Source organism: Hyperolius riggenbachi, chromosome 2 (assembly GCF_040937935.1).
Source record: "Hyperolius riggenbachi isolate aHypRig1 chromosome 2, aHypRig1.pri, whole genome shotgun sequence".
In the NCBI taxonomy this organism is placed as follows: domain Eukaryota; kingdom Metazoa; phylum Chordata; class Amphibia; order Anura; family Hyperoliidae; genus Hyperolius; species Hyperolius riggenbachi.
The window spans coordinates 228244693-228388871 of record NC_090647.1 but is presented as its reverse complement, the minus strand read 5'-3'; the positions used below and the strand labels follow the sequence as shown (position 1 = coordinate 228388871).

General features: G+C 43.9%; 1 protein-coding gene and 2 long non-coding RNA genes across 4 annotated transcripts; 1 reads left to right on the top strand and 2 right to left on the bottom strand.

The window, feature by feature from the left end:
• Positions 1-4748: 4748 nt before the first annotated feature.
• Positions 4749-17272, bottom strand: LOC137546177 (uncharacterized). Its single transcript, XR_011026190.1, has 2 exons — positions 17032-17272; positions 4749-4981 (listed from the first exon to the last, which is right to left on the bottom strand). It is a non-coding gene; the product is annotated as an uncharacterized lncRNA (long non-coding RNA).
• A 33047-nt stretch (positions 17273-50319) lies between these two features.
• Positions 50320-117601, top strand: CHST10 (carbohydrate sulfotransferase 10). Of its 2 annotated transcripts, none has more exons than XM_068268272.1 (6): positions 50320-50453; positions 72295-72430; positions 81986-82077; positions 95910-96141; positions 106787-106892; positions 110816-117601. In XM_068268272.1, the coding sequence occupies exons 2-6, from the start codon at positions 72331-72333 to the stop codon at positions 111351-111353; spliced, it is 1068 nt and encodes a 355-aa protein (XP_068124373.1). In that variant the 5' UTR covers positions 50320-50453; positions 72295-72330; the 3' UTR covers positions 111354-117601. The 2 variants fall into 2 exon arrangements, with proteins under 2 accessions (XP_068124373.1, XP_068124374.1); XM_068268273.1 differs by lacking the exon at positions 50320-50453 and adding an exon at positions 50460-50541.
• Positions 88721-89254, bottom strand: LOC137546178 (uncharacterized). The gene is made up of 2 exons (XR_011026191.1): positions 89170-89254; positions 88721-88823 (listed from the first exon to the last, which is right to left on the bottom strand). It is a non-coding gene; the product is annotated as an uncharacterized lncRNA (long non-coding RNA).
• Positions 117602-144179: the final 26578 nt, after the last annotated feature.

Genomic DNA, 144179 nt, shown 5'->3' with positions numbered 1-144179 from the left:
CCATCCACCGTATATAAGGAAGGACCTCCACAGAATCCTGATCTGGGCATGCGGCCTGGCAGCCGTGAGGATCCTCAGGCATTTGCTTTACCCAGGAAAGCTGGCCCTGTGCAGTGCTGGAAGTGCCAGGCCTGGGGACATACTAGGGCTCAGTGCCCCTTGCAGGAAGTGCCAATGCAGTGTGATGCTGCTCGCCGTGTTTCTTTCTTTGCAAAGTTAGCCTGCACTACATGTCCTGCGTATGAAGGGCAGTTTGAGTGTGCTGCATTAATTAATGACTTGCCGGTAAATGCCTTACTAGATTCGGGGAGCATGGTAACTCTGGTACATGCCCGACTAGTGAGGAAAACTGAACCAGCAGGAAAGACCCTCCGGGTCATTTGCATGCATGGTGACACTAGGGCATACCCCCTGGTGTCAATCTCTGTCTCCACTGCTTGTGGAAGTGTGACTCATGAAGTAGGGGTGGTGCCTTCCCTAATGTATGATTTGATAATAGGGCGTGACTTTCCTTTGTTTCATGAACTTTGGGGAATGTCCAAAAATGTCTTAAATGATGTGGGTTGTTGTGGTGATGTAAACGACACTTCCCCGGTTCCTAGGCTAGACCGGATGGAACTGTCAACCTCGAATGACGTAAGTGAGGTTGGTCAAGAGGTTGTGTTATCCTCTGAGGATGAGGAAATTTCCCCATTACAGGTGATGATTGGGGAGGAGGAGGAGGAAGCCTTCCCCAATCTCATATGTCCAGGTCTAGATGTATCTAGAGGGGCCTTTGGCACAGCTCAAATGCGGGATCCCACTTTAGTTCACGCTCGTGAACAGGTTTCTTTAGTGAATGGGGTACCACAGGAGCCTGGGGCTGAGCAGAGGTACCCCCACTTCTCTATGGAGTCTGACTTGTTATATCGTGTCACTCAGGGGCGCTCAGAAGTGGGGCAACAATTACTGGTTCCTCAGCCCTACCGAAAGAAAGTCCTAGAAATGGCCCACAATGAGGTATTAGGGGGACACCTAGTAGCAGAAAAGACAGAGGCAAGAATTGCTGACAGATTCTACTGGCCAGGGTTGAAGGCTGATGTTAAGAGGTATTGTGCTTCCTGCCCTACATGCCAGTTAACTGCTCCCGTGTCTCACTTCCGTAACCCCTTAGTGCCACTTCCCATAATTGAGGTGCCCTTTGAGCGCTTTGCAATGGACCTGGTAGGCCCCTTAGTTAAATCAGCTAGAGGTCATCAGTATATCCTAGTGGTTTTGGATTATGCCACTAGGTACCCAGAAGCAGTACCCCTGAGGAATACAGCTTCTAAAACTATTGCCCGGGAGTTATTTCATATGTTCAGCAGGACTGGGTTCCAGAAAGAAATCCTTACTGATCAGGGCACCCCTTTCATGTCTAGGTTGATGGCAGACCTCTGCAAGCTTTTCCAAATCAAACAGCTGCGGACGTCTGTCTATCACCCACAGACAGACGGATTGGTGGAGAGATTTAATAAAACCCTTAAAGGGAAGGTTCACGCAGGAGCTGTAAAAAATAGAAATCAAAATCCACTTACCTGGGGCTTCCTCCAGCCCGTGGAAGCAGGAGGTGCCCTCGCCGCCGCTCCGCAGGCTCCCGGTGGTCTCCGGTGGTGATCCCGACCTGGCCAGGCCGGCTGCCAGGTCGGGCTGCTCCTGCGCTCCAAGTTGCGTGTCACTTGTGCGCGCTGACGTCATCCGACGTCCTCCGGGCTGTACTGCGCAGGCGCAGAAGTTCTGCGCCTGCGCAGTACAGCCCGGAGGACGTCGGATGACGTCAGCGCGCACAAGTGACACGCAACTTGGAGCGCAGGAGCAGCCTGACCTGGCAGCCAGCCTGGCCAGGTCGGGATCACCACCGGGAGCCTGCGGAGCGGCGGCGAGGGCACCTCCTGCCTGCCACGTGCTGGAGGAAGCCCCAGGTAAGTGGATTTTGATTTCTATTTTTTACAGCTCCTGCGTGAACCTTCCCTTTAAGTCCATGTTAAAGAGGGTGGTGCAAGTGGATGGTAAGGATTGGGACTGTTTGCTACCGGCCCTGTTATTTTCTATACGAGAGGTTCCTCAAGCATCCACTGGGTTTTCACCATTCGAGTTGCTATACGGACGAAGACCCCGTGGATTGCTTGACATAGTAAAGGAGACTTGGGAGAACGAGGTCACTCCACATAAGACTGTTGTGGAACATGTCTCCTTAATGCGTGACAGGATTGATAAAGTGATGCCCTTGGTCAGGGAGCATCTCCAGAGTGCTCAGGAGGCACAAAGGAGGGTATATAATAGGTCGGCCAGAGTTCGTCAGTTTCAAGTGGGAGACCGGGTGGCCGTCTTAATACCCACTGTGGAGAGCAAGTTTCTGGCCAAGTGGCAAGGGCCATTTGAGGTGGTAGAAAAAGTAGGTGAAGTAAACTATCGGGTGCACCAACCAGGGAAACGGAAGCCATACCAAATCTACCATGTGAATTTGATGAAGCCTTGGAGAGAGTGGGAACCAGAGCCTGCCCTGGCAAGTACAAGCACTGAGCCCAAAGTTGGGCTGGAACACATAAAAGTGTCAACCACGTTGTCCACTCCTCAGGTTCAACAAGTTAAAGAGTTCTTACAGAGAAATAGGGGAGTTTTCTCAGAATTGCCAGGTATTACTCATGTCATTGAACATGACATCATTACTGAGCCCGGTGTGAAGGTGTGTCAAGCCTTACCGCATCCCAGAAGCCCGCAGGAAGGCTGTCTCGGATGAGATAAAAAAGATGCTGGAATTGGACATCATTGAGGAATCGCAGAGTGAGTGGTCAAGTCCAATTGTATTGGTCCCAAAGCCAAATGGAACTCTGCGATTTTGCAATGATTTCCGAAAACTGAATGAGGTTTCAAAGTTTGATGCCTACCCCATGCCCCGGGTAGATTAACTGATAGAGAAGCTAGGTCCAGCCCGGTTCATTACCACTCTAGATTTAACAAAGGGGTATTGGCAAGCACCCCTAACCCCAGGAGCTAGGGAGAAAACCGCGTTTTCCACCCCGGATGGCCTTTTCCAGTATAAGAGGATGCCTTTTGGTTTTCATACCGCCCCAGCCACCTTTCAAAGGGCTATGGATAAATTACTTCGCCCCCATCAGAAATACACTTCCGTCTATCTTGATGACATAGTCATTTTCAGCACAGATTGGGACTCTCACCTGCCCAGAGTACAGGCAGTCTTAGACTCCCTTAGGTCAGGGGGTTTCACTGTAAACCCAGAGAAGTGTGCCATCGGGATGGAGGAAGCTAAGTACTTGAGGTACACTGTTGGTAGGGGTTTGGTGAAGCCTCAGCTTAACAAAATTGAAGCCATACAGAGTTGGCCCCGCCCACTTACAAAGAGACAGGTAAGGGCGTTTTTAGGCCTTGTTGGGTACTACCGGCGGTTCGTACCCAACTTTGCCACTCTGGCTGCCCCTTTGACTGATTTGACAAAAGGTCGCAAATCGGTCATGGTGAAATGGAGTGAAGGTGCAGAATACTTCTTCCAGAAGTTAAAGTCTGCGTTATGTCAGCACCCAGTACTTGTAGCACCAGATTTTTCCCGGGAATTTGTTGTCCAGACGGACGCATCTGATGTAGGACTGGGTGCAGTCCTGTCACAGGAAATCAATGGGGAAGAACATCCCGTTTTCCTTAGTTGAAAGTTGACAGCAGCGGAGAGAAATTACGCAGTCGTGGAGCGGGAGTGTTTAGCCATAAAATGGGCTCTTGACTCCCTGAGGTATTTTCTGCTAGGCAGAAAATTTCGCCTCGTCTCTGATCATGCCCCACTGACATGGATGAAAAAAAATAAACACACCAATGCCAGGGTGACCCGATGGTTCCTTGCTCTCCAGGAGTTCAGCTTCATGGTAGAACATAGACCCGGGAGACTGCATCAAAACGCTGATGCCCTCTCCCGTGTGCACTGTATGGTTTCCCAAGGTGCCTCCACTTCCTCCGGGTTGAGGCAAAGGGGGGGGGGGATATGTACAGGACTCCAGGGATCGGTACTGGATGGGCGATATATATCGCCAGCGTTTCACATGTTTTTTTTTTAAGACAGCCCCAATGCTGGGAAATAAGGGTCCAGAGTTTTGTTGGTAACCAGCAGGTTGCCAACATCTCTTATTTCTTTTCCCAGGGCCTGGATCCTGGAATAGATGGAAGGTTGGGTGGGTCCATCTATTCCTCCCAGCAAGGGGGGCTGGACAATGAAGGTTGGTGGGAGAGGTTATAAATGCACAGGTCTCACACTGGGCGTTGGCTTTTTCCTGAGTCAGTTTGTGAGCTGTGAGCTAAGTCTGGAGTCTGTGCTGTACTGCCCAGAGACCTGTGGATTGCAAAGACCTCTTCAGACTGGTAAAGAGTACCCATGCAAGGGTGCTGGACTGTATTGTGTATGTTGTACTGAAGAGAATCAGTTTTTTTGCCTTACTGCTGAAGATAAGCTAATGTTTTTGTTTGCTGGCAAGAAGCCAATGTTTTTGTTTGCTGGCAGGAAGCCAGTTTTGTTTGACAAGCAATAAATAGACTGTGTTTTTGAAACTTTACGGCTGCCTCCCTGTGGTTGCATTGATCCCCAAAACCCCCGCATATCACAATATAATATATATATATATATATATATATATATATATATATATATATATATATATATATATATATATATTTGTATATATATATATATATATAAATATTAGTGTGTGTGTACACATACACTATAATTGTTTTTTAAATAAGAAGTTTATTTTTTAACAGGGCTCTGTCAAAGTTAAAGTAAAAACAGCAGAAAAATTGGGATCTGTACCTTCAGGCCACACTTTTTTTTCTCTTCGCTCAAAAAGACAGTGGGCAATTAAGCAGAGTCCGTTCATGATGCTGTACGGGCGAGAAGCAAGGTTTCCTTGTGATTTTCCCGAAGACTACCCAGTATGTTGGGATATGCAATGTAATTACGCTATGTAGACATTAAATGTGCAAAAAAAAAAAAAAAAGAAAGAAAAGAAAAATACTGTTAACCAGAGCTGTGGATTCGTAGTCGAGGAGTCAGAGCAAATTTTGATATACCAGTAGTCGGGAGTAGGGGAAAAATGCACCGACTACGATTCATAATGAATTTATACTGTAATTAAAATAAAGTATTATAAAATCTTCAATTTCTCAGAAAATAGTCATCATAAATAACAGTAATAGCTGTGCTTGGTACACAAAAATCAACCAATCAAATAGTTACCAGTGCTGCTCCAATAAAGCAGTAACTTTTTTTTTTATTTTTATTTTTTTTAAGCCATAAATGCATACCTGATTGTGACTGTTTATATAATGTGTACACTGGAATCTTTTATGTACACTACATAACATCTATGCTGTAAGAATAAAGCCTGATGTGTAGCTCTGTCAATAATAGAGATGGTCAATGATATGTAAATAATTCTGCAAATACTGCGCTGATGTTGGTTTATGCAAATTTTGATTGCAAATGTATGCACTTACTTTGCTCATGAGATCTGAGAACCTGAACCCATAGCAGAAGATACAGGTGGTGGAGGAGGACATTGAGGGACTGATTAGCCTGAAGTGGGCTGGAGGAAGCCCCAGGTATGTATACTTTTTTTTTCATCTGTTTCAGCTTTACTTTAACCCTCTTGGGACTGGGTGTATTAGATCCTACACCAGACTTGTGGCAGTCTAAGGCTGATGCGGTGTAGGATCTATGCCACCCGCTGCTTCTGCTCCCGACGCGATCGTGCACACCCGAGGGGAGAGGGGGAGATATGACAGCTGTCATATTCCCTCAGTTAATAGGAGCCATTGCGGTTGGCTCCTGATCATGTGATCACTGTTTAGCAGCAGTGGGGGGGAGGGGGAGAGGAGAGGATCCACTCACCTTCCTGATGTGCCTGCGACGATCGTCACTCCCCTCCACTCTGGCCGGCAGCACTGCTAGCTCTCTGCCTTAAGTGTCGGGTCCTGGCTTCTTGAAGTCATCAAGCCGCGACCCGGAACTTAATGGCAGTACGCGCAGGGATACCAGCCAGAGCGGAGGGGGCCCATGCTGCTCATCACTGGAGCCCGAGAGGTGATTGAAGGCTGCTGGCAGACTGGTGGTGGACACCTGCCTACATGGGTTACACAGATGCACAAACACAGATACTGGGGATCTGGCTGCCAGACCACCAAAATGCACCCCCCAATATAAAATGGCCTTGTCCTTAAGGGGGGTTAGGCAGCCGTTGCCCAAAAGGCAAAGTTACATATTAGTACTATACTGTACATATGCACTACCCATAGAGCTGTAGTGAATCCACTGAGAATGTTGTACACAATGAACACAGATGTTGTGCATCACTCATAAACCTGGTTCACATAGTTCATAAAGAATGTGTAGTAGAGGAAGAATCACATCATTCTCCTGCATAGTTTGAGCATTTTTGTACCAACTTCACAGCCCTGCTACTAACAAAATTGTAAGTTTAGTGAAAAATAATGGTTGATGGATGGTGTAAAGGTTAAGTGCACTGCCTCTAACATAGTTGACCTGGGTTCAAATTTTGACTTTTCGTACTTCAGTTAGCCTGCAATCTGTTCAATAGGGATACCTGAAAAGAGGCGTAAACACAATGGAAGACTTTACTTAATTAACAGTTTTAAAAGGGAAGTAGTGGAGGCATTTTCTCCCCCAAAGAGGATTTTTTTTCATACATTTTTTTTTTTTTAAATTTCAACATATACCCTTGTGTTGGTGCCTATTTTCAAGTATCTCTAGCTATATTTTGGTAGAGCCTCTGTGGATGGATATTATCCCCTACCTTATATCTGGAGAGAGAAACTTTTAAACGTAAGATTAGGTAAAATTGTCTTCAACTTTCTAATCATTGCTTTTCTTAAAGGGAGCCTTAGTTTGTGAGTATACTTTTTCATAAAATATAATTCATCTTACTTGTAATAAATCTTAGTTTTACATTTTTGCTATAAAGTAAGGAATTCTTGTGATACACTCCATAAGTGTTACTGCCTATTGAATGCACTAGAGTGGCACTGGCAGCCAATAAATTGCTCTTTGTCCAACAGCATAAAAGCATTATACCAACATAGTCATTTTATTTTATCCAGCCTTTATGTAAGTTTTAGAAGCTTACATTGCAATAAACATGAAATTGCTCTTCAGTTGCTATCTCCTTTTTTTACTTTATGTGAATGCAATAAGATGGCTTGTTCATCCTAATTTAATTTTTTTTTATCACAATTTTGTACAGCTGCAACATCCGCGGGCATAACTGTACAGCTGCAACATCCGCGGGCATAACTGTACAGCTGCAACATCCGCGGGCATAATTGTACAGCTGCAACATCCGCGGGCATAACTAATTACAGATTTTTTTTTTTTTTTTTTGTTAAGGTGTACTATATGGTACATTTAAAAAAAAAATAAGTTTGCTTTGTTGTAATGTCCAAATAGATCCAAATTGTAAAGGCAGCAGTTTGTTTATTTTTTAATAGTTAAAAAAACACTGTTACCAGATAGTGAGGCAGCAGGAAATTTTGTTTAGAGCAAGTTAGAAAAAATGGCTGAAATAAAAAAAAAAAAGTTGCCGTGAATGTAACAGAGCCGCAAAATAGGCAACAACTAAAACACATGCGCAAAGTCCTGAAAAAAATACAAAAATATGCAGTTCAAAGAAGGAGATGAGGTATTACTGTACAATATGCGGAAAAAAGGACGAAAAGGCGGAACGATAGAGCCTGATTAAAGGGGACCATATAACCTATTTAAAATTATTGGAAAACAAGTTGTTTTGAAAAACAAAGACGGGAAAGAATTGAAAACTAAATTCAGTATTTCCCACCTGAAGCCCTACAAGAGGAGTACATCACCACATAAGAGTTCTAGCAGTGAAGAGGATTCTTTAGCAGCTTCGGCTGAAGAGAATCCTGCAGCTGAAGATTTGGATGCCAGTGCCCAAAATAATTCAGTTTCAGGTATAAAATGTATTGAACTGGAATCAAGTTCCATGGAAATAACAGATGAGAGTGATGCAACATCCGCAAGTATGGCGGCTGCGGACACGCAGGGTGTACCCGCAACCGCCTTTGTTCCCTGTTCTCAGGCCTCATCCGTTCCGCCGGAGTCTAGCACGCCGGGGACGGCACTGTCTCTTGCTCATAGGGTCGCTGTTTCACACGGGCGCGCGCATGCGCTTTATGCTGGAAGAAGGCGCGTCAGCTGACCTGCCAGTCGGCTGACATCAGAGGTGACTCACGCCGCTCGGATTGGCTGATTAGGTGATGGGCGTGGCTGTGAGCTCTCCTCTGCTTCTTAAGCCTTCACTGGTCATTCGCAACCTGTCTGCTGTTGCGAATACACTCGTGTTAGCGCTCAGACCTTAGACTAGTATCCGGTGTGCTTTGATCTGGGAGGAAACCAGGGATTTCACACAAGACTAGGACTATTGTTATATTGATATTGTTGTTTACCTGTGTATGATTCTGGCTATACTCTGACCTTGCATTTGCTTATCGATTCTGTACTTCTGCCTACCTGACTCTGTTGCTGAACCTCTGCCTGATTATGCACCAGTGGTGCTCACCGCCAGGTCGTGATCACGCTTACGCGTGGATTCACGACCATTTTGACGCATTCCGCCTCGGACACGAAAATCCGTGAATAGATTTTCAACCACGAAAATCTACTTCGGCTTCGCGTGAATGCGGACAGAAATCCGCATTCACGCTCGTGAAACCCGGGGCTGAAGTCGTGGTTTGCGGAAATGCGTCAAACTATGCGGAAGTGACACATTGCAGGCCAATCAGAGTGCCCCAGCCAGGCCCTAGCAACCAATCACAGGAGGGGAGCTATGCCCTCCCCTCCTGAATATAAAGCGGCGGCCATGATGGAAAAGCTCTGTCCTTGTTAGACTGTGGTGCTAAGAGGATTATCTCCAGGCCATTGTTGTTTGAGCAAGTGCATTTATTGTGTTAAAAACAAAGCGTTTTTTTTGCTAACACTGCTCTTATGCTGGGAATACACGGTTCGTTTTTGCCTTCGTTTAAACCTTCGATTCGTTCGGTAAACGAATCGAGTGTTGAAAACGTATGTGAAAATAGTCATAATCTCATTATAGTTTCGATTAATAGACCCCAAAAACGAACGACTAGTGATCGAACATGTTTGATATTATCTCTCTTTATCCATCTAATCGAGCCATTGGTAGGCTTGATGGCTGTTCAGATCGATTATATATTCGTTTATGCTAGTCCGTCCCTGTAAAAAGGGATTTTCGTTTCGTTTCTTTGCAGCCTTCGATCATTGGAAAAACGAAACCATCAGAATCGGAAAAAAAAACGAAACCGTGGGTGGTGATATTAACCGTATGACTGATTATTTCGGGATCGAAAAGGACAAAAGGCACAATCGAAACGAAGGTTTAAACGAAGGCAAAAACGAACCGTGTATTCCCAGCATTATACTGTACACAGTTAGCTAGTCAGTGAGTGATTGCTGTAGTTAGTTGTAGTCAGTGTAGTGTAGTGGGAGTGTGGGAGTCTAGTGATTATTTAACTGTGTGTAGTGCTGTGCAGGCAGGTTCAGTGCTGCAGTGTAGTGGGAGTGGGGATTATCTGTGTGTAGAGTGCAGGCAGGCAGGTTAGTGCAGCTGCAGTGTTCACTTGTATATTCCAGTGACAGTTATACACTTGTACTATTTGCAGGCAGCCAGTCACACCGCCAGCGCCGCCACTCTCTGCCAGCGCTGTTTATTCATTCTGTCAGTGACCTTGTGCCGTGCCCAGTGCCCACTGCTCGCTCGCTCGCTGGCATATGAGCATCTCATTACACAGTGTGACATCCTTGTGTGCCCACTGCATCCTTCAGTGACCTAGTTGTATATCCAGTGCCCACTGCTGTGCCCACTGCATCCTTCAGTGACCTTGTACTGTGGCCACTGCATCCTTCAGTGACCTAGTTGTATATCCAGTGCCCACTGCTGTGCCCACTGCATCCTTCAGTGACCTTGTACTGTGCCCACTGCATCCTTCAGTGACCTAGTTGTATATCCAGTGCCCACTGCTGTGCCCACTGCATTCTTCAGTGACCTTGTACTGTGGCCACTGCATCCTTCAGTGACCTTGTACTGTGGCCACTGCATCCTTCAGTGACCTTGTACTGTGGCCACTGCATCCTTCAGTGACCTAGTTGTATATCCAGTGCTCACTGCATCCTTCAGTGACCTTGTACTGTGGCCACTGCATCCTTCAGTGACCTAGTTGTATATCCAGTGCCCACTGCTGTGCCCACTGCATCCTTCAGTGACCTTGTACTGTGGCCACTGCATCCTTCAGTGACCTAGTTGTATATCCAGTGCCCACTGCTGTGCCCACTGCATCCTTCAGTGACCTTGTACTGTGGCCACTGCATCCTTCAGTGACCTTGTACTGTGCCCACTGCATCATTCAGTGACCTTGTACTGTGGCCACTGCATCCTTCAGTGACCTTGTACTGTGCCCACTGCATCCTTCAGTGACCTTGTACTGTGGCCACTGCATCCTTCAGTGACCTAGTTGTATATCCAGTGCCCACTGCATCCTTCAGTGACCTTGTACTGTGGCCACTGCATCCTTCAGTGACCTAGTTGTATATCCAGTGCCCACTGCTGTGCCCACTGCATCCCTCAGTGACCTTGTACTGTGCCCACTGCATCCTTCAGTGACCTTGTACTGTGCCCACTGCATCCTTCAGTGACCTAGTTGTATATCCAGTGCCCACTGCATCCTTCAGTGACCTTGTACTGTGGCCACTGCATCCTTCAGTGACCTAGTTGTATATCCAGTGCCCACTGCTGTGCCCACTGCATCCTTCAGTGACCTTGTACTGTGCCCACTGCATCCTTCAGTGACCTTGTACTGTGCCCACTGCATCCTTCAGTGACCTAGTTGTATATCCAGTGCCCACTGCTGTGCCCACTGCATCCTTCAGTGACCTTGTACTGTGGCCACTGCATCCTTCAGTGACCTTGTGCTGTGCCCACTGCATCCTTCAGTGACCTTGTACTGTGCCCACTGCATCCAGTGATTCATTACTAGCAACATGTCTGGCAGGGTTTCGCGGGGTGAGAGGAAAGGGAGTTCAATTGCCTCAGCCACTTCTGGGACTGCTCCACGTCCAGGGAGAGGACGCCCAGCTGTACGTGGTCATGATGCAGCAGAAAAGGGGGCAGCAAAGCCTGGGCCGAGTCAGCGGACGCCATTGTCCAAATATTTTAAAGTTTCTGGTCCCCGTGTGGTGGTTGAGCAAATGGAACCTGACGTGCTCATGGACATCATGACTTCCTCCCAGACCTCTACTGTGAGCACCACTCCAAGCAGTAGCAGCAGCAGCCAACATCCCACGCTTGTTGTGACATCCACCCCAGCACCCACTGGTCAGCAGCCCTCCCAGGATGACAGCGTTCTGTCCCTCAGTCCGGCATCTGGGAACCTGCTGATGCAAGAAGCACAGGACTTACTGGGGACTGATGTGGCAGAGATTGAGATCGGGCCACAATCACAAGCGTTGTTGAGTTCTGGTGATGAAGAAGAGGGGTCTGTGTCTGGGGATGTAGGGACAGAAGAGGAGGCGGGGGAGTCAGAGGAAGAGCTGGATTATGATGATGCTGCTGATGATGACGTTGTGGACCCTAACTATGTGCAGCCTGCTGAGTCCGTGGAAGAATGGTCAGAGCAGGATGACGAGTCACCTCGGCCTAGGCAAGGATATCGCCATATGTCAGGCAGGGGCAGGGGCATCGGCAGCAGTGGGCGTGGAGGAAGTAGACAGGACACTGCTTCAGCCGGCACCACCACCATGCAACCCCCGGCAACTACTACCACACATTGCTCCGCTGCACCCTCTGCTAGTGGGGGCCGCAGTAAATTAAAGTCACCAGTGTGGGATTGCTTTGAGGAATGTACTGATGACAAAAGGTATGCGGTGTGCAGGTTATGCAGCAAAAGATTGAGCCGTGGGAAAAGTCTGAGCAAGATGGGTACCTCATCCCTTTAGGGCCACCTGAGAAGCCGCCACTGCCGCGAGTATGCGGACTTTAAGAGGAAGCAGGCACTGCTGGCAGGGGTTCCTGAGAGCAGAAGGCCCACCAGCGCAGCAGCATCCTCCCTCCCTCAGGGTCGTGAATCCCCCACAGCAGCAGCAGTAGTAGCACGCAAGCGCTCTTCCACCTCGGCTGCTCAGGACACAGACATTGAGGCTGGCAGCCAGTGTTCGTCTCTCTCCTCTGTCTCCCCTGCATCCCAGCGTCGTCAGACCCTGCTGAGCGACACCTTTCAGGGTCTGACCAAGCCTCTGCCTCCAAGCCACAGGCGGATCCGCAAACTAAATGGCTTGCTGGCCCGGGCCATGGCATCACAGCTGCTTCCCTACTCCCTGGTGCAGGAGGGGAGCGCCATGCGGACGCTGCTCCAATTTGGCATCCCCGAGTGGCAAGTCCCCAGTCGCCACTATTTCAGCAGGAGCGCGATCCCAGCACTCCACAAGTTTGCGGTGGAAAACGTGGCCCGTTCCCTGGACTACTCTGTGGGCAAGCGGGTCCACGTGACCATGGACTCGTGGAGTAGCAGATTTGGGACAGGTCGCTACCTGTCCTTTACGGCCCACTGGGTGACACTGATGGAAGGGAGGGAGGACAAGAGCGCATCAGCCCAGCTAGTGGTGCCACCACGCGGGATCAGGGGGGATGCAGAAGGGTCCTGTCACGACACTCCCTCAGCACCCGGAAAGCAAGCCCGCCTCGGCAGCAGCAGCGCCAAGCCTCGGCACTGCCAAGCCCTTTTAAAATTGGTGACCCTGGGGAAGGAGAGGCTTACGGCCACCAACGTCCTGGCCGCCCTCAGGAAGCAGGAGCGGAGGTGGCTGACCCCCAGAGGCCTGGAAGTGGGGTATGTGGCAGCCGATAACGGGGCCAACCTGGTGGCAGCAGTGCAGCAGGGAAACCTCCAGCACATCCCCTGCTTGGCCCACGTGCTCAATCTTGTGGTGCAGCGCTTCTTGCGCACCTACCAGGGGATGAGCGAGCTGCTGCAGGATGCCCGGGCGGTGGTACGCTTTTTCCGCCTGTCAGCCACTGCCTCTGCACTCTTGTCCACCTTACAGCAGCAGTATGGAAGGCCACAACACCGGATGATCATCGACATGCCAGTTCGCTGGAATTCGACTCTGGCCATGTTGGAGCGGCTGTGTCAGCACAGGCTGGCTCTTAGGGCCTACATGCTAGACCCAAGTGTCCCCAGCAACCAGCAAGTCCCCATGATTACTGCCACTCAGTGGACACTGATGCAGCAAGTATGCCTGGTGCTGAGTCCCTTCCTGGAGGCAACCAAGATGGTCAGTGAGGAGCGGGCCTCTGTGTGCCAGTGGGTGCCCTTGGTTTGTCTACTGGAGCAGGCAATGGACAATTTAATTGAGCGTGGGGATGAAGCCCTGAGGCAGTTGGAAGAACAGGAGCAGATGGCAGCACAGTCCAGCTCAGAGGAGGGCTCACAGCAGGTAGTGGAAGAGTTGGAGGTCCCTAACCTGAATGAGGAGGAGGAGGAGGAGCAGAGTGCAGCAGGGGTTGTACGTGGATGGCGGTTTGAGGAGGACAATGACATGGCACAGGAAGAGGACAGGCATGCGTTATGGGACAATGGCGAGGACGAGGAAGATCTTGCTGGCAGGGCCCACTTGTTTCCCATGGCTGTGCACATGTTGCGCTGCCTTCGCAGGGACCCCCGGGTGATCCAGATGCGTTCAAGGGAGGACATCTGGATTACCTTGATGCTTGATCCCCGTCTGAAGGGGAAGCTGGGAGACTTAATGACGCCATCCACCACCGAGCAACGCACAAGGGAGTTGAAGGAGGCCCTTGTGCGCAGACTACTGGAAGCATTCCCCCAGCCTTCCTCCCCCACTGTAACTGCTCTGCCAAGCCAGCAAGAGGTGCCTGCCATTGCCACTAGCAGCACAACAACAACCACCAGCAGCAGCAGCAGCAGCAACTGGCGCCCTGGAGACCTGAAGAGCCTAAGCAAGAGTCTGTATGCAGTGCAGCAGCCCAGAACAGAGGTGCCCGCCACAGCATCCACCACCAACCAGCACAAGCAACGACTGACCATCATGGTGTCTGACTATATGGGGTCATCCAGCGGGCTCAATGACACCGACAGCCCCGTGGACCCCTTGGAGTACTGGGTCAAGAGACTGGACATCTGGAGCGAGCTTTCCCAGTACGCCCTGGAACTCCTATCCTGCCCTCCTTCCAGTGTCCTCTCAGAGAGATGCTTTAGTGCGGCCGGTGGCGTGGTCACAGAGAAGCGCTCTCGGCTCTCCCACGCCTCTGTGGACAAACTCACCTTCCTGAAAATCAACCAGGCTTGGGTGGAAGGTGAGTTCCTGGCCCCTATTGTCGGACACAGGGGGACATGAAGTGGCTGCTGCATGTGCTGTTGTTAACTATGCCTGCCTTTATAAAGACATTTACTACCTGCCTAGTGCCTACCTTGGTTAATTTTTTGGTGTTATGGTACTACTACCAGTAAGTTGCCATGGTCCTCCTGAGCTGCTGAACTGACCGCCCGCTTTGTCCTCCTGACTCAGTCGCTACTACACTCTGCGTTCACACTGCCCGGGTCGCCGGGTGCATTTAATTTTTTGGCCAGCACTATGACGCTGTGCTACTTCTACTGTGCTGCTGCTGCTGAACTGACCGCCCGCTTTGTCCTCCTGACTCAGTCGCTACTACACTCTGCGTTCACACTGCCCGGGTCGCCGGGTGCATTTAATTTTTTGGCCAGCACTATGACGCTGTGCTACTACTACTGTGCTGCTGCTGCTGAAATGACCGCCCGCTTTGTCCTCCTGACTCAGTCGCTACTACACTCTGCGTTCACACTGCCCGGGTCGCCGGGTGCATTTAATTTTTTGGCCAGCACTATGACGCTGTGCTACTACTACTGTGCTGCTGCTGCTGAACTGACCGCCCGCTTTGTCCTCCTGACTCAGTCGCTACTACACTCTGCGTTCACACTGCCCGGGTCGCCGGGTGCATTTAATTTTTTGGCCAGCACTATGACGCTGTGCTGCTACTACTACCACCAGTATGTTGCCGTGGTCCTTCTGTGCTGCTGAACTGACCGCCCGCATAGTTCTTCTCCTGACTCAGTCGCTACCACCACTGCACTCTGCGTTCACACTGCCCGTGTCCACTGACAACTCTGCTGCGATGTCATTGCTAATTGCTGCAAAAAAAAAAAAAAAAAAAAAAAATTACAAAAACCTCTCTGGAGCCTTTTTGCCGTCAGCCACTCATCCTCCTCCAGCGGTACCTTCGCCGCCAAGTGCCATTGGAACTCGCCTTCACCTCTTTGACTGCTTAACGCGTATATCCCTTTTTAAAACCACTTATTACCAATTAATAGCCCCATTTAAAGTGTTGATTTCACTTTAAAATCCATTTTCTCGAGAAAAAATTTTTTGGGGGAATTTTTTATGTTGAAGTTATGTTGCCCCTTATCACCTCGATAATCCATGCTATTTGGGGGACTGTAGCATGTATGGGGGCTTTGTTATTAACGTTAAAAGAAAATCCGCCTCCGGGCGTGAATCCACGCGTGATTACGCCATTCACGGGAAAAAATCCGTGTGGTTGCGTGGACGCGGACGAAAATCCGCATGCGGCGGGGCCGAATGCGGATTTTTTTTTGCAACCACGCGGATTTCCGAATTCGTGGATAAGGCACATCCGAGCATCTCTGTTATGCACTACTCTTCTGCCTCACGATTCTGTACTGTATCTGCCTCTCAGTTACCGAACCTTGCCTGTCTGACCTCTCTACTCACCAGTGGGCCCTTGCCACTGGTGAGGTGCTCGTCTGATAGTACCCACCAGCTCCTCCGGTGAGGTTTAGTTAAAGCTACACAGTAACTGTGACTGATAGTACCTTGCCAGCTCCTCTGGTAAGGTCTAGCCAAACTTTACTGTCACTCTTGCAGATAGTACCTTACCAGCTCCTCTGGTAAGGTCTAGTTAATCTACACTGCTACTTCAGTTGGACTCCACCAGTGCCTCTGGTGAGGTCAGGTCTTACTTCTCAGTCTGTTATTGATAGACCTTCCAGCTCCTCTGGTAAGGTCTGTCTATCCTTTAGTACTGTTGCACCAAAACACTACACTTCTGTGTCCTGTCATCTATACTTGCATTATTGGTGATACTGCAGATCACCACATAATCAGGTATAGAGTCTGCATTATTGGTGATTCTGCAGATCACACAATAATCAGACGTCTGAGTTGCTTCACTAAATCGTTACAAGTGACCTTTCTATTACATCAGTTGATAGTCCTGTACAAGAAGAAAATATTGTACTGCACAAAAAAGTTGAAAAAATTGCTAAATCAGATTTGAAGGATTAGTGTTCATCATCAAACCATGCAAAATTGGAATCGATATCTTAAACAAAAAGAAAATTAGTTGAACTGTCCCTTTCATCCACCAAAAAAGAAATTGACGTAAAAGAATTATGTTTGGATCAGATCCAAAAAGAAGATGAGGGTGCAAAACAAGATTCAAAAGATTTGTGTTTATCACAATGTACAGAAATGGAAACAATAGTTCCAAAAAGAAAACGATCTGTAATAGACCTGACCCTAACACCACCAAAATGTGATAATCCAACTGAAGAGGTGTCCACAAAAAAGATTGGAAAAAACTTTAATTGCCAAGAGAATGCCGAAGGTTTGGATTTGGAAAATAGTATGATATTGTTTGAAAGTTATGTAGCAGATATTAAACAATTAAGTTTACAAAATTACCAAAACGCTGGTCACATTTCAACAATGTGAACAGATTTAAATTAAAGTGAGGATTATTAGTTGATGAAAATAATTAAAAGGCAATTGTCACAGTATGTGTCGACATATTTTAAAAAATGACATTATATAATCATGCTTAAGGCCTGAAAACCTTCAACAAAACTTCATACTTAATGGCCGTCTTCTGCTTCTTGGCCCCGTTGGCCGTCTTCTGCTTCTTGGCCCCGTTGGCCGTCTTCTGCTTCTTGGCCCCGTTGGCCGTCTTCTGCTTACTGGCCCCGTTGGCCGTCTTCTGCTTACTGGCCCCGTTGGCCGTCTTCTGCTTACTGGCCCCGTTGGCTTTATGTAGCAATACCTACTTCCTTTTTATAATATTTTTGTATACTTGCAGATGCAGTTAAAGAGTTTGGAAACAGGATACATCCACCATTGAATCCATAGTTGGAACATGCCAACTGTACGACTACTCTTTTCGGACATTAAAAGGGGATGGCTGGCTAACAGATGAAATAATTGATGCAGCTTTAATAGACATAAAGGAGAGAAATCAAGTAGGATATTAATATAGCTATACTGTAGATATATATTCAATTCATTAAGTAAATAGATATAAATAATTGATTTTGTATTTCAGTTGGATGTCTTTATGGTGTCTTCAATTGTGGGCAGCAACATATTGTTTAGAGGTCAATTTCGATGTTTCGTAAAGGTAAGATTTTGTGTTCATACTTATGAACACAATATTGGCAATATTAATATGGCATATTAACATTTTTTAAAATATATTTAAAAATGATCAAATGCCTAGATATTTTTCAGAATATAAGACGCTACGGACTATAAGACGCACCTAGGTTTAAAGGGCATAAACCAGGGGAAAAAAATATATACGAAACCTGGTGCGTCTATGGTCTAGGGGCGTCTTCTATATGTTCTACCCCCAATTATTGTGTTGTCCTCTTGTTTCCGTTGTCCTCCTTCTGTTCCCCCTTGTGGCCTCCTCCTGTCCCTTGTGTCGTCCTAATGTCTCCCCTTGTTTCCTCCTAATGTCTCCCCTTGTGGCATCCTCCTGCCCCCCCTTGTGTTCTTCTTGCCCACTCAGTTTCCTGTCCCCGGTGTTCCCTGTATGTAGTAATGAGCATTGGTAATACTCATGGTGCCCATGGTGGCTGCTGTTCCCCTCCGTGTCATCGTCCTCTGATGGCTTCCTCCTCTGGTGTCCAGCGCTCTTGTTTACAAGATGTAATCAAGCTGCAACATCCGCGGGCATAACTGGCATGAGCAGCCGCTGGTCTCTCACTCCTTCCCTGTAGTGCTGGTCGCGTCACTTCCTGCCACTACATGGAAGGAGTGAGTGACCAGCGTCTGCTCGCGTGGGCTCCAAGGATGGTCAGTGATGCCCGCGCAGGTTGCCGTTTGATTACATCTTGTAAACAGAGCACAAGACATCCGTAGAGGACAACACAGAGGGGAACAGTGGGCACCTTCGTGTCGCGTGAGTATTACCTTGGCTAAGCTGCTCATTACTACATATGGGGGACCCTAAAGGGAACACATATGGGTCACACTAAAGGGAACAATACAGGGAGAAACCCCAACATGGTGGCTGGTCGTTGGCTCCTATCTCTGTGAGATGCTATGTCAGCGACTATCTGTAATTGCAATATGCGACACATGGTTTTTTCATCCCATTTTTGGGTGAGAAAAAGTGCGTCTTATACACACACACACACACACACACACACACACACACACACACACTCACTCTGTGTCAGTACAGTGTTCACCTACTGTTTTCTTCTTTTCTCTGAACGGCTGGTTCATGCTACCAGAAAGGCATCATTAGAATTTTGGGACCTGAGGAATATTTCCTTAGGCCTGGGACCCACTACAAAACGCTATCGCTAATCGCAATCGCTAGCGTTTTGTATGAGCGGTTTGTAAGCGATTTTCATGAGCGTTTTAGGTAGCGATTATAAAAAGTGTAATTAATTTGCCAGCGGTTGTGTAACGATTAGCGTTTTTAGTTCTGATTGGTCTGTCCTTTCAATTTTCATTTTGTTACAGTGTGCAGTAATGTAAAAACACTAGCAAAATCGCTCTGAATAGGTTTTGACGAGCGATAATGCCAGCGTTTATATACTTTACATTGCAGAAACGCTAACGCTCTGAAATGCTGCATGTCCTGAATTTTGCAATTTGTTAATGGCAATCACTTCAGTGGAATTTGGCCCATCAATTAACATTAGGTGAGCGTTTTTGGAAATCGCTAGCGTTTTGATTCGCTCCCTAAAAGCTCATAAAAACGCTCTAGTGGGTTCCAGCCCTCAAAGGAGTCAAGGAGTCATCAGGCGTTTTGAAACAAAATAGAGCCTACTTACATTGTGCTTTGTCAATCATGTCCCTTGGTGTTCTGCGCCTGCACATTACACTCCAGACCACGTGGCTGTGATTGACTTATTTTATCAATCATGTTTTATTTTTGTATTTTCTCAAACTACCGAAGGTGTTTCCACAAGAAAAGAAGTGGGTCATCCCCGTGAATACGGGTGATCACTGGATATTAGTTGTAAGAATATTTTATAATTTTACATATTGATAATAAAAACGCCTCACATGAGGTTCTTTGATTGCACAACATAAAAAAGAAAAAATGAAAACGGTGAAGATAATGAGGTATGTCAGAAAATTAATAAACCTAAGCCACTGACTTGAACTAATTACAATATTTAAGTGAATGATACTTTTTAATGAGTCTTTTCTTCACTTATTCAGACAAAAATCCCATGTAACATACATAGGTACTTGACCAATTGTTTGCACTGCATTTTTTCTGTTACACTAAAAATGTGACTGGCACTTTGAGGCTAGGCTAGTGCAGTGATCTGCAAACTTGGCTCTCCAGCTGTTAAGTAACTACAAGTCCCACAATGCATTGCAGGAGTCTGACAGCCACAGTCGTGGTTCATAAAGGCAGATGCATTGTGGGACTTGTAGTTCCTTAACAGCTGGAGAGCCAAGTTTGCAGATCACTGGGCTAGTGGAACATTGCATTCCATTACCTGTATAACTAACACAATAAAATGAAAATGGTGCACGAGAATGTATAACTGCATTACATAGCATGCTGTAGATACATTAAAGCAAACAGAAAATTAAAAGTATCCTTCCTTTAACCTGTTAATATGTGTGTTTAGGTGTATCGCACTGCATGCACTATTTAAATGACAAATGTAACGATACGGAAATGGAGACTGGCATATTTCTTAATTTATTGCCGACCGCCTAAAGTTCATTGGCGTGTATGCGGTGGTAGCCCTAGGACCGTCTAATATCAATTGGCGTGCAGGTACCATGGGCTTGTTTACTGCGTTTCGTACTCACCCATGAGCTTGCATCCCTGCTGGTGGAACCGCCATATATTTACATTGTACAGCGATGCGATCCATGTTCTCTGCTGCATGACATGCCTCTGTGTCCCCACACTGCAGCTCTATGCCCCCCACCACCGCTGCAATATAGCCCCACAAGATTGCTGACATTGTCTGTCACCATATCAGAGGTGAACACAGAGAGGGATTGCCTGCTGAAAACACCCAGCAGGGGCGTTCATGCCATTGGGCAGCTCTCTTTCCCTGGACGCGCCCCCTGCTGTATCATCGCCTCCCTTCATGCTGGATGAGAGAATCTCTCTCATTCTAGCGTTTTTAAGCATACTTCAGGCTCTCTGTAAATAACATGAAAAGTACATTAAAATAAGAATGGGAAAAAAAGTATGTTCTTACATTATTTCCCCCCCCCCTTCCTCATGGTTTAGATGGTACAATTTGATGACAACATCATGATATTGATGGATCCTTTAGGAAATGAAAAATATTATGAAAGAACATTTTCAAGAAACTGGAGGTAAGTGTTAAAAAAAAAACAACCCTAATTTTTTAGTTATTTATTTTTGTTGCAATAAGAAATAATATTTATCAAATTAAAAATTTATCTGGCTATAGGAAATAAATTCCTGTTGGCACATATGAAATATAATATTGCTGCAACCAGGGCTGTGTAGTTGGAGTCGAGGAGCCTGGAGCAATTTTGGGTACCTAGACTTGGACGTGGTGGTTTTGAATAGTTGGATGATTTTTGTACCGACTCCACAGATCTAGTTGCAACTTGAACTGTGTTAGTAAATTCATGCAGATTAATCCATGTGCATGTATTTAACTTTCTTAAGGCTGCACAGTGTAAATCCTATGCCATACTTGTGGCTGTCTAAGACCGATGAGGCGTAGGATTTACGCTCCTGATGCGATCGTGCACATCCAAGAGGGGGGATATACCTGTTCTAATTTGGTCTGTCCTACTGCAGCCTTTCCTAGTTGCACAGTGGCTGTATTATCTCTTATCTAATCTTCTTTCCTTTGCAGGCTCAGGCAAGAATGTGCTGCTCTGCTGTGATAGGATAGAAGTTATGCACACCCTCTCCACGCCCCCTGCAGGCTCTGTATGAGTCACAGACTGAGCTTCTCTGAGCCTGTCACATGCTGGTTAGCAGCCACGTTTTGTTTGTAAACACTGCCTAAAACTGGCAATTACAAGCTAGGATCTCAGCAGGGAGTGGCAGAAAAAGCAAAGAGGGGCCCAGGAGAACATAATGAATAGAATGGTATGCTTTTTATTGTAAGAATTTTAGAGTACAGATTCTCTTTAAGTGTTGAGTCCTGTCTTGATGAAGTCATCAAGCCACGATTGGACACTTAGCAGTGCAAGCAAGGATGCCAGACAGAGCCGGAGGGGGCCTGAGCTGATCATCGCAGGGCGGTGAGTAACGACTGCCTGCTATTAGGGGGACACCTGGCTAAAGGGGGACACTATGCCCAGTAAACTATATTGGGGATATGGCTACCTGATCCCCCCCCCCCACCGGCATGCAAAATGGCCTTGGTCCGTAAGGGGTGGGGGGGGGGTGGGCAGCCGGTCCCCAAAAGGTTAATGAATCTTGTGTTGCAAGTATTTGCAACCGCAGAAGATGGTTAACCATACGGCAAATAATACAGTCAACAATGTTTTCTTTACAGCCAGTAACTAAGCACAGCATAAGGGTAGTACTTGGATGCAACCTATTAAGTACTCGTCCCTCCCACTGCGAAGAAGTCAATCCTCCATGGGAGAGGACCTAACTAACTAAATCCTAACCTATGTATATGCATAGCCTGGTTGCGGCAAATCAAGTAAATTCAAAAATTGAAAACTGCGCAAAAGGTGGATCAGGATTGACTTCTTCGCAGCGGGAGGGACGAGTACTTAATAGGTTGCATGCAAGCTGTTACGGAAACAAACATCCTCCAGTGGTAGACAGGTCATGTGTATGCTAGGTGTGTATTTTATCCCACAAGTGGGGCTTGCACTCTCTTGCAGGTAGGCACTTGTCAGTTTTTAAGTAGCGCTGTTCATTTCCTTGCCATGTACTAATTTAATTCATTTTTGGTCAGCTGCTCCCACTTAACAGCTTTGCTTTTGGTGTATATGCAGAGCTTCCGTTTGGGTTCAACGTGCGTTTGCAGTTTCTGGGGGGCTCAGCGCACCTCTGATTCGAGGCCATTCGGAGGCGGCCTGGTGATGCGCTGATCAACCTTTTGCGCAGTTTTCAATGAAGGTAGTACTACAGGGACCATCCAGCAATATGCCTGTACATATTACCATTAATGTCATGTTTGTGGGGATGGTTATATGACAACCTGTATAACATAATTAAATAAAAAATGCTCTTAAAGAGAAACTCCGACCAAGAATTGAACTTTATCCCAATCAGTAGCTGATACCCACTTTTACATGAAAAATATAATGATTTTCACAAACAGACCATCAGGGGGCGCTGTATGACTGATTTTGTGCTGAAACCCCTCCCACAAGAGGCTCTGGTACCGTACGGTACTCTGGGCAAACTGCCATAATGTAACAATGACACACACAGGAAATGGCTGTTTATAGCTGTCTGTTAAAGCCAGAACAGCTACATAATCTGCCCACAGTAACAATGTCACCATGTAATACATGTCAGAATGTGAATCTGGGAGAGGAAAGATTTTACAATGAGCAAACTCTGACTAAATCATGTATACATAATTATTGTAAAAATTAAGCACCTTTTTATATTAAATTATTTTCACTGGAGTTCCTCTTTAAATATTATCATTAAGTAATAGTGTTTCAGGATCAGCTTGGTTTAAAAATACAAGTTGATAGTTGCTGTCTGGGAGGCTCTGACAGGACATAAAATGCAACATCGACACTGTGCTGTTCCACTGCTTAACGATGACTCTCTGCTACCGCCATACACGCCACACAACCGTCACCTCAGCACACACACTCTGCCATCATTATGACAGCACAGTTCTGTGAGCCGGTCAGGAGCCGTTTTCATTGGCTTGGGAGCAGTTTATAGAGCCCTGCTGTCATAGTGGCATCAGAAAGAAGGCCCTGTGATAATGGGGAAGTGGCGGATGTGTTTGGCTATTAGTCGGGAGACACCTTTTTTGCAGTACCGGCACTCTCTGGTCCTTAAGGGGCCAGAGAATGCTGGTACGCAACGGGTTAAATAAAAGGTAATCTTAAGTCTTCCTGTATGAAAATTCTACATTCCAAAATAGTGAAATAACCATGCACAAATCATACTTACTTCCCATGTATGTCTGCTCATCAATATCTTTCTCCTCTCCTGCATCCTGTTTGTCCACTGTGATCACTGGTCAGCACACCGTTAAACTGTCATATTGCCAACTTGAACCATAGGGAAACATGGATATTACCTTGCACATTCAGTTGTAACTCACAGCAGCTGATATATTTCTGACAGCTACTGCTATATTTCAGTTCTGACAAAATCTTGTCAGAACTGGAAGGGATCACTGTAAGGTGAAAATGGTGAGCTTCTGAGAGGATCTGATGGCGAGGTAAGTGTTTAATATTCATTTGCAGTTACATAATGTTTATTTTAAATAATTTTTCTCAGTAAAGGTTTCCTTTTTAAGTTTTATTGCTAAAGTTTTATATACTTTAACTCCTTTACGACCACATCACGCCAAGTTGCGTGAGCGCGGTGGCAGCCTCAGGACTGATTTAACACCAATTGGGATTGTGCGGGCCAATGCGTGCAAAATACATACATCCATCATAGGGATCAGCTCTCATAGGCTGATGCCTGTGGCAGACCATCGCGGTGATTGGATGGCGGACTGAGAGAGGGAGTTATTGAAATAAAAAATAGCAGCGAGCAGAATTCTTTTTGGTGGGCAGAAAAGGGGGACATCACTTATCTGCTGAGTTGTATGGCCCTGCAGTTAGCCCTTAAAGGACCACTATCGCAAAAATCGTAAAATTTTAAAATGTAAAGGCATTGAATTTAGTGCATTTATTCCAGAGTAAGATGAGCCATAAATTCCTTTTCTTCTATGTTGCGGTCACTTACAGTAGGTAGTAGAAATCTGACAGAAGCGACAGGTTTTGGACTATCCCATCTCCTTATGGGGGATTCTCCGGGGTTTCTTTATCTTTAAAAACAGTTAGCAAATGGCAGTTGCTCCATCCAACTGCCAAAGTGTGAAGCGAGCAAGGAGGCTGGCCAGCATCTTTGTATAAATCCTTTTCAGGTACAGTCTTCATAAAGAACAAAGGCCATGCTGAGTCACCTATGAGGAGAAAACTTAGAGGGGATGGCGCTGGTGTATAGTTTTCCAAATACCTTTATTTAGGGGTTAGGAGTATATTATATTGATGTGTATATGCGTCAGATGAAATTATATGAATGTTAACAAGAAAGCGTTATAAATACAATCTTAAAAAATTTATCCTGAAAGGTTCCAATTTCCATACATTATGTATCACACAGTTGTATCACACATCAACATCACTCCATACACTTACACATATACTCCCATTCGTATACACTTCATCCAACATACTCATAATGGAGCCACCTGGTTCCCTAATAGCCCAAATTTTCTTAATATTAGAGTATTGCGTAGTTCATATACTGGCTGTAGTCGCAGTGACTACCCGTGTGTTACATTGCAATAAACATGAAATTGCTCTTCAGTTGCTATCTCCTTTATTTTATGTGAATTTTTGTATCACACTTTTGTACAACATTTTTTTATGTAATTAGATTTTTATATTTTGTTAAGGTATACTATATGGTACATTTAAAAAAAAAAGTTTGCTTTGTGGTAATGTCCAAATAGATCCAAATTGTAAAGGCAGCAGTTTTTTTTAATTTTTTTTTATAGTTAAAAGAAATACTGTTACCAGGTAGTGAGGCAGCAGGAAATTTTTATCAGAGCAAGTTAGAAAAAATGGCTGAAATAAAAAAATAAAGTTGCGCAAAATAGGCAACAACTAAAATACATGCGCAAAGTCGTGAAAAAATACAAAAATATGCAGTTCAAAGAAGGAGATGAGGTATTACTGTACAATATGCAGAAAAAAGGACGAAAAGGCAAAATGATAGAGCCTGATTAAAGGGGACCATATAACCTATTTAAAATTATTGGAAAACAAGTTGTTTTGAAAAACAGACAGGAAAGAATTGAAAACTAAATTCAGTATTTCCCACCTGAAGCCCTACAAGAGGAGTACATCACCACATATGAGTTCTAGCAGTGAAGAGGATTCTTTAGCAGCTTCGGCTGAAGAGAATCCTGCAGCTGAAGATTTGGATGCCAGTGCCCAAAATAATTCAGTTTCAGGTATAAAATGTACTGAACTGGAATCAAGTTCCATGGAAATAACAGATGAGTGACCTTTCCATTAGATCAGTTGATAGTCCTGTACAAGAAGAAAATATTGTACTGCACAAAAAAAGTTGAAGAAATTGCTTAATCAGATTTAAAGGATTCGTGTTCATCAAACCATGCAAAATTGGAATCGATATCTTCAAGCAGTAGGATCAGCCATACTATGCCAGGGAAAAAAAACACATATGTAAGTAGATAAATACTTGATCTACTTACATAACACATGTATTATACTGTCCACGTTTTGATTTCAGTGAATGTTATATAGTAAATGATGAGAATTCTGTTAGTGGTGGGGGCCATGTCTTTTGCCCACAGTTAAGGCTAACTCGTGATGTCATTTCTACCCTTTACTTTTTTCTTGCCTCCTCCAATCGCTGAGTCGCCTCAGCCTTGCTTGTAAACACAAGTGAGTAGGGGGTTAGGTTTCAGATAAGGAGCTGGCAGGGAAATAAAGGGAAGAGGAGGAATAGATTATGGATAAAAAGAACCCCCAGCATGCAATTCTTTGGCACCGACTACTAAAGGGCCAGTGCTCCTTAAGTATGTGATAACTAAATCATAACAGCAGAAAAAGTTTTGAAAGTATTGAATGCAAGATTAGCATCTTTATCACTTAATACACTCAGACCAGTTGCTGTTGAAATTTGATTTTTATGGTGACGATACCGCTTTCACCAACAAAAAGAAAAATTAGTTGAACTGTCCCTTTTCGTCCACCAAAAAAGAAATCGACGTAAAAGAATTAGGTTTGGATCAGATCCAAAAAGATGAAGATGAGGGTGCAAAACAAGATTCAAAAGATGTGTTTATCACAATGTACAGAAATGGAAACAATAGTTCCAAAAAGAAAACGAGCTGTAATAGACCTGACCCTAACAGCACCAAAATTTGATAATCCAAAAGAAGAGGTGTCCACAAAAAAAGATTTAAAAAAAAAAATTCATTGTCAAAAGAGAATGCCAAAGGTTTGGATTTGGAAAATAGAATGATATTGTTGAATGTTATGGGCCAGATATTAAACAATTAAGTTTACAAAATTTTAAAATTACCAAAACGCTGGTCACATTTCAATAATGTGAACAGATTTAAATTAAAGTGAGGGATATTATTTGATGAAAATAATTAAAAGGCATTTGTCACAGTATGCGTCGACATATTTTAAAAAATGACATTCTATGATCATGCTTAAGGCCTGAAAACCTTCAACAAAACGTCATACTTAATGGCCCCATGGGCCGTCTTCTGCTTACTGGCCCCATTGGCTTTATGTAGCAATACCTACTACCCTTTTTATAATATTTTTGTATACTTGCAGATGCAGTTAGAAGAGTTTGGAAACAGAAGGATACATCCACCATTGAATCCATAGTTGGAACATGCCAACTGTACGACTACTCTTTTCGGACATTAAAAGGGGATGGCTGGCTAACAGATGAAATAATTGATGCAGCTTTAATAGACAAAGGAGAGAAATCAAGTAGGAAATTAATATAGCTATACTGTAGATATATATTCAATTCATGAAGTAAATATATATAAATAATTGATTTTGTATTTCAGTTGGATGTCTTTATGGTGTCTTCACTTGTGGGCAGTAACATATTGTTTAGAGGTCAATTTCGATGTTTCGTAAAGGTAAGATTTTGTGTTCATACTTATGTTAATGGCATATTAACATTTTTTAAAATATATTTAAAAATGATCAAATGCCTAGATATTTTTCAGAATATAAGACGCTATGGACTATAAGATGCATCTAGGTTTAAAGGGCATAAACTAGGGGAAAAAAAATATACAAAACCTGGTGCGTCTATGGTCCAGGGGCGTCTTCAATATGTTCTACCCCCAATTATTGTGTTGTCCTCTTGTTTCCGTTGTCCTACTTCTGTTCCCCCTTGTGGCCTCCTCCTGTCCCTTGTGTCGTCCTAATTTCTACCCTTGTAGCATCCTTCTGCCCCTCCTTGTGTTCTTCTTGCCCACTCAGTTTCTTGTCCCCAGTGTCCCCTGTATGTAGTAATGAGCATTGGTAATACTCCTGGTGCCCATGGTGGCTGCTGTTCCCCTCCGTGTCGTCGTCCTCTGATGACTTCCTCCTCTGGTGTCCAGCGCTCTTATTTACAAGATGTAATCAAGCTGCAACATCCGCGGGCATAACTGGCGTGAGCAGCCGCTGGTCTCTCACTCCTTCCCTGTAGTGCTGGTGGCGTCACTTCCTGCCACTACATGGAAGGAGTGAGTGACCAGCGTCTGCTCGCCAGGCATGGTCGGAATAGCCCATTTCCGTTTCCGGCACAATTCCGCATTCCGTCATATAGAAATTCCGTTACCGTTCCATTCCGACGGTATACCGGGGCAGTTCCGCGGAATTCCGACTTATACGGAATTCCGTTGGAAAAATTATAAAAAATCTCTCTCTCTCTCTCTCTCTATACTTCCATTATGATCAATACGATAGAAAAAGTAGCATGATTAAGGATTTGTACTTTTTGAAAAGCATGCTTATATACCATAGCTGGGATTTGAACCCAGGACCTAGTGTGTAGTAGGTATCTGTCTTACCCTCTAGACCATGACCCACACTACATGCTAAAGCTGGCGGTAGCATAAACCATACTTCCATTATGATCAATTCGATAGAAAAAGTAGCATGATTAAGGATTTGTAGGCTGAGGCTGGAGAGGCTGCAGCCTCAGGGCGCAGTGTAGGAGGGGGTGCCGAATGTGGCCCCCTAAGGCTTTCTTACCGGCCCCCCACACAGAAAATGTATTGCTTATAAATGCAGTCAGCTACATCTTTAAATATTGGTGGTCCACATATGGAATAGCAGTGCAGCACCCCCCATCCACATGGAAGCCAGAAAGCAGAAATTTTGCTGGTTTCCAATCAAATTCCACATCAGGTGACACTGCTGTCCAATTGGCTTGCAGATTGTCACCTGGGTATGCTTCACTGTCTGGTCCGCAAAGACTTCTACATCATTTTATGTTTACTCCGGCCCACCAGCGGTCTGAAGTATGTTGACCCGGCCCTCAACCCAAAACGTTTGGGGACCCCTGGTCTAGAGGTTAAGACAGATACCTACTACACACTAGGTCCTGGGTTCAAATCCCAGCTATGGTATATAAGCATGCTTTTCAAAAAGTACAAATCCTTAATCATGCTACTTTTTCTATCGAATTGATCATAATGGAAGTATGGTTTATGCTACCGCCAGCTTTAGCATGCAGTGTGGGTCATGGTCTAGAGGTTAAGACAGATACCTACTACACACTAGGTCCTGGGTTCAAATCCCAGCTATGGTATATAAGCATGCTTTTCAAAAAGTACAAAGCCTTAATCATGCTACTTTTTCTATCGAATTGATCATAATGGAAGTATGGTTTATGCTACCGCCAGCTTTAGCATGTAGTGTGGGTCATGGTCTAGAGGTTAAGACAGATACCTACTACACACTAGGTTCTGGGTTCAAATCCCAGCTATGGTATATAAGCTGTTTTGAAAATCTGCAATTCCCTACTGCATTGGATGGATAGGAGGAGGAGGAGGAGGAGGAGGAGGAGGAGGAGGAGGAGGAGGAGGAGGAGGAGGAGGAGGAGGAGGAGGAGGAGGAGGAGGAGGAGGAGGAGGAGGAGGAGGAGGAGGAGGAGGAGGAGGAGGAGGAGGAGGAGGAGGAGGAGGAGGAGGAGGAGGAGGAGGAGGAGGAGGAGGAGGGAGATTTTTGTGCTATTACGGAAAATTCCGTCGGAATTATAAAATTTCCACGGAATTCCGTTTGAGAGGTATAGGAATACCGGTTTGACTACCGGAATCGGAATTAACCTAATTCCGGCCGGAATCACGGAATTCATAATTCCGCGGAATTTTCCGAGCATCCCTACTGCTCGCGCGGGCTCCAAGGATGGTGAGTGATGCCCGCGCATGTTGCTGCTTGATTACATTTTGTAAACAAAGCACAAGACATCTGTGGAGGACAACACAGAGGGGAACAGTGGGCACCTTCGTGTCGCATGAGTATTACCTTGGCTAAGCTGCTCATTACTACATATGGAGGACACTAAAGGGAACACATATGGGTGACACTAAAGGGAACAATACAGGGAGAAACCCCAACATGGGGGCTGGTCGTCGGCTCCTATCTGTGAGATGCTATGTCGGCAACTAACCGTATTCGCAATATACGACGCATGGACTTTTTCATCCCACTTTTGGGTGAGAAAAAGTGTGTCATATACACATTCTCCCTCAAAAACACACACACACACACACACACTGTGTCAGTACAGTCTTGGCCTACTGTTTTCTTTTTTCTCTACCAGAAAGGCATCATTAGAATTTTGGGGCCTGAGGAATATTTCCTTAAGCCTGGAACCCACTACAAAACGATATTGCTAATCGCAATCACTAGCGTTTTGTATGAGCGGTTTGTAAGCGATTTTCATGAGCGTTTTAGGTAGAGATTATAAAAAGTGTAATTTGCCAGCGATTGTGTGGCGATTAGCGTTTTTAGTTCTGATTGGTCCTTTCAATTAATCTTCATTTTTTTACAGTGTGCAGTAATGTAAAAACGCTAGCAAAATCACTCTGTGTAGGTTTTGATGAGAGATTATGCCAGCGTTTATATACTTTACATTGCAGAAACGCTAACGCTCAAAAATGCTGCATGTCCTGAGTTTTGCAATTTGTTAATCGCAATCGCACCAGTGGAATTTGGCCCATCAATTAACATTAGCTGAGCATTTATGGAAATCGCTAGTGTTTTGATTCGCTCCCTAAATGCTCATAAAAACGCTCTAGTGGGTTCCAGCCCTCAAATGAGTCAAGGAATCATCATCAGGCGTTTTGAAACAAAATAGAGCCTACTTACACTGTGCTTTGTCCAGCCCCAAGCTGCCATCATATCCCTCTGTGTTCTGCGCCTGCACATTACACTCCAGACCACGTGGCTGTGATCAACAACGCCGCTCGCGCAGGCGCAGTAGAGGCCGACCTCCAGGTAGGCCCTACATCATCAGCGGGGACGGGAGGCCTGTGGCAGCTAACTGTTCAGCGTGGGGCTGGACGGAAGCCCCTGTTAAGTAGCCTCTATTTTGTTTCAAAATGCTCGATGACTCCTTTAACAATTTTATTTTTTTAAAGTGAACACCTTCATATATAGACATTAAAGAGTAGTATATGAATAGAGGATGAATAATTTGAATAATTTGAAAATGTATAGTCACATTTCAGTTTGAAGGCAAGCTCCTTTTCGGGAAAAGTTTGGAGACGGTACTTTCAAGATCTGCGGATAAAAAGTTGAAATTTCCCGATAAAAGAAAAAAGCTTCAGGCTAGGAATTTTTTTCGGGGTAGAGGGTCTTCACAAACGAAGGGCAGAGGCCAGGATACAATCCGAGAGGCACTTTTCTCAGGGGTAGAAGCAGAAGTTCTGCCGCTAAGCCCTCTACTCCTGGAAACAAGGAAAATATTTGACAACCAGAACAAGGTGGGGGGAAGGTTGTCCAAATTCCTTCCTCAGTGGAAAGAAATTTCCCAGAGTGCGATCATTCTCAGAGTCACTGAGTCAGGTTACTGTTTGGAGTTCAGAGAACATCCTCCCAAGTTCTACCTTACAAGGGTTCCAAAGGATCAGGTAAAAGCAAATGTTCTGAGACAGGCTGTGATTTCATTGCTGGATCAGGACGTTGTTCGGAGAGTTCCTCTCGAAGAGAGAGGAAGGGTTCTACTCTCACATTTTTGTTGTTCTCAAACCGTCGGGGAAGTATCGGTTAATGATCAATCCAAGCCAATTAAATCTCTTTCTGAGGGTAAAGAGATTCAAAATGGAAAGTATTTACTCAGTAAGAAATATTTTGGTTCCTCAGGCTTGGTTAGCCACAATAGACTTGCAAGATGCCTACTTGCACATCCCTATCCATCGCGAACATCAGAAATTCCTGAGGTTTACGATGGAGTTCGGAAATGTAGTTTGTCATTTCCAATTTCAGGCTCTACCTTTTGGCCTGGCAGCTTCCCCCCCCCCCCCCCCCGCATTTTTACAAAGGTAACCGCAGAAGTAACAGCCTGTCTCCATTTGCAAAAGATCCAAGTCGTCCCTTATCTGGACGACTTCCTTATTTTGGCACATTCAGCGCAGGAATTAGAGGGGGATCTAATGTCCTGTCTTCAGTTACTTCAGTTTTTAGGATGGTAAATAAGTTGGGAAAAATCAAACTTCATTCCATCTCAGAGAACGGTGTTTCTGGGTTACATTCTGGACTCTTAACAGAAATATTGTTCTTCCTCAAGAGAAAATAGACAAGATTTTCAGAAAGATCTCTGCGATCCTTTCTCTGTCAGAGGTCTCGCTAAGGGAAATCATGTCCCTATTGGGGTCAATGTCCTCAATTCCGGCAGTACAGTGGGCCCAGTATCATTCCAGAATCCTACAACAGTGGTTCCTACAAAACGGCAGAAGGAACCGTTGTCTGTGGGATCATAAAAGATGTTTAAACGAGGAAACCAAAGAGTCTCTACAATGGTGGTTGGAACCACTAAACCTATTCCATGGTCGCACTTGGATGCAGGAATCAGTGATAAGAGTAATCACGGATGCAAGTGCATGGGGATGGGGGGCTCACGTGCAAAACTATAAAATTCAAGGAAAATAGTCGGATTCTATGAAAAGAAAATCCTCCAACTTCAGAGAGTTGGAGGCTGTCAAAGATACTCTAGCAGGACTTGCAAGTCAGGTCCAGTGTCGTCACGTAAACTTTCTTTCAGACAATATGGTCACAGTGTCTTACTTAAACAGGGAGGAACAAGAGTTCCAGATCTGTTATATCTGTCGCTGGAAATAATGCGCTGGGCAGAAAGTCATCTAATGTCACTGTTGGCTGCAAAGGGATCACTAAACAGAGTAGCAGACAAGCTCAGCAGGAGACCGATTCTGGAAGCAGAGTGGGAATTAAATCAAGAGACGTTCTTACTATTAACTCAAAAGTGGGGCGAACCGCGTCTAGACCTTTTTGCGTTCCCAGGGAACGAGAAGGTGCTGGACTTTTGTTCGCTTCACGCATCTTCGCCAGTTCACAGACTAGACGCTCTACAAGTAAATTGGGGGGAAGAGTTGGTCTATGCTTTTCCACCATTCAGCCTACTATCAAAGGTAGTCAGGAAAATTCAGTTAGAAAAAATGCCACGGTGATCTTGATCACTCCATGGTGGCCAAAGCGTTCTTGGTTTCCAACAATCAGAGCACTAGCAGTACAGGAATCTTTTCCACTTCCGTTGAGAAAGGATCCATATATGACCATACTGACAGACAAAATGATCTTTAGACCTGGCCCGACATACATACCTAAAGTGAATACAAGATTCCACAGGACTCGGGACATTATTGTCCCCCCATTTTGTGACAGGCCGACTTCTGACAAAGAGAAGACCTTTCATTTATTAGACGTAAAAAGAGCAATTTTAAATTATTTACAAAGGACTAGAGACTGGAGGAAGTCTAATAGTCTACTTATTTTATTTATGGGTCATAGAAAGGGACTACAGGCAACTAAGTGCAGCATTTCTAGATGGATCAGGCAAGTTATCAAGCAATGTTATTAGAATGCAGGTAGTGAGATACCTAGCCAGGTTAGGGCCCACTCTACTAGATCATTATCTACCTCATGGGCAGAAAGGGCCAGTGCATCTATTGAACAAATCTGTAAAACGGCAACCTGGTCAAATCCATCCATGTTTATTAAGCACTACCGGATCGACCTTCTTTCAAGCCAGAACGTGTCGTTCGGCAGAAAAGTGCTACAAGCTATTGTCCCTCCCTAAGAGTAAGTGAAGTTACTTCTTACTAGTACTCTTACTAGTACTCTGGGGTCTCTCAATATATCGGCCGTCCTGGAGAAAATACCAGTTAGACTTACCGGTATTTGGGATTTCTAGGAGTCCTCCAGGACGGCCTCTTCTATACCCTCCCTCTTTTCTTGGTGGAAGAATTCTTGGTTATTGCTGCGGGTGTGCGCACCGAAGGTGGGTACTCTGAAAACTGAGGCAGATCAGGCTGTGCGCACATATATAGGAGGTGGCCAATTGGGTATGCAAATTTGAAGGGTCTGTGTTTCCTTGGATGGAGGAACTAGTGTGCTCTCAATCTATCGGCCGTCCTGGAGGACTCCTAGAAATCCCGATTACCGGTAAGTCTAACTGGGATTTCCCCTGGACGCACCGCCTGCCGTACCATCGCCTCCCTGCACGCTGGATGAGAGAATCAATCTCTCTCATTCTAGCGTTTTTAAGCATACCTCAGGCTCTCTGTAAATAACATTAAAAGTACATTAAAATAATGGGAAAAAAATGATGTTCTTACATTATTTTTTTTTCCCCTCATGGTTCAGCATTAGAAAAGGGGAGGCTGCAGCGCATCATCCGATCAGCGGAAAGGATAATTGGCTGTAGCTTACCTTCCCTGCAGGATCTTTACACTAGCAGGTGCAGAAAGAGAGCAACCAAAATTGCCTCTGACCCCTCTCACCCAGCTCACTCCATCTTCCAGCGCATGCCTTCAGGAGTAAGATTCCGGTCAATCGCTACCAAAACCTCTAGACACAGGAACAGTTTTTTTCCTCAAGCGGTAGCCATACTTAATGCTGAACCACGTTAGAGCTGCTAGGACTGAAAGTAATCAGCACAGAACTAAACATGAACAATTCTCACATTGCTTACTGCCACTATACTTATAATGTCCTTAACTTGTAATATTCACACTGTCTGTCCTTGTATTGTTTTTTGTTTGTGTTTGTTAAGCAACTGCCAAGACAAATTCCTTGTAGGTGCAAACCAACTTGGCGAAAATAAATTGATTCTGATTCTGATTCTGATTTAGATGGTACAATTTGATGACAACATCATGATATTGATGGATCCTTTAGGACATGAAAAGTATTATGAAAGAAAATTTTCAAGAAACTGGAGGTAAGTGTTAAAAAAAAACCCTAATTTTTTAGTTATTTATTTTTGTTGCAATAAGAAATATTTATCAAATAAAAAAATGTATCAGGCTATAGGAAATAATTTCCTGTTGGCACATATGAAATATACCATTGCTGCAACCAGGGCTGTGCAGTTGGAGTCAAGGAGTCTGAAGCAATCTTGGGTACCTAGACTTGGACGTGGTGGTTACGTTAACTGAAAAGTTGGATGATTTTTGTACCGACTCCACAGACCTAGTTGCAACTTGAACAGTGTTATTAAATTCATGCAGATTAATCCATGTGCATGTGTTTCACTTTAAGGCTGCACAGCATAAATCCTATGCCGCACTTGTGGCTGTCTAAGACAGATGAGGCGTAGGATTTATGCTCCTCATGCGATCGTGCACACCCAAGAGGGGGGATTAAGCTGTCATATGACAGCTGACCTCTCCCCTCAGTGATTATGAGCCATGGCAGTTGGCTCATGATCACAACGATCGCTAACTGATCATGGTGATCACATTAATAGCAGCGCCGGTAGGAGGGAAGGAAGAGGATCTACCCACCTTACTAACGATCACCCAGCGATCGTCACTCCCCTCCGTTCTGCTCAGCATTCCCGCTCACTCTGCCTTAAGTGTTGGGTCCTGTCTTGATGACGTCATCAAGCCACGATTGGAAACTTATCAGCAGTCAAAGCGAGGATGCCAGCCAGGGCCGGAGGGGGCCTGAGCTGATCATCACAGAAGCCTGGGCGGTGAGTAACGGCTGCCTGCTATACGGGGGACACCATGCCCAGCAATCTATACTGGGGCCACGGCTGCCAGACACCACCCCCCTCCACCGGCATGCAAAATGGCCTTGGTCCATAAGGGGGGGGGGGGGGGTTAGGCAGCCGGTCCCCAAAAGGTTAATTAATCTTGTGTTGCAAGTATTTGCAACCGCAGACGATGGTTAACCATATGGCAAATAATAGTCAACAATGTTTTCTATACAGCCAGTAACTAAGCACAGCATGAAGGTAGTACTACAGGGACCATCCAGCAATATGCCTGTACATATTACCATTGATGTCATATTTGTGGGGATGGTTATATGACAACCTGTATAACATAATTAAATAAAAAATGCTCTTAAATATTATCATTAAGTGGTACAGTGTTTTAGGATCAGCTTGGTTTAAAAATACAAGTTGATGGTTGCTGGGAGGCTCTGACAGGACATAAAATGCAACATCGACACTGCGCTGTTCCACTGCTTAACGATGAATCTCTGCTACCGCCATACACGCCACACAACCGTCACCTCAGCACGCACACTCTGCCATCATTATGACAGCACAGTTCTGTGAACCGGTCAGGAGCCGCTTTCATTGGCTTCGGAGCAGTTTATAGAGCCCTGCTGTCATAGTGGCATCAGAAAGAAGGCCCTGTGATAATGGGGGAGTGGCGGATGTGTGGGGCTATTATTCGGGAGACACCTTTTTTGCAGTACCGGCACTCTCTGGTCCTTAAGAGGCCAGAGAATGCTGGTACGCAAGGGGTTAAAGAAAAAGGTTATTTTAAGTCTTCCTGTATGAAAATTCTACATTACAAACAAGTGAAATATTAAAGAGTTATTCATGGGGTTTGAAGAGAGGAATGGGAAATACAGAGCAATTCGATCCAGCATGAAAAACCTATGTGCTCACCTTAAAGAGAACCTGAACTGAAAATAAAAAGTCAAAATAACCATTCCCAAGTCATACTTACTTCCCATGTAGTCTGCTTATCAATATCTTTCTCCTCTCCTGTTTAATATACCAGTCCGTGCATACCTGTTAACTGCACCTGTGTGACAGCTGCACATTGTATTGTAATACCAGTCACTGCATATCACTGCACCTGTGTGACTGCACATTGTATGGGCTTGAAAACCGTTATCGTCTGCACTCTTGCCATGGTGCGCACCAGTCCAGCATGGCCATCACTACACAAACAGCTGTTTGCGGTGCGTTACACAGTGAGTTTGGTCTGTCAGTGTGAAGCAGTACACTAATTACACTATCTGATTGATGTATACACATGCAAGATGTTTTAAAGCACTTTAGGCCTCCAATTTAGCATGCAATGTGATTTCTGCCCTTAAAACGCTGCTGTGCGTCAAATCCTGATTATTCCCCGGGACTTTTGGTGTGTATCCCACTTCGCCATGCCCCCTCCAGGTGTTAGACCCCTTAAAACATCTTTTCCATCACTTTTGTGGCCAGCATAAATGTTTCTAGTTTTTAAAGTTCGCCTCCCCATTGAAGTCTATTGCGGTTCGCGAAAGTTCGCACGAACCCGAACTTTTGCGGAAGTTCGCATTCAAGGTTCGCGAACCGAAAATCAGAGGTTCGGCCCATCTCTAATCGACACATACACCGCAGTACATTTCCAGATGGCTTTCAGCATATCTTGTTTGAATCTTCCTCGTGACGTTATATCTATTGATTTTGTACCCCCATCATAAAAAATTGTGATCAGTGACCGTGCATGACAATCAACTGTCCACTGCCACAGAGTGTCTAGCACTGATGCTGCCTGCGTATAGCACAAGGTGCTTGTGACCTCACACATGCACAATTGCTGTAGGTTATCAAGCATACATGTAAAAAATGCATAAGCACAGATACACACCATGTAAAATAAAATGTATACATGGAATTTAAAATATTTTTTTTAGTTTGCAGAATTTTATTTGTTGGGTAAAGATCTGATTGATGTAGAAACAAATGCAGCCCACATCCAAAAAATGAGAATGGACATCACCTGCAAACTAATACGATACAGAGGTAATGATTTTGGTTGTAATAAAGTACAAACAATTTTTATATTATTATTATTAACATAACTAATTTTTATTCCTCACAGAACATGTTACCGATTACTGCATGTTCTGCAATTTCTTGGAAGCGCCATATTCAAAGGATACAATAAACATGGTACAGTATTTTCAAAATTGATTTTTACATGTTAGGCTGGGTTCACATTTGCGTTAGCAGTCAGGATTTTCCGGACCGGAACGTATACTGTACAAACGGAACGGACGTTTGGCAATCCAATGATAGTCTATGGATGCGTACATACTCGTCTATTCCGCGCGGACCGGATACGGACTCCGGACACTTTTCCAACTTGCTCTATTTTTCACGTACGTCGGATCCGGCCGCCGCACCCGGACCGGATCCTGGCTGCACCATCCGCACAGCTGAACCAATGAGAAACAGAAAGGAGGCAATACACTGGCTATAAAACAATCTGGACGTTCTACCCACTTCCTATGCGTTTTCATGGGCCCAGCTTTTGAGAAGTGGAGCAGCAGTGACTTGTGGCTGGAGATATTTGGCAGCATGTCGGATGAAGAGGTGAGGCCCTACACACCTGAGGACCTGATTCTACAGGTGCAGCAGCTACCTGCATGGTGCACCCACCATCTCCTGCGAGGAGCACGCCTTCTTCCCACATAGTAATAGGTAAAAATCAAAAAGGAGACAATTCCCAGGTAAAATGAGTACAAAAACACTGGATCCATGGTCCAAACTGCAGTCTCTATATCCAAGGATGGTCTCCACACGTCAGGCTGTCTCCAACAATGACCCCAGGGCTTCTGCAGACCTCCCAGACCCCAAGAATTGATATAGTCTGTATCTCTTTAAAAATAAACCCGGATATCAACCTGATCACCTACTGATGAAAATCCGGATGCAAACGGAACGGATCCGGAGTGCAACCGTACGCATCCGGTCCGAATGCGCACGGAACGGATCCGGAAATCCGTTCCGTTTTTTGCAAAAACGCAAGTGTGAACGGGGCCTTAAAATTGTAAAATTTGGTTGTCACATTAAGCACAATAGCAACACTTCACGCTGATGGGCGTGAATGCTGCGGAAGCACCGGGACTGCCTAACGCCGATTGGGGCTGCAGTTTTGCAGGGAACGGACGTGCGCATGTGCGATTGATCTGTGCCGGTTCACGGAGCTCCACTCTGATCAGCCTGCATGGCCACAAACGTTTGTAAAAGAATGGAGAAAGAAAACCACTTGGTTTACATATGTACATCGCTGCGATCACCTGCAATGCTGTACGAGGGGCACTCGGCTGTCCCTCGTATTGGCTCCTGCTGTGCACCTTCTCATAGGCTGATGCCTATGAAAGGCGGAGAAGGACGGATTGCCGTCCTCTTCAATTCATGACGGTGATGGGGGGTGGTAAGGAGAGGGAAGGTGGAGGAAGTGTAAATCAGCCTGCATTAGGCTGAATAATAAAAAAAAACATGCCGTAGTAAAGAGATGAGGCTGGCACACCTTCCAGTTCTGGGTGCTTCACGTGGTGGCAAAGCAGTGCCACTCTATCATAGAGCTGTAGAATACATCAGCACACCATGTATTATTTTAACGCTTTAAAGAGAATCTGTACTCTGGAATATTGCACATTTATTGTGCAATATTCCACATATATATCCGACAATTGTTTCGGGGGCCGCGCAGGGTCCCCCTTTCTCAAGGCATGTGGCATAATCATAGAAATGTGGAATATTGCACAATAAATGTGCGTTGCATCATAATCAAGACTGGTGTGCTGATGTATCCTACAGCTCTAAAAAAACAAACAAACATGGCAGTGGAGATCGGAATCCTCCGTCAGAATGTCCTGTTAAGGACCAAAAAAGGAGGTAAAAATCCTTTTGTGCTATGTACTTTCGCTGTGCAGAAAGCGGACCAGGCTGCACAGCCTTCCAATGTAGGAAATAGCCTGGTCGTTAGGGAAAAGTGGCCCATGTTCCGTAACTATTTTCGCCTTTAGTACGTCAGGGACACATCTAAAAGGCTGCCACCGCACTGCTGCGTGCTCCGGTGGATGATCGCGGGCACGTGCGCCCGCTCTCGTGCCACCGGTAGTTTACCCGGAGAGCAATTAATCAGAACATGGTTCTGATTAATCGATCTCAGTCCCCTTCTCTTGGAAGCCTCTGTCTTTTTGAGTGATATTTTCGCTGTACATCCTAAGTGTACATGTTACGCTTAGAAAAAAATGTAAATAAACTCACGTTGGCCATCTTGTGGCAAAATAGTAAAACTACATCTACATACAGTATATACAAATATTTACACAGATTAACCTAAACTATACAATTAACTATTTACAACCCACCCTCCCCAAAAAATACACAAATATAATTTTGAATACAGAAAAAAAGATTACAATAAAAAAAGGATCATCTTAAGGGTCTAAACTTTGTAAATATGCATGTATAAAATGTATATCACTATTGTTTTTTGTGATAAGCTTATAAATAGTGATTGATGCAAAACTGAAAAAATGCACTTTTATTTCCAAATAAAATATTGGGGCCATACATTTTGATAGGGACATAATTTAAATAAATAGTTTAATAATTAGGACAAAGGGGGAAATTAAATAAGTGGGTTTTCATTATGGAGGCATGTATTATTTTAACGCTATAAAGAGAATCTGTACTCTAAAATTCTTACAATAAAAAGCATACCATTCTATTCATTATGTTCTCCTGGGCCCCTCTTTGCTGTTTCTGCCACTCCCTGCTGCAATCCTGACTTGTAATTGCCAGTTTTAGGCAGTGTTTACAAAAAATAAACATGGCTGCTAACCAGCATGTGATAGGCTGAGAGAAGCTCAGTCTGTGACTCATACACATAAATGAGCAGTCCACCGAGTTATTTGATGATAAGTTAACCACCTCAACTGAGTAACCTCCCAAATCAGATTGGAGTTTTAGAGGAAGGGGGTAAATGTAAATCCCTCATTCATGCCTCCAGGGAAAGTATCGCAATACTAAACTAGCGGACAATACTATGTTAACAGTTAATATACATAGAAACTATTTTAAATAACACAGTAGTGTCCACAAGTGAAGTATTGCTATACTTCACAGGACAACCTACATTTTAAGTTACGTGCTAGTCTATGTACCCAACACATTTAACTAGGGAAGTCATGCTTCTCACATAGCAAGTTGTACTGCTATATTTATCTTGTGCATAGCGTGCGCACCTTCACGATAAGCATCACTGCTTTAGCAGCGCTTCAAATACAAATACTGCAATTATCTTAATGAATCAAGCCCGATGAGTCGTAGTGATTTATAGGGAACTTGAAGATGGATACAAGTGTGTGCTATACCTTGTTGACGAGCATTTAGCAAAATAATGCACATTTCCATCAACTTTGCTGAATGTATTGTGTATTATTAAAATTACATTAATACATGCAACTTGAATTGGATATAGAATTGAGCCAATATTGGTAGTTGTGCTTCCCATGTAAAAAATAGTCCCCTATACTTGAGTAATTATATAGCTGAAAGGACAACTGAAGTGAGGGGATATTGAGGCTGCCATATTTCTTCCCTTGTAAACAATATTGATTTTACTGGCTGCCATGATGATCTTTTTGCCTGCAGTAGTGTCTGAATCTCACCAGCATGCAGTTAATCTTGTAAGTAATTACAATGTCAGAAGCACCTTCTCTTCTTGGTGCATATCGTCTTTGAGCCACTCAGTTGTGTGTGGAGAGCACAGATTCACGGTTGTCCCCGCTGTCTCAAAACTCTGAGGCGGAGTTAAATACTATTCCTCCTCAGTTTTCGCCACTCTGAGGGAGATGTAATTCGGGGTCTGGAAGCCACAAGAGCCCTGAATAACCACTACGTGCCCCCACACAGCATTACATTGCTACTACGGTGCACTGCACCACAGGCCGACACATGCTGCTTCATGATCTGCTGCATGCAGGGTCTATGGCTGAAAGTATTAGAAGCAAAGGATCAGCAGAATAGCCAGGTAACTGGTATGTAGAGATGTAGCGAACAGTTCGCCGGCGAACGGTTCCAGGCGAACTTTGGTGGTTCGCGTTCGCCTCCGCCAGGCGAACTTTTGTGGAAGTTCGATTCGCCCCATAATGCTCTATTGAGCAAAACTTTGACCCTCTACATCACAGGCAGCAGGCACATTGTTGCCAAACACACTGCTCTCACTGCTGGAGGCCCGCCCCCCCTCCCTCCTCCAAGCAAGGTCAAGGTCCTTATGCCATTTGACTCACTTGTCTGCCTACACTAATTAGTTAAGGGACAGCTGCTTCCCTCCTCCCTCCACCCTCCTACCCTTCTACCTATTCCCTCCTCCGGAGGGTCTCATCTGCCAGGGAATTACATTATTTCAAAAGCCAGCTTACATACCGTGGCTGGGAATTAAACCCAGGTCTCAGTGCATGGTAGGTAACTAACTTGGTAGGTAACTATCCATTATACCACCAACACTACTAGCCAAAACTAGTCCAAGCTCCAAACTCAATCCAAGAGAAAAATTAGACAAGACAAGACAAACAACATTTATATCACACTTTTCTCCTGGCAGACTCAAAGGGTGGAGGGTGGAGGGTGCTCCAGGTATTAGAACCCTTGAAACATGTTTTCTATCTTTTTTTTAGCCAGTAGAAATGTTTGTAAATTTTGAAGTTCGCATCCCCATTGAAGTCTATTAAGGAACTTTCCGCGGAGGTTCGCGAACCGAAAATCGGAGGTTCGCGACATCACTACTGGTATGGCATAAAAGTAAATAAATATGACAGCCTCCATATATCTCATTACAGTTGTTCATTATAGTGTCCCAGAGACTAAGAAAAAAAAAAGGATTCATACATACCTGTGGCTTACTCCAGCACCCTCCGGCCTGATTGCGCACTCCACGCCGACCTCCGCCTCCTGGATCTTACGTGCCTGGTCCTGGTGTCTTTGGACAGTCGACACATGTGCAGTGCGCCTGCGCCAGCTCCTCCATCTCGCTCCCACCGCCAGGAACTCTGTGCACCAGCGCAGTAGGCTCCCTCAACGGGAATGAGATGGAGGAGCCGTCACAGCCACACTGTGCATGCATCAACTGGCTGAATATACTAGGATCAGGTCCGTAAATTCAAGGAGGCAAAGGAAGGCGCAGAGGTAGCAATTGGGCTGGATAAAGCGCCATGTATGTATGATTTTTGTTTTATGTCTCTGGATTCCTTTCTGACATTATGTTCAGATTTGACAAGATTAGCTGCATGCTTATTTCTGGTGTTATTCAGACACTACTGCAGCCAAATAGATCAGCAGGATAGCAAGGGAAAATGACATAAAAATGACAGCCTTCATATTGTTCTCTCTACAGTTGTCCTTTAAGCAATAACAGTTGCCTGGCAGTCCTGCTGATCTATAATACTGTTAGCCGCACACCATGAACAAGCATACAGCATATCAGGTGATGCTGACCTTCTCAGAACAGACAACATTAGCCCCATGCTTGTTTCTGGTGTGTGATTCAGACACTACTGCAGCCAAAGAGACCAGCAGGACAGTCAGGCAACTGGTATTGTTTAACAAGAAAATAAATATGGTATTTTCCATATTCTCACTACAATTGCTCTAACCTCCCTGGCGGTGCATTTCTGTCTGGAATTAAGATTCAAAAGCGGTAAAAAATTTTTTAAAGAATTTTAGGCCTCCAATTCTTAAAGAGAACCTGAACTGAAAATAAAAAGTCAAAATAACCATACACAGGTCATACTTATCTCCTGTGTAGTCTACTCCTCAATCTCTTTCTCCTCTCCTGCGTCCCATTTGTCCACTGTGATCAATGGATTTCTCTGTGCTCTATTTTAAAAATGGCCATTACCCCATAACTGCTTCCTGGTCAGCACACTGTTAAACTGTAATATCACCCACTTGAGCCATAGGGAAACATGGACATTAACTTGCACATTCAGTTGTAACTGACAGCTGCTGATATATAAGTGACACCAACTGGTATATGTTATAATTTAAGTATTATATGTAGGCCTCAGTTATCTGAACTGAGTTAGTTGAAAGGCTTGATTTGCACAGGGTCTCTTTAAGCATAATTTCTCGGAGAGAAATTATGAAGACTTTTACCAGAAGCAGATTGTCCTCGTCCGAAGGACAGGGACACTATCTGTTCAAATGTACAGACTTTCAGACTGCAAAGGGGAAAACAGAGAACATTCCTGTATGTAAGGGAAAGGGATCATAGAATATTAATCGAGTAGGTGGGTATTATGACACCACGAGGGGTCTGAGCCAATAGTAGGTTTTGGGAGGAGGGATCAGATGGTCACATTTAACTCTTTCTGGTTCGTATAAAACCAACAGCCGGTTTACAGAGAGAGACTTTTTCTGTCCCTGTCACCGCTGGTCTTAATCTTTACTTATATATATTTATGTCTCGTTAGTTATCTTGTATGCTGAATATACTTAGTTTAGATGTAACGTAGTATAGAAAGAAGATAACTGACTAACATTCAGGAGGAACATGTCAAAATATTGTCAGAACTGGAAGGGATCACTGTAAGAAGAAAATGGTGAGCCTCTGAAAGGAACTGACGGTGAGGTAAGTATGTAATATTCATTTGCAGCTACGTCGTGTGTTTATTTTAAATAATTTTCCTCGCTTCAGGTTCCCTTTAAGTCATAACTCACCAAAACATTCTGCATATACTGTAAATATAAGTCTAGAACACATTTGTTGAATTAAATTTATAAATAAACTTAAAAAAAATTGTAAGTCAGGTAGAGCAAACGTGAGACTCCAGCACTCGGGAAGTTCTGTAGCAGGGGGATCGGACTGGCCTGTAAAAGCAGTGGTGGCTGTAAGGGGGCTAATCTCTTAGAATGCGTGCTCAAAGACAGAAGCATTAGACAGAAGCATAGACATGTCATATGTGTGGAGAGGAGAGGCACTGCATTCGACAAAACAGTCATTCGCCAAGGGACTCAAACCTGGCACCCACTCAGTTGTCTATAGCATCTGCCTTAACACGTTGCCTGTAAGGGTTTTACGTTTTGTCAATAAAACTCTCAAATGCAGTGCCAGCCTTGCCTCTCCACACTTAAAAAAATGGTAAAACTGTACAAATAAGGCAGACAGAAAGTAGTCAAAATCAAGGCAGAGGTTGGTGCAGGCCTGCCGCAGAGAGTAGTCAAAATCCAGGCAGAAGTCGGTGCAGGCATCAGAATATATACGAGACACACAGTGATATTTGAGAAGTGAAATTAAGTTTATTGGATTTACAGAAAATGTGCAATTATTGTTTAAATAAAATTAGGCAGGTGCATAAATTTGGGCACGGTTGTCATTTTATGGATTCCAAAACCTTTAGAACTATTTATTGGAACTCAAATTGGCTTGGTTAGCTCAGTGACCCCTGATCTACATACATAGGTGAATCCAATTATGAGAGAATATTTAAGGGGTTCAATTGTAAGTGTCCCTCTTAATTTTCTCTGTAGAGTAGCAACATGGGGGTCTCAAAACAACGCTCAAATGACCTGAAGACAAAAAGATTGTTCACCATCATGGTTTAGGGGAAGGTTACAGAAAGCAGTCTCAGAGTTTTCAGCTGTCTGTTTCCACAGTTAGGAACATATTGAGGAAATGGAAGACCACAGGCTCAGTTCAAGTTAAGGGTTGAAGTGTCAGATCAAGAAAAATCTCGGATAAACAGAAGTGACGAATGGTGAGAACAGTAAGAGTCAACCCACAGACCAGCACCAAAGACCTACAACATCATCTTGCTGCAGATGGAGTCACTGTGCATCGTTCAACAATTCGGCGCACTTTACACAAGGAGATGCTGTATGTGACAGTGATGCAGAGGAAGCCTTTTCTCTGCCCACAGCACAAACAGAGCCACTTGAGGTATGCAAAAGAACAAGCCAGCTTAATTTTGGAGTAAGGTGCTGTGGACTGATGAAACTAAAATTGAGTTATTTGGGCATAACAAAGGGTGTGATGAATGGAGGAAAAACAACTCAGCATTCCAAGAAAAACACTTGCTACCTACAGTAAAATATGGTGGTGATTCCATCATCATGCTGTGGGTCTGTGTGGCCAGTGCAAGGACTGGGAATCATGTCAAAGTTGAACGCATGGATTCCTCTCACTATCAGCACACTCTGGAGACCAATGTCCAGGAATCGGTGACAAAGCTGGAGCTGCGCCGGGGATGGATCTTTCAACAAGACGACAACCCTAAACACTGCTCAAAATCCACTATGGCATTCATGCAGAGGAACAAGTACAACGATCTGGAGAGCTATCTCAGTCCCCACACCTGAATATAATTGAAAATCTGTGGTGTGAGTTAAAGAGAGCTGTCCATGCTTGGAAGCCATCAAACCTGAATGAACTAGAGATGTTTTGTAAAGATGAATGGTCCAAAATACCTTCAACCAGAATCCAGACTCTCATTGGAACCTACAGGAAGCGTTTAGAGGCTGTAATTTCTGCAAAAGGAGGATCTACTAAATATTGATTTCATTACTTTTTTGTGGTGCCCAAATGTATGCACCTGGCTAATTTTGTTTAAACAATTATCACACACTTTCTGTAAATCCAATAAACTTCCTTTCACTTCTCAAATATCACTGTGTGTGTCTCTGACATGTTTTGTCGTAACAACCAACAATTTACTATATATATATATATATATATATATATATATATATATATATATATATATATATATATATATATATATATATATATATATATATATATATATATATATATATATATATATATATATATATATATATTTATATATATATATTTATTTATTTTTTCAGTACCCGACCAGATGGAGCTTGCCTGTAGTGAACAGTGGTCTAGGAGCTGTCCATATTCTGTCCCCTTCCCATCAGGGAAGAGCTGACACCATCCACTCTTTCCCTGTGAACACAGAGCTAGCCCTGTCCACAGGAGGGAGCAGGTGTCAGATACAGCCAGGTGATGACTCTGTGCAGAGAAGGAAACTCACACTCTGCTGGCAGCTCTATATTTGGAAACACATCTCTACTGGTTCGCTTGATTTTTCCAAAGAGAATTTCTGTAGATCAGTTTCATCAGGTAGGAAAATTATGCACATAGTGCCATAGGTTTCTATTCATTATTAACAAGGAAATCTCTGGGACGGTAAATTAGGGCTTTAAACTGAAGCTGTGCAATATACTTGCATTACTAATTTTAAAGTGTACCTGAGGTGAGGAAAACTTTAAAAACTTGTGCGTACTTTTTTATTGTCCAAGGCCAGGACACTTGGTGGCCCCTTATTGTGCCCAGCCTTTCCTCCATGCTGGTGCTGTAGCCTGGTCTGGTTGCAGGCAGAGTAGGGTGGCTGTGCTGTCTATCCTGACCTCAGGTTAGCTGTCAGCCATACTATCTCAGAAAAAAAAACAACACATATATACTGTAAGTAGATAAATACTTGCTCTACTTACATAACATGTATTGTACTGTCCACGTTATGATTTTAGTGATTTTTCTACAGTAAAAAGAGAGAAAATCCTTCTTAGCATTTCCCTTTTAAAGAGACTCTAAAGTCTCATGTTTTTACCTGATTTTTTCATATAATCCTGTTCTACATGAATGCCCCACTAGATTCGCCGCATCCGCAGGGCAGATTAATGATTTATTGCCTTCTAACAGCCTTGCAAACATCCCTCGCCGTAGCTCTCCCTGCAGCCGTTCGCCGTAGCTCCGTCCTGGTCCCCGGCGATGACGTTAGGGCGACCTCCAAGTCGGCCTGTACTGTGCCTGCTTGAGCGGCACTGTCAATCACCACCTCGTGGGCTGGAGCGAACTGCGCAGGTGCAGAGCTACTGCGCCTGCGCAGTCTGCTTCTGCTCCGGCCCACGTGGCGGTGATTGACAGCGCCGCTCGTGCAGGCGCGGTACAGGCCGACCTGGAGGTCGCCCTAACGTCATCGCCGGGGACCGGGACAGAGCTGCGGCGGAGAGCTGCGGTGAGGGACATGCCGGGAGCTCGGGGTTGGAGGAGGCCCCCGGTAAGTAGCACATTTTATTAAGTATTCCCCTGATGACTGATGATATTAAAAATTGAGAGTATCCAGAAACTCTTGCTTTTCAAGTAGGGGGGATTATGAGCATACAGCAGAAGGCTCATTTTTCATACATTGGATTAGTTCATTAAAGTAGATACGAGACAAAATGTGGAGTCTTTACTAATGGCCTCCTTACATATTTTAGACAGTATAGTCCGTCTCCTCCTATTACCTTATTAGGTCATGTAAACTCTCCTCCCATATCTCTAAGCCACAGCATTCCGTGTTCCAATTCTAGGATAGCAACTGGTGACTGAGAGCACCTATACCAGAATAACAAACGCACAAAAAACAGAAAAAAAAATTGTGTGCATTTTCAAGATGGCGATAGCCTAAATTTGATACAGGAATCCACTTATCAAAAATGTTTAACAGTAGGTGATGCTTAGCTAGATACTGTCGTATTGCTGTATTTTCTATTTTCAATGCTGTGAGCACATTATATCTTCAAAGTTGTAATTTGCTCAGTTCCTCTTTAACTGGCAACAAACTTTGCAATCTCCCACATTTTATTATATATACCGTGGGCACATAAAAAAGCTGAAATAAACTTTGCCATTAATCCTTGCAATATACAGCCCATATGAGGCATGGAACCCACTAGAAAGCGCAAAACACTTTGGCAATTGCTAGCGATTTGGTAGTGATTTCCCTGCTCCTATACAATTCATTAGAATGGAAGCGCTCCCAAAATGCTGCATATCCTGCGATTGCAATTTTCTTAAACGCAATCGCTCTAGTCACCTGTCCCATCCATTTGCATTGGCAGAGCGATTAGGGAAATCACTAGCAATTGAAAGAGCTCCCTAAACACTCAAAAAAAAAGGCCTGAAAGCACATTTTCCCCCAACAAAAGTGACATTTTCACTTTAATTAATTTTGACCCTCCAGTTAATGAGAACCAGCATAGTGTCTCTGGACTGTTCTTCTTAAAAATACACACACTTAAAAAAAAAAAAACACTATAGAACAGTTTGCATATGATATAAACCATCACAAAAGGATTACTCTTAAAAAGGGGCCCTAGGCAGGATAAACTTTCTGCCCTCACTGATGGTCACCTTAGGGCCGGTTCACATTACAAACGCGGATGGCCACGCATGCGGAACGCAACGCGTACGAACACACGCCATCCGCGTTTGTATGCGTTGCGGGGCTGATCCCATCACTGAAAAGTGAATGGGACAGCCGCGCGTTTTTGGGGCCCGTTCACACTACACGCGTTTCCAGCCGCGTTTTGGAAACGCGTGCGGGTGGCCCGACACGCACGACATCAGACAGTGCATAGAGTGCACTGTCTGATGTTCACACTGCATGCGGTCCGGGAACGCATGCTGCACGCAGATTTAGCAAAAACGCGCGGCTGTCCCATTCACTTTTCAGTGATGGGATCAGCCCCGCAACGCATACAAACGCGGATGGCGTGCGTTCGTACGCGTTGCGTTCCGCATGCGTGGCCATCCGCGTTTGTAATGTGAACCGGCCAAATCTGCGTGCAGCATGCGTTCCCGGACCGCACAGGTCCGGGAACGCATGCAGTGTGAACATCAGACAGTGCACTCTATGCACTGTCTGATGTCGTGCGTGTCGGGCCACCCGCAAGCGTTTCCAAAACGCGGCTGGAAACGCGTGTAGTGTGAACGGGCCCTAAATTATTTAGTAAGATTGGGGGGGGGCTTACATCCAACAGGCCCCTAGACTCTCTCCAGGCATACATGTAATACAGGCACCCAGACAAAAAAAGTGTGCAAGATATTGTCGCTTGTAGAATAGCACTAGAATTAGCGTTATTCTATTGCTGGATTGTGATAGTAAAACATCGGCATTGTATTATGAGCAAAAGGTTGCAATTCGTGGCATAGCAAGAAAGAAGGTAAATTTCAAAGATAGTAGCCACCACCATGCGCCCAAATTTCCCTTGTTTGCCGCCAATTGCGGTGGCGCTGTTTTTTCAATAAGGGCTCCTGCGCCCTTTTTACCTGATTCGCTCTCCAGGCCCTAGGTTTGCCTTGTGGGCGATTTGAAAAGCGCTTGGCTAATGTTGCCTTATGAGGGTGTTCCCACAGCAACGTTGCGATTTTGGAAAAAAAAAATCACAAATGCGCTGCATGTAGCCTTTTTTGGGGAGCGATTCAGCTGGAATGATTGAGCAAAAACGCTCATTCAAAAATCGCTTCACAAAATCACAATCGCAAATCACTAAGCGCTATCGATTGCTATTACGATTTTGGCGTGCAGTAGCCCAGAGAGGGGAGTGGAGAGAAATTGAGAATGGCTTGAGATGGAGCAGAGAGCTTATCTGTATTGAAGTCTCACATCACACAGAGGCTACTTTCCTATAATACAACTCCTGTCCATGCCAAACACAAGTCTGTAAGCAGCCCTCCTGGAGTCCAGGGATTGTCAAAAACTTCTCAACCTTTTTAATACCTTATCTGCACATGCAGTCATTATACTAATGGTGAGAGACCAAACAGATTTTTTCCCACTGACCCTCCAGGCAAGTCTGCTCTGCACCATGCTGTGCCTGGAGCCTTTCTAATCAGCTCTGCTTTTGAGGTGACCTCTGGTATTGTCTGTAGTTAGAAAGCCTCTCTGGGCATCACATCCCAAATCGCTATGCATGCATTTTCCGTTTACAGAGGGCTGTCTGTAAAGCTAGAACATCACACATCAGCTGCTCAGTGCCCTCGCAGCCCACCATCATCAGGACTCCCAGCGCCAGCAGTGGTGCTGCTCACATGACGCATGATGCAAAAACCCGTGAACTGTCACATGACTGTGATGTCATCAGCTGTGTTGTACCACCGCAGGAATTTAACGTCTGCCAGGGGCTCCTGCGCTCGGGGGTCTGTAGCTGCTGCCAGGCCAGCATGTTGAACGCACTGGGCACGGCTGCAAGGTAGGCGAGGACAGCAGGCAGAGCCCAGAAGCAGGCACTGCTGGAGGAGCAGTATTGATGTATTCCTAGCAACGCTTCTGCAGTAAACGTCTGTACAATTATATTTACTGTATTTATGACAAACGTGCCAAAAAACAATGGTTGTTGCTAAATTGTATGTGTTTAGCACTGATAGTCCTATATATTCAGACACTGTATATATGATAATGTGCCAAAAACGATAGTTGATGCTAAATTGTATATGTTTAGCATTGCTTCTTCTGATGTACTGTTCCCTGCACCTAAATAGAGCAGTTTGCAGTTGGTTTCATTTGAGGCCATCCATCCTCATCCTCTCCCTTCCGCAAATTCCTGTAACTATCTTCTTGCCCTGTGTATTGCAGTAGCCAATAGGTAAATAGTAAAGGATGTGAGGTTTTACAGTTACTGGGAAGGGGGAAGATTTCCCCCCAGGGCCGCCTCTCATTCAGTGATTTAGGGCCAGTCCAGTGCCTGATGTAATCAGGTTTATTTTTGTATAATGCAATGGGAACCACTAGGCTTGGCTGGCTGAAGGAAAAAAAAGCACGCGCTAGCATAATTGCAAATGCTCAGCGCTTGTTGAAGTGATTTTTCAGAGCGATTCTAGGCATGTGCCTAGCGATTTTCTAATCATGCCTAGCGATTTTTGGTGTAGCGTTTTTTATTTTGGTACTATTCCGCAACCACTAGGTGGCGCTAAGTAATGTAGAATATAATCCCCCTCGGCCTGCAAAATCCCAGCGGCATTATTTACTATTCCCCCACCAGGACGCCATGGATAGTAGGGAAAGATGTAACTCTGCTACCTGCGAGCGCTGGCGAGGGAGATTACATTCTACATTACTTAGCTCAGTCGCGCCCGGCTAACGGAGTTTTAGCGCCACCAAGTGGTTGCGCCCGGCTAACAGAAAAGAACCTTTATTTTTTGTTACAGTAGAGCTGGAACTCAAACGTTTGGAAAATCGCTCTGTTCTAGCGCTTTTCAGAGCTCTTTTCCACTTTCCTATACTTAACATTGAGGCTGAATTGCCTCGGAGAGGTGCAAAAATGCTGCAGGACCTGCATTTGGGAGAAAATTATATCTCTCTGGTGTGATCCATCCCATACATACATACATACGCCAAGTGCTTTCCAAAGCACTGGAGTTTTTAAAAGTGGAGAAGCGCTCTTGATGTGCACCAGCCCTTATGGCCCATACTCACGGGTTACAATTGTTGCTAGCCGCTAGCACACGGGAGCGTGTGCGCGACAGACCGGCGACAGCTCGTCGCCGGGTCCCTCCGCATACACACTGCGGAAGAGGGGATTACTGGTGCGACGGAAGCTGTCGCCGACGTTCCTCCCCCCCCGCCGGAAGCTCAGTGTGTTGGCTATAGGTTGCTGTCGCTAGTCCGCATACACATGCGGACTAGCGACAGTTGCGGCGGCAACTGTCGCCAGGCTATTGACCGCGCCAATCGCCTGGCGACAGCAGCAACGGTTCGGGGTGCGCGTGCCATACTCACGGGCGACCTATCACCGCAACACGTGCATGCCATGTGGTTGCGGTGACAATTGTAGCCCGTGAGTATGGGCCATTACAGAGCAAATGGATGGGGGTGAAGGGGACATACACAGCATGATGCAGAGCAGACTTGCTTGGAGGGTCAGTGGGAAAAGATCTGTTTGGTCCATCACAATTACATGTGCAGATAAGGTATTGAAAAAGGTTGAAAAGTTTTAGACAGTCCCTAGACTCCAGGGCCCATAAGCAATAATTTTTTTTCACCTGAGTTTTCTCCTAGGAGATAATTTTCATCTCTGAAAACTAAAATTTCAGCATTTTACAACTGAAAAAAGTACCAAAAAGTTGGTGAAGAGGTACTATCAAAATTTTGAGCATTTTCTTGCTTGCTGGTGGTTTAAATAGCATTTTATGACAACGTATGAAAATATCGCCTAGGAGGAAACTCAGGTGAAAAAGTGAATTGCATATGGGCCCAGGAGGGCTGCTTACACACTTGTGTTTGGCATAGACAGGAGTTGTATTAGGGCTGGTTCACACTTGGCGATTCTTCAGCGCTTTGCTGATCGCTAGCGAGTGGTTAGCAATTTCTATCAATGCAGCGTTTCAGGGGCGATTGCGCTGTGATTCTTGTTCTATCAAAAGGGAATCACAAGTGCAAATTGCACTTGAATCGCAAGATTGTTTCAGATCGCGGAGCCGAACACGATCGCGGGCTAGCGAACTAGCCCTTACAGGAAAGGAGCCTCTGTGTGATGAGGGACTGCAAAAATCTCAATAGCTAGCTCTTAGTGTCCTTTTACACTTAATCAGTTGCTCTCAGTTAAAACGGAAAGAAAACTGATTTTCAAAGTAAGTCCCATGTTTTCCTATGGCGCCTTTTACACTTAACACGTTCTAACTGAAATCTTCTTCCCAATGCACTGCTATGGAAAAACCGCGTACCAACGCGCACTAACGCATACCAACACGTATTAACGCACACCAACTGATTAAGTGTAAAAGGGGCCTTAGTGATTTGTGAACCGATTTTGAGAGGGGATTTTTGAATAAATTAGCGTTTTTGCTCAGTCATTCCTGCTGAATCACTCCCCCCAAAAAAATGCTACATGCAGCGCGTTTACGATTTTTAAAAAAAATCACAATGCTGCTGTGGGAACACCCTCATAAGGTAGCATTAGCTGGAGATTTGAAAAGCGCTCAGAAGTACTCTTGATGTGCACCAGCCCTCCCTCATTCACCTTTGTTTCCCTCTTCCCCTAGTGCTGGGTTGTCTGTGTCTTCTTGTCATACAGGAATGCTAAATAAGGCCTCTTGCACACTGCAAGCAAATCAGATTCAGATTCCGCTTTTTAATCAGTTTTTACCTCCGATTCAGATTCAGATTTGCAGTGTGCAAGGGGCAAACTGCAAATCTGAATCTGAATCTGAAGTAAAAACAGATTAAAAAGCGGAATCTGAATCTGAATTCCTTGCAGTGTGCAAGAGGCCTAAATGTGTAATCCTGGTGAGGCAAATATCATCTTCCCTCTCTTTCAGCTTTTCCCCCCTCTCCTTACTGCCTCTCACCTTCTCCACGTACGTGTTTGTACGGCATCCGTGAGTTGGGCGCATGAAGAGCCGGGTGACGGTGTGGTGAACATTTTTGCAACTTTATAACATTTTGCAACCGGTTGCATTAATTTATAGCTATCAGAAAATGCAACCTAACCCTATTCTCATGCAGAATCCTCCTCTGGTGGACAACTAATAACCCCCCCTGGAGGTAACTAAACCCCCTCCTTGATAGCAACTAATAACTGGAGGGAAGTAATTACCCCCCTTGGTGACAACTTATAACCCTCCCGTGATGGCATTTAATAACTCCATTGAAAGAAGAAATAACGGCTTAATCGCAGGACACCGGCGGTTGCAAATAATTACAGGCGAGATGCCCGAGAGAAGCTGCGCATGCTCAGTTATACACAGTCAGCAAGTTGCAAAAAGTAATGGGTTGCTATTTCTTTCATCACATCGGCTCTCCATGCTACCGCTAAACTTCCTAGCAGTGTTGCATACTATTCCCCCTCCGAGTCGTTGCAACTCAGAGGGAGGTGTAACTCGGGGTCCGGTGATCGCCGGAGCTCCGAACTACCCTTACATGCTCTGTGCAACATAACATTGCTGCAGTGAGGTGCCGGGTTTTGGCGCCCTGCGCTGAGTGCCATGTGCTGAAACCACCTGCTTTGCCTGCTCTCTCCTGTTACCCTATACTCTGTCCCCCATCTTACTCTCACAATTTAATCATCCCAATCTTATTAGTAACCCTAACCTAAAGCTGGTGATAATTGTTACTGACAGATTCTGGCCCAGTGCACACCAAAACCGCTAGCAGATCCGCAATACGCTAGCGGTTTTGGGAGCGGATTTTAGAGCGATTCTAGGTATGTTTAGAGAGGTTTTCTAAACATACCTAGCGGTTTTGGGTGCGTTTTTGTGTAGCAGATTACACATATTGTTACAGTAAAAGCTGTTACTGAACAGCTTCTGTAACAAAAATGCCTGGCAAACCGCTCTGAAGTAGCGTTTTTCAGAGCGGTTTGCGCTTTTCCTATACTTTACATTGAGGACGAAACGCTTCCAAAAACCGCAAACGCGCAGCAGGAGGCGCATTTGCGGCTTGGCAAAAACCTCAAACCGCCGGTGTGCACCATCCCATTGCAATACATTAGCTAAGCGTTTTTCCAGGCGGATGCGGCCGGCGGATCGCTCCAAAAAACACTCGGTGTGCACGAGGCCTCTCTCACTATGATCGAATCAGAATGGCTTTTCCACCTGTCATTACGGAGTATGTATGTGGCCTTTAGGGTGTCATACTATAGTGAAGTGAGTGGTGGGCAAGCAGTGATGCATTGCCACTGACCACCAATAAAAAGCAGGTAAGCAAGGCATGGTTGTTGGATGGATGTTGTGGGGGGGAGGGGGGGGGGGTTTGGTGACAACAGTGATGGAAGGAGGTATACCAAAACTTTGGGAATTAACAGTAGTGGAGCAGAGATCATGGTGCCAGGAGGGTGGTCAGTTGTGGGGGGGGGGGGGGGGGGGGGTTGGCCTTGGGGAATTAAAGTGACCATACATCTGTTGACTTGGCCGATCAACCAACTGTTTTGATAATTTTTATCGAATCAGATGAAACTTTTGAGTGGAAATTGGTTAAATGTTTTAATCTGAGATGTTGGGAAATCTCTGGCCAATGTGGTTGAATAGGTACGATAATCACGAATGATAGACACGATGGAAACCCTGGCCGTTGTCCCTCAAAATGTACTTTTCCTGTCACGCTGTCCCTCAAGTGTCCTTGCTGTATTTCCACATTGGCGCCCCATGTAACTATCAGCATAGCCACGTGGGGTGTGTGTGACATCATTTGGGGAGGGGCTGCCATGATAATGGGCTTCTAGTTTGTTTTCCCCCCAAGCCAAAAGGTCCCAGCCCTCTCCTGGTCATAATACAGTTAATTATCCTGGATTCAGCATCAGAAAAGCTTCCCGCGTGTATATATTGCTGTATGATGGTATGCAGCCCTGCCCTCACAGAGATCCTTAGTCTAGGCTGTTTAGCCATGCAGTCGTTTGGGAAGCCAGGCGTTCAAAGTGTAATAATGGTCGCAGTTTTACTTTCTCAACTGAGAATCAATGAGTGAAATCTTATTGGTTGGTGCTGGCTCTGCCCATCAATGAGTGAAATCTTATTGGGTGGTGGTGGCTCTGCCCACTTTTTCTAACCCTGAAACGGTCACCCAATGACCAACTGTGTGAACTTTGGGGCTCTTGGCATCAATAATGTAAGAATGAGAGCAGTTTGAATCTCTCAATTGAAAACAATAGGTGAAATTTGATTAGCTGTTGAACCCGTGCATGTTTTCAAAATTTGACTGCCCACCAGCGACCAACTATGCAAAGTATTTGGACTCTGACATTAATACTTACTCTCAGCATTTTAAATAATCCCACTGAGTCGAAATTCAAAGCTATGAAAGTGACGGCAGTTAGAAAATTCAAACTGTCACTTTCACCTGTCATAAGGCAGTTTAGCTCCTGCTGATGAGGCAGATGAGATGGTCAAGAGGGTTAGGCCCTGTTTCCACTACACGCAGATTCTGGATGCAGAAAACCTGACTCCGATAAATTTCTATGGGCCCGTTTCCGCTAAACGTGATTTTTCTGATGCAGATTTCCCATAGGCATTAATTGGAGTCAGTTTTCTACAGAATCCGCGTGTAGTGGAAATAGGTCCTTAATGTCACTGCTAGTTAAAATCGGTTCAAGTATGACCTAGGACATGGGAGGCAGGCACAGCCTCTGAGCCGCAGGGAGATTGAGTCAACCCTCTAGTGGGGAGCAGAGGGCTCCACACAACACCGCAGTATTTTTGTTTTTATGTCACTGTAGTTTTTAGACAAAGCTTCGGCTTATTGGACTAACATGGTTAAGGACATCTGGGGTTTTATGTTTTTATATGTTTATGGTTTTACAATAAACTTTAAAAAAGGATAATGCACCATTTGAGCATTTTTTGCATGATTTCCATGGAGCACCAGCTGTTCACCGCCCAGTCTCTAAGCCACCATTGACTAGAAATGCTTTGGATTTGAACATGAGCAATATCTGACCTGTGACATAGCTCCCAACTGTCCCTCTTTGGGAATCCAATCACTCTGTGCCTCTTTCTCCATCATGTTTCCCCTCTTTCAGGACTGATGTACAGTTCTACGTAAATATATGTATTTTTTTAACTGAAAAAATGTTTAATTGACTCTAAACTGTATTCCCATCCTTCAAATTGATATATTTCATATTTTCTACTGTGAATATAAAGGAAAATGAACAAGAATGGAAAGTACCAGTGTGGTTTGAACTCTAAAAACAACATTTCTTATGAAATCTTTATGGTATGCATGACTAGGGATGTGTGGTGTGGCTTAAGTACCCCTCTTATCTCAAAAAGTTGGAAGGTTTGCTGTGAGACCTTACTATCTGGTGTCTGACACTGAGTGGGGTGAGGTGATGGCATCTATGTGGAACTGGATTTACAGATCTGAAGCAATACAAGTGAAGTTTATCTGTTCTGTTTCATTAGTTGGATGTGGAAGAGTAATCCACTTTTAACTGGCTGCTGTATTGGAGGAATTACTAATCCTAAGCACCAATAGCAACCGCAGCAATGGCTAGCTCGCACAAACAGGACTACGCTATCTGAGGGCCGGTGCACACCAAAAACCGCTAGCAGATCCGCAAAATGCTAGCAGATTTTGAAACGCTTTTTTTTTATTTTTCTATGGCGTTTTGCTAGCGTTTTGCGGATTGCTGCTGCGGTTGTCAGTATAGTAGATTTCATATATTGTTACAGTAAAGCTGTTACTGAACAGCTTCTGTAACAAACGCCAGCAAAACCGCTCTGAACAGGCGTTTTTCAGAGCGGTTTGCGTTTTTCCTATACTTAACATTGAGGCAGAAACGCATCCGAAATCCAAAAAATGCCTCACCTCAGCATTTTTCGTTTCTGCAAAACGCCTCCCGCTCTGGTGTGCACCACCCCATTGAGATACATTGACCAAGCGGATCCGCAGCCGCAAGCGGCTGCAGAAACGCTGAAAAAGCCGCTCGGTGTGCACCAGCCCTATGCACGGGTGGTCACGATAAGCACAACCTACCAAAACGTGCTAAAACTGACAAGCTAAAACACAGGATAACAACACTTAGGCCTGGTGCACACCAGAGGAGTTTTTCTGAGCGTTTTGAGTTTTTAAATCTGCTGCTAATGTTATCCTATGTGTCTGTGCACACTGGAGCAATGAAGTTTTGTTAAAAAAAAACCATAGCATTACATTGGGAAGAGCTTTTGAAACCTCTAAAAGCTCTTCCCAATGTAATGCTATGGGGTTTTTTACAAAACCTCATTGCTCCAGTGTGCACAGACACATAGGATAACATTAGCAGCAAATTTAAAAACTCAAAACGCTCAGAAAAACTCCTCTGGTGTGCACCAGGCCTCTGAGTACATATAGATCAGCGGCACTGATATATCACCGTAGCACGAGTACAAGGAAAATAACAAACGCTGACTAGAATATGTATATATTGGCAATGAACTAATATATAACATATGCAAGGGAGACTAGCTAGATCTGGTGCAATACAGTGAACTAACCTAGGCAATACAAACAATACAAAATATCTCTGCACTAGAAAGGAGTACGCATATATGTCCCCGTGGGAAAATATATAAGCGTAGCTCCACAAGATAACTGCTCTAGAAAGTATCAAGGCAAGGAAATATAATTCACAGTATCAAAGGACCCAGTAACAGTTTAAACAGAGCTGAAATTATGTTGGGCGGAGCATGCTTGCAGGAAGCAACCCTTTATACTGAGGTCATTCAATGAGAGCAGACATGCAAATTTCCACACAGGTGAATGGTAATCAGTCACAAGCTGACAGCCGGAAAAGGCAGACAAAATTATGTAACATGCATGAAAGTAACTGCAACTCAGCAGCAACAGATAATGACCTAGTGCACACCAGAGCGGTTCGGCTGCGGTTTGCGATCCGCTTGCGGGTGCGGATCCGCAAGGGTAATGTATTTCAATGGGCTGGTGCACACCAGAGCGGGAGGCGTTTTGCAGAAACGCATACTCCCGGGCTGCTGCAGATTTTGGATTGCGGATGCGTTTCTGCCTCAATGTTAAGTATAGGAAAAACGCAAACCGATCTGAAAAACGGCACTTCAGAGCGGTTTGCCAGGCGTTTTTTGTTACAGTAGCTGTTCAGTAATAGCTTTACTGTAACAATACATGAAATCTACTACACCAAAAACGCTTCACAAAACCGCAAAATGCTAGCTGAAACGCTACAGAAAATTAAGAAAAAGCGTTTCAAAATCTGCTAGCATTTTGCAGATCTGCTAGCGGTTTTTGGTGTGCACCAGGCCAATGTTTGGATTCATAACTGCATCCCAAGCTGCCATGAACTGCAGAGCGGTTGCAGATGGAATCAACATTCAGGCCCCATTCACACTTGCAAAACGCTAGCGCTTTTGCTAGCGTCTTGCTCTGGGGTTTTTTGGCGATTAACGCCATTCACACTTGGGGCGATTTCCCGGCGATCACGATAAGCGCTTCTATAGCACTAAACTCGATCGCCGGGAAATCGCCTGAAAATTGTGCAGGATACAAATTTTTTTGGGGGGGGCAATTTGCGTTAATCGCCGGCGATTAACGCAAATCTCCCAAGTGAGAACAAGCCCATAGGTTATTATTGCACTAGCACTTTAAAAGGCGCTAGCGCTTGAGCGTTTTGCCGAAATCGCCGGCAAAACGTTATAGTGTGAATGGGGCCTAAGTGTGAGTGCAACCCCTATGCAAGCGAATGCATAAAAAGCAATCAGAATTGCTCGACTGCAGTACAACTACAGCCCGCAGCAGATGCTACAGAAGAGATCATGACAGTGTGTATTCTTTTACTGCTTCCAGAGACTGCTCCACAGCAGAACACCCTCTGCTGCCGTTCGCCGGCTCCCGATCACATGACCCGCATGGGGTTCAGGGACCAAGGGGCAGGGTTGCCACCTATTATACATTATACATGCCTTGTGGCTAGTTAGATTCAGTTTAGGCACTGATTATGTGAGTAACCCCAGAACCTGTATTACTTAGATGTGTCAGTATTTAAAGGGATGAGGTTGCAATCCTGCCAAGGGAACCCCATGTTATCATTTTTGCAGGGAGACCCTATTAAGTCTAGTTACTCCCCTGATCCTAAGCGCACAATTTTTTGCATAAATGTAAATCTGAGTGAGGTAAGCATTGACTAAATTCTTTATAAAAGGATATTGTGAAAATAAGTTTTATTCATTAAGTTATAAATTGTAAAGTTCCTTGTTTTTAAGTAGATGCATTGAGTTCTGTATGCAGCTGGATCTTGCAGACTATAAAGCTATTTTCCATGTGTGACAGTGCAGTCTGTCAGCCCCACCCTGCATTACCTTCCAGCCCTAAGAATGGGGTTAATTATTACTGTTTGAGAGGTCAACTGAGCTAATAACCCTGCAAACACACAGAAGGTAGACGCCACCACATGTTTTAGAAGAATTACCACTGTAAGTTAAGTTACACATTTAAAAAAATATATATTTGCTGCTCTAACAGGAGTGTAAAAGAGTCATAGGTGAGAGACCTTAATGCACTTTAGTGTGTACACCCCAGTACACACTAAAGTGCATTAAGCAGAATAAATTGCGGAAAGTCATAAGCAAGGGGAGTAGGGTGTAATGCACTGCATGTAATGTATTGCATTCTGCTCTACTTATCATGCCATAAGACCTCGTTCAGACTATCAAATGCAGGTGGTCGTGAGATTAGAATGCAATGCACGCCATCAGTGCTACACTTTGCTGAAAAATGCATGCAGCAGTGCTCATGTAGTCTGAACATCAGACAGTGTAGTATATGCACGCCTGGTGTTCTTGCATGTCGCACACCATACAGGTTACTGAAATGGGCATCGCAACGCATATAGGGCTTGATTCACTAAACCGTGATAACTCAAATATCCCACCTTATCAAAGATATCCCACCTTATCAAAGTTAACACGCCTTATCAGAGTAGCATAGTGAGCGCTACAAACCCGCTGGGGCTCAGGGCAGGACGAGTGCCATTGCCAATTAGCAGGCATAAGTTTGTAGCGCTCGCTGTGCTACTCTAATAAGGCGTGTTAACTTTGATAAGGTGTGATATCTTTTGATAAGGTGTGATATTTGAGTTATCACGGTTTAGTGAATCAAGCCCATAGTGTGAACGAGGCCTTACGCTTTATGCACATCATTCTGCGTAACGTTCTTTAATGCAAATGCCTCATAGTTTACTTTTCTGATTTTGATGTAAAGAACATATGTGCAATGGAACATGCATAAGTAACGGGCTAAACTGAAAAAGTTCTAAACTCAAGGTGCATACACACATCAGACCATAGTCTTTGGATAATGAAAGATCACAGACCAATTTTACCCCCTCCATGTAGTATGAGAGCCATACCTACACAGTCTATTCTATTGAGCTGAACTCCCCATCAGATAGAAATCTTTGCAACATCCTGCACACAAAGATGCTGTACACATTCAAAAGATCAGTATCTGCAAAAGATCTGTTCCTGCAAAAGATCCGTTCCTGCAAAATGCATTCATAGTCTATGATCTCTGCAGATCCTTATACACACCTTGTTTAACAGACATTCATCTGCAGATCAGACAATCATCTGAAGATCCATCCTGGTGGATCTGATCTGCAGATGAATGTCTGTTAAACAAGGTGTGTATGAGGATCTGCAGATCTAGACTATGAATGCATGTTGCAGGAACGGATCTTTTGCAGGAACAGATCTTTTGCAGATACTGATCTTTTGAATGTGTACAGCATCTTTGGCCTCTATTCATAAAACCTTTGGGGCGAAAACATTCGTGGAGGGAAAATACCGCATCGGTATTTTAGATTTCTGGGTGGTCATTCATAAAAAATCTTGACAGCTGCGATAAGAGTGCGGAGATTTCCCGCTGTAGGCTGGCGGTAGGCTTGCGGAAACACAGAAGCAGGCAGAGTCCCTCCGTGCGCTGCTCTCTCTGCTGCTGCTTGGGAGGTCTGTCCCATTCACTTGTATGTATTCCGCACGCTTCTCGCTACATCAGAGGAAGCGGTATTTCCCGTCCACATACCGCTTCCTCTAATCTTTATGAATGGACATTTTGTTACCTTTTCTAGATAAATCTAGAAAATCACCGAACAAGGGGGGAATTTATCGCTCTGCTGGGGAATTGTAACTTTTCTTGCGGAAACAGCTTTTAAGAATGCACACTGTGCTAAATGGTCGGGAAAGTCCGCTGTTTTGATCGAAAAACTTGCAGAACAGTTTTATGAATAGAGGCCTTTGTGTGCAGCATCTTGCAAAGATTTCTATCTGATGGGGAGTTCAGCTCAATAAAATAGACTGTGTAGGTATGGCTCTCATACTACATGGAAGGGGGTAAAATAGGTCTGTGATCTTTCATTTTCCAAAGACTATGGTCTGATGTGTGTATGCACCCTTAAAGGGATACTTAAAGAGACTCCGTAACAAAAATTGCATCCTGTTTTTTATCATCCTACAAGTTCCAAAAGCTATTCTAATGTGTTCTGGCTTACTGCAGCACGTTCTACTATCACCATCTCTGTAATAAATCAACTTATCTCTCTCTTGTCAGACTTGTCAGCCTGTGTCTGGAAGGTTGCCAAGTTCTTCAGTGTTGTGGTTCTGTGATGCATCTCCCCCCTCCAGGCCCCTCTCTGCACACTGCCTGTGTGTTATTTAGATTAGGGCAGCTTCTCTCTGCTCTATTATCTTTTACAAGCTGGCTGGGCTTTCACATACTGATGAATTACATACAGGCAGAGCTGTCTGCACTCTGCAGGAAGAAACAGCCTGACACTTCAGTGGAAGATAGCTGCAGGGGGAAAGAAACACACAAATGATCTCTTGAGATTCAAAAGGAAGGCTGTATACAGTCTGCTTGTGTATGGATGTATTTTCTATGTGTGGACATACTGTACATCAACCTACTTCCTGTTTTGGTGGCCATTTTGTTTGTTTATAAACAAACTTTTTAAAACTGTTTTTAACCACTTTTAATGCGGCGGGGAGCGGCGAAATTGTGACAGAGGGTAATAGGAGATGTCCCCTAACGCACTGGTATGTTTACTTTTGTGCGATTTTAACAATACAGATTCTCTTTAAGTAAAAAAAAAAAATGATTTTTACTCACCTGGGGCATCCCTCAGGAGTACATTTGAAATCGGCGCCGGTAGACTTGGGCGCAGGATACAGCGTTATATGGCTGATCCTGCTTCTGCACAAGTCCGGGCCGATTTAATTACTATTCCCCCTCCAGGCCGCCATGGATAGTGGGGGAATGAAATAATTCGGCTTCCAGCGATTGCTGGAGGCCGAATTATTATGTTTTTAAGCAACCTCGGCTCCGTCTTTTGACGGAGCCAACGTTACTCACTGAGCGCTGCAATAGGAATGATTCCTATTGTAGTCTATGTAGGCGCCGGCTGCGCCCAAATCTAGCAGTGCTGAAAAGCACTGCTCTGTCCCTCAGCCCCCTGAAGCTGTATGGTGCCCTCGCAGCCTCGCTCCGATTCTCCTGTCCCCGCCGGCGGCTACTTCCGAGTTCGGGGACAGCCGCCGACAGGCTGGGAACGCGAGTGATTCTCCGCATTCCCAGCCGCTATATCACCCTCTATGCTGCTATAGCGTATATACGCTATTGCAGCATAGAGAGTGATATAGCGGGCGGGAACGTACATACGCTATTGCAGCATAGAGGGTGATATAGCGGCCGGGAACACGGAGAATCACTCGCGTTCCCGGCTTGTCGGCGGCTGTCGCCGAACCCGGAAGTAGCCGCCGGCGGGGACAGGACGATCGGAGCGGGGCTGCGAGGGCACCACTCAGCTTCATGGGGCTGAGGGATGCCCCAGGTGAGTAAAAATCATTTTTTTTTTTTTGACTTAAGTATCCCTTTAAGGGTGCATACACACATCAGACCATAGTCTTTGGAAAATGAAAGATCACAGACCAATTTTACCCCCTTCCATGTAGTATGAGAGCCATACCTACACAGTCTATTCCAGCGTTTTTCAACCAGTGTGCCGCGGCATGTTGCCTGGTGTGCCGTCCTCTTCCCCCCCCCCCCCCCCTCTCCCGCACGTCCCCGCGTTCGCCGCTGCTATTACCTTAGCAGCGGCCGCTCTCCCCTCTCCAGCGCATGTGTTTATTTAAGGCAAGCAGCGTATCTCCCGGCTGCTCTGTGATGCGCAGGAATCAGGGCTCGGTTACCATAGTAACGGCGATACATATCGGGAGATACGCTGCTTGCCTTGAATAAACACATGCACTGGAGAGGGGAGAGCGGTAGCTGTTAAGGTAATAACAGCGGCGAGGACGGGCGGGGGGCATCACCTACCCATACTGGGGCACTATTCTGGGGCACTATACTAGCTATACTGGGGCACTATTCTGGCTATACTGGGGGCACTATTCTGGCTATACTGGGGGCACTATTCTGGCTATACTGGGGGCACTATTCTGGCTATACTGGGGGCACTATTCTGGCTATACTGGGGGCACTATTCTGGCTATACTGGGGGCACTATTCTGGCTATACTGAGAGCACTATTCTGGCTATATTGGGGCACTATTCTGGCTATACGGGGGCACTATTCTGGCTATACGGGGGCACTATTCTGGCTATACTGGGGCACTATTCTGGCTATACTGGGGCACTATTCTGGCTATACTGGGGCACTATTCTGGCTATACTGGGGGCACTATTCTGGCTATACTGGGGGGCACTATTCTGGCTATACTGGGGGGCACTATTCTGGCTATACTGGGGCACTATTCTGGCTATACTGGGGCACTATTCTGGCTATACTGGGGCACTATTCTGGCTACACTGGGGCACTATTCTGGCTATACTGGGGCACTATTCTGGCTATACTGGGGCACTATTCTGGCTATACTGGGGCACTATTCTGGCTATACTGGGGCACTATACTGGCTATACTGGGGGCTCTATACTGGCTATACTGGGGCACTATACTAGCTATACTGGGGCACTATACTAGCTATACTGGGGCACTATACTGGCTATACTGGGGCACTATACTAGCTATACTGGGGCACTATACTGGCTATACTGGGGCACTATACTGGCTATACTGGGGGGCACTATTCTGGCTATACTGGGGGGCACTATTCTGGCTATACTGGGGGGCACTATTCTGGCTATACTGGGGCTCTATTCTGGCTATACTGGGGCACTATTCTGGCTATACTGGGGCACTATTCTGGCTACACTGGGGCACTATTCTGTCTACACTGGGGCACTATTCTGGCTACACTGGGGCACTATTCTGGCTACACTGGGGCACTATTATGGCTATACTGGGGCACTATTCTGGCTATACTGGGGCACTATACTGTCTATACTGGGGCACTATACTGGGGGCACTATACTAGCTATACTGGGGCACTATTCTGGCTATACTGGGGCACTATTCTGGCTATACTGGGGCACTATTCTGGCTATACTGGGGCACTATTCTGGCTATACTGGGGCACTATTCTGGCTATACTGGGGCACTATACTGTCTATACTGGGGCACTATACTGGGGGCACTATACTAGCTATACTGGGGCACTATTCTGGCTATACTGGGGCACTATTCTGGCTATACTGGGGCACTATACTGGCTATACTCGGGGCTCTATACTGGCTATACTGGGGCACTATACTAGCTATACTGGGGCACTATTCTGGCTATACTGGGGCACTATTCTGGCTATACTGGGGCACTATTCTGGCTATACTGGGGCACTATTCTGGCTATACTGGGGCACTATTCTGGCTATACTGGGGCACTTTTCTGGCTATACTGGGGCACTATTCTGGCTATACTGGGGCACTATACTAGCTATACTGAGGCAACTAAACTCCCTCCTACACTGGGGCAACTATGCTAGCTATGCAGCCGCACCCCAGCAACCCCCCCCCCCTCATAGCCTGCTGCGCACGGCACTGTCCACTAGGTCGCGCAAACACCCGACCCCCCCACCCCCACCATTCCCCGGGGAAAATTTTGGTCAGAAAGTGTTCCCCGCGGCCGGAAAAGGTTGGGAACCACTGGTCTATTCTATGGAGCTGAACTCCCCATCACTGATGGGGAGTTCAGCTCCATAGAGTAGACCATCAGACAGAAATCTTTGCAAGATGCTGCACACAAAGATGCTGTAGACATTCAAAAGATCATTATCTGCAAAAGATCTGTTCCTGCAAAAGATCCGTTCCTGCAAAATGCATTCATAGTCTATGAGATCTGCAGATCATCATACACACCTTGTTTAACAGACATTCATCTGCAGATCAGATCCACCAGGATGGATTTTCAGATCTGCAGATGATTGTCTGATCTACAGATGAATGTCAGTTAAACAAGGTGTGTATGATGATCTGCGGATATCATAGACTATGAATGCAATTTGCAGGAACGGATCTTTGGCAGGAACAGATTTTTTGCAGATACTGATCTTTTGTGTCTGTACAGCATCTTTGTGTGCAGCATCTTGCAAAGATTTTTTTTCTGATGGGGAGTTCAGCTCCATAGAAAAGACGAAGGTATGGCTCTCATACTACATGAAGGGTGGTAAGATTGGTCTGTGATCTTTCATTTTCCAAAGACTATAGTCTGATGTGTGTATGAGCCTTTATGCTACATACACAATTGAGATAAAAGTCTTTGGAAAAGGCAAGATCACAGACCAACTTTACCCCCTTCCATGTAGTGCGAGAGCCATACTCTACACAGTCTACAGGATCTTCTCAAAAAATTAGCATATTGTGATAAAGTTCATTATTTACTGTAATGTACTGATAAACATTAGACTTTCATATATTTTAGATTCAAATACACACAACTGAAGTAGTTCAAGCCTTTTATTGTTTTAATATTGATGATTTTGGCATACAGCTCATGAAAACCCAAAATTCCTATCTCAAAAAATTAGCATATTTCATCCAATCAATAAAAGAAAAGTGTTTTTAAAACAAAAAAAGTCAACCTTCAAATAATTATGTTCAGTTATGCACTCAATACTTGGTCAGGAATCCTTTTGCAGAAATGACTGCTTCAATGCGGCGTGGCATGGAGGCAATCAGCCTGTGGCACTGCTCAGGTGTTATGGAGGCCCAGGATGCTTCAATAGCGGCCTTAAGCTCATCCAGAGTGTTGGGTCTTGCGTCTCTCAACTTTCTCTTCACAATATCCCACAGATTCTCTATGTGGTTCAGGTCAGGAGAGTTGGCAGGCCAACTTGAGCACAGTAATACCATGGTCAGTAAACCATTTACCAGTGGTTTTGGCACTGTGAGCAGGTGCCAGGTCGTGCTGAAAAATGAAATCTTCATCTCCATAAAGCTTTTCAGCAGATGGAGGCATGAAGCGCTCCGAAATCTCCTGATAGCTAGCTGCATTGACCCTGCCCTTGATAAAACACAGTGGACCAACACCAGCAGCTGACATGGCACCCCAGACCATCACTGACTGTGGGTACTTGACACTGGACTTCAGGCATTTTGGCATTTCCCTCTCTCCAGTCTTCCTCCAGACTTTGGCACCTTGATTTCCGACGGACATGTAAAAGTTGCTTTCATCCGAAAAAAAAGTACTTTGGACCACTGAGCAACAGTCCAGTGCTGCTTCTCTGTAGCCCAGGTCAGGCGCTTCTGCCGCTGTTTCTGGTTCAAAAGTGGGTTCATGCTTCCATCTACTGAAAAGCTTTATGGAGATGAAGATTTCATTTTTCAGCACGACCTGGCACCTGCTCACAGTGCCAAAACCACTGGTAAATGGTTTACTGACCATGGTATTACTGTGCTCAATTGGCCTGCCTACTCTCCTGACCTGAACCCCATAGAGAATCTGTGGGATATTGTGAAGAGAAAGTTGAGAGACGCAAGACCCAACACTCTGGATGAGCTTAGGGCCGCTATCGAAGCATCCTGGGCCTCCATAACACCTGAGCAGTGCCACAGGCTGATTGCCTCCATGCCACGCCGCATTGAAGCAGTCATTTCTGCAAAAGGATTCCCGACCAAGTATTGAGTGCATAACTGAACGTAATTATCTGAAGGTTGACTTTTTTTTGTTTTAAAAACACTTTTCTTTTATTGATCGGATGAAATATGCTAATTTTTTGAGATAGGAAATTTGGGTTTTCATGAGCTGTATGCCAAAATCATCAATATTAAAACCATAAAAGGCTTGAACTACTTCAGTTGTGTGTATTTGAATCTAAAATATATGAAAGTCTAATGTTTATCAGTACATTACAGAAAATAATGAACTTTATTACAATATGCTAATTTTTTGAGAAGATCCTGTATTCTATGGAGCTGCACTCCCCATCAGATAAAATCTTTGCAAGATGCTGCACACAAAGATGCCTGTACACATTCAAAAGATCATTATCTGTAAAAGATCTGTTCCTGCTGATCCATTCCTGCAAAATGCATTCATAGTCTATGATATCTGCAGATCCTCATACACACCTTGTTTTTTTTTTTGTTTTTTTAAATCATGTAGGGGCTCGCTACATGATAGCCGCTGAGCAGCGGCATCCCCCCACCTACTCCGATCACATCCGGCGATCAGAGTAAGCAGGAAATCCCGTCCAGAACGGGATTTCCTGCTGGGCTTCCCTGGTCGCCATGGCGACGAGGAGGGATGACGTCACCGACGTCATGGACGTCAGAGGGAATCCCGATCCACCCCTCAGCGCTGCCTGGCACTGATTGGCCAGGCTGCGCAAAGGGTCTGGAGGGGGGGGCGGCATGGCGGGTAGTGGCGAATCGGCGACGAGCGGCGGCGATCGTAGTATGCACGCAGCTAGCAAAGTGCTAGCTGCGTGCAATAAAAAAAAAATTATGCAAATCGGCCCAGCGGGGCCTGAGAAATCCTCCTGCGCAGGTTACCCCGAGCTGAGCTCGGGATAACCGGCAAGGAGGTTAACCGACAATCATAACCTAACCTAAGTGAAAATTGTCAAAATTGTGCCCAAATTGTCGATCTTTTGCGTGCCAACCAGCACTGCCTTAACGGTCCGTTTCCACTAGCCACCGCGCGCGGCTGCGAGACGCGCGGTGGCACTTCCTGGACAACGGGAACGCTGATGAATTCCAGAAGCCATGCCATGCACGGCTATGGGATTCACAGCCTCCCGCACGGAAACTGACGGCAATGTCGGCAGAATCGCTAAGGTAAGGGATTCGGCCGGCGGCGCTATTGTTTCCTATGGCAGAGTTTCCCCGTGCGATTTGCCTGCGGGGAAACTCTGTGGATTCAGCCCGGTTTCCGCACTAGTGGAAACCGGCCCTAAGGGTCTGGTCAAACTGGCTTTCACGTTCTCTGCAAACAAGTGGAGAAGCGATTCTCATCGATTCATGTTGTTCGATAAATGCATTGCGTGCCCGCAGGGGAGCATCGAGGAACATAGTCAGTCAGCATCAAGGATGAAATGAGATGACAAGATTGAGTGCAGCATTTGCGCAAACAATTGGAAAAGCCGGTACCAATCAGTAAAAGGCGATGTACGGTACGTTAATTTGGAGAGTGCTTAATTAAAAACCCTGAGATTGCTGCTTTTAACATCCATGTGGAGTGGGCCTTATGCTACGTACACACATGCGACAACGATCGTTCGTTAAGAACGACGAACGAACTTTTAATTGATGAAAGAACGACCTAAGTAAAGATAGTTTTAAAATGTGTGTAACGATCTGATCGTTAGAACGAACGTTACATCACAGAAAGCAACTATTGCGCCTGCGCATAAAAATGAGAAGTTCCATGGAGAAATAGTGAAATGCGCATGTCAAGCCTAGTACGAACGATCGTTTCCAACGATGTACTACTTTTGCAAACGATCGTCGTTGGTTAAAATCCGCCGAGACAGAACTTTCTTTTGTAGCGATGTGGCTCGTTCGTCGTTTGCCTTAATAGTCGGTGGTTCGTTTTTTGTAACGATCGTCGTTGGTAAAGATCGGGGAACGATCGTTACAAACGACTATAGTCGCATGTGTGTACGCACCTTAACTCTCTTGGGCATGGAGTTCACTTGAGCATCACAGGTAGCCATTGCAATCATCTTTCACTCCTCCATGAATTGTGTGGATGTTAGAGATTTTGTGCTCCTCCACCTTCCATTTGTGGATACCCCACAGATGCTCAATAGGGCTTTGGTCTGGAGACATACTTGGCTAATCCAGCACCTTTACCCACACATTTAGCAAGGCAGTGGTTGTCTTAGAGTTGTTTGGTGTCGTTATCATGTTGAAAAACTACCCTGCAGCCTAGGGATCATGCTCTGATTCGGTATGTCACAGTACATGTTAGCATTCATGGCATTCAATGAACTTTAGCTCCCCAATGCTAGCAGCACTCATGCAGCCCCAAACCATGACACTACCACCACCATGCTTGACTGTAGGCAAGACACATTTTTCCTTTTACCCCCTCGCCTGGTTGCATACATGCTAAAAGGGCACCTGGAAATTTGGGTACCCTAAAAATCGATTAGTAGAATAATAGTACCCAAACTTCTTTCTATAAACAATATCTGTATTGACGCCTATGGCAGCGCCCAAATTTCTGCAAATTTTGCCCCTCACAAACTCTTGACACCATTTGAACCATATCAGTTTATCTTGGTCTCCTCAGACCACAGGACATGGTTCATGTAATCCATGACCTTAGCAGTGATGGTCCTGTCTAGGAGAACTGATGAAAAAGTATGTGATTTGTTCAGCTGATTTGCAAAGCTCTGGTTTGATCACATCCTGCACATGATCATGACTATCAAATCAGAGACTTGAATATCTATCACCTGACCAAACTGATAGCATACTTCTCTGTGAGTTCTGCTAGACATGACCATGTGGCGTAGCTAAAGAGCTGTGGGCCCTAAAGCAAGTTTTAGAGTGGGGCTCCCCAAGCACTCTATACATAACTATTGATACGGTGCACCAAAACCTGCCAATGGCAACTACAGTGTCAGAGGTGCAAGAAGGGGATAGGGATCAATTTGTTAATGATCACCACTATTCAAAGTATCTATAGAAGTGATTATTATGAGCACAGGACCAATAGAGAGCTAATACTGTAGTTAAGGGAGGGCCTTTCCGGGGCCCTTCTGGCCCAAGGGCCCCAATGCGGTCACTACCTCTGCAACCCCTATAGTTATGAGTGGTTCCTGGCCTGTTAAACCACTGTACAGCCTTGGCCATGATGCTGAAGCTCAGTTTCAGGGTGTTGGCAATTTTCTTATATCGTAGGCCACCTTTATGTAGAGCAACAATTCTTTTTTTAAGATTCCCCAGAGAGTTATTTGCCATGAGGTGCCATGTTAAACTTCCAGTGACCAATATGAGAGAGTGTTTGAGCGATAAAACCACATTTAACACACCTGCTCCCTGTTCACACATGAGATCTTTTAACACTAACCATTAACATGACCCTGGGAAATGTCTAATTGGGCTGAGTTGTGACTTTCTACACTTAGGGGTATACTCAATTTTGTTGGCAGCAGTTTAGACATTAATGGCTGCGTGTAGAGTTATTTTATATTCAGGCCACTTTCACAATGAATATTGGCGGTAGTGGAACAGGCCTTCGGGGAGTACTGTGTTAGTACGCGGTAATCCCGTCTGTCAGCCAGACAAGCAGGAAGTGACGCTCACTTCCTGTGGCCGAAGCGATCACGTGCACGGAAGCTTATTGCTAAAATACGCTTCCATGCAAGAGTGACACGTATAATGTGCGATGGTCATTTTAAAAAAACATGCGCCGCCATAAACTTACATGACTTACAGATCGACACAGGAGCCACACAGTAATGTAGGAATGTGCTCTGGTTAGGGTATTTTTGGTGCACCACATGCCATGTAAACTCCCCCATAGACTTTAATTGCCTTAGCGTTAGGCTGCGGCAAAATGTCGCACTGCGCCATTGTGAAAAAGCCCTCAGTGTTGTTTCATTAAAAAATATCAAATATTTACAAGAATGTAAGAAGTGTACTCTTGTGAGGGCTGGTGCACACCGAGCGGCTTTTTCGGCGTTTTTGCAGCCGGTTGCGGCTGCGGATACGCTTGGTCAATGTATCTCAATGGGGTGGTGCACACCAGAGCGGGAGGCGTTTTGCAGAAACGAATCCTCCCGGGGTGAGGCATTTTTTGGATTTCGGATGCGTTTCTGCCTCAATGTTAAGTATAGGAAAAACACAAACCGCTCTGAAAAACGCCTGTTCAGAGCGGTTTTGCTGGTGTTTTTGTTACAGAAGCTGTTCAGTAACAGCTTTACTGTAACAATATATGAAATCTACTACAAAACCGCTACACAAAACCGCAAAACGCTAGCTGAAACGCTACAGAAAAAGAAGAAAAAGCTTTTCAAAATCTGCTAGCATTTTGCGGATCTGCTAGCTGTTTTTGGTGTGCACCAGGCCTGAGAGTGTATATTGAAAGTGTGCTCTTTTAATATGTTGTGTTAGCCACAAAATTGTATCATCTTTATTCAAAACTGTCTGCTTTAACAATGACTAGCATGGTACAGTGCGTAGGCTACTACTCAGTCCTTACTGTGTATTTGAAAGTATCTAATCAATTAACCTGACATTTCTTTGTTTTTCAGGGCACTATAGAGAATTTATGGCTGGTATTTGACATCATGCACCACCGTTGGCTATTGCTCCTCGCATGCTTTTGGGTCCTGTTCATGCTGATGGTTGCAAGCAAGTTCATTACCCTGACAATGAAAAGTCCAGAGGGTAGGAGTTTAATGCATATTTTTATTATATTCCTTTAGATTTATGTTTTACTTAATTCCAGTAAAGTGCTTCTTTGAAAAAAAAAAAAACAACTTGCCATTGTTTATTTGACCGTTAATGCCTTGATTTTGGACCTAGTTTCAGGCCCAGGACCCACTAGAAATCACAAATCACAAACGCTGATGTTTGCGATTGCAATATGTGGACCAAATGCCTGCATTTCTTTAATTGCAAGTGCTCCAAAAATGCTGCATGCTGCCTAAATATCCATACTATACTTCTCGCCCTGAAAGGAAATGAGTCTTATTTAGAATGTTCTCCTTAGACCATATATTATTTTTCTTCTTTAAATCTAGTTTTCCTCAAAATGAAACAAAAACAACATCATATACTTTTGTAACAGCGATGGAGGAGGTTCACCACACTCTCCAAAATTGCGTAACATGCTTACCCTTTATAATAGCTGCCCCGATTTACAGGCAGCAACTGCGTATTATCAACACCTGGACTTTCGGCTCACGCCACCTCCCACTCCGTATCCTCCGTGGATACCATCAAAGCAATTCAGTATTGAACATACACTCGTGGCCAGAGCAACACAGCATCTGCCACTAATAAACAATACAGGTGCCTCTCCGCTCACCATTAAACACTGCTGTCCACTATGACAGACAGCTGTATGCGCTCTGGCAACTCCCTCCTTCTCCTTCATCCTGGCTATACATGTCCTGGATCAGCACCCCACTGCACTGAAAAGTCAACTGACAATAAGGTTTATTGCTAATGCGTGTTGCGAACTGTTCTGGACAGTGGAGAAAGCCCATTAAGAATAGTATAATTCCCTACAACAAATGCCTGCTGTGACAATAAATGGCATTTATCATTGGTGACGTCTATATTTTATCACATGTGAGGAACCTGTTGGTAACAAATTGTGGAATGTAAGGTCATAACCACTCACAAGGGACGAAAATAGGCGTAGTCAATTCTAGTAGGTGGTGCCAAAACCAGATTCCAAAAACAGCACAACCAATATCTACCAATTGATACTTCGGTAATGCCTATAAATTTAACCCTGCAAGGAGACCAGTGAGGTAGTATGTCAAAAAAAGGTCATAAACCACTCGCAGAGGGCATAAGTAGGCATGACCAATGTGATCAAATAACACCATTAGAGATACTCATAATTCAAAGCAGCATAAATATCACTGATTGGAGTATAGGTAATCTATGAACATTAAGCAATTACCAATCAGTGTATAATCTGGATATTGGGAACACTATATCCTATTCCTGTGAGGAACCCAGTGGGTTAATGTACAGTATGGGGTTTTAACCACTCACAGAGGATAATAGGTGTGACCAATATGGTCAATTATAGATACTATTCTTAGTATACATGGGGACCAGCAAGAGAGCAAATAGACAGTAAAGCTACTATATAGATAGTAGGATCAAAAACCACATGCGTATATTGCACTGAAAGCAGTTACCACCATATTGTGGATTACAGTCCAGCCACATTCCAAAACTGTGAAATTGCAAGCGCCAACAGTTAATATATTGCCACTCAGTTAATGTTTAGGTAATATTGCCTTTATAATAGCATCATTAGAATGAAATTATATCAGCTTATCCATTGAAAATATCTCAGTCCAGCGCACAATTGCTGTACAGCACAAAAAAAGCTTATTTCTTTCCAGTATGTATGCAGCCACAAGCACATAGTCTTAATCACTGTAGCTAGATTATAGCAAGAACGACCCAAACTGGCATGCTCTGTGTGGATATCTCACAACCGCATATCACATGCAAGAAAGTTTCAGTCTGAAGATTGTTCCACACCAGTTATTTGGGTATATACAGTTCCAGATAGACAAAGAAATATCTGTGCGTTTTACTGCGCAGGCTGTGACACAAATTGCTAATGAATGCCGCGAAAGGCGGCTGGTACACTGTCCATGTGTGTTTTGAACTAGTTATTCCAACTTATATTGATCCATAGAGGATGGGAAGTACTTGTCCCCTTGGCTGCACAAACTATAATGCATGGTATTGCTGGATGCTGCGGAAGGCGGGTAATACACAATCCCTGCGTTATGGGCCGATGTACATGCAGGCTATAAGATGCCACAAAGGAACTGAAGGCACTTATCTTGACGTCAGGACGTGCTACGTCATCACGTCAAGTGATGACGTAGCACATCCTGGCAAAGCTCCGGTGGGCGGGCCGAAATGCGTAGACGTTACGCTACGCTTTATTCTATACTGGGAGCCGTTGTTTGATCAACAGGAGCCGCCGCCATTACCACATGCGGGAGCCAGCACTGTTCGCTACTGCAAGAGCCGCTATCAGGCGCCTTTTGCTGCAGTGCCTACAAATGATGTACAGCCTACACATCTAATAAGATAAGTGCCTTCAGTTCCTTTGTGGCATCTTATAGCCTGCATGTACATCGGCCCATAACGCAGGGATTGTGTATTACCCGCCTTCCGCGGCATCCAGCAATACCATGCATCATAGTTTGTGCATAGTTTTGATCCTATTATCTATATAGCGGCTTTACTGTCTATTTGCCCTCTTGCTGGCCCCCATGTATTCTAAGAATATTATTTATAATTGACCATATTATTATTATTATTTATTGTATTTATAAAGTGCCAACATATTACGCAGCGCTGAACATTAATTTAGGTTAGACAATATTTAGGGGTGACGTATAGCAATATGACAATACAGGAATACAAGAAAACCAGATCACACAGCACAGTATGAGTACCAGGTAATGCTTAGTCAGTCACTGGATTGAGCATGGAGATTAGGCAAGTTAAGTTCACTCAGATGCATAGCATGGGTTCACAGTAATGGAGGTGCATGATCAGGTAGGACACAAAAGGAGGAGGACCCTGCCCAAAGGCTTACAATCTAGAGGGAGAGGTAAGGACACGAACGGTAGGGGACCAGAGTTCAGCTGTAGGTTTAGAGCACTTGTGAGGGGTAGTAGGCCAGAGTGAAAAGGTGAGTTTTGGGTTTTTACCATATTGGGCACACCTATTATCCTCTGTGAGTGGTTAAAATCCCATACTGTACATTAACCCACTGGGTTCCTCACAGGAATAGGATATAGTGTTCCCAATATCCTGATTATACACTGATTGGTAATTGCTTAATGTTCATAGATTACCTATACTCCAATCAGTGATATTTATGCTGCTTTGAATTATGAGTATCTCTAATGGTGTTATCTGATCACATTGGTCATGCCTACTTATGCCCTCTGCGAGTGGTTTATGACCTTTTTTTGACATACTACCTCACTGGTCTCCTTGCAGGGTTACATTTATAGGCATTACCGAAGTATCAATTGGTAGATATTGGTTGTGCTGTTTTTGGAATCTGGTTTAGGCACCACCTACTAGAATTGACTACGCCTATTTTCGTCCCTTGTGAGTGGTTACGACCTTACATTGCACAATTTGTTACCAACAGGTTCCTCACATGTGATAAAATATAGACGTCACCAATGATAAATGCCATTTATTGTCACAGCAGGCATTTGTTGTAGGGAATTATACTATTCTTAATGGGCTTCCTCCACTGTCCAGAACAGTTAGCAGCACGCTATATTGCATTAGCAATAAACTTTATTGTCAGTTGACTTTTCTGACAAACTACAAATGTTGAACATGTGTGTTTTTATATAAATTTTTCGAATAAAGTGCAGTTTTTTGAGCAGCATTTACTGCTTTGTGCTTCTTGGTTTTGTATGAACTCTTGGTTAATGCCTGCTGGCCTCCAACACACCTCTTAGCAGCAGCAAGCACGGTAGATCTAGTTTTATCTAGGGAGCCTCAAATAGTGTAAAACCTTCTTTTATTATCTAGAAAAAAACAGAGTACTAATCACATTACAAATTTAAAATGGTAAAAAATGCTCTAAGAGCCGGCTCTTTGCTGCGAACGACAAGAGCCGGTTCTCAGTTTTAAAAGAGCCGATGCCTCAGCCGCCCCCACGGAGCTCTGCAATAAAGGCAGCTGAGGCATGCTGGGAGATGTAGTCCTCCTCTTGCAGCTTGTAGGAGTGTGAGGCGGAGCAGAGCAGTAGCAGGAGGGATTGCCCCAGTCAGAGAAGCAGTCTGGAGTTGTCATGGAGACGGGGGCGGGGCGTTTACTCCGATTCTGAGTGGTGTGTAGTTATATTTAATGAAGAGCCGATTCAGAGCCGTAAGAGCCGGCTCTTTAATGGGAGCCGATTCAGAAGAGCCGATTCTCTAAGAAGAGCCGGAATTCCCATCACTACTTTACACTATTAAACATGCAGAAAAACCATATCCAATATTAACCACTTCACAACTGAGGGGTTTTCCCCTTAAAAACCAGAGCATTTTTCACTCCTCCCAGGCAGTCATCATTCATTTATTTATTAGGCAATATGATTGGTTATTGGGGACTGGGGTCCCCAAAACCAATCATTGGACTGTGGAGCTGGTGTGCACGTGCGTGCGCACGGCGCGGGGGCGCGCGATCGCGCGCTGCACCTTTGTTTACAACTGTTGTTATGAATGAAGACTGCCTCAAGCAGAGGCAGTCTCCATTCATTTATTTGTCATGTGGTATGATTGGTTATTGGGGACTGGGGTCCCCAATAACCAATCATTGGACTGCAGGGGCTGTGCGGGTGGGTGTGTGCACGCGCGATCGCGTGATCGCGCGCACACGGACACAATAACAATGTGCCGGCGGTTTGTTATGAAGACTGCTTCTCTTTGAAGCAGCCTTCATACATCAATCGGGGACTCTAATTGGATTTAGGAACACTCGTTCCTAATGTCCAATTAGTCAACTGCTGTGCGGGCTGGCTAGAGTGTGCGAGCGTGTTGCCCCGCCCACTCCAGGCATGTAAACAGAAACATACGCCTTTCTCCGTCCCTGGGGGAGAAGCAGTGCGCAGAGGGACGGAGAAATTTAGCACTGCGGAGGTAAAGTGGTTAAAATAATTTTTTTTTACTTGCACTGAGGCTTTGTCAAATATTTACCAGTCACCGTAAACAGTCACAGTGTACATAAGGGACAAACCTTATCAAAATCTACAAACTAGCTCAAAAAGGTTAGGAGCCAGTAACCTCACGGTTGGGGGAAGTTCATAAACAGGCACATACACTGTACACACATACTAGCAGAGGGCACAAATACACACATATACTGGGTGGAGGTGGTTTAGTGAATACATACACAATGAAAACACTCAGTGCCAGGGCACACAAACATACACCCAATAAAGAGAAGCATTTGCATGCTGCAAGCACACAAACACGCAGCACCAACACATCCATATGTGCACGAGCAACACATTTATACAATAAAAAGCAGAACATATATACATCATACCAAGACATACACGTACACATGCAGAGAACTAGGACATACAGAATATATCTTGTAACATTGTGTAGGTAGGGGTGCTTTTTGCATTTTGGACACAGTGCAAGCAGACAGTCTGAAGTTCTTAAATTGTGCTGTACAGGAGACTTTGTGATCTACCAACACCAGTCTTTTTAGTCTTTTTTTCTGTGCATGTTATGTATAGACTACTTACAAACTTTACGGGAGAGAAAAAAAAACAAGAAACCAAACAAACACAAGTCTTATGGTACAATTGGCAGAAAAACTAGCTTCTTGGGAGATATCTAAAACTAGCTGTACCCTTTTCCTTTTCTTTTTGCCTCTTTGCTCCCCTTCATTAATGTCTAGTGTGGTAAGGAAACTGGCACCACCCAACCTATCTATGAGATCATCTAAATAGGGCATTGGGTAGATTGAATTTTATTTTATGGGAAAATAAATGCAAATAAATGTATGGTTTGTACATAGGCTTCAATTCATCAAGCATTACCGCATTCGGTAATGCTGAAAACAGCTGACTTAACGGAGCACTTTCGAAAATGTTAATTCATCAAAGCTGTTACCGAATGAGAAGCTGAAATGACAGAGCAATGAGATAAATTACCGACTTGTGCTCAACACGTGTCAGCAAATGTCAGTAAATGTTAATTCATCAAGGTTACCACATTCGCTAACACATTGGACACATTCGCTAACACATTCGGTGTTTATCTCCAGCTCTCCCCTGTCGTTACAGGCTTTGAAAGCCTTCTGTGTGAATGTTTTCATGATTAGCAGGAGCAGGCAGCCAATAGAAACAGCCCCTGTTCTCCTGCAAGTGCAGCTGATAGGTGCTGTTAGGTCACACAGGCTTCTCCACACAAGCTTCCAGAACTCCCAGGCAGTGAGCAGAGAGAACGGGACAAAAGATATCCCCAGATACCCTTCGGTGGTGTAACCCTTTGAGTCCCTGTTTGAATATGCAAAGATGCAAGTGCTGAAATCACCAAGCATGGCATTTGTAATGTCTCCAGGAAGTTTATCTACGTTGTGGCAAATAAGTAGAATGTTAAGAAAGACTGATGGACAGATTCAGAGCAGCAGAGGCAGTATAAGGGCTCGTTTCCACTATCGCGAATCTGCATGCGTCCAACGCATGCAGATCCGCACATGTAATACAAGTGGATGGGCCTGTTTCCACTGTAGCGTTGTTGAGGTGCGTTTTTTTCAGCGTGAAAAAAACGCACAAAAGAGCCAACGATTTCGCCTGCGTCGGGAATCCGTGCGAATCGCCGCTAATGTATTTAATAGTAAAAACGCATGCGTTTGTTACATGCGTTTTTACCCGCGATTTCGCGTGCGATTTCGCACCTTTTTCAATTTTATTTAGCCCTGGCAGTGTCATGGTTAATTTCGCATGGCACCCTGCCATGCGAAATCGCATGCGAAATCGCGGGTAAAAATGCATGTGGAAACGCATCCGCATGCGTTTTTACAAGCGTCGGAATGCGGCCGAAATCGCGTCGCAACAGTGGAAACAAGCCCTAAGTAACAGTAAATATAACACGTTTACATGTAAAGGGATGTCTGGATGCCTTCTATTGTTATCAGCTTGTAACAACACAGAGACATTCCAAGCTGCTCTGCACCACTCTGCTGTTATCTAACAGCCTTTGATGAACTGAAGCCGTAGTACTTCGGTAACTTAACGAACCTCTACCACACATGTGAAAATATTGATGAATTAGCACAGTGAAGTGTAAAATACCGAATGCGGTATTTTAAGGACTGGGATTTTGTTATCAAACACCCTTTGATGAATTGAAGCCATAGTAACTTAAAAGGCGTGGTTACCTTCTTTAAAGATGGTAAAAAAGGGATATGAATACCTTTTACCCAGAGGTAACTCACTGCTCCACATTGTGGACAAAGACCTTGCAGGCTTGTGTTTGCCCACTCCAGGAGGCTTCTGTCCAAAACCACAATGAAATGGTGGGGTTGAGTAAATCCTTCTCCACGATGGTGATTAGCACCCTGGCTGCATCTCCTCTAATTAAATAAGCAACTGTCACATGATCCCCATTGAATACCTCTGAATAAAAGTATATACGGAACATTTTAACATCTTAAAGGACTACTGTAGGGGGTCGGGGGAAAATGAGTTGAACTTACCCGGTGCTTCTAACGGTCCCCCGCAGACATCCTGTACCCGCGAAGCCACTCACCGATGCTCTGGGCCCCGCATCCGGTTCACTTCTGGAATTTCAGACTTTAAAGTCGGAAAACCACTGTGTTTGCGCAGCCGTGCCCTCCCTCCCGCTGACATCACCAGGAGTGTATTGCGCAGTCCCAGTATCGTCTGTGCCTGCGCAGTACGCTCCTGGTGACGTCTGCGGAAGCGAGGACACAGTCATGCAGGCACAGTGGTTTTAAAGTTGGAAATTCCTGAAGTGAACCAGAGGCGGGGCCTGGAGTATCGGTGAGTGGCTGCGCGGACACAGGATGTTTGCAGTGGACCATTAGAAGCCCCGGGTAAGTTCAACTCATTTTCCCCTGACCCCCCCCCCCCCTACAGTAGTCCTTTAAGTTGGCCACACATTAGTAGATTGCCACCTGATGTGGAAAAATGATAGATCCCTCTCTGATCTTAATCTGATCTGAGAGGGATCTATTCCTTCCACACACTGCACATGGATTTTCAATAGATTTCAGCATGAAATCTGTTTAAAATCATTTGACCACAATGATGCACTGCTTGAACCAGTCGCTTCCACCACTCCCTAATTGATCAAGATTTCCCGGCGATTGATACTAATCGAAAATTGGGTGAACGTACAATCATGCAGGCATGTTGGGGCATGCATTTCTGTGAGATTTGTTAAGTGTGTTTGCATCTGCCGGAGAGATCGACGAGTGTATGGCTACCTTTTAGTACTCTTTAAGAAAACTAACAGAAAGGAGCCAATTTGATAGAATTTTTGCCAGGAGAGCGACTTTAAAGAGACACTGAAGCGAAAAAAAAAAAAAATATGATATAGTGAATTGGTTGTGTACTATTAATAATTACTAGAAGATTAGCAGCAAAGAAAATATTCTCATACTTTTATTTTCAGGTATATAGTGTTTTTTCTAACATTGCATCATTCTATAATATGTGCAGATTACACATCACTCAGCGTTCAAAATGAGTCTTTCAGAGCAGTCTGTGAAGTAATGACCTCTCCTCTATCTGAGAAAAAGTAAACAGTTCACTTACAGTTGAGATAATAAAAGTCAGATAACAGCCCTCTCCACGACTAAAGGTAGCCATACACTGGTCGATTTGCCATCAGATTCGACCAACAGATAGATCCCTCTCTGATAGAATCTGATCAGAGAGGGATTGTATGGCTACCTTTACTGCAAACAGATTGTGAACAGATTTCAGCCTGAAACCGTTCACAATTTGTTGTGGTGGTGGTGCTGCTGCTGCCGCCGCTCCCCAAGCATACATTACCTGCTCTGCCGGCACGAGTCCTCCCGGTCACCGCTGCTCTGTCTGCGCTCTGGTCTCCAAGTCCGGCATGCTTTGCTTCTTCCTGCCCGGCAGGAAGTTTAACAGTAGAGCGCCCTCTACTGTTTAAACTTCCTGCCGGGCAGGAGGAACTGAAGCATGCGGACCAGCGCGGACACGGAGCAGCGGTGACCGGGGGTAGTCGCGCCGGCAGAGCAGGTAATGTATCCGGCTCTATTGCGTCGGTCGTCGGGCAATCGAACGCCGCTAGCGACGCGCTCCCTACCCGCGGGCGATCAACGGTAATTTTCCGCACGGAGCGATCGGTGGGATCGGACGAAATGGATCGAAATTCGGCATGTAGTGCGAACGATTGGCGGCAGATTTGATCCCAGTGATCGAATCTGCTGTCTAAACGGCGGCAAGACTTAGTCGGAGAGTTAATGGCTTTTTTTGCATAGAGATAACAACTGGAGTTTCTTAACTCTTCCTGTACTGGAAACAATTAGACTGATGTATCTTATCTTAATGTTTTATTTCTTAGCTGTACTTCACATACAAATCATAATATCATAATTTTTTTTTCGCTTCAGTGTCTCTTTAAATGCTTTTACATTTGAAAAGGTTTCTTATTAAGTATGAAATTTTTTTTCCTTCTCTTTTTTTGATATTATGTCCAGCTTATGGAGTCAGACAGGCATCACAGACTATTCTACCTGAGACTGAAAAAATCACTGTTACTGAGGGAAAGAAGTTTCACGTTGAACACCAGGTACCGTATGTCAAAGAAACCAAAATTAATACTGTGGCTTTTTTGAGTAATATCAGCTCTCTCAATTTTTTTTTTTTCCCCTTTTGAGCTGCATGCAAATTATCTAAGCATGTTCTTCAGTGCTCCGAACGCCATTGTGAAAGTGTAACTCAGGAAGTTTTCGCTTTGGTACATGGCTTTATTGCTTGCAGTATTATATTGCACCTGTAACAATAAAGTCAGTAAACAAGGAACACCTTTGTAAATGTTTATTTTGGAATCTCTACAAACCATCTTGTATAATTTGTAGGAGATATAAGCAGACAAACCGAGAGCCCAATATAGTGTAGTAGGTATTAGCCCGAATGGAAGAAATGAAAGGTAAGTATTATACTTACAAACAAGGGTTACCGCTGAGGCAACCACTGTATAGGCAGGTGGGGAGTATAAACCTGTCCCCACTCAGGATTAAGATGTCGCTCTCTGTGATAGAAGAAAAGGAGGGTACAACACCCTTCCACCAAGGGTGGTTCACTGGATGAATCAATGTACAGAGGCGCCAGTAGGATAAAAGATACTAAAAGGTTTAAAACATCTAGGTGGCGGTGGTGGACCGACCGACCCAAAACAGACACGATGCTGTCAATTAAAGTCAACGAAAATTTATTCACATACTCCAACAAACACTGCGACGCGTTTCACGGGCATAGAACCCGCTTCTTCAGGCATTAAACAATAGGAGTATCTCACTAAAAAATGACAGAGACATAAACCATATCAGGGAACTGTAAACAACATGTTGTACACTTGTAAATGCAGATTTAGATATGTATCAGGGGGAGAAGGTAATGAAAGGGGTAATTGAGTGCATCGTTAATTGTACTGTGTATGGGAGGTGAGAGGGGGAGTACTGTTAGTCAGAACATTGTGGGAAGAAATTACTGGGCAGGGGGAGACAGGAGGAGGCAACACAAATATATCACCAGGTATTATGATATGTGGTAGTGGGGAATGGGGAACAGAGAGGTGTATGATTATGAGCAATAGTACAGTATTCATAGACTAGATAAAACGTAAAAGGAGTAAATTGCTTACCAGCTCTAGGTCCTGATAGGGTTTGGCACCTCTGTGCTCAAAAACCCCGCTCTGGACCTTTAAATAGATCAGTGTCGGTGCAGGAACGATTGGGAAAGCGTGGCTGGAGGGCGTGGACCTGGATGGTAGCCAGGGTAGGGGGCCAATGAGGTGAGCGAGGGGGTGTGGACAAGGGAGCCAGTCCTGTGGAGCGTAATGGGGAAGGGGGCGTGTTTTCGCGGAGGCAGAGCGGTGTGACGATTGAGTCTCACCGCTTGCCTGAAGTACGCATGTGTGAGTGGCTGAATATGCCACGTGTACAGAAAGGCTCTGGGGAGTTGTGGGTATGGAGGGCGCCTGCGCATGAGGCAGGGACCGCCATATTTGTTGGGGGAACAGAGGGCAATGTAAGGGAGGGGAGGCCCGTGGATGAGGGAATGACTGATTGTCAAACCATGTCATTAGATAGGCAAGCGATGTTTAGAGCTTTGAGGGCACGCATTCAAACACAGAATCTTCCTGTATTTTCAAACGAACGTGGGTTTGTTTAACAGATTAGTAATAGTGATGAGACGCTGCCATCTAGTGGCCATTTTAGGTATATATCGTATTAAAGTTATAGAGAAGGTTTGCAAGGGATGAGCTGTTCCAGAAAGGAATTGAAAACGTATCTAATGCTGATAGTGATGTTTGTATGTGTCCTGGTGCTAGGATTGGTATAAATAAACAGATCATAACTTCCATCATGATTCGAGTTGCAATCATGAAAGGAGAAGGATCCAAAGGGGTAAACATTAAAACTATGCAAAGCTCCAAGGATAAATCCGTTGAGGGACTCCTCCCCGTTACTCCGCACCGCCCCAACATACATCTATATATATATATATACACACAGAAGAAGTGATCAAAATATATCGTATGGGGGTAATATACATTCAAGTGTATACGTATTGACACATTTTCGTATATTGTTGGTACATATGAATTCCTTTCATATGAGAATATTCCTATATAACACAATAATAGTAAGACATATATATACACACACATACACATATATATATATATATATATATATATATATATATACATACATACACACATACATATACATACACATATACACATACATACACACACATACATACACATACACATATACACACACACATATATATACACACACACACATACACACTTATAAAAAGAGGTAAAGTGAGATAATAAAGAAGTAAAAAAACTTAAAAAATGATAACACAAACATGGATGCAATAGATAAAAATTCAACACATATAAACGTAAAAAATTACTAAAAGGAGAGCGCCAGATTAAAAAGAGAAATCAGTTGTACTTGAGGAGTGAACCTAATAAATTTTCTCCAGTACCTCGTTGAGGCCATCTGGAGTTAGTGTTTTCAGTAGTTGTATCCAGTACATTTCTCGTTTTTTGAGGGAGTCAAAGGAATTGGAGTGGTGGTATGGAATTGATTCGATAAAAGTGATACGGAAAAGTGCAGGGTCGCTATTGTGGTGTGTGGAGAAGTGGCGTGAAACGCTGTGTAGGGGGTATTTGTTTTTTATGTTCCTTTTATGTTGTCCCACTCTACTTCTGGCCAATTGGGTGGTTCTGCCCACATACTGTAGCTGACATGGACATGAAATGACATAAATGACGTATTTGGATCCGCAGTTTATTGTACTTTTGATGTTGAATGTTGTATTGGTGACTGTGGAGGAGAATGTGGATGTGTTGAGGACGAATTGGCATGCTAGACATCTCTGATGAAGGCATGGGGCACTTCCTGGGGTTGGGATGGTTTGGGGATTTATGTTATCTATAGGTGGCTGTCGCAGCCTGCTGGGAGCCAGAAGGCTGCGAAGGTTCGGGGCGCGTCTATATGTAATCTCTGGTTTTGTGGGTAAGGTGGGTCGTAGGTGGGGGTCCTGAAGAAGGATCTCCCATCTGTTGTTGAGAATGTTGCGGATGGACTGGTGTTGGTGGCTGTATGTGGTAATGAATCGGGGTGTGTTGTCTGTAATAGTCTCGGGATATCGTGTGGATGGTGTCGGGATTTTGGCTTTATGGTACGCATCCTGTAGGAGTTTTTTGGGGTATTTCCGGTCTGTGAATTTAGTTGTCAAAACTTTTGATTGTATGTTGTATTGTTGTATGTCTGTACAATTGCGGTGTATTCTCTTGTATTGACTGTAAGGGATGTTCTTAGTCCAAGGGCGGTGGTGGAAACTGTGGTAATGTATGTAATTGTTGGCGTCAACGGGTTTAAAAAAGGTTTTGGTTTTGATAAGGTGTTGGTCTGTGTATAGGACAAGGTCCAAAAATTCGATAGAAGTAGGGTCATGATGAGAAGTGAATTGCAGGCCTGCTGGGTTACTGTTGAGGTAATTTAGAAAGGAGGGAATAGTAGTGGGGGAGCCTTTCCATATAAAGATCAGATCATCTATGTATCTTTTGTAAAAGATAATATTGCTAGAGAAGGGGTTATCTGAATATAGTTTGATGTGTTCTAGGAGCCCCATGGCCAGGTTAGCATAAGAAGGGGAGAACGAGCTTCCCATGGAAACTCCGCTGACTTGGTGGTAGGTCGAATCTTGAAATGTGAAGAAATTGTTATTAAGGATGAATTCGGTGCATTGTACTAAGAAGGATTGTTGTAGAAATGGCATGGCTGTGTTGGATTTGAGGTAATGTTGTAAGGCTGTAAGGCCAAAGTGGTGTGGAATATTTGTATACAGGGAGGTGACATCGCAGGTGAGCCAGATGTAGTCGTCCTGCCATGGTGTGGAATGTAGAAATTGGATGAGGTGTTGTGAGTCTTTCAGGAAGGATGGTAAGGCCTGGACATGGGGTTGGAGGTGTGTATCAATGAATCGGGACAGATTGCTTGTTGCTGAATCAATACCTGAAATAATAGGTCTACCAGGTGGTTTGAGAATGCTCTTATGAATTTTGGGTAAATAATAGAAAAATGGAGTTTTTGGGTGATGGTTGATGATGAAATTCCTTTCGTTTTTGGTAATAATGTTATTAAGAAGTGCTTCATTGATGAAATTTTTAAGGGTTTTATTGATTTCGGGTGTGGGGTCTGTGTTCATTAGTTTATAATGTTTGGGGTTGTTTAATAGTCTCAGGGATTCCTCAAGGTAGTCGACTTTATCAAGGATGACTATCCCTCCCCCCTTGTCCGCTGGTTTAATAACAATGTTTGTGTTGCTTCGCAGGGTTTTGAGGGCCGATCTTTCTGACGATGTTAAGTTAGAGGTGGGGAGGGTGTCAGGGATGGTGAGTTCTTGTAGATCTTTTAACACCAGAGAATAAAAGGTGTCTATGAAGTTGCCCTTGGAGGCAGTGGGGTAGAATCGTGAACGGCCTTTGAGTTTTGTGTTGATGAATTTTTCAGTCTCTATTTCAGCTGTAGGAACGGAAACAATGGGGATTGAATCATTGCAGGTGAGGATAAGACTGGTGGAATCTGTATGGAGCGGGGTGTTGAATTTTTTGATAGCGAAGTGTCTTTTAAGGGTGAGTTTCCGTATGTAAGTATTGAGGTCATTGAACAGTTCAAAAAGATCAGATTGATTTGTGGGGCAGTAGGAGAGTCCTTTTTCTAATAAACCTGACTCTTGTTTTGTGAGAATATGATGGGATAGGTTGAAAATACTTCTCTTAGTTTCTGTGGCAAGTGGGGGGGTACCAGTTGGGTGCAGAGCAGTTATCGTTTGTTTCTTTTTTCTTTTCCCTCTCCTTCCTCGTTTTCTGAGTCTGATAGTGGGCGTTTGTTCTTTTTCGAAGGTTGTAGATGGGAGCGTTTGGAGATGGGGCTGGGTAATTGGGTCGAGAGGATGTTCTGTGTTAGGGAGGCTGGTAACTCTAAAAAAGAGGATGATAGGGTTTGGTTTTGTGGTTCGTCTGACTCTGTAAGTTGGGAGATTCTAGGTACAAAGAACTTGCTGATGGTGGTTTGTAGGGGCTTGTCAGAGGATGGACTGGAGGGTGAGGTGTGTGGGTCTGATCTAGTGGGGGAGTTGGGATTGGAATTATACGTGCTAATTTGGGAGAGTCTTATGTCGCCGTCCGCGTTGTTGACCGCTAGGTCGGGGTGGGGGGAGGGACAGTCATCCTTTTTGGTCCCTGATGGATTGGGCTCCTGTAGAGTGAGGGTAGCTGGGGGGTTGGAGTTGGTGAAGTTGAAGTTGGCTAATTTGGAGTTTATCTGGGTTTTTTTCTGGTCAGCCACAGTATGTGGGCTGCTATTCTGTGAGTTCTTTTGTGTTGAAAGGGGGATTGGGCGTGGTTTGGTGCGAATTGGGTGTTTGGTTTTAGGAGTGTTTTTAGAGTGGAGAGTTTTGGTGTTCGTGAAGCTAATGGGTGGTTGGACTTGTTTTGAAAGAGGAATGGTGTTGTTGAAGGTGAATTTGCTATTCGTGATGATTGGTGGTGGTGGTGGGGTGTCTGGTTTGGTAGGCAGGAGGGGAGGGGGTGGGTATGGTGGGTAAATGTGCCCATTGGGTCTGTTGAGGGGGAGGCTCATAAGTGGTGGTGGGGGGAAGGGTGGGTAGGTGCCTGGTGCTGAAGGCATGAGAGGTTGAGGTGTGGGTCGTGGTTTCCTCTCCCTTTCCCTGTGTTCTGCATAAGCGAGGCGATCGCGATTTAGTTTTTTGAGCTTTGTTTCAGTAGTATCTCGTTCAAATTTTTTTACTCTAGTGGTAAGATTGGATAATAGGGGGTGGTATTGGGGGTTGGTGGTGTGTTGGGCTAGAAGGTTTTTACATTCTGTAATTGTGGGCTGTAGTTCTACTACCAGGGACTTTCTCTTTTTAATGATTCTCTCCATAATGCCCTGTGTGCAACATTCTAGATACCTATAAAATTCTGTCGTAAAAACCGTATCTTTCGGAAATGCTGATAAAATTTTGATTCTAATGCCATCAGGAGAAATTTTTTCACTGATATATGTCTCCTGCATGGTGATATCTGCTAAGTTAAAAAACTCATCCTTAAGGACTGACTCTAGTTTTAGAAAGGTAGGTTTCAAGTCCACTTGTGGAGGAGTGTTAGTGGTAGGAGTACAGTTAGTGGACTCTGTAGTAGACTGTTGCGTCTTCTTAAATTGTGCCAGGAGTGTGTTCCTATGCGATATGTGGTCTTCGAAAGGATCCATGTAATATGTGCAGGAGGGCTGCGATCAGGTTAGGGTTGCCGCGTCGTCTAGCGAGGTGGCCAAGATAACTTGTAGGAGATATAAGCAGACAAACCGAGAGCCCAATATAGTGTAGTAGGTATTAGCCCGAATGGAAGAAATGAAAGGTAAGTATTATACTTACAAACAAGGGTTACCGCTGAGGCAACCACTGTATAGGCAGGTGGGGAGTATAAACCTGTCCCCACTCAGGATTAAGATGTCGCTCTCTGTGATAGAAGAAAAGGAGGGTACAACACCCTTCCACCAAGGGTGGTTCACTGGATGAATCAATGTACAGAGGCGCCAGTAGGATAAAAGATACTAAAAGGTTTAAAACATCTAGGTGGCGGTGGTGGACCGACCGACCCAAAACAGACACGATGCTGTCAATTAAAGTCAACGAAAATTTATTCACATACTCCAACAAACACTGCGACGCGTTTCACGGGCATAGAACCCGCTTCTTCAGGCATTAAACAATAGGAGTATCTCACTAAAAAATGACAGAGACATAAACCATATCAGGGAACTGTAAACAACATGTTGTACACTTGTAAATGCAGATTTAGATATGTATCAGGGGGAGAAGGTAATGAAAGGGGTAATTGAGTGCATCGTTAATTGTACTGTGTATGGGAGGTGAGAGGGGGAGTACTGTTAGTCAGAACATTGTGGGAAGAAATTACTGGGCAGGGGGAGACAGGAGGAGGCAACACAAATATATCACCAGGTATTATGATATGTGGTAGTGGGGAATGGGGAACAGAGAGGTGTATGATTATGAGCAATAGTACAGTATTCATAGACTAGATAAAACGTAAAAGGAGTAAATTGCTTACCAGCTCTAGGTCCTGATAGGGTTTGGCACCTCTGTGCTCAAAAACCCCGCTCTGGACCTTTAAATAGATCAGTGTCGGTGCAGGAACGATTGGGAAAGCGTGGCTGGAGGGCGTGGACCTGGATGGTAGCCAGGGTAGGGGGCCAATGAGGTGAGCGAGGGGGTGTGGACAAGGGAGCCAGTCCTGTGGAGCGTAATGGGGAAGGGGGCGTGTTTTCGCGGAGGCAGAGCGGTGTGACGATTGAGTCTCACCGCTTGCCTGAAGTACGCATGTGTGAGTGGCTGAATATGCCACGTGTACAGAAAGGCTCTGGGGAGTTGTGGGTATGGAGGGCGCCTGCGCATGAGGCAGGGACCGCCATATTTGTTGGGGGAACAGAGGGCAATGTAAGGGAGGGGAGGCCCGTGGATGAGGGAATGACTGATTGTCAAACCATGTCATTAGATAGGCAAGCGATGTTTAGAGCTTTGAGGGCACGCATTCAAACACAGAATCTTCCTGTATTTTCAAACGAACGTGGGTTTGTTTAACAGATTAGTAATAGTGATGAGACGCTGCCATCTAGTGGCCATTTTAGGTATATATCGTATTAAAGTTATAGAGAAGGTTTGCAAGGGATGAGCTGTTCCAGAAAGGAATTGAAAACGTATCTAATGCTGATAGTGATGTTTGTATGTGTCCTGGTGCTAGGATTGGTATAAATAAACAGATCATAACTTCCATCATGATTCGAGTTGCAATCATGAAAGGAGAAGGATCCAAAGGGGTAAACATTAAAACTATGCAAAGCTCCAAGGATAAATCCGTTGAGGGACTCCTCCCCGTTACTCCGCACCGCCCCAACATACATCTATATATATATATATACACACAGAAGAAGTGATCAAAATATATCGTATGGGGGTAATATACATTCAAGTGTATACGTATTGACACATTTTCGTATATTGTTGGTACATATGAATTCCTTTCATATGAGAATATTCCTATATAACACAATAATAGTAAGACATATATATACACACACATACACATATATATATATATATATATATATATATATATATATACATACATACACACATACATATACATACACATATACACATACATACACACACATACATACACATACACATATACACACACACATATATATACACACACACACATACACACTTATAAAAAGAGGTAAAGTGAGATAATAAAGAAGTAAAAAAACTTAAAAAATGATAACACAAACATGGATGCAATAGATAAAAATTCAACACATATAAACGTAAAAAATTACTAAAAGGAGAGCGCCAGATTAAAAAGAGAAATCAGTTGTACTTGAGGAGTGAACCTAATAAATTTTCTCCAGTACCTCGTTGAGGCAGGTACCGTATGTCAAAGAAACCAAAATTAATACTGTGGCTTTTTTGAGTAATATCAGCTCTCTCAATTTTTTTTTTTTCCCCTTTTGAGCTGCATGCAAATTATCTAAGCATGTTCTTCAGTGCTCCGAACGCCATTGTGAAAGTGTAACTCAGGAAGTTTTCGCTTTGGTACATGGCTTTATTGCTTGCAGTATTATATTGCACCTGTAACAATAAAGTCAGTAAACAAGGAACACCTTTGTAAATGTTTATTTTGGAATCTCTACAAACCATCTTGTATAATTGTATAGGAATTATTTTCAATGTGAGAACAAGTGGTATAGGCCAGATCCAAGGGACAGCAATGGGTAGTTAAGTCTATCCAACTATAAAAAGGAGACAAAAGGGCCCATATGCAATTTATCAGTACTTTTTCTCATAGAAGATAGAGAGTTTTCTCAGAAGATATTTTTTTTCAAATTCTCTTTAAAATAACTTTTCAGCACTCTGCAAGTAAAAAAAAAGTACTATGAATATTATTTTGAGCATGTTGTTGCTTGTTGGTAAATGAAAATACATTTATTGACAAGTTTGAAAATATCACCTAAGAAAAATCTCAGGAGAAAAAAAGGACTTGCATATGGACCCAGGTGTGTGGCTTGTCTGTCACTCATCCACTACACTGGCCAAGCTTTGTGCAGTGTATTCTGGGAGAGAAACATATTGTTAATGTCAGCCATCCTCTTTTCCCCATGCTATGTTGGTGGGGGGGGGGGGGGAGGGGTTTTGTTATTATATCTTGTTTTGTTTTTTTTAAATAAACCTAATAACACTCTGGGGTTTCATTTTCATCTATGTATGTGTGTATGGGAGGCAATAATCCTACCAGTAGGATTTATGATGTTGGGGGAGACTGGAGTACTCAGAGAGAACCAACAAAAGGATTTGAAGAACTTGCAAACTCTATGCAGACAGTGTGCTGGCTGATATTTGAGACTCTATATTTATTGTTATGGAGATGTGGCAAGGGGAAAAGTATCTCAGAACAAGGCAGCCTTTAAGGTGCGTACACACTTTTGATCGATGTCTCCCATCAGGAATAAGGACCCAATCCACTTGGGCGACATCGCTGGGCCAAGCTTCACAGACACAGAACATTTATAACTTGCCCAAGGTCTCCTACTGAATTAGGTGTTGGCTTACTGAACAGGCAGAGCCGAGAGTCGAACGCTGATCTCCTGTGTCAGAGGCAGAGCCCTTTACCATTACACTATCCAGCCACTACCATGTCAGATGGTGATGTGCTGTGTTGCTGTGAGGTGGAGGGATGACGGAGTGGCATGTGTGTGACATCACATGGCTAGTGGGGGAGCAGTGTAGACAATTAGATCGCCGTCACTTTTGCGTTGATCCACTGGGCAGATCGCTTGGGGTCGCAAGACTTTGTACACAAATCTGATTAAGATATGACCTGGCATCACATGGAAAATACTTAATCTGACCATTTGTCTGCGCAGACAAACAGGGAGCTATTTACCCAGTTTTGTTGCGGCCATTTAATGTCTTAGTTTAGGTACATCCTTTGTGTCATTAACATATTTCTGGCTCGGCTATGTAATCTACATTGTACTTGTTTCCACAACCACACTAAAGTGGATGATACAGTGTTGTAGTTATAGTAATAACTGTGACTAAGGATAGTGAAGAGTTTTGTTATCACTACACGAAGTATGGATTTAGGAAAGCATGTGGAAGCAATAAGAAGTCACCAACTGCCTCAGATCTTTGACAATATGTTCAGATTTCTTGCATTACTCTCTGTCTTGCACTGACTCTTTGTCTTAATCTGATCACATCCACCGCCAGATGGTGCTCCTCTTACAGATCCCACAACAGGATTTTAGATGCTTACTCACAGGGAAAACATCTGTGCAATGTTTTCTAAAAGTAAACTTTTTTCAAATACAGCTTTATCCAGCTTAAAGAGAGCTCCATGCTGATCCTTGAAGTGGTGTTCAGTTGTAATAGAATCCATTCCATATCACTTTGAAGTGAATCAAAAATACACAGAAATAAGTGTAAATTATTAAATCTTACATAGATAGCCATAGTAGCAAGCTAAAGAAATACAGCTTGTTTTATAGATTCTTTATTTATCAAAAAGAGATTTTTCTTACATACCTCTAAAAACTTTAGGGAACAAGAAATACAGCTTTGCAGTTGTCATATTTGCAGACAAAACTAGAGTGTACTTTAATAATGTTCTGTTTTATGTGCCTCTCATAAATGGTTAGTGACTGCTACCTATTAAATTCTATGCAAAAAGCAAAGCACTTCAGCCTGGGAGCACACATAACATAGCGTGAAAGGCTGCCTTTTATGTCATGTTTTATGTTAATGTTGTGTGCGGTTTTTTTTGTGAGTTAGCAATGCGTTTTCCATGCATATTTATATTTCCAATTATGCTAATCACTAGGAAGACTACAGAAAGCGAAAATACAGCAAATAAATTATTTTGGGGGAAGAACGTATATAAAAACACATTGAAAACGCATACCATTGCTTTCCCATTGACTTTCATTATGTGCGATTTTGATGCATCTATGAATATTATGCTACAAAACGTTGCGTTTTTTAAAACACATATAAAATGCATATGCGGTTTTTTCCTGCGGCCCATAGACTTCCATTAGTGGCAAAAGCGCAGCGGTTTCCACAACACTAGCGTTTCTGCTATGTGTGCACTTCACCTCAAACTCAGGCTATAGAGGGGCCCAGACAACCACTGTGTGCAGGTGGGAAGTCTGCTCAGGCCTGTGGAATATTTGCACGGTAATCACTTCCAGGAAAAAGAGGTATTTGAATGTACATTAAAAAATGTACCCACCTCTGTGGTCTGTATAATAGGAGGACTGTAGGACTGGAAGTGCTCTGGAAGAGAATAAAATGTTTAAAATAGGATGGTAAGTAATCAATTTCCTCCTAAGGTACAAACAAAATAGTGTAGATAAAGCACTTTCAGACAACACATTCTACAGGTATCCTCACTCCTTTAGGTCAGAAAACCCAGTGGTGAAACCTGAGTTCCAGTAACAAAGGTGCAATTGGGCCAATTGATCAATATACTATATTACTGTAATTCATATATCAAACATGGACCGTAATAATTTCCTATACCAGTACATCAATAAATAAAGAGGGTCCCAGTTGTGTGTGTATGTGGGGGAGGGTTGGAGTACATAAACCGGGATCTTGAGTTGGAAAGATGGGCTGCAGTAGAAACGGGGGGGGGGGGGGGGGGGGAGCATTTTACTAATTTGGTGTGAATCTTACTAATTTGGCCGTTCAGGAACTGCTTTGGAAACCAAAGAAAACCCTGAGAATCCCCTATGAGAAGATGAGCTAGTCCAAAACCTGACGGTTCTGTCATATTTTAACTGCTTACTTTCTTCACTGGAGTGGTCCTTTAAGCATTCTGAAATCTCTACTTACCACGGTTATATATAGTGGTTATTTCAGTTAGGCCCCTTTTACACTAAGGGCCTATTTCCTCTAGCATGCATTGTGAATCGCATTGCGAATTGTGCATTGCAAATTTAAAAAATGAATGCATTTTTATGCGTGTTTTTCACACGAAAATCGCGTTGTGATTTTAAAACTGCCTAGCAACAGCACATGCCCAGCAACTCATTAGCATTAATTAACTTCCTATGTAGGCCTTTCCTGTGTATGCAGGGTTGTAGAAGGCTTGGAAATCACACTGTGCATGCTGGCTACATTTGCATTCGGAACGCAAATTTTGGCGTTTGTAATGCTAATATATGTGGCTCCACTGACTTACATAGAGCAATTTGCATTCAGACTGCATCCAGATTGTTTGCGGAATGCGAAAAAATGCAGCATACCATGCAGATTTTTTTTCCACATCGCATCTAGAAATTTCGCATTGAATGGAAATGGCTCCATTCACAAATGTGTTGCATTTTGGATGCGAAAATTCGCATGGCGAATTTGCATGTAGTGGAAATAGGCCCTTAACCTCCTGAGCGGTATGGACGAGCTCAGCTCGTCCATCACCGCCGGAGGCTGCCGCTCAGGCCCTGCCGGGCCGATTTTCCTCAAATAAAAAGCAGCACACGCAGCCGGCACTTTGCCAGCCGCGTGTGCTGCCTGATCGCCGCCGCTCTGCGGTGATCCGCCGCGAGCAGCGGCGAAAGAGGGTCCCCCCAGCCGCCCGAGCCCTGCGCAGCCGGACCAATCAGTTCCGGCCAGCGCTAAGGGCTGGATCGGAGGCGGCTGACGTCAGGACGTCGGCTGACGTCCATGACGCCGGAGGCGATCGGAAGAACGCCTCCGGAGCGCCCTCTAGTGGGCTTTCATGCAGCCAACTTTCAGTTGGCTGCATGAAATAGTTTTTTTTTTATTAAAAAAAAACCCTCCCGCAGCCTCCCTGGCGATCTCAATAGAACGCCGGGGAGGTTAATCAGTTGCTCTCAGTTATAACTGAAAGAAACTGATTTTCAAAGTAATGCCCATGTTTTCCTATGGCACAGTTTCACACTATACCTGTGTGTGTTTTAACTGAAATCTTTTTCACAATGCTCTGCTATGGAAAAAATGCGTACTAACGCATACCAACTGATTAAGTGTAAAAGGGCTCTTACCATTACATTTGTTTTAGCTTCAACCGGTCTGCCCATACATTTTTATAACATCTCCTAACTAGGGATGGCCCAGCCTAGGAAAACTCATGGAGAAGCATGTTTTCAGTTTGATCAGCTGATAGATTTGTAAGGCTCTGATATGCTGGTCATGATCATATGTTAAACCAGGAAGTCATCACAGCAAATCAGAGGCTTACAAATCTATCAGCTGATCAGACTAATCACATGCTTTTCCATGAGTTCTCCTAGGCTGGGCCATCCCTATACCTAACAACATGCAAAACTCATCTTACTGGATGTTTTTTTGTTTGTTTGCTTGTTTTTTGCACTGATCTGGGTATATGTAGAGACCATTGCTTGTACTCTGTCACTACAATACGCCCCACATGGTGTTATTAGGTTTATAGAATAACAGTGTCCTCTTGAGGGTTTTATACACAACTGGACAGCAGTCGCACTAGTTTATAGCCATTGAGTTATAATCAATTTCTGCATGTTTACCTGTGTGTAAAAATGCCAAGTGAACAACCAGTTTGGCACCAACAGTCATGCCATAATCATAATCACGAAGATCACATTTCTCCCAATTCTCCTCATGAATGGCTGATTACACAATTATTCCCATTAAAATGTTTATTGAGTGTATATTAGTTTCCTTGTGAAAGTGAAGTTTTCCTTAAAGGCTTATAGAATAATAGGTTTTACCATTTTCCTGCAGCCGACGGCAGAGCCTTCGAGAAGTATGTCTCCCGTTGATCTCCTGCACAAGAAGCGTCTGGAGATGCTGCAGAGTGTGTGCAGGAATGAGTCGCTTGGTAACTTGTCACATGCAATCATCTCCAAGTTTGTACTGGATCGAATCTTTGTCTCTGATAAGCACAAAATCTTATTTTGTCAGACTCCCAAAGTAGGAAATACTCAGTGGAAGAAAGTCCTCATTGTTCTAAATGGTAATTTAAGCATTTGAATGTGTATATTTTTGTTGTATTTCTTGTCTTTATAGCAGTGTATTTGAAAACAGTGTGGTTATCAGCAGGGTCAGGACTGATGTAATGTTTGTGTTGCCAAAAAAGGGGCACTACAGCGAAAATTTGGCTACTGGGATAACCTTATAACCGTACTAGCATGTTTCTAAAGGTGCCTATTATCGGTACAATTTTTCACTAAATGCAATCTTTCGATGCGATTTGAACGATTGTAACTAATCGGAAGGCAATTATCGATTGTTCACATTTACTGAATGATTCTTTCTTCAAATTTGATCATAAAATCCAACTTTCGAATCGATTTTTATCCTATTTAGCAATTAAGAAAAGAATCGTTCCTTACCGACTGCCTTCATAAACGGCGAATTTTCTATACTATTCGATCATAAAAATTGCATTGAAAGATCGCATTTGGTGTTAAAATTGTACCATTAATGGGCACCTTAATAGTAAGAGAAACACATATTAGGTAGTATATCTGGTTGCAAATGCAGGCAGGATAGGATAATTATAGCACCGCTTACAGATCATGGCCATCATTTAGAGAGAAGCGACTCCCTTCTCTGTTCAGGTCAGCTGTAACCGCTGTTTCTATAGTGTGTGTGTGTGTGTGTGTGTGTGTGTGTGTGTGTGTGTGTGTGTGTTTTTTTAAAGACTGTTCTGTAAGGCTGGCTCATCAGCGGCAAGTACAGATACAGTGGGATGCGAAAGTTTAGGCAACCTTGTTAATCGTCATGATTTTGCTGTATAAATCGTTGGTTGTTACGATAAAAATTGTCAGTTAAATATATCATATAAGAGACACACACAGTGATATTTGAGAAGTGAAATGAAGTTTATTGGATTTACATAAAGTGCGCAACAATTGTTTAAATAAAATTAGGCAGGTGCATAAATTTGGGCACTGTTGTCATTTTATTGATTCCAAAACCTTTAAAACTAATTATTGGAACTCCAATTGGCTTGGTAAGCTCAGTGACCGGTAACCTACATACAAAGGTGAATCCAATTACGAGAAAGTATTTAAGTGGGGCAATTGTAAGTTTCCATCCTCTTTTAATTTTCTCTGAAGAGTAGCAACATGGGGGTCTCAAAACAACTCTGAAATGACCTGAAGATAAAGATTGTTCACCATCATGGTTTAGGGGAAGGTTACAGAAAGCGGTCTCAGAGATTTCAGCTGTCTGTTTCCACAGTTAGGAACATATTGAGGAAATGGAAGAGCACAGGCTCAGTTCAAGTTAAGGCTAGAGGTGGCAGACCAAGAAAAATATCGGATAAACAGAAGCAACGAATGGTGAGAACAGTCAGTCAACCCACAGACCAGCACCAAAGACCTACAACATAATCTTGCTGCAGATGGAATCACTGTGCATCGTTCAACCATTCGGCGCACTTTACACACAAGGAGATGCTGTATGCGATAGTGATGCAGAGGAAGCCTTTTTTCCGCCCACAGCACAAACAGAGCCGCTTAAGGTATGCTAAGGCACATATGGACAAGCCAGCTTCATTTTGGAATAAGGTGCTGTGGACTGATGAAACTAAAATTGAGTTATTTGGGCATAACAAGAAGCATTATGCGTGGAGGAAAAACACAGCATTCCAAGAAATACACTTGCTACCTACAGTAAAATATGGTGGTGGTTCCATCATGCAGTGGGGCTGCGTGGCCAGGGCAGGGACTGGGAATCTTGTTATAGTTGAGGAACGCATGGATTCCACTCAGTATCCGCAGATTCTGGAGACCAATGTCCAGGAATCGGTGACAAAGCTGAAGCTGCGACGGGGCTGGATCTACAACAACAACAAGACAATGGCCTCGATTCATCAAGAATTATCGAATCAATTACCGACAGCTCGGTAAAGTACTGAACTCGATAAGCTGATTTCAGGATTCATCAAAGTTATCTACAGCTGTTGATGAGCATTCGGTAATGATGTGATGAAACAGAAGAAAGTCAAATTCATGAAAATGAAAGTGGTGGTTTAGCATTACATTTAGGATTAGTTATCTCCTTCACTGCTCTGTCGTTATTCCTGTCAGATCATTGCTGACAGAAGATGGAGCCATATGAAGTGGTTATGTATCAGCTGAGAGTGATTCAAAGGCGCAGAAGGGCAAGAATAAGGTCTAGAACCATATCAATTTGCAAGAGAATGGATTTATTTGCTATACCAGGACATCGGCATTTCTCTTGAATCATCTTGTAAGAGAACACAGGCAGTGCCAGGGTTAACTAAATTGCTAGCTGCACTACATTTTTTCAGAAAAGGCTCCTATCAAGCCATAGCTGGCAAAATTGTGGGATTGTCCCAAGCCACTTCCAGAATCCTGGTCCAGGTGTTAAGCACTATTCGGAATGTGGCTACGTGGTGTTCAAAGGACTGCCTTTTTACCCACAATTCCACGGGAATCTTATGGCCTTGTGTTAAAGGGGAACTGAAGTGAGAAGAATATGGAGGCTGCCATATTTATTTCCATTTATACATTACACATTGCCTGGCAGCCCTGCTGATCTATTTGGCTGTTGAAGTGTCTGAATCAAACCAGAAACAGGCATGCAGCTAATCTTGTCAGATCTGACGAAAATGTCAGAAACACCTGATCTGCTGCATGCTTGTTCAGGGTCTATGGCTGAAAGTATTATAGGTAGAGGCTCAGCAGGGCTGCCAGGTAACTGGTATTGCTTAAAATGAAATCAAGATGGCAGCCTCCTTATAACTCTCACTACAGTTGTCCTTTACATTACCACTGTTAAATTGAAATATCGACACGTTACCGAATGGTTACTGCATTGTTATTGATTTATGGAAGTCACGCAGAATGTGGAAAAACCTTGATGAATACAATCGATAAACTTCGTATTCGGTAATTTAACGAACTGGAAAAAGTTATTGCAAAGACAATGAGGAAGCGAGGCCAATTACCCTAAACACGACTCAAAATCCACTAAGGCATTCATGCAGAGGAACAAGTACAAGGTTCTGGAATGGCCATCTCAATCCCCAGACCTGAATATAATTGAAAATCTGTGGTGTGAGTTAAAGAGAGCTGTCCGTGCTCGGAAGCCATCAAACCTGAATGAACTAGAGATGTTTTGTAAAGAGGAATGGCCCAAAATACCTTCAACCAGAATCTAGACTCTGGGACCTACAGGAAGCGTTTAGCGGCTGTAATTTCTGCAAATGGAGGATCTACTAAATATTGATTTCATTTCTTTTTTGTGGTGCCCAAATTTATGCACCTGCCTAATTTTGTTTAACCTCCTTGGCGGTAACCCCGTGTGTGACACGGGGTAAGCCGCCGGAGGGTGCCGCTCAGGCCCTGCTGGGCCGATTTACATAATTTTTTTTTCAAACACGCAGCTAGCACTTTGTTAGCTGCGTGTTTGGTCTGATCCCCGCCGCCGATGCGCCGCTACCCGCCGCGGATACAGGCCCCCCCCCCGCATACCCCTTGCGCAGCCTGGCTAATCGCCGCCAGGCTGCGCTATGGGGTGGATCGGGACTCCCTATGACGTCGATGACGTCACTCCGTTCGTCGCCATGGCGACGGGGGAAGCCCTCAAGGAAATCCCGTTCAGAACGGGATTTCCTTATGGGCAAGCGGCGATCGGAGGGGACGGGCGGACGCGCGGGGAGGGGGAAAGCATGTAGCTAGCGCTAGGCTAGCTACATGCTAGAAAAAAAAAACGGTGAAAAAAAACCCTCCCGCGGTTGCGCAGCCGCAGGAATTATACCGCCAGGGGGGTTAAACAATTATTGCGCACTTTCTGTAAATCCAATAAACTTCATTTCACTTCTCAAATATTACTGTGTGTGTGTGTCTCCTATATGACATATTTAACGGACAACAATTTATACAGGAAAATCATGATGATTAAAAAGTAACATAACAATTAACTTTTGCATCCCACTGTAACTTAGATAAAAAAGCGGCTTCCTGTTTATTTATCTAAAATATCCATACTACTTCCTGCTGAGGAACCAGCCTACAGTCCAGGCTTCTTTTTTTTTTTCTTTCACACACGGAAATAAATCGCTTATAGCTGAACAGAGGAGGAGGTCGCTTTCTAGTGACGCCAGGATCTGTAAGAGGTGCTATAAATTATTCTATGCAGCCAGCATTTGTAACCAGATACACTACCTAATATGTGTTTCTCTCACTATTACAAACATGCTACCAGGGTTATCCCAGTAGCCAAAATTCACTGTAGTGCCCCTTTAATAATCACTGAAGGTACCTCCCCACAGTCATCAGTCAAGTTTAACTTTTCCCCAAAATTTGGTGATTGGGGAACTCAGACTTCTGGTGCGTTCACACACAGATTTTAACCCCTTGGGGCGAGAATTCAGGGCCTGAGTTCTGTACAGACTAGGTATGATCAATGAGATGCAAATTTGTCCAAAATTATGCAAATGTATGCAGTTTGAAAACAGACCAATCAAATTAAACCCAGGTTTAATTAAATTGATCCATTTTCAAGCTGCATATATTTGCATAAGAATTTGCATACATTTGCATAAATTCAGAAACATTTGCATACCTGTGATCATCCCCTAGTACAGACGTGTTGCATGTTCTGCTGCAATGGAGGGGGGAGAAGGGCCGACAGCTTCACAAAGAAGAAGGGGTAAAGAGATGAACAGTGGCCTAGTCCAGCACTCAGATGAGATAATCTGGCAGTTTGGATCTCTCACAGATGTGTCGTGGCCACTATACAGACACTAGATTTTTGCCAGAGGCACCCATCAGCTGCCTCTGCTGAGAGCCACCTAGCATGTGTACAAGGCTTTAGTTTTTGGTATAACACGCTGACATATCAGACCCAATAAGCAGTTATCTTAAAGGACAACTATCATGAAAAATTGTTACATTAAAAGAGACACTAAAGCGGAAAAAAAATTATGATGAATTGGTTGTGTAGTATAGCTAAGAAATAAAACATTAGGAGCAGAGACATAAATATTGTTTCCAGAAACTCCAGTTGTTTTCTATGCAAAAGAGCCATTGAGCTTCACGACTTTCAAAGTCGCAGAGAGCTCTGTCTTCTGAAGCTTATCTCAACTGTCTCTAACTGTATTGTTTTTTTTTCCTGCAGAGGACAGTTCAAAAGTACACTAGCCTACACTGTAAAATCATTTAGAATGCTGAGTAGTGTGTAAACTGCAAATAATAGAAAATGATGCAATGTTATAAAAACAAAACACTATAACTAAAAATAAAAATATGAGAATACTTTCTTTGCTACTAATGTTCTAGTTATTATCTTTACTGCACAACCAATTCATTATATCGTATTTTTTTCACTTCAGTGTCTCTTTAAAATACATTTAAAATGTAGATTTCTCCCAGAGTAACATACATTATATATTACTTTTTTCCTATGTCACTGTCACATTAGCTAGTGAAAATATTACAGGTTTTGGATTAGTCTATCTTCTCATGGGGGATTCTAATTTTTTTTAATTTTTTTTTTACAAAAGCACTTACGCTGTACACCCTCCTGCCTCCAATGATAATGACCCATGCCCAAGCTCGCCCCTCTCGGCAGTGTACGAGACTGATGTGCTATGACACCTGTCAGCATCAGGGCCGGATTTGGACTTCCCAGTGCCCTAGGCCCGGTACCACCAACCCCCCCCCCCCCCCCCCCCCACACACACACACACACACACACACACTCGGGGTGAATACACACATCAGACCATAGTCTTTGGAAAATGAAGGATCACAGACCAATTTTACCCCCTTCCATGTAGTATGAGGGCCATACCTACAAAGTCTATTCTATTGAGCTGAACTCCCCATCAGATAGAAATCTTTGCAAGATGCTGCACACAAAGATGCTGTACACATGCAACAGATCAGTATCTGCAAAAGATCTGTTCCTGCAAAAGATCCGTTTCTGCAAAATGCATTCATAGTCTATGATATCTGCAGATCCTCATACACACCTTGTTTAACAAACATTCATCTGCAGATCAGATCCACCAGGATGGATCTTCAGATCTGCAGATGATTGTCTGATCTGCAGATAATTGTCTGTTAAACAAGGTGTGTCTGCAGATATCATAGACTATGAATGCATTTTGCAGGAACGGATCTTTTGCAGGAACAGATCTTTTGCAGATATTGATCTTTTGAACGTGTTCAGCATCTTGCAAAGATTTTTATCTGATGGGGAGTTCAGCTCCATAGAATAGACTGTGTAGGTATGGCTCTCATACTCCATGGAAGGGGGTAAAATTGGTCTGTGATCTTTCATTTTCCAAAGACTGTGGTCTGATGTGTGTATGAGCCTTTAGGAAAATGAAAGATCACAGACCAATTTTACCCCCTTCCATGTAGTATGAGAGCCATACCTACAGTCTATTCTATGGAGCTGAACTCCCCATCAGACAGAAATCTTTGCAAGATGCTGCACACAAAGATGCTGTAAACATTCAAAAGATCAGTATCTGCAAAAGATCTGTTCCTGCAAAATGCATTCATAGTCTATGATATCTGCAGATCATCATACACACCTTGTTTAACAGACATTCATCTGCAGATCCGATCCACCAGGATGGATTTTCAGATCTGCAGATGATTGTCTGATCTGCAGATGAATGTCAGTTAAACAAGGTGTGTATGATGATCTGCAGATCTCATAGACTATGAATGCAATTTGCAGGAACGGATCTGTGGCAGGAACAGATCTTTTGCAGATACTGATCTTTTGTGTCTGTACAGCATCTTTGTGTGCAGCATCTTGCAAAGATTTTTTCTGATGGGGAGTTCAGCTCCATAGAAAAGACTGTGAAGGTATGGCTCTCATACTACATGAAGGGTGGTAAGATTGGACTGTGATCTTTCTTTTTCCAAAGACTATAGTCTGATATGTGTATGAGCCTTAACGATCACTTGTTTGCAGGATACCTATGAATGTTTTCTCTCTGAAAAATGATGAATGATTGTTTTTCCTGTTAGAGCAGTGAGTCCCTAATGCCTGGTACACACCAGATAGATGGGTTGAATCGGATTTTCCGATCACTTATACAAAGTCGATTAGAAAAATGATCAGAAATCAGATTAGACCTGTCAGAAATAATCAATTTGAACCCATCTATCTGATGGCAAATTGCATGGTGTGTACCAGGCATGAAGTAGCAGAGCGGCATTCATCTCCCTCTCTGCTCTTCTGTAATCACAGATCTGTTGCATTTATTTTATAGTATTTATTGTACTGATTCTTTCACAGGTGTTTTTTTTACTGTTTGCCAACACGGTACAAATATATATTTTTTTAATTTTTAGTGTATGTTATTACTTTTGGTATACAAAACAGAATGTAACAATACAAAAGTATACAACAGTACATTTGTAATTATAATTATAGAGAAGTTGTCTATCTCATACTAGACTACTGCTGCCTTTAAAATGAGCCAGCAAGGGGTTAAGATTTAGCTTAGAAGGGGCTGCCATAAATCTCTCTAAGGAAAAGAAACCCTTATCTGTTTAAGATTTACAATCCAGGGGGAGAGAGGAGAAGGAATGGCTCAAGTCATTAACAGAATCTGACCAGCAATACATTGTTTAGCCTAGCTTGAGTTGTAAAGTGGAAATAATTCTGTTAAAATGTTTACTTTTATTGGATCAGAAATTGTCTACATTGTGATCCATGTTTCTCTCACCCCTGGCAATAAACGGAAGCGTGTATGTTCAGTAGATAGCACTGTCTCATCGCACACCACGAAGTAAGGAAAATACACGGAGCTCTGGAATTCTGACTGTGTGTGTGCAGCAAAGCCGGGGCGCTTTGGAGCAGGAGAAATGATTTATTTTGACATGCAGCCTCTTATCTCTCTCAGGTCCTGCCGCCCTTTTATCCTTCTGATTTTTTTCCGCCCTAGGCCGTGACCTTTGGGGCCTTTGCAGAAATCCGGCCCTGGTCAGCATTGAATGCTAGGAAAGCCTCAGGCCCTGATAGCGTGTCGCCAGCCTGCCTGAAAACTTGCTCATGGCAGCTGGCTCCCATCCTCACTGCCATCTCTGCCAAGTCACTACGTAAAGGCAAGGTTCCCGCATGTTTCAAGAAGTCCACCAACATCCCTGTTCCCACAAAAAACAAGGAATCCCCAAATTCAATAACTTCAGGCCCCTAGCCCTTACATACGTCATCATTAAGAACTTCACATCTGCCCTCCTGGACCCATTTCAGTTTTTATATAGAGAAAACAGGTCCACTGACTTGCTATCAATATCTGCCTGGAGCTCATTACCGACCAATCTGGACAGATCAGACTCATACACAAGTATCCTCCTTCTAGACTTTATCTCAACCTTCAATACAATCTCTCCCCACATACTGCACAATAATCTTGCAGAACTCTGTTTATGGATCACGTACTTCCTCACCAACAGGTCCCAAGTTGTCAAGCTGGGTGCGATATCTCCTCTCAACCAAGGATCATCAACACTAGTGGCCCACAAGGCTGCGCCCTGTCACCGATCCTGTTCTCCAGCTACAAGAACTGCATATTCATGGCAAACTCTAGCAAAGTCGTCATACTTGTGGACCACACCACCGTTGTCGGCCTTGTACCCAAAAACCAGTAGGCCTACCGAAAAGAGATTGATAGAATGTGCCACTGGTGTAAAGGAAACTAGCTGGTCCACAACACAGCCAAAACCGTTGAGCTGATCATCAACTTCAGGAAACATGCCCCTAACCCACCTCTGATCCTTATTGATGGCAATGAAGTCGAAAGTCCACTGTCTGCCTACTAGGCACAACCATACAGCCCAAATAAAAGCCCAGCAGATACTATTTTTCCTTCTCCAACTCAAGAAGTTCGTCATGTCCCAGGAATTTCTAAGGTTCTTCTACTCCTCCACTACGGAATCCATCCTCTATTCTTCCATCCTGGTCTGGTACGCCAGCTCCACTAGTGACAGATACAAACTTCATAGGGTCATCAGATTAGCAGAAAGGATCATTGGGAAACCCCTTCCCTCACTAGACCTCCTCCACACCAGACTGTGCTTCAGAGCAATGAGGATAGCCAAGAACCCCTTACACCCAGGTTACTCTTTCTTCAGTTGGCTTCCATCAGGCTGGATGATTTGGGCCATCTCCTCCAGGACCTTGAGACATAGGAACACTTATGTCCCCTTTGCTGTCAAGCTCTTAAACTCTCTTCACGCTCTGCCCCCTCCAGTGTTCATTCCCCCTCATGTCCCCCCTTTGACTGCAGCTGCCACTGTGTGCAATCCATGGGTACTGTTATCGATAACACTGCTTAGCGATAAAATTACTCTTGCCTATACTACCACTTTAGCTGTTTGTGTATTATCTTACCTCCTATTGTGAGCCATATGCTCCCTGTATATGCCAAAACCAATTCCAAGCATGACCCAGTCATGGTTGGCGAGTAAAAATGAGTCTGATTCTGAACGGCAGTTGCTCAGACCTACTACCCAAATAGTGTGCAAACAAGGAGGGAAAGTGGCATACATCTTTGTATAGATCCTTTCGCTGGAGTGCTTTTCAAGAGAATAAAGATAATTCTGAGAATCCTTCTTGAGGAGATGGACTTGTCTAAAATGTGTCAGTTCTGTCAGCTTTTTACTACTCACTGTAAGTGACCGCAACATAGGGGGAAAAAAAGTAATTTATAGTACATTTTACCCAGGGTTTAATGTACATTTTATTTGTATTGGTTTTCAATTTTACAATTTTTCGGCATAGTGGTCCTTTAACAAGACATTTCTCAATGCAGAGGTTTCACATGGAAATTACATGTGTAATGTATTGTATAGCCATATTCAGCAATATCACATCTAATAGCAAATAAAGACACCATTGGCTGGTCTAATAATTATTATATGGATAATTCTAGTCTAATTTTTGTGGTTTCACTTGATTAACTCCACCATTGCCTGTTAGAACTCACTGCTTTGCTTTACCACACTCTCCCAAACTGACTTTGTCTATAGCATTTGATGTGCTAATGATTAACAGTTCCTGCAGTGCCGCAGATTGACGTACAATACTCGCACTACTGCTGTGTCTCTTCCTGTACAGCAGATTACTTTTATCTTACAGTGTCATTCTTTGGTAAAGGATGATTGCGCTGTTAGGAATGAGTCAGCTTAAGGTGCCCATACACTCGTCAGATTGGCAGCAGACAGATAAGAAATGCATCTGATGATCTATCTGATGCGTTTTTAGAACATTTTTTACCAGGATAGAATTCCAATAGATTTCAGTTTGAAATCTGTTGAAATTCGATCTGATGGCATTTTTTGCCATCAGATTTCCATTAAGGCCAATGCAAACTGATAAGCAATCTCATCAGATCGACCTAAATTTTCCACCCTGCTAGTTCGATGGAAATCCATCGAAATCGATCGAAATCGGCCGTCGATCGGTCGATTGGCCAACCGATTTGCGATCGATCGCGATCGATCGGTCGGCCAGAAAATCGGCTGAGTGTATGGGCTGCTTTAGTGTAAGCAGACTCATGTCTGCATCTAACATGTAGCATCTCTGAATACAAAAACTGCACTGTGAATTTTTCCAAAATACTTGTATTTCATCACATTTGTATTTTTCTGCAGGGTTATATTCTTCAATTGAGGATATTCCAGATAATATTGTCCATGATCACGACAAGAATGGCCTGCCCAGGCTATCTTCATACAGTATATCAGAAGTGCATGAACGGTATGGTCCTTCCCTCTGTCTCTTCTTCTCTTGTGTCGTGTAGCACATACATTTATACTTTAACCAGTTAATGCAAAATCGATCTTTTAAAACGTCCTGTGTTTTGCACCTTTTAGTGCAAAACAGGTGTTTAAAACAACCCATTTTTCTGCAGGATGGATCGGTTTCAAGGCCGCTTCCCACCATCAGCGGGTGCTCGGGAAGTTGTTAATCTGCAATACTTTGACATAAGCTGACATACACTCTTGTTAGAAAACATTTTTTTGTTTTTTTTTTTGTTTTTTTTTAGTGTTCCAGAGTACAGTAATTCAGAGTAATTTTTCAATTATTTAATAAGAGGAGGTGGAGAAGATGCTTGGGCAGTTATAGGTTTCAGATACTCCACTAATTCAAGCCAAAGGTCTTGCTACTTGACACTTACAGGGCTTGATTTACAGAATGCAACATATTCCTCCACTGCTAATATTTCACGACCAGCCAAATAATGCAAGTGATCATGTAGTGAGAGGGATACAGAGGCTGCCATATTTATTTCCTAACCACTTCAGCCAGTAATCAGCCCAGCAATGTCACCTGAGGTATTGGGTCCTGATCCCCGACGGACGATATCAGTCAAGCCCGTAAGTATGGGCCGTAATGGGCTAAGTAAACCTCCTAATTGAGATATGTGTGGGGTGTCAAACCATAGTTTATAAAGGCTGGTTAAAATCACATTCGAACTATGCAAAATTAGCAAAACGCATTGTTTTCATTTTCTTCTCAATGTAAAAGACAATGTTTTCACAATACATTTAAGTTATATATTCAGACTTAAAACTACAATGTTGAATGTCGAGAGATCACGCAACTTCAATTCACCACAAATGTCAGAAAATAAAGTTGTGTTAATGTTTTCATGGCTTGATTTGTGTAACTGCAATACATTCTTCTGTATGTAGCTGTATTGATTATGACTTCACATGTAAAGATCCTGTTTATTCAAAATTTCCCCTTCTATGGAGCCTCTTCTAATACCTGCAAGGTCTTTTTCTTCTGAACCACTCCCAGCGCCCTGTTTTCGGTGCCTTTCAGCGTGTAGCACCGCCCCCTTGCAGCAAAGGCTCTTGTCCCTTTCTATTTTTCAAGTAGAGAGAATGCCATGGAGTTTTGCTGCATTAAAGCGGTATAAAACACTGACATAATATTCAATAAAAACATGTTTTCCTACTTTTTATATGCCATACGGTTATCATATTTGCTTTTGTGCATAAGTATTATTACTCATTTAGAAATTACAAGTTGTTTTGCTCTGAGAGCTGCCTTTGCATTTTATACACAACTGGTTTTATTCATCTTGTATTGAAAGCAGAAATGCTTTCTGAGTGTCTGACTGTGTTCAGGAGTGTCTGCACAGTCGGAGAATGTGTCACATTCCACACTTGATACAATTAAGTAAACACAAGATAACATTATCTCCAGTTCGGATGCGTCCAGCTTTCTCTGCACTGAGCTTGTAACTCCTGTGTTTAACTAATTGAATGCTGTTCTAGTAAAAAAAAAATGGTGGTAGTATATAATATGCTGTAAATAATATTTTAGAGCAAAGAAGAAATGCTGGGTTTCGTTCCGCTTTAAAAGAGGATCCATAGAAGGTAACATTTTGACTAAATTGGCTCTTATAGGGCCATATGCAATTCACTTTTTCTCCTAGGAGATAATTTTTCCTCTTATTTTTAAAATAACATTTCAGCACTCTTCAATTGAAAAAGTACTGAAAAGTAGGTGAAAAAGTATTGTCAAAATTATTCTGAGTATTTTCTTGCTTGCTGGTGGCTTAAAGGGCATTTTATTGATAAGGTGTGAAAATATCACCTAGGAGAAAACTTAGGCGAAAAGGTAAACTGAATAAGGGTCATGGACCCATATGCAATTAACTTTTTCTCCTGAGTTTTCTCCTAAGGGCCTATTTCCACTAGCGTGCGTTCGAATAGTGTCCAGAAATCCGCATCCGGTTTTTAATGTGGATATACATTTCACATATGCGTTTTTAATGCAAAAATTTGTGTTGCGATTTGAAATCTGCCCAGCAACAACACGTCACATGTTAAATGTGTTTGTTGGGCAATTTGCGTTCGCAATGCGAATTCCCACGTTTGTAATGCGTGTTACATGCAGACCCATTGACAAACAGCCACAATTCGCATCCATATTCCATCCGAATCTGGAAAAATGCAGCATGCCATCCAGATTTTTTCTGCACTGCAATCACAAATTTGCATTGACTAGATCCATTCACTACACAGTGGATATAGGCCCTAAGTGATGTTTTCTAACTTGTCAATAAAATGCTTTTTAAATCACCAGCAAGCAAGAAAATTCTTCAAATAGTTTTGATACTGGTACTTTTTCAATTGCAAAGTGCTGAAAAGTTATTCTAAATAGAAGATAGAAAATGATCTTCTAGGAGATAACTCAGGAGAAAAGTGAATTGCATATGGGTCATAAACCCAGTTATTTTCATATTATAAATCAAAATATTTGCAACTATTCCTCATGCACAAATTGCAGCCCTCAGCTGCGTCCTTAGGGCTCATAGTTAGTGAGTTGAAATGCATACCTGTAAATGAATTAAGTGTGAATGGGTTTGTGAGTTGCTGTGCATTTTAACGCATTTCCACAAGTTTTAACTCCCAACAGGTTGAAATTCACTGCACAGCAACTCAATGGCCTCAATTCACTAAGCAGTTTAGACTAGACTACAGATGGTGTTTAGTCTACTGATGGTTTGGTGTAATGTTTTAGACCTGTTTTTAGACCTGGTCTAACATTCAGTAATTGCACAATTCACAAAGGCAAAGAAGGAGTAACCACGCCCACTTTTTCTGACAAGTATTAGACCAGCTTATTTCTGTTGGTAAAGTAATTCTGTAAGGTACTTTAGATGTGAGGATGGAACCTTTTGCATTAATTATGCAGGAGTTTAATTGTATGCAGAGGAGAGCTCATCAAAGGAGAAGAATGTCAGTCATAGCCAGAGGCGGGACAAGGTCCTCCAGCACCCAAGGCTGAGACACCAAAGTGCGCCCCTCCATCCCTGCCACCCCAGCCGTCACACACTGATTGCTAGACTAAGAGGCGCCACAGGGCCCACAACCTCCCCAACACCTTAATATCTAGTTATCTGGCTTGCAGTCACTGCTATGTATCCCTTTTCTGATTTCTTTTTGCTTCAAACACAATTAAGAATGACAGCTGAATGAATTGTGCGCCCCCTCCTACACTGCGCCCTGAGGTTGGAGCCTCTCCAGCCTATGCCTCGGCCCGGCCCTGGTCATAGCCACTTGTTTATGAATTGCATCTTTTGATCATTCCCCCTGCTTTATCCACCTGATTACCAAATTGTTTAGACCAGGTCTAAAACATTTGGTAATAGTGAATTCCCCTTTGATGCAACTGACCAAACCATCGGTAGACTTAAAACCATCAGTAGACTAGTCTAAACTGCTTAGTGAATTGAGGCCAATGTTGTAGTCTATGGACTTTCATGTTCCCATAAAAAATGCACACTATATGCAGTGAGTTCATTTGTATTCTGTATTTTGCATATATCCGTTCCCACTTGCAATGGTTGGATCATTTCAGGATAAAAAGACTATCAGTTACCCTAAGAAAGGATGGCATCTGAAGGGACTCTGTGGGGAGCTGATATTAAAGCACCCAGAATAAACACGGAATTTGGACTTACCTGGGGCTTCCTCGAGCTCCCCGTAGGCCAGGAGGTCCCTTGGAACCTGCATACAGAATGTTAAATATAGCATCTCCACGTAATAATTTCTAATTTGCAGAAATACAAAGTATTTTTTTTTTTTTACCAAACTGTAACATCTTTATTGTCTCCTATTAACGCTAATAATTGTTTTTTTTCTATTATTTCATTATATCAGACTGGACTCTTATTTCAAATTTTTAATAGTCCGGGATCCATTTGAACGGCTTATTTCAGCCTACAAGGACAAGTTTCTAAATAATCCACGTTTTGAGCCATGGTACAAGCACAACATTGCTCCTGTCATCATCCGCAAGTATAGAAAGAATCATTCGAATATTAAGGGAGGTCTGCAGTTTCAAGACTTTGTACGATACTTGGGGGACCCAAACCACAGGTTTCTTGATCTCCAGTTTGGAGATTATATAATACACTGGGTAACTTATGTGGAACTGTGCGCACCTTGTGAAATTAATTATAATGTGATTGGACATCATGAGACACTTGAGGAAGATGCTTCATACATCCTAAAGGAAGCCGGTATAGGCAATTTGGTATCTTATCCCCCTATACCTCCTGGAATTACACATTACAATCAGTCTAAGGTGGAGCATTATTTCTCCACCGTAACAAAGCGGGACATCAGACGCCTTTACAAACGATATGAAGGAGATTTCAAACTTTTTGGATACAAAGAGCCAACTTTCTTATTTTAACTATGTTGGTATTAATTACTATGGATTCTGCTACCTGTCACTGTCTGCCCCAACCATAGGACAGCCAAGTCTATACTGATGGTGGGTTCTCTGTGATGCACTTAGCCCACTTGCACTGATGTATGGCTTGGATTTATTATGCTGGGGATATTTTCTGAGAAACCATCTTGTGTTTACTTGTTGAGAAGAAAATCAAATGTGAATTATGAAGCTTATTTGTTTACAGCTTAAAAGTATTAGCAATATGCACTGTACAACAGCTGAATGTTGCCATAGATATTTGCATTGCTGGTGCCACCAGCTTTGTCTTACTACTCATTGTTGTGTTTGTAATGTGCCATTCTAGAAAAACCACACTTACTAACAATGCCAGCTGATCAGTTAGGAACCAGAATACCGTGAAACTATGTTACATTTTCACAACGTTTTGAAGGAATTCTTATGGCTTTTCAATGGAAGTCCTACATGCTAAGCACGATCTAACCATCTCTGTACAAAGCCTTATCTACAGTATATGTCCTCCACATCAACAGGCCAGTAGGGATAGGGTTGTTTAGACACATTGGCCTATATGCAATTAACTTTTACTGATGAGTTGTCTCCCAGGACCTAGGTGATATTTTCACACCTTATCATAAAATGCATTTTAAACCACCAGCAAGCAGTGCAGTACTTTTAAGTACTTTTTTTCAATTGTAAAATAGTGAAAAGTAAGTTTAAAGAGAAGATGAAAATGATCTCCTTGGAGATGACTACCCCCCAAAAAGTTAATTGCATATGGGCCCTTGAATTATCCAGTTTAACCATTAATGTCCACACCTAGGTTCAGATTACTTCTGATTGTAGATCCTATAATTTTATTAAATTTGAGGCACTACTGATTTGTTTGGCGAACAAACATGTTGCTGGCCACATATGGATATTTCCCCAAAAAATGTTTAAAATATATACATTTTAGGTATGATTAGAAAAGATTATATTCCTGTGAGATCCACTTTATGCCAGTGAACGGTCCAATAATAAATCCTTATGAAGATAGAAGTGTAACTTTCTGACAACTGGAGTTCGTTGGACGTATAAAGCCTGCTCTTCACCAAGGCTTCCACTCCTGTAGTTCTTTTCCCCCAAAACATCTTCTGTTTCCAGTGAAATTTCTGAATGCCCTTGCTGCACTAACTATGGTGTGTGTGTGTGTGTGTGTGTGTGTGTGTGTGTGTGTGTGTGTGTGTGTGTGTGTGTGTGTGTGTGTGTGTGTGTGTGTGTGTGTCATGGCAGTGCTTAATAACAAAGAAAAACTTTACTGTTTTTATAACTTAATAAAATTGCTTTTTTTGTTTTTCTGTACATCGTATAAATGTAGTCACTGTAAAATAAACCTCATCCTGATTTACATTCTGAAGAGGTATCTAAACCAGAAGATGTCTATTCATTGGGCTTCTGTAGTGTCCACATAAACTGTGTGGCCTATCAGCTTTTCTGGCCTCCCCTCTGTGTTAAAACTATGCCCTACGTTCAAAGCTCCAGGTCGAAGAGAGGTGCATGCTCTATCCACTCTGCCTGCCCTCTTCCATCGCACTCACGATCTGCTGTTCAGAGCAGCTGCATAAGAGAGTGGTTCTGGGCATGTACTGAATGGAAACATTTGTATTCGCACACACCCAGGAGGCTTCTAGCCCAGGTCACTGCACACAACTATGGGGGACAAAATATGTGTCCTTCAGCAGTGAACAGGATGGGGGGGGGGGGAGGTATATTGCCAGAATAGGGGCCAGAAAAAGTGAGGGGACACAGAGTTTATGGGGCCACTAAAAAAGCCTCAGATATTGCAGAGTTCACGTGTGCTTTAAATTTATCAGACAAGGTGATTCGCTATGGAATGTGTGTGTGTGTGTGTGTGTGTGTGTGTGTGTGTGTCCAGCTATAAAGTAAGCAGGAATGCAGGAATATCACATGATCTCCCAGAGTACTATGGGGCAAAGCCAACATGACCTCAAAGGTTAGGGTAAAAATCACTGGAGGGCAGGGTCAGTTGCCAATACATACATCTGAAGTCAAAAAAGGTGCAGGCGCTACTGCGGTCTCCCGGGGTGTTGTTGTCGCACAATTCCCTCTCCTCACTTCCTCCGTGAGATGTCCAGAAAGTGCACAGCAGCCCTCAGGTCGATTTTACATATAGGGGAAAAAACAAATAACACAGCATATAGGGTAATAACGTCTGGTAATGAGTTTTAAAACCTCCACCTGCCCCACATCACACCGGTGTAGCACACTCCAATGCCAATGTATATAGATTGCGCTCACCAGATAGTGTGGCTGCTCGATCACAAACAGCACACAACGCTTGTTATAAATCGTCAATCGATCATGGGACTCCTTAATCTTGCTTCAAAACCCCCTGTAGTCCTACTCAATGGAACCTCCAGGCATAATGAGAGAAAACACACAATAGTGCAATATCTTTACACTTTCTATGGCACCTCCACCTCACCCTGGTGTAGCACCCTGTGCTGTAACTAAAATGCGCTCACCAGATGCATTGGCTGCTCAATCACAAACAGCAAAATAAGCCCAGCAGTTTCCAGGTTAAAATCCTGTTCCTTCAGATGTAGCTTCCTTAAAAACTAAACAGAACCTTCCATTGCGCAGTACTACTTTAATATACATAAAAGACATCCAAGAATTGCACTCACATTTTCCATAAAGTTAAAAGGCATATACAGATAAAACTCCAGCGTCCTGGATCACAACAGCATGCTCTCCTTGGTGTGCCGACCTCTAGCCCCGCCCAACGCGTTTCGTCCGAAGACTCATCAGGAGCTAATGATTGGTCAGCACACTAGAAGTTTAAATATCCCAATAGCCGTTTCTCACCCAATCACGAGCTCTCCACAGCAACCAGCCCGCCTCGCTGCAGGAACCTCCTCCCCTCCATCTATGGACAGCGTGTGCGCAGCTGCAAGCCCCATAGTGCTCCCCGTGCACTTCCTGGTCGCCAACGCGAACAGACTACAATACCCATAATGCATGCGACATTTCCGGCTCGCCGTCATCCCCTGTCTCAGTGTAGGAGAAGGATGGGACCGCCTATCCTGTCCCGCGCAAGCCAATAGCATTGCTGCCCAGAGCCCGCACATCCCTCCTCCCCCATCCACAAACAACAAACAGAGTAACCATGGCAACTCATACCGGGTTATACAACTCGTATATCCGTGCTATTAGCCTCCAAAAAAAGGCATCAACAGTGCTTACAGTAATATCATAGTGTCCCATTTCAAATAACATCCTGTAAGTTAAACATATTATCTCATATTAGTGCATACGGTGAATATTAGATTAAACAGTGGCTATATGAGGATTTATTTTTCCTTTTCTACCACCACTCTAGTATTTTATCGCTAATGTAGACCATCAAACTGTATCACCCTCCCCTTACCCCAATACGTTAATCCCCCACTTCAAAAGCACCCATCCCTCCCTATTGCAAAGCCCCTCCCACCTCCTACCTCTTAATACATACATCTGACTAGGATACTTAAGGTAAGAATAGGTATTCTGAATAATGATCCCATCCTACTATGGCCTCAATTCACTAAGCAGCTTAGACTAGTCTACAGATGGTTTTTAGTCTACTGATGGTTTGGTGTAATGTTTTAGACCTGTTTTTAGACGTGGTCTAACATTCAGTAATTACACAATTCACAAAGGCAAACAAGGAGTAACCACTCCTACTTTTTCTGACAGAGAGATTAGACCAGCTGATTTCTGTAGGTAAAGTAATTCTGTAAAATATTTTAGATGTGAGGATGGAACCTTTTGAATTAATTATGTAGGAGTTTAATTGTATGCAGAGGAGAGCTCATCAAAGAAGAAGGATGTCAGTCATAGCTACTTGTTTGTGAATTGCATCTTTTGATCATTTCCCCTGCTTTACCCACCTAATTACCAGATGGTTTAGACCAGGTCTAAAAACAGGTCTAAAACATTTGGTAATAGTGAATCCCCCTTTTGATGCAACTGACCAAACCATCAGTAGACTAAAAACCATCAGTAGACTAGTCTAAACTGCTTAGTGAATTGAGGCCATTATGTAATTTCAGTCCCCCTTTAAGAGTTAGCTTTGAGCAAATTGAAAGCAAACCTGTAGGGATTAAAAAGTGCCCCTGGGTCCTTATGAGGCTTTCCCATCCTCAGGCTGCTTGTTCAAGCACTGGGACACCCAAGCCAATAGCAGCAATAATATTTACAGTGGCCTGTCTGCGCATATGCACTAGCGGCTCATGTCTGCAATGCAGGTTGAACTTGGACTCAGCTATTTCCACCAGATCCCGAGCGGAGAGCTGCTAATGTGCATGGATGCACACCGACAAGCGATGACAAGGAGATTTTTGGGGGAGTCGGCGCGCTCCTGTCCATGTTTGCAATGGCCTACATACGTGTGTGTGTGTGTATATATGTATATGTATGTGTATATATATATATATATATATATATATATATATATATATATATATATATATATATTATAGGTAGGTAGCCAGAACTGTGGAATCTGCTGGCTCTGTTTGCCAGGGTCTGCAATATTGCTTTTTCTTTAATAAAACAGGAGTTACTGAGAGAGAAATAGTTGCTGCAGACAATACGAGTTATCTCTGCCTCTCCAGCACACCAGGCAGAAGCTTGATACCTGAAGACAGAGCAGAGGGCGACTGTGAGTTAGTGCTGTGACACTACACAGCCTAAAGTTCAATTGTCTTCAGATACATTGATGATTATTCCGGGTAACAGTTTTAGGAATGATTGCTGTGTGTTTTTATCGATCTATATAGCATTGTCATCTTCAGTGCATAGGGCATTCTTAGTGGGATAATGATTGCTGTGTTTAACATTTGGGTGTAATGATGGCTTTAATGGTAATTTTGGTAATAAAAAGTGCTTATATAGACATACTACAGTATAAAGTAATGTCTCCTGAAAAGGCACAGCTCCTGTGCAAATAAAGAAATGTGTAGAATCCTTTCTGTGAGGGCAATATGGGTATAGCTTTTGCAGTCGAGTTCCTGAGTTCATGTACATTTGAGGGGTTTAGATGAGCTATATAAATAAATATGAGGAACTTATTCATGTGTTACTTCCTTTAGCTTCGGGAAGCAGATTCTGCTGTTTCCTAAAGTACAACTTTAGTCAGGACATTTTTTTTAAATTTAGTTTTAAATGCAGTATGTCAGTGTTAGACCCTCTTATCGGCCTTAAAGAGAAACCGTAACCAAGGATTAAACTTCATCCCAATTAGTAGCTGATGCCCCCTTTCCCATGAGAAATCTTTACCTTTTCTCAAACTGCGCATTAGGGGGCTCTGTATGGGTGATATTGTGGTGAAACCCCTCCCACAGTGTGATGTCAGCACCATGGTCCTGACATCACACTGTGGTAGCCTTGTTGCATTGTGGGAAATAACAGCTGTTTCCAACTGCCAAAAATGCATCATCTCTTACAACAGAGATCACCTGCAAGCAGTAAAAATGTCGCAATGAGCTAATTGCCAGAATGTAAATCAGGGAGTGAAAAGATTTTACAATAGGCAAACACTGACTAAATCGATTATAAATAATTATTGTAAAAATCAAGCACTTTTTTTCATTACATTATTTTCACAGGAGTTCCTTTTTAAATTAGTATCTGGACATTTCCTCACCTCCTGTGTTGTCTCTTTCCAGGTGACACTGACAGCAGTAAAATGTGTTTTTATTGCTGTCTGTGCCCACTTTCGGCAGGTATATGTACTTCGTGTCAATACTTACATCATGGGAAAAGAGAGGGCCCAACACATCAGAATAGGGAAAGAACACAGCAAAATCTACAAAAGTGTTTTTAACTTTTCCCTTCTTAAGCTAAAGAAAAGAAGAACCAAAGTTTTGCTTTATAACTAAGCTACAGACTATTCATCTTATTACATACATACAAGGGTTTGAACGAATTGATATTCCTTGGGGTTGATATTCTTTAAAAACTGTGATCTTATGGTCAGAGGTGCTTTACACCACTAGCATAGGAAACTGTTAAATCTACTAGGGATATCGCTGCTTGTAGAAAAGAACTAAGGAAGACCTGCTGCTTTTTAGGATGGGTGTGGTTTGTGTTAAAATGAAACTCTTGACAATTATTTTGTACCCTGAGAGGAAACGTTGGTCATATTTTTGAAAGCAAGTCTTTTACTACTGTATGGGTATTAAGAAAGTCTACTATTAAAAGGATGTCTTTATACAGTATATTGTTTGAGTTATGTTCTTGAGTCTAAATTATAATTAATGCCACTCTACTGAAAGTGTTTGCTCTCTTGAAATTCAGTTTGAACATGAGTATGAAAAACACTCATAGCCATCTCTGAGAGAAAATATTATCATCATAATGAGGATATTTATGGTCATTTCCAAAAACAGGAAGCCTTCACATTGTTTTGTAACCTTCCCTCCAACCTGCCCTAACATAAAGGTGCCCCGCACACAGACACACACATCCACATCCCATATATTCACAAAGGAAAGTTCCAGCATACTATTGTTTAACCTCCTGAGCGTTACACCACTCAGGAGGTTTTGCCATTTTGTGCCCGCCAGTCCCCCCAAGAGATCCCGCGACTGAAAACCCTATAATTAGCACTAGACTAGCTAGTACAAATGCCCGGCAACCCCCCCGATCCCTGCCGCTCCCCCGTTTATTCATTACCCAGCCTGGATCCAGCGATCGGCGCAGCCTCGCCCATACAGCTCCAGTCTTCACTATGGGGAGGATGGCTCATGACGTCATGCGCAAACCCGATCCTCCCCATTGAGAGACTGAAGCTGTGCAGGGAGGCTGCGCGATCGCTGGATCCAGGGGGGAGTAATGTATTAAAGAGGGGATCGGGGGCTTCCTGGCACTTGTACTCGCTAGCCTAGTGCTAGCTAAAGGGTTTTCCGTCGCGTGATATCATTTATTCTGCATGGGGGACTCCTGGGGCCAGTAAGCGGTATGCCCGACACAGTGTCTGGCATACCACTAAGGAGGTTAAGTTCAGGCCCCCATCAGCTTCTGGAAGCAGGCCACCGTGTCATTGCAGCAGACAGGCCTCCTGCAGTAACTTCTGACAACTATAGCAGAAGTGTGGCTGTTGTAGCCACAAATCTCATATGTGAGCAAAGGGGAGGGTTTTTGGATGGAGCACAGGGGCGTGGCAGAGGGGTCAGGACACTGCTTGTCAGAGCCAAAGCAGCCTGCATCGGCTACGGCTCCATAATTGTCTGGATAGAGACCCTGAAGCTGCAGATACTCAGAGGTAGGATGGGGATGGGGAGGGAGTAATAAAACATATTGTAGAAGAGGGCTTAACATTTGTGGGCAAAGGATGATATTTATTGCTGGATTCAAATGGGAAGCTCTCAGTATACAGTAATAACTTATTCACTCTATCATTCTATGTACTGGATCTTTTTTTCAATATAAATCAGTGTTTTTAAGAGGTTTGAAATACAACTGAATATCAAAAAAAGTGTATGGGGTAAGTTGTGCTAAAACAAATTAACATACTTAAAATATTGTAAAGTAATTGGCAACAACCATGTAAAACCTCTTGAGAATTTCTTACTGAGGATAAGTGGCTGATACTTCCTCTTTCCGTTCCGGATACTTTCTCCTTCCGTCTGTCAAGGAGGAAGTATCTGGAAGATGTAGAGGGACGTGGAGCACTGTGGCCAGAGGCGGCAAACGAGGTGTGTTAATTTCCTCTGTTGCTGCTTTTGTCCACTAATAGAGATGGCCCGAACCTCCGATTTTAGGTTCGCAAACCTTCGCCAAACGTTCGATTTGCGCGAACTTTCACGAACCACAATAGACTTCAATGGGGAAGCGAACTTTGAAAACTAGAAACATTTATGCTGGCCACAAAAGTGATGTAAAAGCTGTTTCAAGGGGTCTAACACCTGGAGGGGGGCATGGCGGAGTGGGATAGATGCCAAAAAACCCGGGGAAAAATCTGGATTTGACGCAAAGCAGTGTTTTAAGGGCAGAAATTGCATTGAATGCTAAATTGCAGGATTAAAGTGCTTTCAAACATCTTGCATGTGTATACATAAATCAGGGAGTGTAATTAGAGTAATGCTTCACACTGACACACCAAACTCACTGTGTAACGCACTGCAAACAGCTGTTTGTGTAGTGACGGCCGTGCAAAATTATTATAGTGGCTGCTGCTAGCAGCGGCCTTAAAAATTCAGGAATCCACCTAGAGTCCTGGGCCCTGTTGGTGGTGGCAGAGAAGGCAGTCAAGCGGCGTGCAGGCAGAGATGCTGTGTGTGGGGACTGACTTAGTGCACAGTGAACAACAGGTAGGTGTATGCAGTGGATATTACAATGTGCACCTGTCAGTCACACACAGACAGGTACCGGACAGGCACAGTGACACTTCGTGCGCTCACGTGGTGGGTGGGCGCACTGAAGTGAGCAACAGCAGGTAGGTACTGTATATGCAGTGGGTATTACAATGTGCACCTGTCACACACAGACAGGTACCGGACAGGCACAGTGACACTGCGTGCGCTCAGGTAGGTGGGTGGGTGCACAGTGAACAACAGGTAGGTAGGTATATGCAGTAATGGGTACTACAATGTGCACCTGTCACACACAGACAGGTACCGGACAGGCACAGTGACACTGCGTGCACTCACGTAGGTGGGTGGGTGCACAGTGAACTACAGGTAGGTATATGCAGTGGGTATTACAATGTGCACCTGTCACACACAGACAGGTACCAGACATTAGAGTGAATGGTGATATCCTTTTTACCAGGGCACATATTGCGCCCTTTTTATCTGCTTCAGATAAAAGGTAGGGGGAGCTGTGTACAAGGTGGTGGCTGTGGCTAGTTAAGGATCTTACTAGGTAAGTATAATTACTTGCTTACCTGAAGAAGTAAGTATTCGAGTAGTGTCTAAAGATAGTAAGTAGATGTAAGTAATGAACAGATTGTGGAATGTAGTTCCAGAGAAGTGGGGAAAACACTTCTTTTTTTATGTGAGAATGAGAAGAGATGACTAGAGAGGAGAATGTTGTTAGTGCAGTGCAGGGCTGGCCCGCTCATGAGGTGGGGTGAAACTTTTGCCTCAGGCGGCAAACTTCTAGGGGCAGCACCCGCCCATCCGCGGGGGGTGGCCGCCGAGCTGGAGGGGTAGCGGGCAGGACGGGGGCATTGGGCCTAGCGGTGGGGAGGGGGTCGGACCCCCCCTCCCTCGCCTGGGACCCCCCGATCTGCACTCCCCTCCAGCTGTAAATAGTTAGGAAGCAGCTCCCCACCGCTAGGCCCAATACCCCCGACCTGCCCGCTACCCCTCCGGCTCGGCGGCGACCCACGGGGGGGCGTCAATCTTTTCTAAATTTGCCTCAGGCGGCAAAAAGTCTAGGGCTGGCCCTGGTGCAGTGGAGATTACATGCAGGGCGGTGTCTGGAGACAAGTTTGGTTCAGTACATAGGAGCAAGACTGTAAAGTGCTTTGCAGGTGAAAGTTAGGATCTTGAATTGTATCCTTTGTGTGATAGGCTGTCAATGGAGGGACTGACAGAGTGGGTTAGCATTAGAGGAGAGAGAGGAGAGGTAAATGAGTTGTGAAGATTCAAATAGTTACCAAGTTCCTGTCAGGACACCAATAAAAACTCAAGAAGAGCTCTAAGGGCTAGTTCACATGGGGCACTTCTTTTCAGCGCCTCGCTTTGCTGATCGCGGGCAATAAGCAAAGCCATCTGACAAATGTATCCCTATGGGATCATTCTCACTGCAGTGTTTGCAATTTGCATAAATCCCAAACGTTTTGGCAGCAATTGGGATGTGGTTCTTATTCTCATGAGCGGGAATTGGAAATCGGTGTAAAATCGGCAACATTTTGTGACGCAAAATCACAATCAATTGCAACTTGTGTGTTGCACTCCGCATGTGAACCAGCCCTAATCTCTTCCCAAACTATCCAGATCTAAAATACGGTACATTAACATTTTTTTACTACTGGACTTCAGAGCAAAAATGACTGTACAGTGATTATTGTATAAACATTACACAAATGTCATTGTCACATAAAATATGCTTGCATAAAATAGAAATACATTCCAAGAAGTCTAATGCCAGTTTCTGTATTTCCGGTTACCTGACAGAAATTGTTCAATGTTTACAGATGAGCTCAACAAAAGGAATTTTCATACATTTAATGTAGCACAACACCCCAAAGCACTGAAAGCCAATCACTTTCCTTTTTTGTCTGGATTTGCAGTCCTGCAGTAACAGAAAACATGCCAAATACTTTGCCTCACCTGGCAATATAACCCTAAAAATCTCTTTTCCACCTTTGCTGTGTTTGTTTCCATCCTACATCTAGCTGGTGGTTGGATCCCTCTGATATAATTCTCTTCAAGTTCTTATCAGCAACAAATTTAGCCCACACCTGGTAGATTGTTTTTTTTCTTAGCTATTCCATCTTCTCTAGATGTGTCACCTCCCATTTACACCCTGTTTCAAGCTATTTTTTCTACTGTCCTGTGATGCTTACATGAAAGATAATGATCTCAGTCTCTATGGTGGGGAAACATTCACATCCACATGTACAGATTTGTATACATGGGAGCTCTCCAAAATCTGAAGCTTCAGTATGTACAGTATGAGTGCTTCACCTATCCAGCTGTACAAGGGTGCTTCACCTATCCAGCTGTACAAGGGTGCGTCACCTGTCCAGCTGTACTACGGTGCTTCACCTATCTAACTGTAAAAGGGTGCTTCACCTATCCAACTGTACTAGGATACTTCACCTATCTAACTGTACTAGGATACTTCACCTATCTAACTGTACTAGGATGCTTCACATATCCAACTGTACTAGGAGGCTTCACATATCCAACTGTACTAGGGTGCTTCATCTGTCCAACTGTACTGGGATACATTTATTTATTTATTTTTAATAAGGCTGTACGAACGCCTGACTTATGAACGACCCACCGATACAAACGGCATGGATTCTGTGTTTCCATGGGACGAGTCAAATTTTTTTTTTCAAATTGGACTTGTAGTTTTTGAGAAAATCAATTTTAAAAAATTCAAAGAAAAAAAATGGCTTTTAAACTTGTATAAGCAGGTACAGAGGGCTGAGGTGACACAGAGGGTGACATTGGAGGTACAGGGGACAGAGATGGCACATGTTCTGACTTAAGAACAGATTCAGGTTAAGAACGAACCTACAGTCGTTTGATAACCGGTGACTACCTGTACTGTATATTTTATTTGTATTTAGATTGATTTATTCTGTTGTTAATTGAGGTGATCGAAAATACAACCACAAAACAGCCTGAAATATACACAGTGAATGTTTTCAGATGCCATAACATCTGCAATTGTTATACTTATGGGCCGCGGAACCATGGATGGCGTCCCCCGCTCTCTGTGCGCAGCTGACCGTAGTTTGTTGACAATGGCCGGAGCATGCGGAATGGAGTCAGGCATCGCGTTCGCATTGCCGGGGACTTGGCGTACATTTTTCTGCATGCACATGCGTCTGGGGTTCGCGCCAAACTGGCTATAAAAGACGAGCCCTCTCAATCGGCCAATGCTGTTCATTCTGACAGCTGAGTGGTTGCTCTAGCCTTGCTCTTCCAGCCTGCCTTCCAGTTTGTTGCTGATACTGGTTCTGACCCAGTTTGCCTCTGACGCTCCTCAATCAGCTGCCTGCTCCTGACTCGGATTGCACCTGGATTTTGTTCTTGTCTGCTGCCTGCCCTTGACTTGGATTGTACTTGGATTCTGCTCTTGTCCTTGTCTGCTGCCTGACTCTGATTGTACTTTGATTCTGCTCTTGTCTGCTGCCTGCCTTTGACTCGGATTGTACCTGGATTCTGCTCTTGTCTGCTTCCTGCCCCTGACTCAGATTGTACCTGGACTCAGATATTATCTGAAGACTCTAAATCACATCGAGGTTCTCTCGGCCACTTCCTGAGGATATCCCAGTTGTGACCTGGTGAGCACTAGGTCGCAAAAGTCCATCATCCCTTGCAGGGTGCTCTGGTGAAAACCCGTGGTCACTTAGATTCCACATCTGGGTAACCCCTTGGGTTTAGTGGAAGGGTGAACAGTGTCCGAAGATCTAAAAATAATTCTGTTCAGCTGTTTTGATCCACACACTTTTGACACTCTTGACTATGTATAACCGTCATGTGACCAATCATGTCTTCCTCCTCCAGTTCTCCTTATCTGAACCATGCTGTGCAATACCATCACATGTTAGATTGACCATGTATTCACCCTAAATACGTTTTTACTACATGTACCATTTCTTCTGCGCTGATATTTAACAGTGTTTTTTTTCAGTTACCTCAGTATTTAGATAAACAGACTCTGGTCTGATTCAATAATCTTTTCTCAAAAGCAATTTATCAATAAAATATATCTTTAGACCCCACAAAAGTACCCAAAATAAGTTTTCTCCAGTGAACTAAAGTTCGATTTTGTTGTTCTTACTGACTCTTTGGTGCATTTTATGCTGCCAGGTGTTGAAAGGGTATTTTGTAGATAAGGGTGGAAGAAGTTTTGTTTGATTGTTAAAACACATCATACCAGGTCTTACTGCATTTGCCACAGTTTAGGTATGTAACGTATTAAAAAAAAAACTCTTGCGCCAAAGCAAACAATAATGCTAAAATGTATTTACATAAAAAGCACATCAATGCATAACCATACCATTAAAAACTGTGATTGCGAACAAAATAGACGAAGCTTTCCAATTTAAACGTCCAAACAGCAAGACCGAAATATACAGTGTGTGTGTGTGTGTGTGTGTGTGTGTGTGTATGTACTGTATGTATGTATGTATGTATATATATATATATATATATATATATATACACACACAGTAGGATTGGCTACTATGTGGTGACATCACCCCCAAACTTCCGGTTGTCGTACCAGGAAGAGTCTGTATGCTAAAAACCAGCTTTGAAAGGATAGCGGAAAATTCACTACCAAACGAGTTGCCAGCCGGGACTCATGCTGCAAGGACTTTCTACTCTGAGTTTGTTGGCCTCCTCCGCCTCTCCCTCCGATACGTGGAAGCGTGAGTTTAACACACTAAACTGCAAGCCGCAAGTGCGACAAGTGAATGCTGACGGTCGTTGTTATAGGAACTGCCTGTATTGAGGAAGTAACTTTGAGACTTGACTGCCTAAATGAAACTGCAGGAACAGAACTTTGAGTTAAGGATAAGAGATTTACTGCAAAGCCATGATTGTTCACTATAGATTAAGGAGCATGCTCAGTAGGATTCGTTCCTTACAGTCGGTATTAGAAGCATTGCGTATATTCTTGCTATTTGGACGTTTGATTTGGGAAGCTTTGTTTATTTTGATCACAGTCAGAGTTTTTAATGGTATGGTTATGCGTTGATGTGCTTTTTATGAAAATACATTTTAGCATTATTGTTTGCTAAGGCACAAGAGTTTTTTTAATACATTTTATTCTGTTATACGGTGGGGGTGGGGGTAACCCCAATAACTCAGTGCAGCCTCTTGATTTTTCTAATAACAAGCGCTAAAAAATTCCTTTATCATTTACATTTTAAGTATGCGCCTTCTGGCATATATCTTTGTGATTCATTTATGTGAAATGTATCCTATCAAATGAAACCGTGAACTACACACCTCTGTTTTCCTCTTATCTGTATCATACTAATTATATTATATTTATTTGTATATTTTTATGGCCGTGGGCTTAAATTAAGATTTGATCTCTTTTCTGGAGTTGGCACCTTTTCTGAATGACTTCCAGCAATTTGGACATTTTGTACATTTTATTGTATTTTCTGTCTATTCTATTCTTATTGCCATTTTTTTGGTATTACTCTTGGCCACTAGATGGTGCTTTTCCTTCTCCCATTTTGTAAATGTGCCTACTGCCTTTCTGACCACTAGATATCATATATTGTATATCTATTTCCATATTCCTGTATTCAGGGCTCTATAAACTTTGAAGTTCTAATGTATTTCTTTATGTGATATTTGCTTAATATATTTTAACTGTAATGGACATTTGTATGTTAATGGCTGATGAGCTTGTAAGAGCAGATGTTCTGTACTGGCGTTAGTCTATACCAGGTCTATGGCCCATATGCAATTCACTTTTTATCTTAAGTTTTCTCCTAGTTGATATTTTCAAACTTGTCCATAAAATGCATTTTAAACCACCAGGAAGCAAGAAAACACTCAAAATGATTTTGATAGTACTTTTTTACCTACTTTTTGCTACTTTTTCAATTGCAAAATGCTGGAAAGTTATTTTAAATTGAAAATGAACAATTATCTCCTATGAGAAAACACAGGAGAAAAATGTAATTGCATATGGTCCTATGTGTCATCACTTACACTCTTGGATGGGTGCACTATCGCTGTGGCGGTCAGGTATAGTAGATGCTGGAAACCTAAAGCTAATGGCATTTATTATCCACATAGGAGATGGATGCATTGATACACAAGAGGCACCTGCAATCTCTCTCCACACCTGTGGTAACATTCTGAAAACTTTAGGGATGAGAGAAATCATTAGATTCCACTCAACTGAAATTTCAGTGGAATTTGAAATGTTCTGTGTGGAAGGTACTTCCCATTACAGTCTATTGAGGGGCATATTCCTCGCTACACACCACTATAAAACTCTATAAAGGGCTTTGCAATGATAGTTGAGCTCCTTATCTATAATTTTGGTTACATTGTAAAGAGGGCTTTGCTGCCCCACCCCATCTATTAGCCCCAGGAAACCCCTTGTGGACAATGTTGGTAAGCACTGCTCAGGGAGCTGGAGCCTCATACTTGTGGGTTGTGAATTCCCTGAGGGTTATCAGCCTACATGAGGAAGAAGAGGGTTAAGCTGCTTGGGAGTGGGAACCCTACACTTGTGTGTTTCCTCCTTTTTTTGGTTTACATGTTTAATGTTTCAGGGTGAGGTAGTGGGTATATTAACTTCTAACTTCAATTGTATAAAAGTACAGAAAAGTTTAAAGTACCACAGATTTTTCATCTCTTAATAACTTTTAATCTTATATAAACAAATGATAAGGATGCTAACCAGGCAATCCAAAAGTTAAAAATCACTATTACTTGTCTTGTTGACAAATGATCATTCCCCAGTTTACCTGACTCTTATTTGGTACATTGCCTCACAAAGGAAGTTGCAGGGCATGCTGGGTTTTCTGTTTTTGCTTCTTTACTTCCCCTTCAGACTTAACCAATGCAGCATGATTGGCTGAAGCCTTTTTCACACCAGCCCCGCCCCCTCCCCCCCACGCACACACACGCACGTGCGCACACACACACCTCTGTTCCTCTCAGATTGGCCAATATTTTTCATGCTGAGACAATGCACTTTCTACTATACTTTCTTATGTATTTGTTTTGCCTATTGTGGTTATATCTTTGTATTGAGGAGCTTTTTTTGCTATTATAGGCACTGTTATTGGCCGGAGGAAGTGGGCTTAGACCCGCAAAACGCTTTGCCTGTGCTAAATAAAAAATCTTTTGTAAAATTACAAAGATTTTGTCATTGAGGTAAAACACCTCGTTTCTTTTTCGATTTTAAGCTGTTTTTAGATGCTTTTATGTAACCAGGGTGCCTCTTTCCCCTATTGTGCCTACTGCAGAGCTAGGTGGGAGTGCCTGAAGACTGGGACGAGGGTGTGCAATGCATACACAATCAGGCAGAGGAGAGTAAGGGAGGAAATGACGTCAGGATTGGCTTCAAGATAGACACAGTTAAAATGAAGAATCCTAACAAGGATTTTCTCTTTTTTTTTTTTACTATAGAGAAATCACTCAAATCAAAACATGGACAATGCAATACATATGTTATGTAATTAGAGCAAGTATTTATCTATTTATATATGTTTTTTTTCTAAAATAGTATGGCTGACAGCTCCTCTTTAATATTTATTGTAAAGAACAGCGAGCACTTATGGCATTTATTTCCACAGAATTATTACACTTTTTAATTAGTGGGGTTTCTGGTCACCACTTTTACACTATTTATTCACAATCCTTTATCATTGTTTTAATCTTGAATACAAACAGAGCTACTTTTCTTTACCTCAGGGTATTCACGACAAGTACTTTTTTCTACCTTTCAAGTCCACTTAAAAAAAAATTGGTCCATTACAAATATGGTGAAACAAATGTGAAAAGATTTTGAAAAGTGAGAAAAAGGGAAGTATACCAAAGGATCCCTCAATTTTATTCACAAACTTTACCTAATTATTATGAGTAGAAAACTGTCAGAGTCACTTTAAGAGTGTATTTTGTGGAACATCTTCAAAGCTCACTACAGGTAGTCTATCCCAATGATACGTTAACAGCTTTATATATTTAGAAAATATATTTACTTTGATCAGTTAAAAATATGTTTCCAATAAAAAGAAAGCTCATAATGTTCTGTTCAGTAATTATATTTTGGCCATTATTTTCTGGCACTGTTAATTTGGGACATGATATTTGCAACCACTTGCCAGATCGTTCCTATTCCTTGTCGTTCATTAAAGATGACAAACGTTGGAAGTTCTAACAGAGATTTCATTTGTAAGGTGAAATTAAATCTTGAACAAATTGGCATGGCACTGGTAAATATATTGGTAATGTTCTTTGCAGCGACTCCTACGGATTTAAGACCAAGAGGAAGAAGAGCAGTTCAAGAAGATAATAATTTTAAGGATCAGAGATTGGGTAAAACAGGGTAGTTAAAGCTGATGGTCAAAGCAAATCTTTCTCAGCTGTATACATCCTTCCCTTCTGCAGTACATCTTGTTAACTACCAAACAGTGATAATTTGCTAGAAAGAGAGAGCACAAGACAGAGAACATTTGGAGTGTTAAATATGTTTAGAAAAATGTTAAAAACAAGTAGAACAATAAGTGGACAGGAGGTGATGTATTTACTCATATACAGGTAGTCCCCGGTTTACGAATGAGATGGGGGACTGTAGGTTCGTTCTTAAGTCAGAACAATGTGCTATCTCTGTCCCCTGTACCTTCTCTGTGCCCTCCTGTGCCTCCAGTGTCACCCTCTCTGTCACCTCTGCCCTCTGTGCCTGCTTATACAAGTTTAAAAGCCATTTTTTCTTGTAGTTTTTGAGAAAATCGATTTAAAAAAAATTCAAAAGTCCAATTTTAAAAAATTGCAGTGTTTCCATGGGCTTGTTCCCATGGAAACACTGAATCCATGCCGTTCGTATCGGCGGGTCGTTCGTAAGTCGGGGACTACTACTGACATATTCTGCAGTGTCTTCCGTGAACATTTAGATGTTCTGTCCTTCCTGTGTTTGTTAAGATGGAGAAAGGAGACGGACAAGGTAGAAAAAGAATGGGTGGGTCACGGGTGTAAATCTGAAAATACATAAATGATGTAATCCATAAAAATATAAATATGAATTTAAATTTGCATATATATAAATACAATTTGATACATTGAGAAAATATTAAAAAGATTGACTTCCAACTCAACTTTTTAAAATAAATTCATAGGTCTATTTCAATATGCACACAAACAACCAGGCCCGGATTTACATCAGAGGAGCCTAAAGGCACAGATGTCCTGGCAGCTGAGACTTCGCCCTCAATGGACCTACAAACCTCCACCGAACCACAACACAAGCGCCACATCTCCCCTACTTCCCTGCCTAGTGTAGGTAGCTAGAAGTGCCTCTTAGTATTAGGTAGCCAGAGTAACCCTCAGTATTAAGTAGCTAGAGCTGCCCCTGGCTGAAAAGAGATCTCACCAGTGGAATGTGAAGGTGAGTAACCTCTTATTTACACTCTGCTCAGGACTCTATGTAAGCTAGACGGAAAGAGGTGCTTAGGGAGGGCAGTGAGCCGCCTTTTCATCATCAGGCGACTGTAGGAACATGCCTACAGTGCCTTATGGTAAATCCGGCCCTACAAACAACCTTCTTCTTGGTCAGTTCGCGTTTAAAGGGTCGCGGTTTAACCACTTGCCGACCGTACGCTTATACCGTGCGTCGGCAAAGTGGCAGCTGCAGGACCAGCGACGCAGTACTGCGTCGCCAGCTGCAGGCTGATTAATAAGGAAGCAGCCGCTCGCGCGAGCTGCTGCTTCCTGTCAAATCACGGCGGGGGGCTCCGTGAATAGCCTGCGGGCCGTCGATGGCGGCTCGCAGGCTAAATGTAAACACAAGCGGAAATAATCCGCTTTGTTTACATTGTACGGCGCTGCTGCGCAGCAGCGCCGTAAGGCAGATCGGCGATCCCCGGCCAATCAGCGGCCGGGGATCGCCGCCATGTGACAGGGGACGTCCCGTCACTGGCTGCACAGGACGGATAGCGTCCTGTGCAGCCTCGATCGCCGGGGGGGCCAGGTAGGAGAGGGAGGGGGAGGATTTCGCCGCGGAGGGGGGCTTTGAGGTGCCCCCCCCCGCAACACCCAGGCAGGCAGGAGAGATCAGACCCCCCCTGCACTTCATCCCCATAGGGGGGAAAAAAGGGGGGCAATCTGATCTCTCTGCCTGCAACCTGATCTGTGCTGGGGGCTGCACAGCCCACCCAGCACATATCACTCAAAACAGCGCTGGTCCTTAAGGGGGGGTAAAGGGTGGGTCATCAAGTGGTTAAGGGTAAAGCAATTGAATCAAATTTAACAGAATTCACCAGCAATTCAATTTGACATCACACCAAGGTAATTTACACTCAGCCCCCTCCTATCATGTCACCTCCCTTTAGATTGTAAGCCTTTGGCAAGGCCTTCCCTACTTGTGTATCTGCACAATGCTCACAGAGTAACGTGAACCTAAATTATGGAGACTATTACTACAGGGTATGATCTGGCATTGTGTACCCCCAAAGTTCTTAATGGATCACATCATCATGAAAAGTTTTGTTAAAGTGGACCCAAATTAAAAATACAAGATTTCAGAAATAAAATCTATTTTCTAATTTATAATAATAAATAGCAGCCTTTTTTCAGCTGCATGATGACAAATCTAAAATATTTTACATTTATTGGAGGAACCCCTCCCTTCCTTTCAAATTGCCGGGATTTTTCCGGCAAACCGGTGGAGTAGATGGTGTCCTGCAATGGAGGAATTGCTAATGGCTGTCTCCAGTATAATCCTAGTTATGAAAAGAGAAGGGTGAAAAGCATGCACTGAAATGCTCATAGGTTTGAAGGAGTGTTTATTTATCTTTGTATGTGTCAGAGTGGTGCAACTAAATATTTTTAATTAAAAAAAAGGTTTGGTTTGGGTCCGCTTTAAGTATATTAACTCCTGTATCTTTCATGGGACTAATACCCTTTGAGAGCCTCAGCAATAATTAATCTAGGTTATTCATATAGTTGTACTATCCCTCCATCTATAGGGACAAAAATAAGTCATGGGCTTACTGCGATTAGCAGAAACCATCTGTATGTGACGTGAGCACCTCTCTATAGATTGTTTTAAAGTGGACCTGAAGCAAGAGCAAAGGAAGAAGGAAAACATAGACAAATGCACCCTGTATGTATTTAGAGAGTTTAGCCTTTCTAACCCTCCCTCATCTGTGACTAATCACAAGTTGTAATTTGAGCTCTCACCTGTTTTGGCAGGAGAGAAGCTAATTGGTAAACACAGGATGTTAACAATATGTCTGCTTTCATGAAAGCAGGAAGTAGACACACTGCACATTTATAGCAAGATTTGTATCATCTGTGACAAAGAATTTTTTTTCTAACCAGTTGAGGGCCACAGGCTTACAACCCCTATTGACCAGGCGATTTTTAACAATTCAGCCCTCTGCAATTGTTTCAGTTCGCTGCAGGGCCCTTAGCACACAAATGAATGTTACTTCCTTTTCTTGCCACCAACAGAGCTTTCTGTTTGTGGCATCTGATTGCTGCTGCGACGTTAACTTTTTTTAAAATTACTTTTAGTGTTATTATTTTATTTTTATAAAAAAAAAAAAAAATTATTTCCCTTCCCACCCTCTCTCCTCCCCCACAAGAGCCAATTAGTGTGATCGGCTCTCATAGGCATTAGCCTATGAGAGCGATCACTTCATGAGCCACTCGAGGGGACAGCTCAGTGACAGAGCTATCCCCTGTACTGCGCCGCACATACAAATAACGGTTCTTTTCTTCTGTTACACAGCCTGTCAGCCGCAACAGGCTGGCAGGCTGAACATGGAGCTCCGCTTCTCGGCAGGGAATGATCGCGCACGAGCATTCCCTGCTAAAATCCGCTCCCAGGACTTGATGACAATCGGCATTAGGCGGTCCTGGGGAGCCACCTTGCAACCACCTAGACGGATGTAAGGTGGTTAAAGTGTACCCGACAAATCATGTGACATGATGAGATAAATATGCGTATGTACTGTGGAGTGCAAAACATTATTTATTATTTATATGCTTTATTTTGCTGCCTAAAAGAGTTAATTTTTAGGCATGGAAGTCACAGCTTCTGTCTTGTTGGTACCTTGTCGGGAATATAGTAAACATCACTGATAAGCAAAGTTCAGACATAAAAGTTTTCTTGCCAGAATACAACTTTTGAGAGCAGAAGGAGATAGAGAAAGGTCAGTAGTTCGTGTATTTTCAGTCAGGGACACTTAATCGGCTGGCACTGAGTACATTCAATATACTTTGTAAATGTTGAAATATAAAATAAAGCCATGAAGTATCTTAAAAAAAACTACTTCTTAGGAGTAGAGATGGGCCGAACCTCCGACTTTCGGTTTGCGAACACTGTTCGCAAACTTTCGCGGAAGGTTCGGTTCGCGCGAACTTTCGCGAACCGCAATAGATTAGGAATCTGTGTTACCATTCTGTTATACTTCAGACTATTTCCAGGGTGTTGATGATCAAGAACCTCACACCCAAGATTAGGAATCTGTGTTACCATTCTGTTATACTTCAGACTAGTTCCAGGGTGTTGATGATCAAGGACCTCACACCCAAGATTAGGAATCTGAGTTATCATTCTGTTATATACCAGACTAGTTCCAGGGTGTTGATGATCACGGAGCTCACACCCAAGATTAGGCATTGTTTATTATCTGTTATGACTTTCTGCTTTCCTGACTACTCTTCTGATCACTGATTCGGTACTTCGCTATATCCGATACTCTGTTGCCAAACCCTGCGTTCCTTAGGATTACCGAACCAGCCTTCTGTCTGTGTACTTTATCTGTCTGTGTGTTGCCGACCTGGCTTGCCCGACCTCGAGAACTATCTCCCAGTTAGGAGATAGTTCACAGATCAGTTAGTGACACCTTCCTTGGTGTCACTCACGCTCTGGCCCTTCCTACCCCCAGCCTGACTCCACCCTTCGGGAGAGTATCTGGCTACTGGAAGGAACTTGTTCTCTTGTGCAGTATTCCTTACTGCTTTTGTACCTGTACTCCAGGTATTGTCCTCAAAGTATTACTGTTGCACCCAAACACTTATACCTCAGGTGTCCAGAGGTTAGTGATATATCTGATTATCGGTGATACTGCAGATCATCAATAATCAGGTATATATCTGTATTTTTGGTGATACTGCAGATCGCCAATAATCAGATCCTCTCTGTTACACCGATCGTTACAGAATGGCAGACCAAATGCAAATGGACGCACTCACCAGCCGTCGGGGCGCACTTACCACTTCGGTGGAAAACATCAATCAAGTGCTGGGCCACCAGACATTAATGGACGCTTTGTCTGGAACTGTACAAACCCTCCAGACGGCTGTGAAGGAAGTGCGATCTCCTCATAGCACAGACATGCGTATGCCTGTACCTGAAACATTTTCTGGTCACAGATCTGACTTCCGAAATTTTAGAAGTAGGGTGTTATCATACTTTGAGTTAAGACCTAATTCTTCAGGAACGATGGCCCAAAGGGTTACGTTTATTAAAACTTTGTTATCAGGCGATTCTCAGACTTGGGCCTATAGCCTTCCCAGCAGTTATCAGGCCCTGACCTCTGTAGACAAATTCTTTAAAGCTATGGCTATAATTTACGATGATCCAGACATTGCCTCGACTTCTAAGCGGAAGCTCAAACTTTTACGTCAAGGCAAGAGTCCGGTTGAAGATTATGCTGCTGAATTTAGGAGATGGTCAGTATTGGCCAGGTGGGACACATTTGCTCTTTTAGATTGTTTCTTGTCAGGGTTATCAGACGAGGTCTCTGATCTTATGTTAAGTCAGCCTGAACCTAAATCCATCGATGAGGCCATTTCATCGGCCATCAGGATAGATCGCCGTCTGCGCTACCAGAGACAGACTTGGGGAAAAAAACATGTGAGAGTAGTGTCCCACACTGCACCCCCAGTGACTCCACTTCCACCCGCTTCACCTCCACCGGAACCAATGCAGATTGGTCGGTCTAAATTGTCTCAAGTGGAGCGGAAACGCAGAATATCAGAGCAGCTCTGTCTTTATTGTGCAGATGGGGGTCACAGAGTGCAGAATTGTCCTAAGAGGTCGGGAAACGCTACTGCCTAGGTGTAGTCAGGGGTAATACCCTAGGCGTGCAATTTTTACCCCTAGATGATAAACGTTTGCTTCTTCCCTGTACTGTTTCGTGGGAAGATAGGTCTGAAGTCACTGAAGCCTTCATTGACTCAGGCTCAGCGGCTAATTTTATGGATTGTGAATTTGCAAAAAAATTAGGTATTCCGGTCACCCCGGTAAGATCACTGATTCAGGTTACCACCGTAGATGATTCTCCTCTGCAGGGTAACAGTCCTCTGTCACAGACTCCAGAAGTGGGAGTCACTATTGGGGTGTTGCATAGAGAAAGTCTGCATTTTTTTGTCTTATGAATGACAACTTCCACGATCATTCTTAACATGCCTTGGTTACAACTTCACTCACCTCAGATTAATTGGGCCACTGGGCAGCTAACGAGCTGGTCTTCCCATTGTCTTCATCATTGTTTAGCGAAGGTAACCTTGAGTAAGACCAAGATTAACGTGGAAGGATTGCCAGATCAATATTCTGAGTTTGCAGACGTGTTTTGTCCTAAGTCAGCCGATAAACTTCCTCCACACCGCCCTTTCGATTGTCCAATTGATCTCCGGTCTGTTTGTATGCCCCCTAGAGGTCATCTTTACAATTTATCTGGGCCTGAAAAATTTGCCATGCAGGAATATCTCTGTGAAAACTTAGCTAAGGGGTTCATTCGACCTTCCTGGTCGCCTGCTGGAGCAGGTTTCTTTTTTGTAAAGAAAAAAAAAAGGAGGCCTTCGGCCGTGCATTGATTATCGGGGCCTGAATAAAATCACAGTAAAAAATCGCTATCCATTGCCTTTGATAGACGATTTATTCACTCAGGTCACCAATGCTAAGATTTTCTCAAAATTGGATTTGCGGGGTGCATACAACCTGGTATGGATCAGAGAGGGCGATGAGTGGAAGACGGCCTTTAACACACCCGATGGGCATTACGAGTACCTGGTGATGCCCTTCGGGTTGTGTAACGCCCCGGCCGTCTTTCAGGAGCTCATTAATGAGGTGTTCAGAGAAGTTTTAGGCAAATTTGTCCTGGTATATCTGGATGATATACTAATCTTCTCAGCCAACCTCTCTGAGCATAGGGATCATGTCAGGTTTGTGTGGCGCAAGCTAAGACAGAACATGTTATATGCCAAGTTGGAGAAATGCATTTTTGAGGTAACATCTGTCGCCTTTCTGGAGTACATAATTTCAACTTCGGGCCTTTCTATGGACCCTGCCAAAGTCTCTGCTGTTCTGGAATGGCCTCAGCCGGTGGGACTGAATGCTCTCCAGAGATTCTTAGGGTTCGCTAAGTACTATAGAAGGTTCATAAAGGGGTACTCCACAGTCATCGCACCCCTCACCAGCCTCTCAAAGAAAGGGGCAGATACTAACCACTGGTCCCCTGAAGCCCTTGCTGCTTTCTCCAACCTGAAGGAATTGTTTTGTACTGCCCCCATTTTGAGACACGTCTACATCTCCTATCCTTTTATTGTGGAGGTAGATGCCTCGGAGGTTGGGGTAGGGGCTGTGCTGTCTCAGCGTTCTGGGTTGCAGGGAAGGTTACACCCGTGTGCCTATTTCTCCCGTAGATTTTCACCCACAGAGAAAAACTACGATATAGGCAACAGGGAGCTCCTAGCCATTAAGTTTGCCTTTGAAGAATGGCGTCATTGGCTAGAAGGAGCAGAACATACGATTACAGTTTACACTGATCACAAAAATCTGGAATACATCGAGGGGGCTAAGAGATTGAGTCCCCGACTGGCTCGATGGTCACTGTTTTTCTCAAGATTCAGATTTGTAATTACGTATACCCTGGGTCGTAAAAACATTAAAGCAGATGCTTTATCCAGATGTTTTGAGCCAGAGACAGCACAGCCCTCAGACCCAGGCCAGAGACTATTCTCCCACAGAAAGTGGTGTTGGCAGCCACAGAGACCTGGAGGAACTGGACTGAAATGTTAAGTCCATTCCAGCAGGATGTCCCTGATGGAAAGCCTGAGGGGGTCATGTTTGTACCGTTGCTATTTCGCCTCCAGATATTGCAGATGTTCCACTCCCACAAAAATGCTGGACATCCTGGGGCCACCAGAACACAGGACCTTGTTGCTAGATGTGCATGATGGCCTTCATTGGCAACTGACTGCAAGGAGTATGTGAGAGAATGTGCAGTGTGTGCAGGAAGTAAACCCTCCCGTCAGGCACCTGTGGGAACATTGCAGCCTTTACCCACCCCGAGTGAACCATGGACCCATTTGTCCATGGATTTTGTGGGTGAACTCCCGAAGTCTGAGGGCATGTAGGTCATTTGGGTGGTAGTCGACAGATTCAGTAAAATGGCCCATTTCGTGCCCCTGATAGGACTCCCCTCGGCCCAGGAGTTGGCCGATCTCTTCATCCTGCATATCTTCCGGATACATGGCATTCCGGAAAATATAGTGTCAGATCGGGGAGTCCAATTTGTTTCTAAATTTTGGAGGGCATTCTGTCATCAGTTGGGCATGGAACTCTCGTTTTCGTCGGGCTACCACCCACAGACCAATGGTCAGACCGAGAGAATTAATCAATCTCTGGAACAGTTTCTAAGGTGTTATGTTGCGGATGCACAGACTGATTGGGTCAAGTTCTTGCCATTTGCAGAATTTGCACACAATAATTTGAAAAGCTCTTCTTCTGGATTCTCTCCATTCCAGGTGGTAACAGGAAGGTTGCCCAGGTTCTCCCCATTGCCAGTAGCTTCTACTCCATTTCCAGCTCTGGAGGCTTGGCAAAAGTTATTTAAAAACATTTGGGGAATTGTGAAAAAGAATCTAGAGAAGGCTTTTCAGAGTCAGAAAGGACAAGCTGACAAGAAACGTTCCATAGAGTGGAAGTTCCGGCCAGGAGACTTGGTCTGGGTGTCCACTCGTCATTTGGCTTTAAAACAGCCTTCACCCAAGCTAGGACCCAGATTTGTGGGTCCTTTCCCAGTAACCAGGAAAATCAATAATGTTACTTATGCCATTGATCTTCCTGCCAGCATGCGTGGTGTGAGATCGTTCCATGTATCCCTGCTTAAGCCAGCAGTGCATGTAGATTCCACTCCTCCTCCCCCTGTGATGGTGGATGACCAACCTGAGTATGAAGTGGAAAAGATTTTAGACTCACGTATTGTACAGAACTCAGTACAGTATCTGGTTCACTGGAAGGGTTATGGCATTGAGGAAAGAACATGGGTACCTGATTGCCGCATGCATGCGGATGAATTAAAGAAGGAATTCCACACCCTACATCAGGGGTCTCAAACTCGCGGCCCGCGGGCCTTTTGCGGCCCTCCATACAATATTTTGTGGCCCTCGCCGGCAAAAGCTTCCTTATAGTTCGCTTCAGTGCTCCCAAGTAATCCGCCGCATCCCCACCGCTAAACGAGGGCTGCAGAGCCCCAAAATCGCCCGGGGGGCAATCCACCCGGCATTTCCTGGAAGGGGCAGAGGTTTCAGCTTCAGCTCTGCCCCTCCTGACGTCAATCGCCGCACGGATCGCCGCCTCTCCCTGCCCCTCTCTGTGAAGGAAGAGTGAGAGGGGCGGGCAGAGGCGGCGATGCGCCGCGATTGTGAAATTCCTTATGCGGCCCAGCATCATCCTGACTTTGCCTCCTGCGGCCCCCAGGTAAATTGAGTTTGAGACCCCTACCCTACATCCTGAGAAACCGGGTAGGAGCTGTCCGGAGTCCACTCCTCAGGGGGGGGGGGGGGGGGGTACTGTGAGAAAACGCGGAAAAGCCGCCGCGTGTACTCAGAACAAGGCGGCTGATTCCGCGTCCAACGCGGCGGTTTGCACGCGTAGGCCTACATCCACTAGTATGGCTAAACACGGAGAAACCGCCGCATGCTCTGATAGCGTGCGGCCGGTTCCGCGTCCAGCGCGGCGGGTGCTTTACAACACATGTCTGGTGTGGCTGGGACTGATAGTCCACACAGGTTCAGAAGGACGCGCGCGCGCTGAGAGGCAGAACTTTTATGACAACCAGAAGGGAGTCAGCTGACCATGCCGGTCAGCTGACGATTCAACCATTTCCCAGTGGTCCAGCACTTAGGGGAGGCGCTGGAGAGCGCTTTACTATATATACTGGGTGCTGGTCATTCTCTGGTTGTCTGCCGTTGCGATCACTACGTGGAAGCACTCAGACCTATTGTCAGATACTGTGTTACCATTCTGTTATACTTCAGACTAGTTCCAGGGTGTTGATGATCAAGGACCTCACACCCAAGATTAGGAATCTGTGTTACCATTCTGTTATACTTCAGACTAGTTCCAGGGTGTTGATGATCAAGGACCTCACACCCAAGATTAGGAATCTGTGTTACCATTCTGTTATACTTCAGACTAGTTCCAGGGTGTTGATGATCAAGGACCTCACACCCAAGATTAGGAATCTGAGTTATCATTCTGTTATATACCAGACTAATTCCAGGGTGTTGATGATCACGGAGCTCACACCCAAGATTAGGCATTGTTTATTATCTGTTATGACTTTCTGCTTTCCTGACTACTCTTCTGATCACTGATTCGGTACTTCGCTATATCCGATACTCTGTTGCCAAACCCTGTGTTCCTTAGGATTACCGAACCAGCCTTCTGTCTGTGTACTTTATCTGTCTGTGTGTTGCTGACCTGGCTTGCCCGACCTCGAGAACTATTTCCCAGTTAGGAGATAGTTCACAGATCAGTTAGTGACACCTTCCTTAGTGTCACTCACGCTCTGGCCCTTCCTACCCCCAGCCTGACTCCTCCCTTCGGGAGAGTATCTGGCTACTGGAAGGAACTTGTTCTCTTGTGCAGTATTCCTTACTGCTTTTGTACCTGTACTCCAGGTATTGTCCTCAAAGTATTACTGTTGCACCCAAACACTCATACCTCAGGTGTCCAGAGGTTAGTGATATATCTGATTATCGGTGATTCTGCAGATCATCAATAATCAGGTATATATCTGTATTTTTGGTGATACTGCAGATCGCCAATAATCAGATCCTCTCTGTTACACCGATCGATACACAGGCCTACACTGCTTTATGACACCAGGAATCTCTCTCTCTCCCTCCCTCCTCTCAAGGGTCTCATCTTCCAGGGAATTGTAGTATTTTAAAAGCCAGCTTACATACCGTGGCTGGGAATTGAACCTAGGTCTCAGTGTGCAGTAGGTAACTCATTTAACCACTATACCACCAACCACACTACATACTGAAGCCAGCCCAGCATGTACCATTATGATCAATCCAAGAGAAAAATTAGCTTGCTTAATCCACGGAATTGTACTATATCAAAAGCCAGCTTACATACCATGGCTGGGAATTGAACCCAGGTCTCAGTGTGCGGTAGGTAACTCATTTAACCACTATACCACCAACCACACTACATGCTGAAGCCAGCCTAGCATGTACCATTGTGATATACCCAAGAGAAAATTGATCTCTCTCTCTCTCTCTCTCTAGGACTTGATGCCATTGAAGTGAATTTTCAGCTTAAAACCATCAACGGATACCGGCAGAATTTCTCAGGCAATTTCGGAATTCCGCCAGATTGAAAAAGCAATTCCGTTCCGAACAAACCGAACGGAATTACCAATTTCCGCCTAAAATTGCAGAAAATACAATTCCACGGAAAGCGGTGACCATCCCTACTAGAGAGAGAGAGAGAGATGAATCTACCTGGCTATCTGGGGTTCTCTTCGGACAACTGTTGAACACAAAAGGCAAGGCCATGCATGGGTGGGCTTGAACCACCAACCTTGCAGTTAACAGCCAAACGCACTAACCAATTGTGCCACACAGACGGTGTACCACAAAGACTGTGCATGCAGTTGCTGCTGAATGATTTTATGGGGATGTATGTGTGTCTTTTGGAGGAAGGAAGTAAGTCTGCTCCAAGAAGTTTCAGCATGTAGTGTGGTTGGTGGTATAGTGGTTAAATGAGTTACCTACTGCACACTGAAACCTGGATTCAATTCCCAGCCCAGCCTGGGTTCAATTCCCAGCCACGGTATGTAAGCTGGCTTTGATATAGTACAATTCCGTGGATTAAGCAAGCTATTTTTTCTCTTGGATTGATCATAATGGTACATGCTAGGCTGGCTTCAGCATGTAGTGTGGTTGGTGGTATAGTGGTTAAATGAGTTACCTACTGCACAGTGAGACTTGGGTTCAACTCCCAGCCCAGCCTGGGTTCAATTCCCAGCCACGGTATGTAAGCTGGCTTTTGATATAGTACAATTCCGTGGATTAAGCAAGCTAATTTTTCTCTTGGATTGATCATAATGGTACATGCTAGGCTGGCTTCAGCATGTAGTGTGGTTGGTGGTATAGTGGTTAAATGAGTTACCTACCGCACACCGAGACCTGGGTTCAATTCCCAGCCCAGCCTGGGTTCAATTCCCAGCCACGGAATGTAAGCTGGCTTTTGAAATACTACAATTCCCTGGAAGATGAGGCCCTCCCGGGAGTGAGGGAGGAGAAGAGAGGGAATAACATTCAGCTAGGAACAAACCCACAAGATCCTAACTAAACTCTCCCTAGCAGAGTCTGTCAGCAGCTGTCCCTTAACTAATTACTGGAGGCAGACGAGTGAGTAAAACGACTGCAGAATCTTGCCTTTTATAAGGGGGGGGTGGGGCTCCAAGAGTAAGTGCAGTCTGATTGGTGACAATGTGCCTGCTGACTGTGATGTAGAGCAGTGGTTCCCAACCTTTTCCGGCCCGGGGACCACTTTCTGACCAAATTTTTCTCCGAGGAACGGCGGGTGGGGGGGCGCGGGTGTTTGCGTGACCTAGTGGACAGTGTCGTGCGCAGTGGGATATGGGGGGAGGGGGGCTGGGGTGCGGCTGCATAGCTAGCATAGTTGCCCTAGTATAGGGAGTTTAGTTGCCCCAGTATGGCTAGTATAGTTACCCCAGTATAGCTAGTATAGTGCCCCAGTGTAGCTAGTATAGTGCCCCAGTATAGCTAGTATAATGACCAGTATAGCTAGTATAGTCCCAGTATGGATAGGTAGTGCCCCAGTATAGTGCCCAGTATGGGTAGGTAGTGCCCCAGTATAGCCAGTAAAGTGCCCAGTATAGCTAGTATAGTGCCCAGTATAGGTAGGTAGTGCCCAGTATAGCTAGTATAGTGCCCAGATAGCTAGTATAGTGCCCAGTATAGTGCCCAGTATAGCTAGTATAGTGCCCAGTATAGCTAGCATAGTGCCCAGTATAGGTAGGTAGTGCCCAGTATAGGTAGGTAGTGCCCAGTATAGCTAGTATATTGCCCAATATAGGTAGGTAGTGCCCCAGTATAGTGCCCAGTATAGCTAGTATAGTGCCTAATATAGGTAGGTAGTGCCCCAGTATAGTGCTCAGTATAGCTAGTATAGTGCCCAGTATAGCTTCCTAATATGGGTAGGTAGTGCCCCTCCCCCTCCGCTCCTGTTACCTTATCATGAGCGGGCGGCCGCTTTTCCGATTAGATACCCCCGTAGCCGCTCTCCTCAGTGGCATCTCCTATTACAGCAGCGCGCTCGGCAGCTGAGCAAGAAGCGGTACAGCGGCTTCCTGTAGCGGCGACATGCATCGTCGTTACCATGGGAACCGCTGTACCGCTTCCTGCTCATCACAGCAGCCGCCGAGCGCGCTGCTGTAATAGGAGATTCCACTGAGGAGAGCGGCTACGGGGAAATCTAATCGGACAAGCGGCCGCCCGCTCATGATAAGGTATCAGGAGCGGCGGCCACGGGGAGGGGAGGAGTGAGAGGCCAGACCTGCCGCGACCCGGTGGTTGGGGACCCCTGCCGTACGGCACACCAGGCAACATCTCGGAACAGTGGTTGAAAAAAACACTGATGGAGAGGGTCAAAGTTCTGCTCAATAGAGCATTATGGGGCGAATCGAACTTCCGGAAAGTTCGCCGGCAAAGGCAAACCACCCGAAGTTCGCCTGGAACCGTTCGCCAGCGAACCGTTCGGGCCATCTCTACTTAGGAGTAGGAGGATTAATACAATTGTTTATCTCATCAGTTTATTTTCACCTCGGGTTCACTTTAAAGGTTATTATACTGTTGCGTATCTGTTAGAGCAGAGAGGAAGTTCTGAGTTCAGGTTCGCGTTAAAAAAGAGGGAGGGTGCTAAAAAAAAGTGTAAATGGAGTGACCTGGAAGACATGCATCTATTGCCTCTATCAGCTGTTTCCTGCAATTCAATTTTCACGCAAATGTAATGTATGCAGCTTTTTTTACTGCCTGCATCCATAAAAAAATCAATGGGGATGCTAGAAAATATGATAGCAAACGGTGCTATGCAATTTTTTTTTGCAATCTCCCATTTTAAGATTTCACCAGCGCCTTTTTTATTCTTCCCCATTAGAAATCACAGGTAAGCCACATTTTCTCCGAAACCTGTCTTTTGACATTAGAAAAAGGTGCCGCATTACCATTCATGATTTTTATTAAAGGGACTCCGAGCTCATCTAAAAAATAAAAGTTGTACTCACCCGGGGCTTTTTCCAGCCCAGTGCTGGTCGGGAGGTCCCACGACGGCGTCCTGGCTCCTCTCCTACTCCCCGCTCCGGTATGGCTGACCGACCGCAGCCCGGGCGACACTTGGCCGAGTGTCGGGCTGCTCCTTCCGCGTATGACGCGGCTGACGTCACACGTCGGCCGCCTCGCGCCATCACGGCGGCTGGCGTGAAAGTACTGCGCATGCGCGATTAAAGTGCGCATGCGCGGTACTGCCACGCCGGCCGGCGTGATGACGCGAGGCGGCCGGCGTGTGACGTCAGCCGCGTCATACGCGGAAGGAACAGCCCGACACTCAGCAGAGTGTCGCCCGGGCTGCGGCCGGTCAGCTATTCCGGAGCGGGGAGAAGGAGAGGAGCCAGGACGCCGGCGTGGGACCTCCCGACCAGCACTGGGCTGGAAAAAGCCCCAGGTGAGTACAACTTTTATTTTTTAGATGAGCTCGGAGTCCCTTTAAAGTTGTTAAGTTGGAAAAAAGAAAAAAAAACATGTTTCTCTAGTCATGTTCTAGTCAAATACTTTATCAAAACTACAAAGTCAGTTAACCTTTTGCACACTTGCATGCAAATATCCAGTGGCGTAACTAAAGAGCTTGGGGCCCTGGTGCAAGTTTTACATGGGGCCACAACCACTGCATTGATATGGACCCCCAAAACCTATTAAGGAAAGCTGCAGTGTCAGAGAAGTGTAATTAGAGAAAGAAAATAGCGTGTTATGGATTACACATATAAAAGTGTTCATTATCAGCATAACACCAATAAAGAGCTAATGAGATGGATGAAGGAGGGCCCCTCTAATCCAGGGGCCCAGGTGTGGTCACAACTTCTGAATCCCCTATCGCTATTCCACTGCAAATGTTCATACAAATGCTTTCACAGAAATCCATCATCCAGGAACCACTTTTACTAAAACTGGAGTTCCTCTGCGTGGTGTAGGTGACTTTGCAAGAGAATGTATTCTTTTATACTAAGACATTAGCTTTTAGCTGTGGTTCCTGGATGATTGATTTCTGTGAAAGCATTTGTATGAACATTTGAATGTGAGTGTGCGAAAGGTTACCTGACTTTGTTATTTTATTGGCCACACCTTAGCACCTCCCCAATAGCTTATTTAAATGTCCTAACTTGAGGCCATGTGCCTGGATATATGTGTTACTTCATCAAAAATGCCTGTTTTATTTATTTGTATATTAAGTCTACAGAAAATTGAACAGATTCATAAATGCTTGCAGTAATCTTCTGTAATTACCCATGTGATTGCTATACATTGCATACGTATAGGTCAATCAATCTATATTTACTATATTACTGAGCTATTTTCTTGTTTTCACCAGATAAATTGTTATGTTCTGTGAACTAACACAGTACTATTTTTCAACTTGTCTAGCTGGTAATTACGCACATAAAGCCTTTGTCATGATTCAATTTAGGGTATCCTCAAGGTGTTCATTCCTCAGAATCAACACACTGCACAGAAAAAACTTTTGCTTTGGTCTCGGAAATTATCCATAAAATGCCGGAGATGTTGTTTTAATCTCAATTAAAACAACATCCATTGTTCTCCATATAATCTCTCTCTCTCTCTCTCTCTCTCTCTCTCTCGCATTATCTCTCTAATACTGTGTTTGTGGGTTGGGCCCTCTAGTTCAAGGGCCCCGATGCGGCCGCTACCTCTGCACCCCCTATTGCTACGCCACTGACTTGCATGCTTCTGTAACAAACAATGGTTCTACAGCATGATTCCAGAGCAGGAGAGTTTTCATGAGAGCCACTGCATGGATGTGACTACCCTAAGAGGTGCA

Excerpts from the sequence above, each read along its gene's own strand:
- CHST10 (XM_068268272.1), top strand. The coding sequence starts at position 72,331 with ATGCACCACCGTTGGCTATTGCTCCTCGCATGCTTTTGGGTCCTGTTC. Across the intron at positions 82,078-95,909 it reads AGTTTCACGTTGAACACCAG|CCGACGGCAGAGCCTTCGAG; the intron begins GTACCGTATGTC and ends ATTTTCCTGCAG. Across the intron at positions 96,142-106,786 it reads AGTCCTCATTGTTCTAAATG|GGTTATATTCTTCAATTGAG; the intron begins GTAATTTAAGCA and ends ATTTTTCTGCAG.